At 43.1% G+C, this 144,179-nt stretch overlaps 4 protein-coding genes and 1 pseudogene across 7 annotated transcripts; 2 read left to right on the top strand and 3 right to left on the bottom strand.

The window, feature by feature from the left end:
- Positions 1–26,846: 26,846 nt before the first annotated feature.
- On the top strand, positions 26,847–30,255 carry LOC121548854 (annotated as a pseudogene).
- A 9,161-nt stretch (positions 30,256–39,416) lies between these two features.
- On the bottom strand, positions 39,417–97,916 carry LOC121548853 (protein dispatched homolog 1-like). 3 transcript variants are annotated; one of them, XM_045210235.1, is made up of 10 exons: positions 97,859–97,916; positions 93,846–93,943; positions 80,143–80,216; positions 61,501–62,134; positions 45,463–45,492; positions 44,935–45,058; positions 44,607–44,734; positions 43,864–43,961; positions 43,513–43,610; positions 39,417–43,248 (listed from the first exon to the last, which is right to left on the bottom strand). In XM_045210235.1, exons 4-10 carry the CDS (start codon positions 62,091–62,093, stop codon positions 39,607–39,609), a joined length of 4,713 nt encoding a protein of 1,570 aa, XP_045066170.1. In that variant the 5' UTR covers positions 62,094–62,134; positions 80,143–80,216; positions 93,846–93,943; positions 97,859–97,916; the 3' UTR covers positions 39,417–39,606. The 3 variants fall into 3 exon arrangements, with proteins under 3 accessions (XP_045066170.1, XP_045066169.1, XP_041716406.2); XM_045210234.1 differs by lacking the exons at positions 80,143–80,216; positions 93,846–93,943; positions 97,859–97,916 and adding an exon at positions 68,508–68,708; XM_041860472.2 differs by lacking the exons at positions 80,143–80,216; positions 93,846–93,943; positions 97,859–97,916 and adding an exon at positions 67,097–68,489.
- Positions 97,917–98,146: 230 nt separating this feature from the next.
- LOC121549270 lies at positions 98,147–104,820 on the bottom strand. Of its 2 annotated transcripts, none has more exons than XM_041861129.2 (9): positions 104,746–104,820; positions 100,343–100,377; positions 99,509–99,647; positions 99,389–99,418; positions 99,212–99,314; positions 98,886–99,000; positions 98,696–98,757; positions 98,486–98,560; positions 98,147–98,379 (listed from the first exon to the last, which is right to left on the bottom strand). In XM_041861129.2, exons 2-9 carry the CDS (start codon positions 100,371–100,373, stop codon positions 98,248–98,250), a joined length of 687 nt encoding a protein of 228 aa, XP_041717063.2. In that variant the 5' UTR covers positions 100,374–100,377; positions 104,746–104,820; the 3' UTR covers positions 98,147–98,247. The 2 variants fall into 2 exon arrangements, with proteins under 2 accessions (XP_041717063.2, XP_041717064.2); XM_041861130.2 differs by having other exon boundaries at positions 104,708–104,813.
- Positions 104,821–130,645: 25,825 nt separating this feature from the next.
- On the top strand, positions 130,646–134,788 carry LOC121548852 (DNA repair protein RAD51 homolog 1). Its single transcript, XM_041860471.2, has 10 exons — positions 130,646–130,921; positions 131,531–131,639; positions 131,816–131,953; positions 132,082–132,199; positions 132,317–132,408; positions 132,554–132,648; positions 132,839–132,952; positions 133,159–133,288; positions 133,480–133,601; positions 133,938–134,788. The coding sequence occupies exons 2-10, from the start codon at positions 131,559–131,561 to the stop codon at positions 134,059–134,061; spliced, it is 1,014 nt and encodes a 337-aa protein (XP_041716405.1). The 5' UTR covers positions 130,646–130,921; positions 131,531–131,558; the 3' UTR covers positions 134,062–134,788.
- A 614-nt stretch (positions 134,789–135,402) lies between these two features.
- Positions 135,403–140,630, bottom strand: rmdn3 (regulator of microtubule dynamics 3). Its single transcript, XM_045210233.1, has 12 exons — positions 139,721–140,630; positions 139,347–139,536; positions 139,076–139,216; positions 137,778–138,120; positions 137,532–137,634; positions 137,372–137,432; positions 137,200–137,275; positions 136,924–137,001; positions 136,697–136,795; positions 136,526–136,579; positions 136,321–136,401; positions 135,403–136,223 (listed from the first exon to the last, which is right to left on the bottom strand). Exons 1-12 carry the CDS (start codon positions 139,935–139,937, stop codon positions 136,137–136,139), a joined length of 1,530 nt encoding a protein of 509 aa, XP_045066168.1. The 5' UTR covers positions 139,938–140,630; the 3' UTR covers positions 135,403–136,136.
- Between the last annotated feature and the right edge of the window lie 3,549 nt (positions 140,631–144,179).

The raw sequence follows: 144,179 nt of genomic DNA, 5'->3' as shown, positions 1-144,179 counted from the left end.
ATTTGTAAACTGGGGATGATTAGGTGGCAATGATGGTATGAGGGCCAGATTGGGAATTTAGATGAAATAGCCGAATCCACTAATCTGAAGGCATGTCCACATACTTTTGGCAATGTAGTGTATATTGTCAATATAATCATGGTTGTCCCTGAATATCAAGAATAATAAGATATTATTCCGAATTCATGTGTTCAAATATATCCTAAAACGTGTTTAAATCACCTCATGAAGAATGTGTCTGTCCTGGTGTTCTCATGTCTATTTGTGGACATAGAGTGGTTCTCAAATTAATACAAAAATAGCTCAGAATGTGCCATCTGGCTGCCATATAGGCATACTCATGAGAGAGAACCATGTAAACACTAGGAGAGAACTGAGCAAATTAGGCTGCATATCACTGAAAGATGTTATCTAAGTTTTTGATTTCATTGATTTGATTTCAATGTGTTTCTTATTTAAATGCTAGCCCATAAGTGTTGCAATATGTGTATAATTGGACTATAGCTTGCTACAAATATACATTTCGTGTGTGTGTTGTGTGTGTGCACGTGTCAGTTCAATGTCTAGGTTTGATTAACATTTGGTTGAGTTGTCAACTAACTGAATTCAAAGTGAAATGTAAAAATAAATCACCATGTTAGATTTAGTTACTGGTTGGGTGAAATTATTACTTTTTGCAAGTCTAATTAGTTTTCCACATTGATTCAACCTCATCACCTTGATTTTTTGGGTTGAAATTAGGTGGAAACAACGTTGATTCCCACCGTTGATTCAACCAGTTGTTGCCCAGTGGCTGGTTATTTGGCATGATAGGCAGGTTCAGAGAGAACTTGTTTGTTTTTGGTCAGCAACTACGCCATTCATAAAGGAACTTCCTTCCTTGATCAATCGAAAACATGGAGGGAGGCTTATATAAATGGGAGTTATCGGCAGTCTTAACGTTCATTCTACTACTCAAACCATGCCTAAGAGGCGAGTAGCCTACATCTAAATTATATGCGAAATTGTTATATTGCGTTTGAGGCGTAGGAGATTGTTAAGAAATGAGGGATACAGTAGGAATACTCGTCGTTCTAACGTTCCTGTTGAGAGTGAAGGGGGATCCCCGTGTCGGATACTGCATCGAGGAGCAGTGCTTTGCCGTTTTCCAGGACCAAGCTGACTTTGGAACCGCTCAAAAACATTGTGAGCAAGAAAATAACGGATATTTAATGACAGTTCGAACTTTGATATCACATAGCATCCTTTTAATATTACTTGGTATTCATACAGGAGATTATTGGATTGGTTTGCATTTACCGAGCGGGCAATGCCCCGACCAAGCATTGTTTTTACGAGGGTACAGGTGGATAACTGGAGATGATGAAACCAAATTCCAGAACTGGGGGCGCTTTGATGATGTCTGCTCTTCAAAATGTATTTCGGTATCAAAATACGACTTTGCGTGGAAGGAACAACCATGCGAAAGTAAAGTAGATGGATTTATTTGTGAATATAAACTTGACAGTCCCTGCCAACATGTAATTGTAAAAGGGGACGAATCAGTTCTGTACGAGACCCCGTTGAGATTCAAAGGGGACAACCTACTGACATTACCCCAGGGAACCATTGCAACGCTCAAATCCCTCGGGTCGAAATATATCTGTCTATCTGAACAGTGGATACAAGCACCATGGAGTTGCGAGGTATTCAAAGGTGGCTGTGTGCATGACTGTTCCTCAGTTAATCAACAACATGTATGCACCTGCCCACCTGGAAAAACTCTCCAGGACAATAACGTCACATGTGAAGATGCGCAAAATGACCCCTGCTTTGACTCAGGATGCGCGCATCTCTGCCAAAAAAAAGATGACATCTACACTTGCATGTGTCACCATGGGTATGCACTGGCAGAAGATGGGAAGGAGTGCAAAGACATTGATGATTGTATAGATGATAGACAGTGCCGGGGACAGAACTTTAAGTGTGTCAATACTATTGGTGGATTTGAATGCAGATGCCAGAAGGGATATGTGTTTGAAAATGACAAATGTGTAGATGTAGATGAATGCTCCATGAGACCATGTGAGCACAACTGCACGAACACAATAGGCAGTTACAATTGCTCCTGTTGGGATGGATTCAGAAGAATGACAGAAGACACCAACCGGTGCCAATTTGTTTGTTTAGCAGCAGAGTGTTCCCCAGAATGTGACCCAAGTAAAGAATATCAATGCAACTGTCAAAATGGTTACATACTCAAAGACAAAAATGGGTTGTCAAATTGTGTTGACATAGATGAATGTGAGATGAGTTACTGCCTCCATAATTGTACAAATACGTATGGAAGTTACCTGTGTTCTTGTGATGAGGGATTCGACTTGGTTGGTTCATATGGTTGTGTTGAGAGAGAACCGTCAGAGGGTTCAGGTTTTACCACACCATATACACCAATTATCAAGGATCCAACTGAGCGCCCTTCCACTGTAAAGGCTGGGGGTCTTCTTGGAATGATGGTATGCATTGTCGTAGTTATTTTGGTGATGGTTGTACTTACTCACCTGAAACTAAAACGTCGAGGTAATTTAGACATTGCTTTCGAAAGCCAAGATTTTGGTAATCACGATTTGCAGCAAGTCACAAGGGATAAGTACAAAACGTATCATTGGACAGACCGTTGATATAGGACAATCAATATGTTGTTGGATAATTTTGTCATTTACGTTTTCATTGTCATGACTTGTTTACACGTCTGCAAAGGAAAATCAGATGGTTTTGAATGTTTTATGTTTTTATTTCATACAGTTGTAGTAGGCCTTTCACAAATGTAATGGCTCCATAAGCATCTCATCACTGAAAATTCTAACCAGTCTAAGTGACCAAAGCCAATAACAAAGTAGACCTATAACTGGCAAATGATTATTTTTATTTTATATACAGTACCAGTCAAAGGTTTGGACACATCTACTCATTCAAGGGTTTTTCTTTATTTTTACTATTTTCTACATTGTAGAATAATAGTGAAGACATCAAAACTATGAAATGACACATATGGAATCATGTAGTACTCAAAAAAGTGTTAAACAAATCAAAATATATGTTATATTTTAGATTATTCAAAGTAGCCACCCCTTGCCTTGGTGACAGCTTTGCACACTCTTGGCATTCTCTCAACCAGCTTCATGAGGTAGTCAACTGGAATGCATTTCAATTAACAGGTGTGCCTTGTTAAAAGTTCATTTGTGGAATTTCTTTCCTTCTTAATGCATTTGAGCCAATCAGTTGTGTTGTGACAAGGTAGGGTTGGTATACAGAAGATAGCCCTATTTGGTAAAAGACCAAGTCCATATTATGACAAGAACAGCTCAAATAAGCAAAGAGAAACGACAGTCCATCATTACTTTAAGACATGAAGATCAGTCAATACGGAAAATTTCAAGAACTTTGAAAGTTTCTTCAAGTACAGTCACAAAAACCATCAAGCGCTATGATGAAACTGGCTCATGAGGACCGCCACACGAAAGGACGACCCAGAGTAACCTCTGCTGCAGAGGATAAGTTCATTAGAGTTACCAGCCTCAGAAATTGCAGCCCAAATAAATGCTTCACAGAGTTCAAGTAACAGACACATCTCAACATCAACTGTTCAGAGGAAACTGCGTGAATCATGCCTTCATGGTCGAATTGCTGCAAAGAAACCACTACTAAAGGACACTAATAATAAGAAGAGACTTGCTTGGGCCAAAAAACACAAGCAATGGACATTAGACCGGTGGAAATCTGTCCTTTGGTCTGATGAGTCCAAATTTGAGATTTTGGGTTCCAAACGCTGTTTCTTTGTGAGATGCAGAGTAGGTGAACGGATGATCTCTGCATGTGTAGTTCCCACCGTGAAGCATGGAGGAGGAGGTGTGATGGTGTGGGGGTGCTTTTTTGGTGACACGGTCAGTGATTTATTTAGAATTCAAGGCACACTTAACCAGCATGGCTACCACAGCATTCTGCAGCGATACGCCATCCCATCTGGTTTGCGCTTAGTGGGACTATCATTTGTTTTTCAACAGGACAATTACCCAAAACACACCTCCACACTGTGTAAGGGTTATTTGACCAAGAAGGAGAGTGATGGAGTGCTGCATCAGATGACCTGGCCTCCACAATCACCCGACCTCAACCCAATTGAGATGGTTTGGGATGAGTTGGACCGCAGAGTGAAGGAAAAGCAGCCAACAAGTTCCCAGCATATGTGGGAACTCCTTCAAGACTGTTGGAAAAGCATTCCAGATGAAGCTGGTTGAGAGAATGCCAAGAGTGTGCAAAGCTGTCATCAGGGCAAAGGGTGGCTACTTTGAAGAATCTAAAATATGTTTTGATTTGTTTAAACCTTTTTTGGTTACTACATGATTCCATATGTGTTATTTCATAGTTTTGATGTCTTCACTATTATTCTAGTAAAAATAAAGAAAAACCCTTTTGAATGAGTAGGTCTGTCCAAACTTTTGAAAAGGGCAATCAGTGAAGAACAAACACCATCGTAAATACAACCTATATTTATGTTTATTTATTTTCCTTATTGTCCTTTAACTATTTGCACATCATTATAACACTGTATATAAACATAATATGACATTTGAAATGTTTTTATTATTTTTGGAACTTTTGTGAGTGTAATGTTTATTGTTAATTTTGTATTTTTTATTTCACTTTTGTTTATTATCTATTTCACTTGCTTTGGCAATGTAAACATATGTTTCCCATGCCAATAAAGCCCTTAAATTGAAATTAAATTGAATTGAATTGAGAGAAAGAGGAAGGCAGGGAGGTGGGGAGGTGGGGAGGGAGGGAGATGTAATTCCAAATGTAGACTAGTAGTGATGTGCACCGGCGAGGTGGGTGAAATAAAGTTTTTGGAAGGGGATTAAGCAACCAGCAAAATAGGAAATTCTTTCCTTGACCAGCTCGCAAACATGGAGCAAGGCTGCTTTTAACAGCAGGAGCTATCCGAAGGGTAAACTATAGCTACACATTGCCTAATAAGCAATAGTTGTACATACAAAGTTGTTACAACTGAGTAAAAAAAATGAAGGTCATAATAGTGATGTTGCTTGTTACTCTAACATTCGTGCTGAGAATGTGAGAAGCCAAGCATAACGGATACTGCATTGGGAATCAGTGTTTTGCTGTTTTCCAGGATCCAGACGATTTTGCAACGGCTCAAAAACATTGTGAGGACAGCAATGGACAATTAATGACAGTGTAGTTCTTCGGTATCACAAGACATAATTTCGATTTTACTTGTTATTACAGGAGATTTCTGGATTGGTTTGCAGTTACCGAGTGGACAATGTCCTGACAGTGCCTCTGACTTACGGGGCTACAGATGGATAACGGGAGATAATGCAACAGACTTTCAGAACTGGGGAGGCGTTGACGATGTCTGCTCTTTAAAATGCCTATCGATGTCCAAAGAAGAATTTAAATGGTCAGAACAATCATGCAAAAGGAGAATAGATGGACACCTATGTAAGTATAATTTCCCGAGTGTCTGCAAACCTTTTGACATCAAAGGCAACGAATCTGTACTGTATTAATTAATAATAATATGAATATGCCATTTAGCAGACGCTTTTATCCAAAGCGACTTACAGTCATGCGTGCATAGCCTACATTTTTGTGTATGGGTGGTCCCGGGGATCGAACCCACTACCTTGGCGTTACAAGCGCCGTGCTCTACCAGCTGAGCTACAGAGGACCACGTATGAGACCCCATTGGGATTCGAGGGAGATGTCCTCCTGGTATTGCCTATGCGAAGCATTGCAACACTCAACCCCCTTGAGACCAAGTACATCTGTCTCTCTGAACAGTGGATGCAAGCACCTTGGAATTGCGAGGTACTGAAAGGTGGTTGTGAGGATATGTGCTTACCGATTAATCAACAACCTGTATGCATCTGCCCACCTGGAAAATTTATCCATTACAATAAATGTACATGTGAAGATGCGCAAAACGACCCCTGCCTTCATTTCGGGTGCGCGCAGGTTTGCTACAAGATAAATGACAACTCCATCGCCTGCATGTGTCACCATGGGTACGCACTGGCAGAAAATGGGAAGGAGTGCAAAGACATTGATGATTGTGACGATGAAAGACAGTGCCGGTGACAGAACATTGAGTGTGTCAACACTATTGGTGGATTTGAATGCAGTTGCCAAAACGGATAAAAAATGATAAATTATGTATGTATTGACATAGATGAGTGCAGGGATGGACTATGCGAGCATATGTGCGTAAACACATTAGCTCCTGTTTTGAAGGATATATTGCAACGAAAGAAGACCCCAACAAATGTAAACTTCATTGTCCTTTCAAAGAGTGTCTTGCAGAATATGACCCAAATAATCCACATCAATGCAACTGTCCGGATGGCTACATGGCTGATGTAAGAAATGAGGTGACGTTTTGCTTGGACATAAATGAATGTGATATGGGTTACTCCGATCATAATTGCACAAATACGTACGGAGGTCACATGTGTTCTTGCTATGAGGGATTCGACTTGGTTGAGGGATGGAAATGTGTTGACAAAGAACCATCTGATTGTGTCAAATATCCGACTCAGCGCCCCCCACCTGTCACAGCAGGTGGTATCCTTGGAATAATAGCGTGTGTTGTCTTTGTCGTTTTGGTGATGGTGTTTTTGGTTCACCATATTCTCAAACGTCACGGCACATTTGAGGTTCCATGTGCGCCCAAAACCCAAGGCGATGATGGACATGATTTGGAGCAAATATCCTAACAACTGAAAAGTATCCGAAACCACACTGTAAAAATCATGTAAAAAAAAAACGGAAAATGTACTGGCAAAAAATTACCGGTACAATTTCCATTATTTTACAGACTGTTCCTTCAAATAAATTACTGAAAGTACTGTATAAACACAAAAAATTACCGTTACATGTTCCATTATTTTATGGACAGTTCCTTCAAATATATTACAGAAAATAGTGTATAAACACAGTGACTGTCCATTAATAGACGGAGCTGATATTTGGATAAATCTGTTAAAAAACATATTTTCCTTCTTTTAACGGACATTCCCTGTAATAGATTAAAGGGAATTTCCGTAAAAAAATATATATATTTATCCAAATATCAGCTCTGTCTATTAATGGACAGTCACTGTGTTTATACAGTATTTTCTGTAATTTATTTGAAGGAACTGTCCATAAAAGAATGGAAAATATACAGGTATTTTTTTGCCAGTACATTTTCTGTTTTTATACGGAAATGTTGTTAGAATAGTGTTCCCTCAATGTATATACACAAAATTCATTTTTTTAAATGTTCTCTGTTAATCTATGGACAATGTTGAAAAATTGCAAATGTAGGCTACATAAATTAACAGAAACTATTATTTAAAAGACATTTTCAAATTACCATTCAGAATAAGTAGTTTAAAAAAACGAGTTATTTAAAACATTTTTTTAAAAGAACAAACAATACATTCCACAATACAACAAATACATTCAATATTATAAATAGTTTATGTACAATAGCAATGTCTTTATTGGCGAAAGAGAGAACAAGTTAACAGAAGTATTTTCCAATTCATTGTGCTGAGCGATTAGTGCTCTTTGTGTTCGGTTTCGGTTTGATTTTTTTATTTTATATAATGGTTTTCACGTTAAATGCACTTTGCATTATGTGAGTTAACTGCTGTAACATATGGAGGACTAAAAGTGCCACAATTAAATAAATAAATACACCATTAAATAATTACTTAAATGTGTCATTAATTAATTAAAATTAGAATTAAATACATAAATGTGTAATTAAATGTATCATTAATTAATTCAAATACCGATTCATTTTATGTAAAATACATATATAATTATTTCACTATTTACATTTACATTTCATGATCCTGCATTGCAGTGATTCATGAATTACTTAAAACTGTCAAACTGACCCATCAAAAGTTGGTAGGCGGAACCTAACGCCTGATTGGTTACCCTCTGCATCAAGCCAAGACAAATCATTTCCGGATAATGGATTGATGCAGAGCTACTGAACACATTCCAATACACTGGGTGGCGCTATTCACCTTCAATAAGTTCCTCTGCTTTACTAGCTACATGCTCTGGGTCAGCAGGTCCTGCTTCTACATCCTCTGCTAAGTTTAAAATGTCTCTAACCAACTCCCTGGAAAGTTCACGGAGATCCTCCATTGTCTCTATCCAGGTTGGCCTACTCTACTTCAGACCAAAGCAATGGATCAGACTAGATTCGCGTTAGCCCCGCCCACTGACTTTGATGGGTCAGTTTGACAGTTTTAAGTAATTAATGAATCACTGCAATGCAGGATCATGAAATGTAAATGTAAATAGTGAAATAATTATATATGTATTTTACATAAAATGAATCGGTATTTGAATTAATTAATGATACATTTAATTACACATTTATGTATTTAATTCTAATTTTAATTAATTAATGACACATTTAAGTAATTATTTAATGGTGTATTTATTTATTTAATTGTGGCACTTTTAGTCCTCCATAGTAACACAGAATAAAACAATTCATGAAAGTCCCATGATGGTAGTCCATTACTGCTTATCACTTATTAATCATATATTCACATTACTTTACTTTAAGAAAAGATTGAAGTTGTTGTGTATATTACATTTGTTTTATTTGATGACTATCACTTAATTCCAAGTCCTCATCTCTGTAGAGCTGCTGCCTATGCTGTCTGACAAAATCACTATTTTAGTAGTTCTTCAAAGTAAATAAGGCATACTTTTATGACTGCTGAATACCAACTCAATCACTTAGATCATGTATTTTCAGGTACAGATAACTTGCAAAGCAACTTCTTTCTATCCCTCTCATCAAACATTCTTCATTCTCTTCTCTCGGCGTCTGCCCCACACTAACTTAACGTAGCAGGTGTAAAAGAAACACCGCCGTGCAATGAATTATGATAATTGTAGTTAATTATCACGTTTTCTGCACTAAACTGTCGAGTTTTGTCCTGTTGGAAACTACAACTCCCTACTACATTGCACAGTTCGGACTTGAGTTGATTTATCTCTAGAGAAACTACACAATGTGTGCATTGAGCTCACAGAAAAACCCCCGAAGGAAATGGAATTAAAATAATTGAACTGATGTAGGTCAATTAGTTGATAAAAAACGAAAACGAACCAACATATCGGTTAATCACTCAGCACTACAAATCTTTAACATGTATTATTCTTGTAATCCAGGCTCTGTCGCAGCCGGCCGCGACCGGGAGACTCATGGGCGGCGCACAATTGGCCCAGCGTCGTCCAGGGTAGGGGAGGGAATGGCCGGCAGGGATGTAGCTCAGTTGATAGAGCATGGCGTTTGCAACGCCAGAGTTGTGGGTTCGATTCCCACGGGGGGCCAGTATAAAAAAATAAATATATATGTATTCACTAACTGTAAGTCGCTCTGGATAAGAGCGTCTGCTAAATGACTAAAATGTAAATGTTGTAGTCAAACTAAACAGTGACAAACCAGACAGTACTAGTCAAACCCAGACCATGACGTCAGCGCACCATCAGGCTGTAGTTCTGATACAACAGGCCAGGCAGACAGTAACTGTTAGCTGTCCAAACACACAGCTGTGTTAGTAGGAAAGCAAAGCACCAAACCACTCAGTGAGTGAGTCTGTCCTCCCGTCTCTACCAGTCTTTTCCAGCCTGCTGTATGTGTCTGTAGACTTGGTTGTACAAGAACACCCCTACCTGTGGAGCAAACCAACTCCGAAAGAACATCCCCGGATGCTGAGCGAACCCACTCTAGACACTAGTACAAAAATGTCCGTTGAACATTGTCTCTGTCTATACACATAACATACGTTTCACAAATTAATTTCAATGACATAGATTGGAACAAAAGCACAACAGTTTAACAGGATGAGAGGTAATGCGCTTTACACCAAAACCACATCTGTCCACTGACAGCATGAAATAATATAATTACAAATTCACCACAAAAATGCTGTTAAGAGAACGAGGGGTTGTCTCAATGTGCAATTATAACAAGTTTGGAGTCTCGTTAGCAGTGCTTTGTCTCACAACGCACAAAATATATATACATAAAAACAATATAAATACATTGAACAAAAATATAAACACAACATGCAACAATTTCAATTTCATTTTACTAAGTTACAGTTCATTAGGAAATCAGTCAATTTAAATAAATGTATTAGGCCTTAATCTATGGCTTTGTCACGTACATTAAGGAATGGGACAGACCAAGGTGCAGCTGAACGGCGAACATGTTTATTAACTAATAAACACACGAAACAGTAACCAAAACAACAAACTTAACCGTGACGGTCCAAAGGCTAACACACAAGCCTAAACATGAACATAACAAAATCCCACAACGCAGGCAGGAAAACTGGCTGCCTAAGTATGATCCCCAATCAGAGACAACGAGCGACAGCTGCCTCTGATTGGGAACCACACCCGGCCAAACATAGAAATACAAAACCTAGAATATATTCACACCCTGACCAAACTAGCTAGAGTTCTATAGGCCAGGGCGTGACAGGCTTTCACATGACTGGGAATATAGATATGCATCTGTTGGTCACAGATACCTTTAAAAAGGGTAGGGGCGTGGATCAGAAAACCAGTTAGTATCTGGTGTGACCACCATTTGCCTCATGCAGTGCGACATATCTCCTTCACATAGAGTTGATCATACTGTTGATTGTGGCCTGTGGAATGTTGTCCCACTCCTCTTTAATGGCTGTGCAAAGTTGCTGGATATTGGCAGGAACTGGAACATGCTGTCATACATGTCAATCCAGAGCATCCCAAACATGCTCAATGGGTGACATGTCTGGTGAGTATGCAGGCCATGGAAGAACTGGGACATTTTCAGCTTCCAGGAATTGTGTACAGATCCTTACAGTGCATTATCATGCTGAAACATGAGGCGATGGTGGCGGATGAATGGCAGGACAATGGGCCTCAGGATCTGTGCATTCATAATTGTCATCGATAAAATGCAATTGTGTGCGGTGTCCGTAGCATATGCCTGCCCATACCATAACCCCACCGCCACCATGTTCAAAACGTTGACATCAGCAAACTGCTCGCCCACACGATGCCATCAGCCCGGTACAGTTGAAACCGGGATTCATCCGTGAAGAGCACACTTCACCAGCGTGCCAGTGGCCATCGAAGGTGAGCATTTGCCCACTGAAGACGGCTACGACGACAAACTGCAGTCAGGTCAAGACTTTGGTGAGGACGACGAGCAGGCAGATTAAATTCCCTGAGACGGTTTCTGACAGTTTGTGCAGAAATTCTTCGGTTGTGCAAACCCACACTGTCATCAGCTGTCCGGGTGGCTGGTCTGAGATGATCATGCAGGTGAAGGACCGGATGCAAATAGTCTGGGTCGCCATTTGATTAGCTGTTCAGGAGTCTTATGGCTTGGGGTAGAAACTGTTAAGCCTTTTGGACCTAGACTTGGCGCTCCGGTACCGCTTGCCGTGCGGTAGCAGAGAGAACAGTCTATGACTAGGGTGGCTGGAGTCTTTGACAATTTTTAGGGCCTTCCTCTGACACCGCCTGGTATAGAGGTCCTGGATGGCAGGAAGCTTGGCCCCAATGATGTACTGGGCCGTACGCACTACCCTCTGTAGTGCCTTGCGGTCGGTGGCCGAGCAGTTGCCATACCAGGCACTGATGCAACCAGTCAGGATGCTCTCGATGGTGCAGCTGTATAACCTTTTGAGGATCTGAGGACCCATGCCAAGATTTAATCTTGGTTTTATATATACTAAATAATATATTTGTGAAATTTGTTTTGATTCAGAATGGACCATTCTCATGCACCTGTCTCGAAACAGGGGCAGCGGGAAAAAAATACATGTACATCTATGCACTTAAATAGTTAAATGGAGGACACTTTTTCAGTGTTTAATTTTCATGCCAGCCAGGTAGGCTATACTCCTGTTGTAAAGAGAAGCAATGTGATTAATATTAGGAAAGTTGAGAAATAAATATAGTAGGCCTAGCCTAAAGAAAGCTGATGGGATCCTCCTCTTTTTAATAGAGGCCATTACTCTGTTTTCTCACGCAATTGCATAGCCTATATAAATGTTGGGCAACATGAGCTCATGGGCTCTTATTAAGTGTTTGATTAGATTTTCTATTACATTTGCATTGATGTTAGAGTGATTAGAGGGAAAATAGAGTGCTGAGTACCAGGCAGTTAGCACGTTTGGTAGGCTACTAATGACCATCAGCATCATCAGGGCTTGGAGAAGCCTAATTACCGTGACTAAACAGCCACATGGAATTTGACTGCCATCATGACTTGTGACCACGGTGTGGCGGTAATACGGTCACCATAACAGCCCTATTCCAGCCCAACAATATATTGAATCTTTATATGACACTAAAACACCTTTTCCAAATATGAAAGGAGTCATCCCTCAGTTATACATGATGGTTGTCATATGCTGTGCTTTGGATATGAAAGGAGACATCCCTCAGTTATACAAGATGGTTGTCATGTGCTGTGCTTTGGTCAATCTGAATATTTCTGTTGTGCCATTTGAGGAGAGAGCACCTTCACTTTGATTGACAAAAGTGACCCCTAAAACATATGAATATATAAAATGTAATTTGGAACATGTAAAATACTATTGTTTATGATCTTGTAAACATACTGTATAATATGCTATATGGTTGTATTGGTGAAATGAAAAGTATTTTGTTTTTCATCTTCACTTTGCCTTGCCCCACCCCATTGAATAAAATATATTTCTTATAGCCTAACTATTATTTATTTGATAATTTAAACACATTTAGCATAGACAATGTAATTGTTGTGGTAGCCTTTGTCAAACCATCTTCATTATCACAGTGGCACCTCCAAGTGCCACTCAGATCTTCTTGGAGAAAAGTATCTGGCATGAACTTGGTAGTAGTAGTTGTATGTATGTTTTAAGCTAAGGATCCCATAATCTCCTGCTTCCAGACATTTCACCACCTAGATTACAAGGGTTGGATTTGCACTAAACAATTGTCAGCACAAGGCATGTACAAAACCTAGTATAATGATTAGCCTCATATACATTGCCTACAGGTGTTGTTTTTAAATTGAGAACATAGAGCGGAACAATTAATATGTAAACAATGTGTGAGTTAAGCTATTCTCTGCTTCAGATGCACAATGTCAAGAGGTGCATTGCAAACGCCAATAAAAGCCAATTTATGCGTGCTCTGGAAATGCGATCCAGAGAATCAGTATGGACGGTTTGATGCAATTGCGGAGCTTCCGGAGGCCAAATCAAGCTCTGTACCGCATCGCCATGCACCTCACAAATGTTGTAACAATGCAGAGGGCTCCATATAGCTCCGCATTGCATGATTGGTTGACAGTAGGTGGGGGCAAGAGGTCCTGTATAAACACAAACTCACTTCCTTGACAACTTCCTTCACAACAGTTCTGCTTTTCTCCAAAGAGCAAGAAGTATGAATGCATTGACTTCTGCGGTGGCCGCATCGCAGTAAATGCAGTACAGTCACTGCAGATGTCGGATTGACCATGCAGAGCCTTTAAGGCTAATGCCATCATACCGTAGGCCAGCGGTTCACAACTCCAGTCCTCAAGTACTCCCAACAGTCCACCATTTTATTGTAGCCCCTAACAAGTACACCTGATTCAACTTGTGAACTAATCATCAGGCCCTCAATGAGCAGTGCAGATTTAATTGTTTTGCCCCTGCTACAGATGGCTGTAATGGTCCACTAATACAGGACTATTAAAGGCCCAGTGCACTACTTTTGTGAAAAAAACATATGTATTAATATTTTTTATTTATTCCGATTTTTCAGGGGGTGGTGCAGCACCCTTAGCACCCCTATTTCCGGCGGCTATGGGTTATTATATCAATATATGCACATAAAGTGTTTGCACTGCTATTTCTCACATAATGGATTTTACTGACAAAAAGATCACACCATGTGGAACGAACAAATGATCTGTCCGCAGTTATAAAATTGTACCGAAACTTCCTGTTTCCATCACAGCTGTCAGGATTTTTTTTTATAAGGTATGACTTTACTCGCATAAAAACTGTGGATGAAAACATGGTTCTAGGTACACATATAATCAAATGTAGAGGTATTCATGGGTCCAAAAAGTTGGATCTGTTCCGAAATTAATCCGTGGCTTTCCCACCGACCCAATATGCATTTTTTTTAAAGGGAGACCCATTCCGCATGGACCTGAGGACAGTCAGACCCGTTCCGAAAAGGACCGTGGAAAACAGGCCCAGACAGACCAGTGATCCTAGAGACCGGTAAAGATCCGAGAGAAAGAGAGATAAAGAAACCTCCAACTGGGCGCTGTCAACGCTATCAATAAATAAGCGATATTGGCCAAATGATCCACAGTTATGTGTCCTTAAAAACTGCCTATAACAAATGACATAAACGTTCTATGTGTAGAATATTCAAAACCTTATAGTCTATTGTTCTATTATTTTTTACATTCCTAAAACAATAGTTGTCTACCTCACCGTTCAGCTGCTGGAGATTTGAGCGACACATGCACCAGGGCATGGCATGCATATAGGCCTATAGGCCTAGGCGTCCACTGTATGATATTCATATTTTAAAAATACATATTAAAGGAGACAAGCTTAGGCCTAGCCCTAGAGAGACCGAGAGAAAGATAGAGGTATGCCGGCCCCATGTTCCCGACATGACATGGATTTCTTTATTGTCAGATAGGCCACTACTGCTATACAGATACATATAGGCGTACAGAAAGAGGCTAATTCGTTAATTTTCGATCAGAATATATTCTATAAAGATAAGCATTATATTGTTAGATTAAGAGAGTAGGCTAACTCTGGTAGTGCTAAAACATTCTTCCTCACAACAAGTTCAACTGTCGGAGTCAGTTAGAGTGCCGGTGCGCACTGCCGTCATAGCCCTGCTGTAGCTACTGTAAGCCTAATAAGAGCCTTACCACACCAAACCTTCACACAAGTTGCTTACCTTTATTAGGGTAATGTCAAACGTAAGTTAAGTCATTGTTTATTGGGAATAATGAACAGGGTATTATATTGCATCATTAAATTAATTACCAACAAATACCAACAAAGGCATACCCAACAAATGACAGTAATAGGCTAGTGCTATTTAGTTTACAACAGGCCTACTTTTAACCTTAAACTAAATACGGAACAAAAAATTAAAGACAGAACTTAATTTAGCCAATTAAACTTTCTCAACAAAATGAAACAAAACACTTTTTGTATAGGCTATTTAAAAGAACTGGTTTAGATTATTAAATAGGCCTACAATAATAATAATAATAATAATAATAATAATAATAATAATAATAATAATATTAATGATGATTTACAATAGTAATAACGACTAAACAATTGATAAGAGCCAAGATAGAGTTTGGGAAACCCTGCACTAGGCCAAGGCTCCTTTTACTTGCGCTCTCTCTCCTCAGCAGCAGGCGCATGTGAGGTGAGCAGCCGGAACCAGTTTCAGCTGGATATAAGCTATAGGTTTTATTGAGTTGCAATTGGCTGATAACAAGCTTGCGCAGTTCTCATCACACAAACACTAAATTAACAGAGGACAGGTCCAATCGGGTCCAGTCGGTAAATACATTTTAAATGCACATACCCGAGACCCGTGGAAATTATTTCCGACCAAATTTAGGACCAGGACACGCTCGGGTTTGTCTCCTTCAGAATTTCGGGTCTGTTGAAACCGTGAAGACCTCTAATCCATGGTATACAAGGACATACCCTTATTCTCTTGGGACATTCATTGGGACCTCTTCATCTGCAGACAGGGTATCACAGCTCACTGTATCTGAGGACAGAAAACATCACAAAGAAACAGGCTGCGTTATACTCAAATTAGACAGCACTGAATATTATGTTGCTATATCTCTTTGTCCTAAGTTTTTTTCGCTAGGGACTGGAACTGTAGAATCTTTTCATACTGTCCTCCCACAAAGGTAAGTGCTCTATCCAGAGTAGCCTACTCTCCCTTCTCTGACAGCTTGAACTGCTAGCTAATCCTTTCCCCCTCTTCCATGGCTGTTCGCTAGCTACAAATGCATTTTGAGTTACAATGATAAATATGTCAAGATAGCTAGCTAACTAGCTAATATGAAGTTAGCTAGCTAGTGATATTTAATTAACTTGGCTAGCTATAGAGTATGTAAAGTTAGCTAGCAAGCTAGCGAATATTATGTTAGGTCATTCGAGTTAGCCTGCAAACATAGTTCCTGTAGCTATCATTTTCAAAATGTGTTTACATACACTACTAAAGTTTTATTTCATAGTTTTGATGTCTTAACTATTATTCTACAATGTAGAAAATAGTAAAAATAAAGAAAAACCCTTGAGGTGTTCTAAAACCTTTGACCGGTAGTGTAGTGGCTTCCTTTCCTCTTTACCATAGCCACTGCCCTAGCCTGAAGCGGGGTTGTTTCGGACGCATACAGTCCACACTCAACGTTTCCAAACGGCCAAACATTCAATGAGATCCAGGGATATAGTGCAACAAAAAATGTTTATTCTTCTTATCTAACAAAAAGGTATTCTCCAATCAACTTAAAGCAGAGATTACTTGAAATGCAAATACATAATATAATATGACCTGTCTGTCTGTATTTCTGTATGTCTATATGGTCAAAAACTATACCGCTCCCGCATCTAGCAAGGACTCCTCCCCCGAAGGCCCAACTTCCTGCCTTTATACTAACACAATTAACACAGTACAATGAATGGGCAAGAGGGGGGGCAAAAACTGAGTTACACTAATAACAAATGAATGTATCTCAATCCGGTAAATAAATCATAAAGGTACGTACCTAATATTTCATCATATACATTAATATTTAATATATTTACACAAATGTACATGGAGCTCAGTATGTTCAGTCTTTTTATACAAAATATGCCCAAATCGGCTCTAACATACCGGCCCCTAATTGTTGACTGCACTGAATGCACAACAATTACTTAATATTCAAACGTAGAGCCAATACAAAAACATTCTATACCAGAGCACCATTACAGTTCATAGCTATATACAAATATACAAGGTGCCATATAGGAAAATAGTCCATAGATCTCAGTCTGAGTTGAAGTGTAAAGGTGTTCAACTTCCAAAAAATGTCAAGAGTTTGACGTCCACAAAATGTGTGACATCAAAGAATGTAAGAGTACGACATCAACGAATCAGAGGTGCACGTGATTCAAAGATGGAGCACTGTGTGTGTGTGTGTGTGTGTCTCACTTGTCGCCTCAAGGAGCAGACAGAGTTTATTGATAGGTCTCTGTAGGATATTGGTCTTAGTCTTAACCATGACGCTCCGGACAAGACCTTTGGCCCCTGGCAAAGCCTTCACCACACGCCCCATTAGCCAAGAGTTCCTTGGGGCGGTAGTCATCGACGATGACCACAAGGTCACCAGGACTGAAGTTTCTCTTAGTTTTGTTCCACTTGTTCCGCTCCTGCATAAGTGGAAGATACTCCCCTGATCCATCTCTTCCAGAAGAGGTCAGTGATATATTGTACTTGCTTCCATCTCCTTCGGTGAGTATAGGTCACTTCTCTGGAATAGTCCTGGTGGCAGGACTGGCTTTGCTTTCAGATGAAGCAGATGGTTCGGAGTCAGGGGTTCTAGATCGTTAGGGTCATTTGTTACAGTAGTGATTGGTCTGTCGTTCATAATCGCCTCAACTTCACACAAGGCTGTCTGCAAAGCCTCATCATCCAGTACTTGCTCTTTAAGGACTGAATAGAGGATCTTTTTCACCAGTCGGATCAACCTCTCCCATACCCCCCATGGTGGGCTCCAGAGGGAGGGTTGAATGACCATGTCACTCCTTCCTTCAGTAATTTATTTTGAATCTTGTTGTGATCCAGCTCTTTCAGAGCTTCTCCTAGCTCTCTGTGTGTTCCAACAAAGTTGGTGCCATTGTCTGTTCTGATACTTGTTACTGGGCCCCTTCGACAGATGAACTTCGCAGGGCATTGATGCAGGAATCAGTATCCAGATAACTAGCAACTTCTAGATGGACAGCTCGACTCACAAGGCAAGTAAAGATCACACCATACCGCTTCACATGAACGCGGCCTCGCTTCACCTCTATGGGGCCAAAGTAATCTATGCCCACATGGGTGAAAGGCGGCAAATCAGGTGCTACCCGATCTTGTGGAAGGTCAGCCATCTTCTGTTCCCCAGCTCTAGCTTGCATCCGCCTGCAGAAGACACAGCTCTTAAGGATCTTCCTTGCTAAGGAGTTGGCACAGGGTATCCAATATCGCTGGCGAAGTCTAGAAAGCATGTGACCTCTCCCAGAGTGGCCAACCTGCTCATGGATGTGGAGTAAGATCAGTTTGGAGATGTAGGAGTCTTTGGGCAGGATCATAGGATTCTTTAGTTCCGTAGGCATAGCAGCTTTGCTTAACCTTCCTCCTACTCTCAGAATGCCATTGTCAACTATTGGATCAAGCTTACAGATTGAGCCGCTTCTCTTGGCACATTGTTTTCCTTTTACAACTAGTGCAATTTCTTGTTTAAAGTGCTGTCGTTGCTCAAATCGAATGATGACCTTTTCTGCTTCATCTAGGTCATCTACAGACAGACTTTCTTTTCCAAACGTCAGTTTGAACTTGTCAATTTGTTCCTTCAGTGAGTTTGTCAGACTCTGATCTGATCCTGGATCAGTTTGGGTGAGAACTTTCCTTTTCTGGCTTAACTGTAGTAGAAGTCTCTTCAGTTTCAGCATCCAGGCAACTGCTTTCTTCAAGCTGTTCCATGTTGAATAGTACTCAATCAGTTTGCTGGTCGGACTCTTTTCTTCCACACATGTACTGTTTACGATGACGTCTTTTCTCACCTCTGGATCATCTGGAGGGATGGAGCCAAGCTCCTCGGGGACTTTCGGCCATTGTGTTTCTGTTTTCTCCAGGAATTCTGGTCCTTTGCGCCATCTCTTTGAGTTCAGGAAAGTTTCAACATGTAATCCTCTTGAGGCATCATCGGCTGGGTTGTGTTTGGAGTTCAAATACCTCCACTGTTTTGCTTTCGATAGGTCACGGATCATAGCAACCCTATTAGCCACAAAAGTATGGAATCTCTTGGTATCGTTTGCGGATGTATTTTAGCACCGACTGGCTGTCTGTCCAGAAAGTTGACTCCTCAAGTTCAATCTGGAGCTCCAACCTTAACATCCTGTCCACTCGCACTGCCAATGTTGCTGCAGCAAGTTCCAGTCTGGGGATCGTCATCTGCTTGAGTGGAGTCACCCTTGATTTCCCAGTATGAATGCGATGTGGACCTTTTCCATAACGTTTGTGAACCTAAGGTAGCTTGCCGTGCCATAACCTTGTTCACTTGCATCACCAAGTGATGCAGCTGTGCGGTCTTGATTTGACCAAAGTTCTCCGGCATCATACACCTGTTGATCTGGAATCTGGAGAGCTGGTCCAGCTCTGAGAGCCATCTCTTCCATGAAATAGAGTGTTCTTCAGGGATGACTTCGTCCCATCCACACTTTAGCTTGCAGAGCACTTGAAGAATTTGCTTTGCCTTTAATACGAATGGGGCGAGGAAACCTAATGGATCATAAATAGAGCTGACAGTTGAGAGAATACCTCTTCTTGTAAGGGGTCTGTTCTTGACAGTGACCTGGAAGTTAAACACATCCCTTTCAATGTTCCATCGGATTCCAAGTGCTCTTTCAACAGGCAGCTTTTCTCTGTCCAGGTCCAGTTCTTTTATCTGCTTGGCTTTGTGTTCATCAGGGGATAGAAGCTAGTACAGTGCGGCTGTTGCTGACCCACTTGGTCAATTTGAACCCACCTTGAGAGCACACATCCCTGAGGTTTCTTGTGAGAGCTATGGCTTGTTCTTCTGTGGCCACTGACTTGAGGCAGTCATCAACATAGAAGTTGGACTTGACTGTTTGAATCACCTCTTCATCGTACCCCCTCACAGTTGTCTTCTGCAGTCTTTCGCAGTGCAAAGTTTGCACAACTTGGAGAGGATATAGCACCGAAAAGATGTACTGTCATTCTGTACTCCTCCAATCTTTTGTTAGTATCACCATCCGCCACCATAGGAATCGCAGGAAGTCTAAGTCATCTTCATGGACACGTACTTGATGGAACATTCCTTCGATGTCTGCCATCATGGCAATGTGCTCTTGCCGAAATCTTAGCAAGACTCCTATAAGCGTGTTTGCCAGGTCAGGGCCTTGAAGGAGTTCACTGTTAAGAGATGTACCTTTATAGGATGATGAACAGTCAAACACCACTCGTATCGTTCCTTTGCGCTTATGGTGAACGCCATGGTGTGGTATGTACCATACCTTGCCTTTCTCTCTGAGGAGCTGTTCTTGTGGTACCTTCTCGGCGTAACCTTTGTTATCATCTCTTCCATGAAGCCTTTGTACTCTGCAGCGTAACCTTTGTCCTTCTTGAACTTCCTGATAATATTTAGAGCCCGCTGCTTTGCCATGTCACGGTTGTTTGGCAGGACTACATCTTTGTTGCGAAAGGGCAACGGTAAGTAGTAGTGATGGTCTTTGAGGGTTATGGAGCTTGATACTATCTCCATAAACCTACGATCCTCAGCTGACATCTCACTTTTCTCTTCATACTCTCTCTCAGGGAAGTCATAGTTGTACTGATTTACAAGAAGAACCCCCAGGTCGGCCATTGAGATACGATTGGCCATCACCGTAGGACGCCCGGATTCTTCTGCCATGGTACAACTGTTGAGAGGACCATTCATCACCCATCCAAAGAGGGTTTTCACTGCATACGGTCCGTTGCCTTGGCTATTTATGATTTGCCAGGGTTCCATTGCCTTTGGAGCATTTACGCCAATCAGAAGTTCGACGTCGGCATCAATCTCCTTCAACTGAACCTCTTTCAGGTATGGCCACCTTTTGAGCTCTTTCTGAGTGGGAATGTTCTCTCTTGTCACTGGGATCTTATGTTGGGTGTAGACCTTTGGTAATGCAAGAAATGTGTCGCCTTCCACATTGCCAATCTCTCTAATCCAGATATCTCAAAGCTCTTGGTAGGACTCTCCTGCCCCATTGTGCGTAGCAGAATTTCAGTCGCACTGCCTTTAGCTTGCAACTGCCTCATGAGTCTCTCCGTACAAAATGTTGCTGAGCTACCAGAATCGAGAAACGCATAGGTTAACACAGACTTGCTTCCATTTGCCACCTTTACTTGAACTGGCACAATTGCAAGTGCACAATCTGTACCGGCCCCGGTATCTTCACCAGCTTCCAGTGAAACAAGAGCACTGCTGACAGTCTCCTCCCGCTTTACTGCTACACCACTCATATCTGCCTTTTGAGATCTAAATCTCTCTCTTCCTTCAATGTGCAGGATAGTGGGGTGCTTTCTTTGACAGCTCTGACAGGTCATCCTTCTTTTACATTCTCTGCTTAAGTGTCCTCTCATCAAACAGCCAAAACAAAGGCCTTTTGATCTCAGAAACTCAACCTTGAATTCATGTGGCTGTGCCTTCACCTGTTGGCAGTCGACCAATAAATGCGCACCAGCACAAAATATACATGAGATACTGGGAGCATCAGAAGGGTAGGTGCCTGGTCTCTTTACTTTGAATGTTTGTTCTTTTAAAGGTTTTTCAGAGTCACAATCTGCCACTACAGCTACTGTAGTGGCAAAGCTCTTCCCCTACTCTTGGACTTGAACTGCTGTTTAAAGTCAGCTTCTGTTTTGGGTTTTAAAACCTTTTTGTTGTACAGGGGATCTTGAATATCTCCATACAACGGATCCTGCAGTATTTTGGCCTGTTTTTCCATGAACGTTACCAGGTCACTGAACTGGGCCCTCAGGTGACTTCTCTCTAAAATATCACATGCCATAGACCTCCATTTTTCCCTTAGTTTGTAGGGAAGTTTTGACATGATCAGCTTTATGTTGGAGGGAAGATTAAGCTCTTCCATGTTCTGTAGGTCTTGCATAGCGTTACAGCAACCTCTTAGAGTGCATAACCACCCAGTCCCTTTCCATCATCGGGTTTGATGTTTGTCCAGTTCCAAGCCTTTTCCATGTAAGCAGTGGTGACTTTGATTTCATTGCCAAAGTGTTCCTTTAACAACCTCTTAGCTACTGCATAGCCTCTTCTGGCTTCCATATGCAGACAACTACGGACCAGATCCTTGGGCTGACCAGAGGTGTATTGTTCCAGGTAATAGAGCCTATCCTGGTGACTGCTTGTCTTATCTTCTATACCATGCTCAAATGCACGCATGAATGGCCTAAAGTTTAGAGGATCACCGTCAAACATAGGTATCTCCCTAACAGGGAGTGTGGCTTGTTTGTGCTGTAGTACAAGGAGGTCAGCAATTTCATTCTGCCTTTGCATGACAGTAGAGAGGTTATCATGGCTGGTATTATGGCTGATACCCGCAGTGTTGATTCTGTGTCGATTGCTAGACCTTGCTGTTGGCTGCTGAAGAGTGTGGTTTACGACTGTTTTCGGAATAGGGTTTGATGGCTTTGTGGTCGGTTGTTGTAAAACTCTTTGTAGTGGGGTCTTTGGAACTGCACCTAATGCAGCAAACTCAACAGGTGATGGTTCAGGTTCCACATAGACCTCTGGTTCCTGTTTCTCAAAATAAGAGTTCATTCCATCTTCTTGGCTTAGTAAATGGGCTGCCACAGAATGGGATTGAGAAGTTGACTCGGTACTCTCCAGGACCTTCAGTTTGGCATTATATGCTGCTATGTCCGTTTCCAGTGCCATTTTTTCCATCCTAACATTCAGTTGAGCTTTCTCCAGTTCCAATGCATGCTTGTCTTGTAATGATGCTTGGCGAGCTAGTAGAGCTGCTTCGTTCTGCCTCGGCTTTAAGGCGTTCAGAGGACACTGAGGAAGCAGTCTTAGAATACTTAGTTTTACTTGATATTTTTGACACATTGGAAATGCTGTCATGTGGTTCAATGAGCGTTTGTGGCTCAACTTCAGCCTTTTCCATATTTCCACCTCTTTCAGGAAATGTTCATAAGTTCTCATTCTTGGTTGATAATAGTTAATGCTCTCCTGTTCCTGTTCCTCCTCTGTGACCAGCTCTAGCACAGATTCATGAGCCTTCTTAAAGTCATTGAGCACAGCATCAAATGCTTCAAGACTCTCATTCACAGTTGCAATGTTTCCTACATCAACAAGAAGGACTTTTATTTCATTCATTTTGCGTGTACACACTCCAAGTTTGCCTCTCCGGGCTGCATAGAGTGAATTTAGATGCTCCTCTGCCCTCTCCAGTGGAGTCTTATTTGGGATTTCCTCCTCCATCATTCACTTTTAGTTCACTCAATTTACAATGACACGGTTGTTGGTTTGATTGTTAAACGTAATGCCCCTTTAGACCTCCTTTAATCTTTAAAAACACAGTCATCCATTTCAGCATATTGACCCATTTTGAATTGCACATGTGCAAGTTTGGCATTTTAGATGCGTTTTAAACATTTCATCCCGTTGAGGTTTTGTCCCTTTAATGAAGTTTTAACACGCAGTATCTTTAGATCCTTAAGTTGCATTCGTTGCGTTGATGGATTGCATTTCCACGTTAGGCCAAATATTAGATATATGATTAGGCTACATTGTGCATAGGATCTGTGTTTCCCAAACTTAAACTTCTTAATTGTTTTCACACGCTGTATTTTGAATTCCATTCCCAAGTTTATCAAACATTCCAATTATAAGCACATTTGCGCTTCCATAATATGCATGATCAAACGATCGCCTTGAACAGGGCAGCTCATTCATTCGCAGTGGTTACTCACGGCTGGCGAAATCTAGGAGTTCAAATCCTTCCAAGCGAGCTGTCCTTATGGTCCGAATGCAATTACAAATAGAACAAAATCCAGCGTGTGTCCGAACCGGAGATTTCCTTCCGGTAGTAATCCTTCACGGAGTTTTTTGACTTGAATGTAGTGGCTTCCCTTTCCTCTTTACCATAGCCACTGCCCTAGCCTGAAGCGGGGTTGTTTCGGACGCATACAGTCCACACTCAACGTTTCCAAACGGCCAAACATTCAATGAGATCCAGGGATATAGTGCAACAAAAAATGTTTATTCTTCTTATCTAACAAAAAGGTATTCTCCAATCAACTTAAAGCAGAGATTACTTGAAATGCAAATACATAATATAATATGACCTGTCTGTCTGTATTTCTGTATGTCTATATGGTCAAAAAACTATACCGCTCCCGCATCTAGCAAGGACTCCTCCCCGAAGGCCCAACTTCCTGCCTTTATACTAACACAATTAACACAGTACAATGAATGGGCAAGAGGGGGGGCCAAAAACTGAGTTACACTAATAACAAATGAATGTATCTCAATCCGGTAAATAAATCATAAAGGTACGTACCTAATATTTCATCATATACATTAATATTTAATATATTTACACAAATGTACATGGAGCTCAGTATGTTCAGTCTTTTATACAAAATATGCCCAAATCGGCTCTAACAGGTAGTGTACTTGAATAGGTTCTCCCACTGCCTCCGTTTTCCCGGTCCTTAGAAAAGGGAAATAATAGGCAATCTTCCAGAAGTTTCCGGTGGTAGCAAAATTCAGCCAACCATGTGGACGATTGGAGGACTTCCACCAGACTGACTCTGGTCTTCAAACATGGCGCCTGGTGTGGTTGCTAGGTGATTTGTGACGCGACTGCAAGCCCTCTATATTACTAGAGGGTCTATGTCATAAACCCCTTAAAGTTCCATGATGGGGCCAAAATGGCAGCCATCTTGGTCACATGCGCAGAATACAACTGGTGTAGACTTTACCATGAAATGCTTGCTTAAGAGCCCTTCTCAACAATGCTAAGTTTAGAAATAGAATAGTAACACAAGAGGAATAAAATAAAATACACACGAATGGAGTTATATACAGGGAGTACCAGTACCAGATCAATGTGCAGAGGTACGAGGTACTTGAGGAAGATATGTATATGAAGGCAGGGTAAAGTGACGGCATCAGGATAGATAATAATACGAGTAAAATAAAGAACTGAGTAGCAGCAGAAAATGATGAGTTCAAAAGTGTGTGTGTGTGTGTGCGGATATGTGATTAATGTGTATTTATGTGTGTTTCTGTTGTGTCGGTATGCGCGTGCTATGTGTATGAACGTGTGTGGGTTTGTAAATGGTGTGTATACAGTGCATTCGGAAAGTATTCAGACCCCTTCACTTTTTCCACATTTTGTTACGTTACAGCCTTTTCTAAAATTGATTAAATAAAAAAAATTCCTCATCAATCTACACACAATACCCCATAATAACAAAGCGAAAAAATTTGCAAATGTATTATAAATAAAAAACAGAAATACCTTATTTACATAAGTATTCAGACCCTTTGCTATGAGACTCGAAATTGAGCTCAGGTGCATCCTTTTTCCATTGATCATCCTTGAGATGTTTCTACAATTTGATTGGAGTCCACCTGTGGTAAATTCAATTGATTGGACATGATTTGGAAAGGCACACACCTGTCTATATAAGGTCCCACAGTTGACAGTGCATGTCAGAGCAAAAACCAAGCCATGAGGTCAAGGAATTGTCCATAGAGCTCCGAGACAGGACTGTGTCGAGGCACAGATCTGGGGAAGGGTACCAAAAAATGTCTGCAGCATTGAAGGTCCCCAAGAACACAGTGGCCTCCAACATTCTTAAACGGAAGAAGTTTGGAACCACCAAGACTCTTCCTAGATCTGTCCGCCCGGCCTAACTGAGCAATCGGGGGAGAAGGGCCTTGGTCAGGGAGGTGACCAAGAACCCGATGGTCACTCTGACAGAGCTCCAGAGTTCCTCTGTGGAGAAGGGAGAACCTTCCAGAAGGACAACCATCTCTGCAGCACTCCACCGATCAGGCCTTTATTGTAGTGGCCAGACGGAAACCACATGACAGCCCGCTTGGATTTTGCCAAAAGTCACCAAAATGCCTCTTAGACCATGAGAAACAATATTCTCTGGTCTGATGAAACCAAGATTGAACACTTTGGCCTGAATGCCAAGCGTCACGTCTGGAGGAAACCTTGATACATCCCTACGGTGAAGCACGGTGGTAGCAGCATCATGCTGTGGGGATGTTCTTCAGCGGCAGGGACTGTCAGGATCGAGGGAAAGATGAACGGAGCAAAGTACAGAGAGATCATTGATGAAAACCTGCCCCAGAGCGCTCAGGACCTCAGACTGGTTCTTAGGTTCACCTTTCAACAGGACAATGACCCTAACCACACAGCCAAGACAACGCAGGAGTGGCTTCGGGACAGGTCTCTGAATGTCAGTGCTGTGATAAGATATTGTGTAACATAATTAATTTGAAGATTTTATTTACACTGTAGGCTATTTTTGTTAGCTAGCTAGCAATAAATGCATCACCTCTGCCTCTACTGCCATTCATTCGTTCAAGTTCCTTGGCGTCCACTTCACTAAGGATTTAACATTGACCTTCATCCCATCAAAAGGAGGGAGTGGGTCTTTAAGTAGCCCAGGCTATCGGATTGTATACTACTATATGGAGTATTGAGACAGAAAGAAAGTTCCCCTGGTTCTACACATGTAATTAGCATAATGTGTAATAACAATGTAATGCATTGCAAACTCCATCATTTCGAATGCACATGATGAACTTCTACAACTTTGCAATGTCAGCTCATTGGTGGTCTGTAAAGAAGAAATGCTGCAGTTATTTGGGAAATTGACACAATATTGCGCAACATGTTGACACAGAGGGAAAAAAATGTCCCTGTGTATTTCAAGAGGGTTTGAATTACTAAGACCACTGGACTATAAAAACTGAGTTTAAAGTCAGTCAGAAGTCAGATTATTGTGTAATTAACTCTCAAACATGGTTGGATAAGAACATTTCAGTCAGTTTCAGGGGAGGAGTTTGTGAAAAACAGTGCTTCGAGTTACAGTATCTGCGAAAGGAGTAGCCTATCCTGTAAACAAAGGCTCAGCAGCTCGACAAGTGTTTAGGTAAGCCACAACCTTTACCTTTAGCTTACTGTTTACTATAATAAGTGCATTACCGTGTATAGTTGTTGATAGATAGAGAACATTGTTTTGGGGGGGGGTCGTAGCATACAGTATGTCCACTTCAACAAATTAGATGTCATAGATTATATGCCTATGCCTACTTGAATGGTTACATTGCCCAAAGACAACTTTACTAATTGACGCACCAGACTGCAACAATTGCTGTCATCTTGAAGTCATATTAGGACCTCACAGTTCTTTAGATGACAACTTTATTGAATGTCAAATAATTGTAGCCTCATTAAGTACATTTAAAGGGGGATACTGGGAATGGTAGGCCTACTGTCACATTGTATAATGATAGAAGACAGGCACAGGAATACGTAATAGGGTTTTTTATTTCTCTACCCAACAAAAGGTATGTCATGAAAAACGACGTGGTCAAAGTCCAAAACAAACACATATATATCACAGGGATGTAACCCAAACAAAAGAGCGAGGTGTAAACCTCTAAATAAAACACGGGACGAGACCCGTAATAACAAGTGCACAATTACACGGTATGTAAACCGTAATACAATGTACTGTAACACGTAGCACGAAAGCCGATACAACAGAGCATAGGTACTCACGAGACCAACGGACATGGGACAGTATTCAACAAGGACAATGGAGAAGAGAAGGCACATATATACACATACTAATCAGGGGGAATGGGAACCAGGTGTGCGTAATGAGACAAGACAGTCCGGGGTTGGTGGTAATGATCCAGGTCAGTGACACCTAGAAGGCCGGTGACGTAGACCTCCGGAGCTGGTGAATGCAACAGTACCTGGGGGATCCGTGACACCTACATCCATTTTCTGATTCTTGAAGAACATACTGTATTTTATAAATTACTCAAGAGCTTAGTTCTGTCTTACCCCATCAGAACCCAAAATAGAAGCTTGTTTTACTCCATTGTTTGTAAAATATTTAACTGTAAACAAACACTATAGCTTCAAAACATGGTTAAAACTGTAATTATGATGTAATGGATGGTCAGTCCTTGCATCCATAGCACCATCTATTTGAGAGTGGTTACATTTCTCCAGCCCCATCCCTCAGTTGTTTGCCAGAAGAGTGTCAGAGTTTTTGAATTCCAGATTGCCCCTTTAAAACAATTTTACTGGCCGCATAATAGGTCTCGTGATAATTGTTCAGCCACATCAAACGAGGCCATAATTAAATTGCCAGAGGAACTCTCATTGGTTTACACACTTGGGGGTAGAAGTGATTCATTCATATAATACAAACATCCCTATGTAAGCCTTGTGACACGAGACTAGAGTAAGGCTGTGTACTCAGCACACAAATAAAGGATTTTCATTATCAGGTTGGGACAAAGCCAGTGGACTATGGATCTTTCAATGCAAAGAGACAGTTAAATGTGAATTCCCTATAGCCAAGGATGTCTAATCTGAAGCAGATACTCCAAGACTGATATATCCATCAAATGAATTTATGGACTGTAGCCCTGTTATGTCATAACAATCATTTTAATTATCTTTTAATAATTTGCATTATTTTCTACTTTCTGTCAGGGGGGGATGATGAGGAACCTTATACTGCTGGCTATCTTTGGAGTCTACCTGCAGGTGGTGAAATGCACCCCAAGATGCCCACTATATGGCTCTATAGCAGCTTGCACCACAGTCTCTACATCCGGTCCCTCTGCTGCCTCCATACATTACCTTTGTGTATATGAGTGAAAACTGTAAATGGGCTTATTATAAGAACTAACACTTTTCAAAGGCTGGCAAACTTGGTAAAGCTCTATTTAGGACATAACTCAGGTTTACAGATCGAACCAGATGGGTTTGTGGGACTGTCTAACCTGAGAACTCTCTCTCTATATAATTGTGAGCTGACTGAATCTGTATTACAGGGCGACTATCTCAGACCCCTGGTCTCCTTGGAAATGCTAGATCTGTATGGTAACCAGATGAAAATAATCCAACCTGCACTGTTCTTTGTGAACATGATAGATTTCCAAGAGCTAAATGTTACCCTAAACAGGATGACATGCATATGTGAGGAAGATTTGCTTGGCTTTCAAGGCAAACAATTTCGACTCCTTGACTTGAGCAGCATCCAACTGAATAGCATGACTCAGTATGGCTTTGACTGGAAAATATGCGGAAATCCCTTACGGAACATGTCCATGGAGATACTTGACTTATCGTCCAATGGATTCAATGTGGACAAGGCAAAACTGTTTTTCAATGCAATCCGAGGGACCAAAATTCACCATCTTATTCTAAAACACAGCACCATGGGAAAATAATTTGGTTTCAGCAACGTCAAAGACCCAGACAGGCAAAAATTTGAGGGCCTCAAGAATAGTGCCGTCAAGATTCTAGATCTATCCAAATGCTTTATATTTACTTTGCAATAGCAGTATTCAGTCCACTGAGAGAGGTACAGGACATAACAATAGCCCAAAATAAAACGAACAAGATTGACAGGGGTGTGTTTTTTGGTCTTGAAAATCTACAACGGCTGAACCTGTCACACAATCTTATAGGGGAAATCTATTCTTACACATTTGAAAATCTACCCAATATTTTAGAACTAGATTTATCTTACAATCATATTGGTGCATTGGGATATCAGGCATTTACAGGACTTCCACACCTACAAGTCCTTGATCTTACAGAAAACTCTAGGTACAGATGGTTACCTTGCACCACTCCCAAACATCCAACTTCTTCGTTTGGCTGATAATAAGATCACATCCTTAAAGGGCCTCGCTGGCTTTGCTGATAGTATGATCATACTTAATATTCAAAACAACAGGTAAACTAATTTAGAGGATGTATACATTGTTTTAGCTAAATTAATGCACATTAAGCTTCTCTGGTATGGTAACAACTTCATAAAGTGGTGCACCCTTAACAATAATATTTCAGTGCCAGCTGTGAACTCTCTAAAGCTGCTTGAGTTAAGGAACATCGCCTTGCAGGTAATATGGGTACGGGGAGAGCGTTTGCATGTTTTTGAAAATCTTGGCAACCTTTTTAGTCGGGATCTAAGCTTGAACCCACTGCAGGCTCTCTCAGATGGATCTCCACTTCAACTCTCTCACATACATTACATTTTAGTCATTTAGCAGACGCTCTTATCCAGAGCGACTTACAGGAGCAATTAGGGTTAAGTGCCTTGCTCAAGGGCACATCGACAGATTTTTCACTTAGTCGGCTCAGGAATTAGAACCAGCGACCTTTCGGTTACTGTCACAACGCTCTTAACCACTAAGCTACCTGCCGCCCCAACATATCTCCAACCAGACATTTTCCCAGGGAGTCTCAAAACATTTGACCTCTCTTACAATTTCCTGGCCTCTCCTGACCCAGCGGCGTTCCAGTCTCTCAGCTAGATCAACCTGTATAGGAAACGATTCCACTGTGACAGCGGCCTAGAGGACTTTCTGACATGGCTGAACGGGACTAAAGTGACTTTTCCAGACCCCGGCGTGGATGAATTCAGCTGTGATTTTCCCTCAAATCTCCATGGCGTCAGCCTGTTGAATTACAGCACAGTCATATCGTGTGAGGAGGATGACGAGGGGCTGGTTCAGGAGCTGAGGCTCTCGCTCTTCGTCGTCTGCTCAGCCCTCATCGTCCTGATCATCGTCGGAATGATTGTTTTAGACTCCGTGGATACTTCTTCAAAGTTTACAAAAAGGTGATCGCCAGGATCCTGGAGGGCCCTAGGAAGAATCCTCCTGCTGATGGGCCCCGGTACAACGCTTACTTATGCTTCAGCAACAACGACTACAAGTGGGTAGAAACTGCCCTGTTGAAGAGGCTGGACTCTCAGTTGGCGGAGCGGAACATCCTCCGCTGCTGCTTTGAGGCCAGAGACTTCATCCCAGGTGAAGATCACCTGTCCAACATCAGGGATGCCACATTTGGGAGCAGGCAGACAGTGTGTATCGTGTCTAAAGAGTTCCTTAAGGACGGCTGGTGCCTGGAGGCCTTTAACCTGGCTCAGAGCAGGATGCTGGAGGAGCACAGAGATTTTCTCATCATGGTGATCGTGGGGAAAGTCCCCCATTACAGACTGATGAAATGCGAAGCCATTAGGACCTTTGTCCAGAAGAGGGAGTACCTACAGTGGCCGGAGGACACACAGGACATAGAATGGTTCTATGAGAAGCTCATGTCCAAGATTCTTAAGCACAGGAAGATCAAAAAGAACATAGCCAAAGATAACAAAGGTGATATCACACTTGTAAATATGCAAGCAGTTGGAACTTAAAGATGCACTCTCCAACTTTTGTATAATTTAAGTAGTTTTGAAGGTGGTGCTCATTTATTTTGTTGCAATTCCTATGATATGTTACAAATCCAATTCTTACTATATGTTACAAACACAGGAGGCTGCTGAGGGGAGAATAGCTCATAATAATGTCCGGAACGGAGTAAATGGAATGGCATGTATTTGATACCGTTCCACCAATTCCGCTCCAGACATTACCACGAGCCTGTCCTCCCCAATTAAGGTGCCACCAACCTCCTGTGGTTACGAATTTGTTGTGCTTAAGATCCTGGAGTGAATCTTTAATGTTGTTGACTCATTTTTACACGGCCTATATGCTTAAGTGTAAGTCATATTTCACTGTATTGTGAACTGCACTTTCAAATATTACATCTTTTTTTTTTGTCTGTACAACATAAATCATTGTTACCATATTGATTACAGTCAAAATGGAGAGGGTCCTCTGTATTTTGCCATGGCTTATTTTTTACCACTAGGTTGCAGTCTCAACCTGTATTAACCAATATTGGTCCTGTGAAATATGACCTTCTGTTTAGTGTGTTTTGCAGTGTGTACAATGCGATGCTCTCCTTTACATTTACACATTGTAATATAATTAATGTAAGAATTTTGTTACTTTTCATTAAAAAACAACAACACTTATCTTCTAAACTTGAATACTTATGTGAACTTTTACACTGTATGCATGCTTTCACTTGTTCTGGGGATAAAAAAATAACAGTGACTATCTCCTCCCTACTTCCTCAATGTAGAGTGTATGTCTGAAAACAGGATGCCACTGGGCAGAGTAAAACTTCCTGCTGTAAGTACTTTTTTTGTATTTTATTCAGATCCCCATTAGCTGTTGCTGAAGCAGCAGCTACTCTTCCTGGGATCCACGTAAGGAGGAGCTGAGAATAAATTCATCCTCTCTCAGCAGTCACAGTGTTTGGGACTTACATACGGAAACCTCTCCTGACCTGTGGCAATTAACACAACAAATGTTTAGACGTCTATTTGCAAGGACCCTAGAGCTCAATTTGAAAAGAATAACCAAATATTTACCAAGTAAATAAACTGCAGGTCTCCCCTTTAGAGTTATTTCAGGGATATGTAGTATTTTTGGAACAGAGGCGCACGCCGGTCAGATTCCCCTCACAGGAAAATGTAATAAACACTGCCCCCTAACCATAGCAAATATTTTACATCTGTTAAAACAAATATAATAATATGCCTTCTGTGCAAACTGAGGTGAAATCCATTGACCGGAGTGGTCAATCTACAGTGAGCTGACCTGGTGTATAAAGGCACCCATGGTGGAGACCTAAGACCAGGGAACACAGTCCATCCAGTCTGGGTCATATAAAGCCCATCAATTCAGCATAACAGGAGCTCTCATGCAAATCCCTCTAACAGTATGGGTCAGATACATAGGGGCAATTCCACGGGAACAGATTTACACTGATGTATGCCAAACAATAACCATTGATTTCAAAGTTGAACAAACCATACAACTCTATGCACAATGACTACTTGGACAATTTACACAGATGCAAAGTTTTGTAACAGATTTACGGTAAAATCTCCCTCAGATTTATTCTGTTGCCAAACTTTGTGTCTGCACAGTTCTTCCTGTAAATGTGTTTTTGTAACATTTTCAGTGGAAACTGTTAAAAGTAGTCCCTGTGCACAGAGTTCTATGGTTTGTTAAACTTTGAAATCAATGTTTTTGGTTTATTTGAAAGTGAAAAATCGGAGTCAGCATAATTCCGTTACCATGGAATTGCCCATATCAAAACAGAGGTTAGTAGTGACGCACAGTGGTACCTTTGATTTGTATCTCTATTTCAGAAGGGGATAAGGGAAAATAATATTGAAACATTTCCATTTAAGGCCACAGAGGCCTGTTTCTTCTAGTTTTCTGTACTTGCTGACTGCAGAAACATTTAGGTACTGGTAGCCTACCCAACCCAGGCTAGAAGCCTTGTGGTAGTAAAGGAGTTGATGGAGCATCTGCAGTCAACTTCTTTGAGTGCTGTCTGTCCTCGGAGAGAAAGACAGGCCTGAGTGGCCATCAAGAGCTTGGAGTTTTAATAGAGCACAACTGCTTTTCCCATCTACCCCTGGGGCTCGGGCTGTAAGTGTTTTGTACAGGGACGGATCTTATGTTTCCGCCAGAGGATCAGCCTTCACATTCCACACAGGAAAGGAAAGGCAGGGAAGGGGAGAGAGGACGTATTTCCCAACTGACCCTTTGGAAATACTTGGAACACTGGTGTGGCCTTGCCAGCGTGGGGAGAGAGAGCAGAGGGATAAAGGATTAGGATCTTATTCCTGCCTCCGTCACCTGTTTTTCTAGCCATATCTCACCTACAGTTTGAAGTTCTACATTATTCAAGTTATCTCCCCTGGTAGACGCTTCCTATGAGATTGCAAGAGCAGCCAACTTTATGAAAATATGTGAATTTGTGATACCAGGATGTTTATATAAGCTATGTAAGGTGAACTTCAGGGTACAGCTGTGCTTCATAGACTCATTTTAATGTGCTGTGCACAATGAAATACCAGGTTAAATCAACCCAACTCATGGCAATATACAGGTAACTGTCAAAATAAAGGAAACCCCAACATAAAGTGTTTTAATAGGGCGTGGGGCCATCAAGAGACAGAACAGCTTCAATGCACCTTGGCATAGATTCTAACTCTATTGGAGAGATGCGACACCATTCTTCCACAAGATATTCCATAATTTTGTGTTTTGTTCATGGGGGTGGAAAACATTTTTACTATACTTGCTTGTTTTGCCACAAACTGAAATTAGGCAAACTACTAGAATTTTAGCAACAAGCAAATGGTGTGGACAATTTCTGCATAATGCATCTTTAATTAACTCAGGAACCACACCTGTGTGGAAGAACCTGCTTTCAATATACTTTGTATCCCTCATTTACTCAAGTGTTTCCATTATTTTGGTACTTACCTGTAGGTTACCACACATCATTCTCTGCCTAAAATACAGAGTACACAGACTAGCGGCTAGCCCTTCATGATATAGAGTCGACTGAAGGTCTTCTTTCTTAGATATGAGGAGGTGTCTCACCCGCTTACAATGTAATTTCTCAGGCAAAGATCATCAGAGTGCTTCAGTTAACCGTCTGAGACAAGTGTTTCAATTTGTCCCATGTACACTAAATGACAAAAAGTATGTGGACACCTGCTCGTCGAACATCTCATTCCAAAATCATGGGCATTAATATGGAGTTGGTCCCCTCTTTGCTGCTATAACCACACTCTTCTGGGAAGGCTTTCCACTAGATGTTGGAACATTGCTGTGCGGACTTGCTTCCATTCAGCCACAAGAGGATTAGTGAGGTCGGGCACTGATGTTGGGAGATTAGGCCTGGCTCGCAGTCAGCGTTCCAATTCATCCCAAAGATGTTCGATGGGGTTGAGGTCAGGGTTCTGTGCATGCCAGTCAAGTTCTTCCACACCGATCTCTACAAACCATTTCTGTATGGACCTTGCTTTGTGCACAGAGGCATTGTCATGCCCCAAACTGTTGCCACAAAGTTGGAAGCACAGAATTGTCTAGAATGTCATTGTATGCTGTAGCGTTAAGATTTACGTTCACTGGAACTAAGGGGCCTAGACCAAACCATGAAAAACTGCCCCAGACCATTATTCCTCCTCCCCAAAACTTTAAAGTTAGCACTATGCATTGGGGCAGGTAGCATTCTCCTGGCATCTGCCAAACACAGATTAGTCCGTTGGACTGCCAGATGGTGAAGCGTGATTCATTACTCCAGAGAACACATTTCCACTGCTCCGGAGTTTAATGGCGGGTAGCTTTACACCACTCCAGCCGACGCTTGGCATTGCGCATGGTGATCTTAGACTTGTGTGCGGCTGCTCGGCCATGGAAACCCATTTCATGAAGCTCCCGACTAACAGTTATTGTGTTGATGTTGCTTCCAGGGGCAGTTTGGTACTCGGTAGTGAGTGTTGCAACCGAGGAAAGTTGATTTTTACACGCTACCCGCTTTAGCACCCGGCGGTCCCGTTCTGTGAGCTTGTGTGGCCTTCCACTTCGAGGCTGAGCCGTTGTTGCTCCTAAGACGTTTCCACTTCACAATAACAGAACATACAGTCGACCGGAGCAGCTCTTGCAGGGCAGAAATTTTACGAACTGACTTGTTGGAAAGGTGGCATCCTATGACGGTGCCACATTGAAAGTCACTGAGCTCTTTAGTAAGGCCATTCTACTGCCAATGTTTGTCTATTGCATGGCTGTGTGTTCGATTTTATACACCTGTCAGCAACAGGTGTGGCTGAAATAGCCAAATCCACTAATTTGAAGGGGTATCCACTATACACTTTTGTGTATATAGTGTATCTTTCTTGTAGTCGTCTCCTTGCATTGAACGTTCACACTAAGGGAAGAAGTGGCCAGCCTTTCTTCCCCAGTCAAAGGCACATACTGATGTACAGTGGGGGAAAAAAGTATTTAGTCAGCCACCAATTGTGCAAGTTCTCCCACTTAAAAAGATGAGAGAGGCCTGTAATATTCATCATAGGTACACGTCAACTATGACAGACAAATTGAGAATTTTTTTCTCCAGAACATCACATTGTAGGATTTTTAATGAATTTATTTGCAAATTATGGTGGAAAATAAGTATTTGGTCACCTACAAACAAGCAAGATTTCTGGCTCTCACAGACCTGGAACTTCTTCTTTAAGAGGCTCCTCTGTCCTCCACTCGTTACCTGTATTAATGGCACCTGTTTGAACTTGTTATCCGTATAAAAGACACCTGTCCACAACCTCAAACAGTCACACTCCAAACTCCACTATGGCCAAGACCAAAGAGCTGTCAAATGACACCAGAAACAAAATTGTAGACCTGCACCAGGCTGGGAAGACTGAATCTGCAATAGGTAAGCAGCTTGGTTTGAAGAAATCAACTGTGGGAGCAATTATAAGGAAATGGAAGACATACAAGACCACTGATAATCTCCCTCGATCTGGGGCTCCACGCAAGATCTCACCCCATGGGGTCAAAATGATCACAAGAACGGTGAGCAAAAATCCCAGAACCACACGGGGGGACCTAGTGAATGACCTGCAGAGAGCTGGGACCAAAGTAACAAAGCCTACCATCAGTAACACACTACGCCGCCAGGGACTCAAATCCTGCAGTGTCAGACGTGTCCCCCTGCTTAAGCCAGTACATGTCCAGGCCCGTCTGAAGTTTGCTAGAGTGCATTTGGATGATCCAGAAGAGGATTGGGAGAATGTCATATGGTCAGATGAAACCAAAATAGAACTTTTAGGTAAAATCTCAACTCGTCGTGTTTGGAGGACAAAGAATGCTGAGTTGCATCCAAAGAACACCATACCTACGGTGAAGCATGGGGGTGGAAACATCATGCTTTGGGGCTGTTTTTCTGCAAAGGGACCAGGACGACTGATCCGTGTAAAGGAAAGAATGAATGGAGCCATGTATCGTGAGATTTTGAGTAAAAACCTCCTTCCATCAGCAAGGGCATTGAAGATGAAACGTGGCTGGGTCTTTCAGCATGACAATGATCCCAAACACACCGCCCGGGCAACGAAGGAGTGGCTTCGTAAGAAGCATTTCAAGGTCCTGGAGTGGCTTAGCCAGTCTCCAGATCTCAACCCCATAGAAAATCTTTGGAGGGAGTTGAAAGTCCGTGTTGCACAGCGACATCCCCAAAACATCACTGCTCTAGAAGAGATCTGCATTGAGGAATGGGCCAAAATACCAGCAACAGTTTGTGAAAACCTTGTGAAGACTTACAGAAAACGTTTGACCTGTGTCATTGCCAACAAAGGGTATATAACAAAGTATTGAGAAACTTTTGTTATTGACAAAATACTTATTTTCCACCATAATTTGCAAATAAATTCATAAAAAATCCTACAATGTGATTTTCTGGATTTTTTCTCCTCATTTTGTCTGTCATAGTTGACGTGTACCTATGATGAAAATTACAGGCCTCTCTCATCTTTTTAAGTGGGAGAACTTGCACAATTGGTGGCTGACTAAATACTTTTTTCCCCCACTGTATCTGTGCCATTCCTCAGGTCAGGGGTCAGGGCTGTAGAAACATTGGGGCTAGGTAAACAAGGGCAAGCTTACACAGGAGACATGTCATTTTGAAAAGCTTCCAGCTAGTGCGAGGTGAGAGGTTTGAACAGTCACCCCTATGAGTGACCTAAAATCCCATCTGCACCCCTCAGTGATTGGCAAGGCTGAACAGGGATAGGGATATGTATTAGCTGGAACTAGAGCTAATAAACGCCCGTGCCTAGTTCCTGTCTGACCCTTGCGAAAGTGTGCAAGAGAGAGGGAGTGAAGGGAGGAATTAGAGAGGAATTAGCAGTCGTTGAAGGAATTTCTCCTCACTCACAATATATCATAGTTTTATTGTACCCCTGATCGAAGTTAAGAGTAGCTGCTGATCTTTGTTTTTGAGAGGGTGATGGTGTCAGAGACTAAGGGGAGATGAGCTACAGTGCCAGCTTGGTGTCTCTCTCAGATAATTACAGGCGTCTGGTAGCCTACGATACAAGTTCAGAGCTGCGCATCTGACACTAATTCAAGACTGAAAGTGTAATTATAAATCTGTATGCTGTGCTGTAGTGAGTCATACTGCCTGCAGAGCCCGGTCTGGTGTATATGCTTGCTCTGTAGCAGAAGGTTTGGCTGGGATCTTGGACCACCAGGGAAACCTGTTAGAAGGGGGGATGGATGGTGGGAGCCAGAACAGCAAATAAAACACAGGACTTGTGGATTCGTAAATTAATGGAATTTGTAAATGAATAGGATACTTTTCATTGGATGGAGTTAACAAAGGACTGCCAAAGATTCTGAGAAAGGTAATAAAATAGCATGTAATTGATATGTTACAAAATCAAATGATAGGACCCATATGTGTTATACTGTTATTGGGTTTTAGAGTTTATCTTTAAAATTCATGCCCTCTTCACATACATCCGTGGTCACTGTTAGAAAATAACTCTCACAGTTACATGTGTGGATGAGGGGTGTGGATGGTCTATAACAGGGTTCTGCAACTGGGAATTTGGCACACAGATAGTTTTATTCCCTCCCCCACACCAGAAAATCAGGTCCAAGTGATCTTATTTTTGGAAATCTGTTCCCAAGTATTCCCACGCATAATAGAGACGTGATTATATCCAAATGTAAGCAAGGTATGAGATTGTGTTTTAGTCTAATATATCTGGGCTTCTTGCGGTCAATTTGCAGTCTACAAATTATTTGTAATTATGTTCCGGCCCCCTTACCATCCGCTCAAGAAAGAAATCGCCCCACGGCTGAATCTAGTTGAGGATCCCTGCTGTAGGACGTCAGCAGGTCTCATAAACCTACAGTGTATGACCAGCTTGGAATGCGATTCAGGCTCTTGGGGAGTGGAGATTAGAAATCAAACGTCCGTGTGATGTATGAGAGCCCAGCACAGCACTGTGGCCTCAGGCCAGACAGAGCAAATCTTCTCAAGGCGCCAGCAGGAGACAGACAATGAAACAGGTGTACCATTTGTTATTCCAAACCATGCCCTTTGAACAAAACCTTGAGATACTTTCATTTCATACTGTAGGAGCAGTGGAAAAAAACAGACAATCGTGTTAAAATAACTTTATAATCATTCAGTACATCTTTCATATTGGACCGAGGGGCATGTGGCAATGTGAAACAGATGTCTACTAAGATGTCTACTAAGAATAAAGTAAATGGTTCACCTTTCCTTAGACATGTTAGAGCTCCATAAACACACCACATATTTACTGTGTACTCAAAAACAGTACATCTGACTGATCAAACCAGTATTATCTGCACAGTAGATACAGTAATCACAGAACAGATAGGACCATACTTTTAGATGAAAGACATGAGGCACTTGGTCTATTTTGACATTTTAGTCATTTAGCAGACACTCTTATCCAGAGTGACTTACAGTTAGTGAGTGCATACATTTTTCATACTGGCCCCCTGTGGGAAACGAACCCACAACCCTGGCGTTGCAAACGCCATGCTCTACCAACTGAGCTACAGGGGACTACGAAATATTCCAAGCACTTTAACTGCACAGGGACACTGCACATTATAGCTTGATATGACAAAAGTTTACTCTTTAGATATAGTATCTCAGAATTCTCTTATAAGTCTCTTTGCTGTCAACATAAACTTTCAGATGAGGGTTTTGAATTTATTGCAAGAGCAGGCACACTGGCTTCAGCTTTTGGCACATTAAACTCGACAGAATTGCACTTTACTTTCAAAGTTCTGTTAAAACAGAGTTTCTTAGGAGAGGCTGAGGAAGCCCTCTCCTTTTTGGGGTTCTGTTTGCACTTTTCAACACTTTCTTCCCGTGTGATGGGAGTAGTACTAGTTTCAAGCTTCTCCTGGTTGCTGGGCATCTTATGACAAGTGCCCTTTTGCGTTGTGGTGGACACATAATTATCCACGCTCTGATCGCTTGGAGCGTTTACCGTTCTCTCTCCCGCCCTCTGTGTTCCATGATTGGCTCTGCAGCAGCCTGTGTGTGTGTGGGCTAACGTGCATCCCAGAGGGGAGGCAGGAGGACCTTGAGTCCAAGTCTGGGCTGGGGTGTTAGGACAGCCACTAGGGCCAGATGACCCTCCAGTCCGGTGTGACTCCTCCAGCCCAGCTGGGTCTGGGGAAGAGCTCTGGTCCCTGGGGAGGCCACCCAGGACGGGGACAGTGTGAACACAGTAGTTTCTGAGGTGGCAGCTGTGAGGGCCCTGTCTGGGCACCCTGCCCGGGGTGCAGTTGTGGAAGTGAGCTGGGGGACAGTGTACATAGTGCATACGGCAATCTATGGGTTTGTAGACTGAATCCAGAGCAGACAGGAGGTTCTGGCCTTTGTTGGCATGGCTGCCTGTGAGGGGGAACTGAGGAGTGGGGCATGGGGAGTCCTGGGTTGTTTGAGTGCATGGGTGGGGGGTCCACTGCATACCCATAGACTGCTGAGGAGGAGGGGGTTCCCCACATGTGCAGGTTGTGTTATGAGAGTACTGGCATTTGGATGTGGGGTTGGTGGCCAGTATGCCCAGTCCATTTTCAGAGCAGGGCCCTCTGCCGGGCTCTGCCTTGCTCTTAAAGGGGATGTGTGTGCAGAGGGCAGGGTGGGGGGCTATTCCATTATAAAGCTGGGTGCACACCTCCTGTTCCTCTGCAGGTTTCTCCTCATTCCTAGGGTTTGAAGTTAATGATTCCAGCTCGTAATGCTCATGCTCCACCTCCCCTCCTCGACTGTCCAGTTGGTACTTGGTGCCATGCTTGCCCTGGGGCGAGGGGATGTTGGTGGTGCCCTCTTTGAAAGCCTGGCACTGAAACCTCTTGGGCAGGGGGATCTGTCCGCAGGTGCCCTGGGGGCCCAGGCAACGGCACATGCACTGGAAGAAGAAGGTGGCGAAGGCCCAACTTATGCACATGATGAGCATCATGAAGGTGCCCAGCTGGGTGTATGCCAGCACTGTGGATGGCATCATCATCGCCCCGGCGACAAACGTGGTGAGTGCCGCCATGGCAATAGCAGAACCCATCCGGCCGAGGGAGAAGACGACTTTCCCCTCACGGTCAGGGTCAGGGGCGAGGCGATAAGCGACTCCATAGTGCACTGCGAAGTCCACCGACAGACCCACCGCCACTGAGATGGTGACTGACTCCAGCACGTTGAGCTCCCAGCCCAGCAGAACCAGCGAGCCCACCGTGACGAAGATGGTGCCAGCGATGGAGAGGATGGCGTAGAGGCTGATGATGATGTTCCAGGTGGTGAGGAGCATGACCACAAAGGCCACCACCACGGACAACGCCATGGCGATGAGAGTGCCGTCCGATAGGCTGCCCTGCAGGTCGTAGAACTCCAGGTTGCTGACAAACCAGCCGTAATTCAGCCCGGCCGGGGCGTTCTTCAGCTCCTCCTGGATCCAGGTGTCCACCTCGTGGTAGAACTGGTGCATCTTCTCGTAGGCCAGTGTGAACAGGTAGGTGCTCTGGAACTCCAGGACAATGGCCCGGATGGTGTCGTTGATGTCGAAGCGAGGCCCGGGGGTTTTACTGTCCAGGTGGAAGCTGGTGCTGCGGTCCAGCTCCATGATGGCCCTCTTGATACACAACTCAAAGATGTCCTGCTTGTAGGGGAATGTTGACTGGCTGCAGCAAGGGTAGACCGAGGACTCTTCACAGTCCCGGTTCTCCATCCACTGCTTAAAGGTCTCAATGAAGCAGCTGGTGAAGTCCTGCTCCTCCGACTGGAACACAAAGCTCTGGTTCCTTAGCCTCTGGCAGAAGTTGAGGATCCACAGCTGGGAGGCTGGGCTGGCGATGTTGAAGGTGTTGTCCAGCATAAGCTTGCCTTTGTTCTTAGGGTTGAGGGGGTCTCCGTTGTCCACGGGGGTGACCCCCCAGATGATGGTGATGGGCATGTGCAGGTCCTCCCCATGGTGGACCCTCTCAAACATGAACAGTTTCTTGTACTCAGCGTCATAACGCTCAAAGGGGTGGGAGGAGCGGAACACCTTGAACTCCGAGAGCTCCAGGGAGGGCAGCTTCATCTTGGGGTTGACACACACCACGTATGCCCCTCCCACAGTGAAGGCCAGGAACCAGAAGAGCCAGAGGTAGCGCAACTTGATCACGATACAGGGCAGCACCTTCTCAAAGAAGATCCGGGAGGCCTCGGAGACGGTGAACAGGCACTTGCTGGCCTTCTGGCACAGGTTGGCCCAGAGGGTGCGGGTGCAGAACCCACTCTGCTGTGGGGGAGGTTTAGAGCAGGTGAAGATGTTGGGCAGGTAACGCTCATGGAGCACCACCACGGCTGGCAGCCAGGTTACCATCAGTATGTAGTTAACCAAGATGGCCGTGCCGGCGTAGACGCCAAAACAGCGGATTGCGGTGATGTTGCTAACGTAGTTGGCGTAGAAGGCGGCGGCCGTGGTAAAGCTGGTGACGAACATGGAGAGGGCCGCGTGTTGCAGAGTGATGCTAACCGTCTCCGACAGCTCAGCATTGGGCTTGTCGAACTTGGTGTAGTTCCACACGTCACAGAGGACGAAGGCATCGTCTGCCCCGATGCCCACCAGGATGATGAGGGCTGTGAGGTTCATGAAGGGGAAGAATTCAAAGTCGAACACCATACGGTACAGGAAGTAGGACACGATCAGGGAGCTGATGATGGCGATCATGGTCATCAGGGTGATGAACACAGAGCGTGTGTACACACACATGACAACCAGCACAATCACTATGGCTATGGCCGGATACACGGTATCCGTCAGTAGGTAGTCCTGGAACAGGTTGTGTTTGATACCGAACTCAATCCCTGTGATGGTGGTGACGCCGTCCGAGCAGTTCCAGTTCTCAAAGTTGTCCAGATAAATGTTCATCATGGTCTCCCCTTTCTCTGTGGGGGAGAACAGCATGCCGTGTTTCAGGACGGGGATAGGGTAGTCGGTGTTCTTTGGGCTCATGAAGTCTTTGTCCACCAGGAAGTGGAAGATCTGGTAAACGGCGTTGTACTTGGTGCACTTGCGTGGGACGTTGGTGCACTTGGACTGGTCCTTCCTACGTGTGGTCATGTCCCAGCAGTCGGGGCCCAGCGTTCCGTTGTGGTAGTACTTGGCGCAGGAGCGCAGGATCTTGAGGGTGTGTGACACGTCGCGCTCTGTGATCTTCTGGCAGGAGGACTTGTTGGTGAGGATAGCCACGTAGTTTCCCAGGGTCCAGCTGGGACAGCAGGAGGCGTCAGTGGTGCGCTGGCACAGGCTCCAATACTGAGGGTGGGAGCGCACCTGGGGACAACACAATACAACAGGATAGAAGAACAGAGTACAACTAGAACAGAGCAGAACTATTGACCCAAGGAGACCATAACAGGAGACAAGGCCAATATATCAGGAAGTTGGGGTAGTTCCAGCCTGAGGCAGCATAGACTCCAGACATACAATTTCTAATATGATGGGGGGCTTATTTCAGGCATTTAAAAATCATTAACATGGCAAAATTTGACATGAGTAAATGCTATGGCACATCATCAACAGTGCTGTTCCACTTACCCGTGTATTGTCCAAATTGCACATGGATTTAATTGCTTGTATATTCCAAAGGTTCTTCCCCTCTGCAGATGTGAATACTAATCTGGAGTATCTGTCACCTGCACATACATTAAGAGCTTCCGGTTAGCATTTCATCACAGTCAAACACTTAGTAGATAAACACTTAAATAATAAATAATATGCCATTTAGCAGACGCTTTTATCCAAAGCGACTTACAGTCATGCGTGCATATTTTTTTTTGTGTATGGGTGGTCCCGGGGATCGAACCCACTACCTTGGCGTTACAAGCGCCGTGCTCTACCAGCTGAGCTACAGAGGACCACAGGAGAAGTGTTACGTTGAGTTTGTACCTGGAACATCACAGAAGAAACTGTCTTTGCTGAAGTCCCATTCTGCTTGTCTTTTATCTCTGTCAAAGTGATCTTCAGCCCACCTGTCCTCTTGGTGACTGAAATAAAAAAGTAATGGTGTGATTGCACTGTTAACTGTTAACACTTCATACATTAGAATTAAGTTTCCTATCAATTCTGAATATCCACCTGACAGAATGAGACTGAATCCACTTAAAGCATACACACAGCAGTGATTTCTTAGATTTGCACATGCTAACCAAAGATAGTACTGAAGGGTCATTCTTAAAACAAATGAAGGAAACGGTTTTAGACCGACCCATTTAAGCGATTACAAAGCCTGTGATTATATAATAAATCAGTGGAGTGATCACTATCACATTGCAATCATTATTTTAATAATCATTATTATAGCCGGATCATAGTGATGAGCAGGGGTTTCAGGGACACATCCTCTGAGGGACCGAGGCAGAATGATGCAGAGTCCTGTTGACAGGCCCTGGAGCCCCCCCCAGTGATCAGGATAAGTCATGGAATGATCCACTTGCAGGATGGGATTGAGATTTAGTGTGTCTGCTTCTGTCTGTTTCTGTCGGTCAGCAGCAACCATCACTCCATCTCATGGCCTGAGACCTGATCCTGATCAGCCCCCTTCATCAGGGATTTTGAATCAATACATGTGTCACTAAAGGGTTAGAAGGATGAAATTAAATGGACAGGAACTGTGAGTTCGGCTTTGTTACCTTTTCGCCTGCTCGTCGGCGTACTTGAATGGGTAGTTAGCCAGGGTTGCTTTGTACCCTGTGTTTTTCACCATGTTATTCCATGTGACTAATCGCTGGCCTATGGCCGTGCCTCGTGGCTCAAATCCCTGAAGGAACAGACAAACAGAGGACATCTTTTTAGTTCACCAGGAAATACACCTTATACATCTTGGACTCTTCACATGCACTCAATATAATGATTTTGGTGTGCCAGAAACACTAGGTTTTCAATCTTGATCAAAATAAAGTCCAGTATTTTCTATGGAGAAAGTTTTGTGCCTTCCTTCGATTGGCATGGCCTACTCACCAGTAAGGGGTCTGAGAAGTCTGGCAGGTCTGGCACCAGAATACCCACCAGGGCACACACCACGATGAGGACTGTACACACCCCCAGCACCACCACTGGCCAATCAGCAATCAGCTCTGCATAGCTAAAGATTAAGGTCAGGTATTGATTAAACACAAATCTGATGGCTTTATAACTATATGAATATTATATGTACTGATAACCAAACAGAAAAGAGAAGGGTACATGGATACACTAGTAGAATATAAAAAGAGTAGAAGGTGCTCATTAAAATGCCATTATTGAATTTGTCAAATCGTCATGTAGATATTTAAGTATATTCAGTGTTCTGACTTGAGGGAAACTCAGGGGAAGGCATGTCTTGTAGAGGAGTATGGGAGGTGGTTAGCAGGTTCCAGGCACAGTGAGCCCTTTTTACATCGATAACTGTGATGATTCACTACACAGGAATGACAGCTCGGCAGGGTATTAATGGACTCAAGGAGAGCTTTTGTCACACAAAAAATAATTATATTTGGCAGATCTTACCTTTTGGGGAACCGAAAAGGCCTTGCAGGGCTGAAAAACAAAAGAGAGATAAATCAGATTTACATTTAGAAGTCAAAGCAACATCCAATCAAAACCAGATTTGCCTCAGCATCGGTGCAGGGGGAACATGTTTCTTCATGAAAGGTTTTTGAACAGCAATGCAGCACACATCTTGTGTGGAACAACTAGCTCTATTCAAACGTACATACCCTCAGGAGTTTTAGAGGACTAGAGTCCCATTGGTGCGATCTCTCTTGTGCCATAAACACAGACAGAGAGGATCAGCACTGGGCTTCCCCGTTGCCAAATTAAGCTTTCAGCTGCGCCGGATTTGTCTGGACTTTCCATCAGCACCTTCCCAGAACAGTGGGAAGCCTCCAGATTGCAAGCACGAGTCAGAGGGAATCAGATACGGCCACCGGATCACACAGGGCCCAAGACAGATAAGAGCAAGGCCAGAAGGGTGAGGGCAGGGGGAGAGGAGGGAGGGAAGAGGTGAGGCGGAGATAGGGCTGGGTGATATAGACAGAATATCATCACGGTATAAAAAAAAAAAAATTATGGTATGACAAAATTTGACTGTATTTTAGGTTTTTGAATAATAAAAGTTCTAAATTTGCTTCATGAGTAGTGTGACCCTAGGGTGGCAACACATACATTCTAAGTGATTTCAATGAGTCTTTCTCCATTCTGATTGTTATATACTGCCTCCACCCCCCACCAGGTGTCTCCCATTTGTCCCCGTTATCCCTTGTGTATTTACAGTGGCTTGCGAAAGTATTCACACCTCTTGGCATTTTTCCTATTTTGTTGCCTTACAACCTGGAATTAAAATTGATTTTTGGGGGTTTGTATCACTTGATTTACACAACATGCCTACCACTTTGAAGATGCAAAACATTTTTGTGAAACAAACAAGAAAACTTGAGCGTGCATAACTATTCACCCCCCCAAAGTCAATACTTTGTAGAGCCACCTTTTGCAGCAATTACAGCTGCAAGTCTCTTGGGGTATGTCTCTATAAGCTTGGCACATCTAGCCACTGGGATATTTGATCATTCTTCAAGGCAAAACTGCTCCAGCTCCTTCAAGTTGGATGTTGGGTTCCGCTGGTGTACCGCAATCTTTAAGTCATATCACAGATTCTCAATTGGATTGAGGTCTGGGCTTTGACTAGGCCATTCCAAGACATTTAACAGTTTCCCCTTAAACCACTTGAGTGTTGCTTTAGCAGTATGCTCAGGGTCATTGTCCTGCTGGAAGGTGAACCTCCGTCCCAGTCTCAAATCTCTGGAAGACTGAAACAGGTTTCCCTCAAGAATTTCCCTGTATTTAGCGCCATCCATCATTCCTTCAATTCTGACCAGTTTCCCAGTCCCTGCCGATGAAAAACATCCCCACAGCATGATGCTGCCACCACCATGCTTCACTGTGGGGATGGTGTTCTCGGGGTGATGAGAGGTGTTGAGATTGCGCCAGACATAGCGTTTTCCTTGATGGCCAAAAAGCTCAATTTTAGTCTCATCTGACCAGAGTACCTTCTTCCATATGGGGAGTCTCCCACATGCCTTTTGGCGAATACCAAACGTGTTTGCCTATTTTTTTCTTTAGGCAAATTGCTTTTTTCTGGCCACTCTTCCGTAAAGCCCAGCTCTGTGGAGTGTACGGCTTAAAGTGGTCCTATGGACAGATACTGTGGAGCTTTGCATCTCCTTCAGGGTTATCTTTGGTTTCTCTGTTGCCTCTCTGATTAATGCCCTCCTTGCCTGGTCCTTGAGTTTTGGAGGGCGGCCCTCTCTTGGCAGGTTTGTTGTGGTGCCATATTCTTTCCATTTTTTAATAATGGATTTAAAATGGTGCTCCGTGGGATGTTCAAAGTTTCTGATATTTTTTTATAACCCAAACCTGATCTGTACTTCTCCACAACTTTGTCCCTGACCTGTTTGGAGAGCTCCTTGGTCTTCATGGTGCCACTTGCTTGGTGGTGCCCCTTGCTTAGTGGTGTTGCAGACTGGGGCCTTTCAGAACAGGTGTATATATACACACTGAGATCATGTGACAGATCATTTGACACTTACATTGCACACAGGTGGACTTTATTTAACTAATTATGTGACTTCTGAAGGTAATTGGTTGCACCAGATCTTATTTAGGGGCTTCATAGCAAAGGGGGTGAATATATATGCATGCACTACTTTTCCGTTATTTATTGTTTAGAATTATTTTCAACAAGTAAATTTTTTCATTTCACTTCACCAATTTGGACAATTTTGTGTATGTCCATTACACGAAATCCAAACAAAAATCCATTTAAATTACAGGTTGTAATGCAACAAAATAGGAAAAATGCCAAGGGGAATGAATACTTTTGCAAGGCACTGTATACCAGTGTTTTCTGTTTGTCTGTTGCCAGTTCGTCTTGTCTCATCAAGCTTACCCGCGTTTTATTTGCTCTAGTCCCTGTTTATCCCGGATTTGACCATTCTGCCTGCCCTGACCCTGAGCCTGTTTGCCGTTTCTGTACCTTTCAGACTCTGCTCTGGATTACTGACCTCTGCCTGCCCTTGACCTGTCATTTGCCTGCCCCGTTTTTGTAAATAAACATTTTGCTATTTCAAACTGTCTGCATCTGGGTCTTATCCTGAGCCTTGATACTAGGCCTTATTTTTAACCAAATTTTGCAAATGCGATTTGACTTGCGATTCAGAGCAAAACACTTGGGTGAACTTTTGGAATCATGGAAATAAACGGATTATTCTAATTCTATAGTTTGACTACTTTCCGAAGGCACTGTATTCTAACACCTTGACTTTTTCCATTTTGTTACATTACAGCCTTATTCTAAAATGGATTAGAAATATATATATATCCTCAGCAATCTACACACAATACCCCATAATGACAAAGCGAAAACTGGTTAAATTTTTTTTCTCCAAATGTATTAAAGATATAAAACAGAAATACCTTATTTACATAAGTATTCAGACCCTTTGCTATGAGACTAAAAATTGAGCTCAGGTGTATCCTGTTTCCATTGATCATCCTTGAGATGTATCTACAACTTAATTGGAGTACACCTGTGGTAACTTCAATTGATTGGACATGATTTAGAAAGGCACACAACTGTCTATAAAAAGGTCCCAGAGTTGACAGTGCATGTCATATCAAAAACCAAGCCATGAGGTCGAAGGAATTGTCCGTTGAGCTCCGAGACAGGATTGTGTCGAGGCACAGATCTGGGGAAGGGTACCAAAACATTTCTGCAGCATTGAAGGTCCCCAAGAACACAGTGGCCTCAATCATTCTTAAATGGAAGAAGTTTGGAACCACCAAGACACTTCGTAGAGCTGGCCGCCCAGCCAAACTGAACAAATCGGGGGAGAAGGGCCTTGGTCAGGGAGGTGACCAAGAACCCGATGGTCACTCTGACAGAGCTCTAGAGTTCTTCTGTGGAGATGGGAGAACTTTCCAGAAGGACAACCAACTCTGCAGCAACCCACCAATCAGGCCTTTATGGTAGACGGAAGCTACTCCTCAGTAAAAAGGCACATGACAGTTTGCCAAAAGGCACCTAAAGACTCTCAGACCATGAGAAACAAGATTCTCTGGTCTGATGAAATCAAGATTGAACTCTTTGGCCTGAATGCCAAGCGTCACGTCTGGAGGAAACCTGGCACCATCCCTACGGTGAAGCATGGTGGTGGCAGCATCATGCTGTGGGGATGTTTTTCAGCGGCAGGGACGGTCAGGATCGAGGGAAAGATGAATGGAGCAAAGTACAGAGAGAACCTTGATGAAAACCTGCTCCAGATCGCTCAGGACCTCAGACTGGCGCGAAGGTTCACCTTACAACAGGACAACGACCCTAAGCACACAGCCAAGACAACGCAGGAGTGGCTTCGGGACAAGTCTCAGAATGTCCTTGAATTGCCCAGCCAGAGCCTGGACTTGGACCCGATCGAACATCTCTGGAGAGACCTGAAAATAGCTGTGCAGCAACGCTCCCCATCTAACCTGACAGAGCTTGAGAGGATCTGCAGAGAAGAATGGGAGAAACTCCCCAAATACAGGTGTGCCAAGCTTGTAGCGTTATACCCAAGAAGACTCAAAGCTTTAGTCGCTGCCAAAGGTGCTTCAAGAAAGTACTGAGTAAAGTGTCTGAATACTTATGTAAAATGTGATATTTCCGGGTTTTTAAAATGATACATTAGCAAAAATGTATACAAATCTGTTTTTGCTTTGAAATTATGGGGTATTGTGTGTAGATTGATACGTGGGGAAAAAACAATTTAATCAATTTTAGAATAAGGCTGTAACGTAACATAATGTGGAAAAAGTCAAGGGGTCTAAATACTTTCCGAAGGCACTGTACAATAGTGGGCACTTTGAATACAGTGTTGTTTGACATGACAATTAATGAAAATGCCAGTGTCACGTTCGTTGAGTACAGGATTGGACCAAGGTGCAGCGTGGAATGCATACATGTTTATTCACTAAGTTAACACACGACAAAGCAACGTAACGTAACGTGAAGCTCACAATGGCTACACACAAACAAGCCAAACAAGAGTTAAGATCCCACAACATAGATAGGCAAAATGGCTACCTAAGTATGATCCCCAATCAGAGACAACGATCGACAGCTGCCTCTGATTGGGAACCACACCCGGCCAACATAGATCTAAACATACTAGATCTACACATAGATATACACATTACATAGATACTCACACCCTGACCAAACCAACTAGCGAACTCTATGTCATGGCGTGACAGCCAGGGAGGAGTTATTGTGACACGGTAGGAAGCAAAGTGTTTCCTAGGAGACCCTATAATCTTTGGCTACATTTAATGTTCTCTTAGCTACTTCATGTAGCTAACATGTTCTTACTTTGCGTATTCCACTTTGATTTAGAAGATGCTGTTGCACAAACAACATGCTCATTTAGGCTGTATAGCTAATTACGTTTGCTCTGACTCAGTACATTTATTAGCTAGCGATTAGCATTAGTGGCTAACAATTAGTGGCTAGCAAGATTTAGCCCCAACTTGCTAAGACAAGACAAGTGACGGGGCGGGGCTAGGTGTGTGTGGAAAGCGCCATGGAGAGAGAGCTGAGAGAGAGGACTGAAGTAGTGAAGTAAACTATAAAAATTGACGTTACAAACAGCGTATCACATTTTAACAAACCAAACATTCAAATACCGTTATAGAAGGTAAAGTAAAAACCCAAACCGGTCTGTGCATCAATACTGGTATATCGTAAAATGCAGTCAACCGCCCAGCCCTAGGTTGAGATGTCTTCACATGCCATATACACTGAGTGTACAAAACATTAGGAACATGACCAGGTGAATCCAGGTGAAAGCTATGATACCGTATTGATGTCAATTGTTAAATCCACTTAAAATCTGTCAAAGTGCGACGTGAATGCGGTAGGCGAAGTCAAACGCAGGACACCGAGCTACTGGAAACGTACTTTTACTAACAAAGTAACCAGAGTACAAAACAACCTCCAAACAGGGAGGAGAATACCCGCACAATAGCAACTGCCGAAAATGACGAGAACAATCACACACAACACACAATGAACGACAGAGGGTTATATAGGGAATACAATACAACATAATAGGAAACAGGTGTACACAATCAAGACAAAACAAGTCAAACACAGAAACATAGATCGGTAGCAGCTAGTACTACGGGGACGACGAACGCCAAAGCCTGCCCGAGCAAGGAGGAGGAGCAGCCTCGGCTGATTCCGTGACAAAATCAGTGTAGCTGAAGGGGAGGAGACAGGTTTAAGAAGGATTTTTAAGCCTTGAGACAATTTAGTCATGGATTGTGTATGTGTGCCATTCAGAGGGTGAATGGGCAAGACAAAAAATTTAAGTGCCTTTGAACGAGGTATGGTAGTAGTGTCAAGAACTGCAACGCTGCTGGGTTTTTCACACTCAACAGTTTCCCAGTCAACTAGACACAACTGTGGGAAGCATTGGATTCAACATGGGCCAGCATCACTGTGGAACACCTTCGACACCTTGTAGAGTCCATGCACCGACGAATTGAGGCTGTTCTGAGGGCAAAAGGGAGTGACACTCAATATTAGGGAGGTGTTCCTAATGTTTTGTACACTCAGTGTATACTCTGAATGGTCAAACTGACAGCGAATGACAGTAACAGACTCACATGATCACATACACACAGGCCGGTGGCTATGAAATCTGTAGAACTGTGGACAGACTGTCCTAACATTATGTCCTAGGGACGATATACGTCATTGCTTTATACTGCAACCTTGACATGTTCATCCTCATTCTAATCACTGCAACCTGCATGAGTATTGCACTACCAAGGTCACAATTTGGCACAAGCTTCACAGCCCACATCAGGGACTAGGTAAGATTACACAAGAAACGTAAACAAGGAAATCAGTATTCCAAACAGGGAAGTGAGCTCAGACGATTCTCTGCATTAGCCAATCACAGTGCACACACACAGGATATTTCAGCGTGATTGGAGCAATATGGCCAAGGTGCCAAGAGGTGGTTGTATTTTTCCTCCTTCTCCCCTTTAAAAGGGAATCCATGGAATGCTATAATTAGTGGTTGCCATGGCACCGTGAGGCACAGAGGAACAAAAGGTATTGGCAGGAATTTTTCACCACAGGGTAACTTCTGGGGAAGCAGTAAATCCCCTTTAAAGTTAGCTGGACATGTTAATATGACAACCAGATGTTGTATGGCATAGGCTTTGAACAATCTGCATATTGTAGACACAAGGTGAGTCCCATCAACCCTACCAACTTGGAGTGAAGCTCTTTGCAATTTTTTTGCATTCAACTAGCCAGTTATTCACGTTTTAAAATGTGAGAGCCTGATACTAACAATGCCTAGTGAAAAACACATTCCCCCTACCTAATTTATTGCTATTCTATGCTGTCCAATAGTTTCCATGTACGGGCTTTGAACGGCGGAATTCGGGACGGAGATATGGCCCAGAATGAAGGAGAGTTATTGGAAATTGTTGGACTGGATTTATAAAACATCTTTACTCGTGGAGCCATCAAAAAAAGCACTGCTGCCTATTTATTTGCGAGATCTGTTCTGGATCTATTTGCAACTTTCCGAACCATGACCACATTTCAGACGAATAAGAAGATGTCTAAAACAGAGGTAGCCCTATACTTTGGATTTACGACAGACGTCAGAATCCTCCGATAGTATTTCAGCATATTCTTAGCATGAAGCAAACTTTAAAATATTTTTCTCTTAAAAAAAGTTGGCATTTGTGTCTCAATTCTTTCTTCCAATCTGTCAATGGAAGTAGTAATGTGAAGAAACGCAGACTAACTCCTTGAAATAACACCCGCTAAAGGAGAAGGGAGGAGGTGCTGGGGTGGGGAGGAGAAATCTGTTGACTGATGATCACAGGCTCTAAATCCAGCAGGATGACAACCCACAGAGTCAGGTTTCCTCCCCTCTGATCCCAGTCCCCTTCAAACAAACTCCCCACAATTCTTCCACAAACTTACAACAGCTACCCTTCCTAAATGTTATTCTATTTACCCGAAAGGGGAATGTTTATGGATCACTGGGTTAATTAATAAAGTAACTTGGGAGCAGCAGCCGGGTCAGGCCGCAATGGCCATGTTGACGTGAAGGGAGGAGAGAGAGGGGTCAGGGGTCACAGAGCTGAGGGGGGAAAACTGCTAGAGCTGAGGGGGGAAAACTGCTAACAGACACGGCATATATTTCTGTAATAAGGGGCTGCATGAAGTGCTCAAGTCAGACCAATTACTGTCAACTCTCAATTATTTGCTCCTGTGATTAAAACTCACTGGAACACTGCACACAATTAGTCTCGTTCAAGTTATGGAATTGTATGAGTGGCTTGAGGGTGAAATCCAAATATCAGCACGATATCATAGCCATAACATACTGTAGTGAAATGTTGAGTTTAAAAAAGTATTGATCATTAGGCAGTAGCCACCAAAGTCAGGGCTCATCAACATCCACGGTATACCTTAAATAGATTTATGAGGTACAGTATTACTTCTTACAAGCTCGTAAAACTGTATTTACAAGCTATCTACACAGCACAGGTCTCTGATAGTTATTTTGGGGAGAGAACAAGGCCTCTGGATGCAAGTGTATATGAGAAAATGTGAGTCTGAATAAGAGATTATTGCTGTATAATGAGTCTACGCGCAGTTTCTTTGTTTGTGTGTGTGTAGAAGGGACATGGACAGCTACATCCACCAGTGCATCCGGTCTGGAGGTCACACCTGCCATCTCCACATTCTTGGGATTGAAATATGGGCGTATACAAATTCCAGGCTTACAGGCCAGATTTCAACACTGTAGCCAATAGTTACAAGCTGTCCAAGAGATGTCTTTATTATCCTGTGACCTCGCTCCCTTTATAGCAACCAGCTTAACCCCCTGAGTCCAGGGGCTTCAGAACCAACCCCAAGGAATGTATGGGTATTGCACATGCCATCACCAACCCTGCACTGAGCTAACCAACAGACCTTGTCAGCTAGGCCGAGCAGGGCGAATTAACGATACCGATAAGTCATTATGCCAATAAGTATGTCAATGTGTCATGAATTATTAACATAGTCGCTTTTGGTGTTCATAAGTTATTTGCTCAATAGGCTAGATCCATGATGAGCAGTTTAACCGGTTTTAGCAATAATTCCTACAATATACCAACAATACCAAAACTTTTAATTTCATAGTCATGATGATGGACTTCATGTCAGTCTTGACACAGATTTAACGGAGGCAGTACTAGATGAGTGTGTTGCATGTTGGCCTATTCCTGTAGCAGAACAACAGGTCAAAGTCTCTATTGCTGAACACATTCAGTACAAGAAGCTCCATGAGACCTCCAGCAGTGGAACCAATGGCTTTCAGCTGCCAGCCCAAACCAGCCCCAACACATCACATCCAACATCCGCATTCAGACCTTGAGGACCGGGCTTCTGCAAGAAGGGAGGCTGTGTTACCATTTGCTGCTTACATGACCAGGATTCCTCTACTGCACAAAGTCAAGGAGCGGAACCAACGGCAAGCAGCTGTGCTGACCCATCAACTCCTCTCCCAGTGCCTTTATGAAGATGTCCAACAACTTATTAAGTCCTGGAAGCTGCCTGGTAAGGAGATCTGGAAGTTTCGCATGATTGACATGAGCTGCCCACCCCTAGTTGACACACTGTTGCTGCTTTAGCCAACTCTGTTGCAGTTGTCATGCTGGCTAGAGCAGTTAAACATAATGGTAACCAGGCTAGAGTTCCCTGCCTGTAGTCGAGGCCATTTTGAGAGTAAACCTACCCCTCATAATGTGGCCCAATTTCAAGGTACGCCCTCCATTAAGACTTATGTGATAAGGTGCATACATGTCTAGACAGAAAGGTAAACTCATGTAAAAAGCCCAGCATCACATATTCCTCTTTGTTTACCTACAATATCCAGTGTCAAGCACAGCAGTGCCTCTAGCTCCTGCCTGGGTCTCTTTGATCCAGCATGCCCCTGTTTGTTGTCCTGGGACTGATCTCACAGAGATATCAGGGTATCTTTGGAGTAAAGAGATACATTTTCATCCCTCCCACCTCCTCTTTATACTATTATATCTATGTTCAATGCCCATCTAGGGCCACAGTGTCTGAAGGCTCTCCAGCTCTAACCGCAGCTCTTGACAAAGAGGGTTTGGCAAGACGGCGCTGTAACATCTTGGAGGTGTCTGGTGACACAGCTGTCTGGTGAGTAGCAGACCAGGGCCAGCGGCTGTTGGGGCTAGCGTCAGTTAGAGGCCAGTAATGAAGTCTGACCTGTCCTCCCTGAGCTGAGAGAGTGAGTGTGAGGATGGGGGGGGGGCGGCCGAGCTGGAAAATTCCAACCATTAGCTAAGTTCACCAAGTGCGTAGAGGCTGGAGAAACTAAGTGATTCATAAGAACCCTCACATCTACAGTATATCAGAATGACGTTAGTACACCAAGCTGCATGCATTGTTATGTAAATGTGTGAATATTAATTGAAATCCATTAAGAATAATACAGTGTATTCTCAAGACTGGTTTTGAACTACTATGAGAACAAATATAGGGGAGTCACTGTAGCACAGTGTACCTATTGGAACCATCTAGATGAAGGTCCATTATAAACTAAATATACCATGCAATGTTGTACGTAGATGATTGAGCGATTGTGCCTTCAACTTATATACCATTTGGACAGGCTGTTAAAAGGGCATTATAAGGGATCATATTACATGCTAGTAACTATTTATAAAGCATTACACATCTCATCAAATCTTCCATTAGGCCTAATCCCCCAAGGAGCAGAGTGTAAGTGTGAAGCCTCACTAACTGCTCCCCAGAAGAAGAAAGAAAAAAGAGAGCAAGCTAATTTGAAGTTATGACAGAGTGCTGTTCAGATCCAGCTTTGATCATGGTTTATAGGATAGTATGGCTGTTTGAGCTTGGGTGGGTACCTTTATGGGCTTTGCTTTGTCTCATGCTCAGGGGCCATACAGTATAGAGCATGGACTGGAGCGCGGTCTGGAGCAGGGGCACTGGGAGCTCACCCCTCTGTTATTATCCATCCGTGCAGGTACGGGAGTCAGCTGTACTGGATGGAGGGTGTGCTCTGGTGTACTAGGCTACTGCCTGTGCTTAAATCACTCCACATAGATGCAGACCTGTTCTAAGAAGCCAACAGAAGGCTCTGGAAGCAAACTGGGTGGTTCCCTCCCTCCTTCCCTCATATTTTGTGTCTTTCTAGGGCAGGAGGTACTCATCTCTCCTTTCCCCTGATCTCCCCAGAGACACCAGGGTGTTTCTTCATCAGTCAGGGCTGAGGCTGGGCGTGATGGATGTCTCTGTATAGTGGTTAATGGGCCAAATGGATAAAACGGTAGCGTGAAGAGCCCTGCCGCTAATTCACAAGGGTTCACATCGAGGTCCAGGACTCCAGGCCCCCTCAGACCGCAGCAGGCATAGCAAACAGTTGTTATTCTTGATAATGTGCAAAGCCTTGTCAAACTGACACCCTGAAATCCATAGCACAAAGATCATTTTCAGGCCGCCTGGCCAGTCTGGGCTTGCAGCTGTCAGACAGCTTGGTATATTAGTTAATGTCTCCAAAAGAGATCTCTCACTGGGGGAAAGATATCTGAGGCGTGATAAAATATAAAACATTTAAGGGAAACCTAAGGGAGTTCTCAGAAACGAGAGGGTCTATGCATTCATATTAAGGCTTTTGTGCATATGTTTCCGTATACGGCCCCTAGTCATAATCGCGTATTCAACTGATAGGAATTCTTAAATTCATCCAATATGATGAAACATTCCGGCCGAATGAGGTGTCATGTTTTTATACGTTTTCCTGCACACCATGGAAACCACCTGCCTCCAGTCAAAAAATGGTACTTGGTATAAAATCAAACACGCATGAGATTATAAAAATATACCTGCTATCTGAGAAAGCATGAAACCAATCCAAACTTGTGGCCGCTACAATAACAGGAATGTAGCAGGAAGCAACGCATGGGCAAAACTCCTCCCTGGGTGAGTGGAGTGTGAAGGGAGAGGTTACAATCATGACATGATCCTGGATAGTTCAGTGTCAGCGGGCTCTTTGGGGATTGTTCAGCCTTGGAAGGTCAGGCCAGTCTCGGCAGCACAGGTAGATGCAGCTCTCTCGCTCTCTCTCTGGGAGTGCAGCAGGAGCTAAAAAAGGTGCCTTGAGAGTGTTCTATCAAGACAATTACAGGCTTGGAAGAAACCAACGCCTGAAAACCTATTGAGATGAGGCTAACTGCAGTCAAACGCCTGACTGACTGACTGACTTCAAGTTCACAGACTCAGACTCATCCTCTGCTCTGACTGTTTCCCCCTGATCCTCAAATCATAAAAATACTAAGTCACCATGAAGGATAATCCTACCATTCAAACACTGACAATCTTAATGGATTTCACAGACCCAGACAGATAGATCCTTCCTCTACTCAATAGATCTGCTGAGCTGGCCTTTTCCATTATAGTGGATGTTGGTCATTACATTCAAGGATAAGTCCATTTCCTTCTCAGAGTAAAACACACACACACACACACAGAGAGACTATAATCTTACAATGGGTGGATTAATACTTTGTATGTATCTCAACAGGAGTTATATACTGTAGTTCCTAAATGTTAAGTTCTTGGACACACACAAAGGCCTGAAATGCCTGAGGAAGGAACTCCAGTGCAACCTTATCGGGAGGGGGAAGAGGGGGTCTCTATAAAGCAGGGCGTAACGGCCAAGTGCTGTAATCATACACGTAATCCCCTGCCTAATCTCACGGATCACAGCCTTTGAGATCAAATTGATATTTGACACAATCTTGTCTGACGGCGTACCCTCAAATTAGAGGCATTAAAAAGCCTCTCCCTCCATGCGAGGAGGGATTCTTTGGCGCACTGTGCTCCAACACGTAGGTAAAAGGAGAGGCTCAAAGCCCTGAACGTCTGGGGCCAGCCAGGGACTTGGAGACTGTGTACCAGACAGCCAGGCTTATCCTTCTATCTCCAATCTCTCTGGAGACACAATACCACTGTACAGGGGATCGGAACTGAGAGCAACTCAACGTCAGCCTGTAATTCAAACCTGTCATCACAGAACAAGAGGGACCTGTTTATTAAATACAGTGGCTGAGGAACATCAGCTCTTTATTCAGACATTAAAAAATAAATAAATAAATGAAAGCCACAGATGCCAGTGAATGCATCCAAATGGCTGCAATGATATCCTTTGACACACCTTGCCCACCCAACTGCATAATGTGCGTGGATGGAGTTTGCTGTGGGCACCCCGGCACCCGATACGAGTATATACCTAATCTCTCACAGCCACAGAGCAACTCTCTTTAATTAAGTTACAGGGATCTAACTCAATTCGGTAGGAAATTTCCATGCGAAAAGATGTAAGCAAAAATATAGTCTTACACAAACTAACCTCTCTGCAACTACTTGCTACCATAAATAAGAGCTGACATGAGTAAATAATGACATCTGCAATATTTACCTTTTATTTTGTATGCTGTGGAGATAAATATAGAACTACACAAAGTACGTAAATGATTAAGGAAAGCATTAAATGGTTCTAGTATGAAATATAGTTCAGTCTGTGGTTTGCAGGAAGGTGGGGAAAACGACTTGCTAAATGCTTCTCGCTTAAAATAATATTTGCCAACAAATGTGACAAGGTTCTCCCCTAAGAATGTAAGAGTGGCTCTGCACCACCTTGTGGACTGGCTGCGCCACTATGTACAATTAAAGCTGCAATTTGTAACTTTTTTGGGCGACCATACCAAATTCACATAGAAATGTGAGTTATAGATCTGTCATTCTCATTGAAAGCAAGTCTAAGAAGCGGTAGATCTGTTCTATATGCGTCATTTCTATGCTTCCAGTTCAATCGATCGATAGATAGATTACCAAAAGTATGTGGATACCTGCTAGTCGAACATCTAATTCCAAATTCATGGCCATTAATATGGAGTTGGTCCACCTTTGCTGCTATAACAGTCTCCACTTTTCTGGGAAGGCTTTCCACTAGATGTTGGAACATTGCTGTTGGAACTTCTATTCTGCCATAAGAGCATTAGTGAGGTCGAGCACGGATGTTGGACGATTAGGCCTAGCTCGCAGTCGGCATTCCAATTCATCCCAAAGGTGTTCGATGGGGTTGAGGTCAGGCTATGTGCAGGCCAGTCAAGTTCTTCCACACCGATCTCGACAAACCATTTCTGTATGGACCTCGCTTTGTGCACGGGGGCATTGTCATGCTGAAACAGGAAAGGGCCTTCCCCAAACTGTTTCCACAAAGTTGGAAGCACAGAATCGTCTAGAATGAATTCTAAAGAAGGGCTGACGTGAGTAAATAATGACATCTGCAATATTTATCTTTTATTTTGTATGCTGTGGAGTTGGAGATAAATATAGAACTACACAAAGTACGTAAATGACTAAGGAAAGCATTAAATGGAATCGTCTAGAATGTCATTGTACACTGTAGTCCGAACCATGAAAAACAGCCCCAGACCATTATTACTCTTCCACCAAACTTTACAGTTGGCACTAAACATTTGGGCAGATAGAGTTCTCCTGGCATCTGCCAAACCCAGGTTGGTCCGTCGGACTGTCAGATGGTGAAACGTGATTCATCACTCCAGAGAATGCGTTTCCACTGCTCTGGAGTCCAATGGCGGCGAGCTTTACACCACTACAGCCAACGCTTGGCATTGCGCATGATGATCTTAGGCTTGTGTGTGGCTGCTCGGCCATGGAAACCTATTTCATTAAGCTCCCGACGAACAGTTATTGTGCTGACGTTGCTTCCAGAGGCAGTTTGGAACTTGGTAGTGAGGACAGACGATTTTTACGCACTACGCGCTTCTTCACACGGCGGTCCCGTTCTGTGAGCTTGTGTGGCCTACCACTTTGCGGCTGAGCCCTTGTTGCGCGTAGACGTTTCCACTTCACAATAACAGCACTTACAGTTGACCGGGCAGCTCTAGCAAGGCAGAAATTAAACAAACTGACTTGTTGGAAAGGTGGCATCCTATGACGGTGCCACGTTGAAAGTCACTGAGCTGTTCAGTAAGGCCATTCTACTGCCAATGTTTGTCTATGAAGCTTGCAGGCTGTGTGCTCGATTTTATACACCTGTCAGCAACGGGTGTGGCTGAAATAGCCGAACACACTCATTTGAAGGGGTGTCCACATACTTTTGTTTGTATCTATGTATGTATGTACGTACGTACGTACAGTGCATTCGGAAAGTATTCAGACCCCTTTACTTTTTCCACATCTTGTTACGTTACAGCCTTTATCTCAAATTGATTAAATAGTTTTTTCCCCCCTAATCAATCTACACACAATACCCCATAATGACAAAGAAAAAAAAGGTTTTTAGATTTTCTTGCAGCGCTGTGTATGCATGTGTACATATATATATATATATTTTTTTGTTTTACTTTATTTGTTATAATTTAAGGCCAGGCACCACACCCTAATGGGTATTTTTTTGTTCTAGATTGCAGGAAATGGCAGTTACAGGGGTTAAATTACGCAAAGTTATTTGAGTCATGACAACAGGGAGATGCCGCACGAAGGAAACCTCTGACCCCGGCCAGACATACTTTCAGAGATGATCTAGTCTGGCTGAGCTGTGTGTTGGTACTGTCTGTATTGTGTTTGCCTGGGAAAGAGGATAGCCAGACCATGAAACCATCAGCACCTGTCCTAGAAGAGCCTCAGTGCCGATGAGCGAGGGGAGGCTCAGGAGAGGCCAGGGGGACAGTCCCTGTGGTTTGACGGGACGGGCTGGGGCCTGAGGAGGGACAGCGGCCCTGCAGCCCCTGGGGCTCTCAAAGCTCTCTTTCATTGGGGTTGGGGGGTGCAGGGAGGGCAAACGGGGTGGCTCTGGGGCTGGTATTGTGGTCCCTGGGTGTCTGGCTGGCTGACCCCTCCTCCTCCCTGCATCTGCTGGGTTGGCACCCCTGGGACCACAGGTTATCTCCCTAGGAAATCACCTTGACCTCCACACAGCAGAACAATCAGGAATGGGTCAACAGGCAGGCAGAAAGATTATAGAGCTGAATTTAGATATGTGTTAGGAGAAAAGAATCACACTATGTATCGATTTCTCAATACAGGGTCAGAACTTAAAACCTGGTCTACATAAACAGTTGACTCAAAACGCATTCCTCTGAGGCATAACTGGGGAAAGAGTCAAGGCTACAGTTACATGCATGTACATATTCTTAAACAGCCATGTACATAATGGTAGTACATAGCACCCCTAACATTATCCCTAAATACTGTGATATGTTAGGAAGCATTCAGTCATCACCCATTCAGCAGGGAAACGCAATGAAAGGGCTTCTGTTGGAGAGGCAGGGTAATAGAGATATGCCTGAGGCCACCCCGTGGCAAAGAGAAGCATGAACAGGCGCATACACACAAACACACAGTCATCACACACGTACCTGAGGCCAGCCACATTGGGCTGGTTCTGGAGGTGCTCCTGCCAGCCATGGTGTAAACAGAGGGATGGAGGAGAGGCCTGCAGGCAGCAGGAGCCCGGGTGAAGGGGCAGGGCAGGGGTCTGGAAGATGTGGCACTCCTGCTGGTTGCCATGGCAGCACAGGGGGGGGTGGAATGGGCAGCGGTGGCAGCACGGGGGAGGTGGAGACAGTGGAGGAGGAGAGGGGGAAGAGGTTGTGGAGAGGGTGGAGGGCAGGAGCTTGGACAACCTTTGAGAGTCTGTGAGGTGTGAGGAGGAGGAGGAGGAGGAAGAGGAAGGGGCCCTTAGGGAACCGTTCTGCTTGATGTTGCCTCCATTCTGACTCACTCTGGATCTCTGCTGGGGCTCCTTGTGCGGTGGTGTTGGCCTTGGTTGGTGCCTCTGCCTCTGCTGTGTTCTGGGTGTGGAAACAACGCTGACGTCCCCTCTTCCCGTGCTGCTGAGGCTCGCACTGGCCTCTGGGCCGCTGGTGGCAGTGGCCATCGTAGTGACGCTGGGTGGCAGGCTGCCATTGCTGAGGAGCAGGAGGTCACCATTGGCATTGCTCAGGGCCATGGTCCTCCTCCTGCCGGCCTGGCGCAGGGTTTGCCACTCCTCTGCAGAACAAAAAGGGGAGGAAGAACAGACAGGCCAATAGTTAGCTCTTAACTGTAGCCGGTCATGTTGACATTCAGTTGTACATTGACTCTATTCACACAGAGCTGGTGAGCTGAGCTGAGTGGGGCAGCGAGAGGAAAGGAGGCCTGGAGCCAGGGAGCAGTGTGGGCAAAGGGGAGAGAATGAGACAGTAACCAATACAAGGGTTCAAACTCAAAACTCTGATCAAAACAGAATGCAATGAGCAATCAGCAAAACAGATTATTTACTTGTTCTTTCTAGGCCAGGAGGAGACTGGGAACAGATACAAGCAATACAAAAGTTAAGAAGGGATCAATCCTCATTGATTTACTGAATTAAAGCTAAATGGGAAATATTAGTCACTTTACCATATTTCTCTACCTTCCTCACTGCCATTTTTGTCTGAATAGTGTGATTTATAAAGTATGAATATGATACGATAGGGTATGAATTGGCAGCCTGTGTTCAGGGAGATTGAGATAGGCTATTTCTACATTATGAAAAGTATAATGGTTCCAACAGAATGAGATTAAGCAGAGGTCTTCAAGTGTTCATGTTGCTAGCATTTCAGCCCCTATGACTTATTACAGAATACATTCAGGCTTTGTGTAATGTAAATTGACTTCTGTTGGGACATTTTGGAGTAAGATAAAAAAAAAGAAAATGTAAAGTCTGCGGTTTTGCCATGATATGGCTTGACAAACTTCAAAAAGTAGTGAATTGCCTTTCACAGGTAATACACGGTTGTGGTTGGTTGTGAAGTTGGAAGGTTGCCCAACACCAACCCCCGCTGAAACAGATTTGACGTGAACCCAGAAAAATAAATTGCTCTAAGTCTTATGTGACGGTGAGTCCTGAGAGAACCTCATCTCCCTCTAAGAACTAATAGCTGAGGTGGTGAGAAAAAACAACTTCTCACCAGTTCCCACGCAATACTGTCTACTTCATCCACATCACGCCTAGGACCGAAAGAAAGAAATAGAACTGCACTAGAAGATGGAAATGTACAGCAGTGCAGAAAATCCCCCAGTACATCACAACACATTATTACTACCATATCATAAGGTGTAACATATTACCTTAAAAACCTATCTACTTAATGTAGCTTCTATTCTTCTTTATTTTCCTATTTGATAGACTATGCAACTTTTTTAAGACTACTTTCTTTACTGTACTCTTGACACAGCTTCTTGCAAATGACGTTCCCTCAAACTCACTACGGACCCATTTCTCCAAGTTCAGCTTGGCTCCATGTGATCGCATACGAACACATTACACACACACAATCGTAGGCTACATTAAATATATTGATGCCAAACTAAACTGGATGTATTTGTGTTCAACCGACATCCATTACGATATACAGTGAGGGGAAAAAAGTATTTGATCCCCTGCTGATTTTGTACGTTTGCCCACTGACAAAGAAATGATCAGTATAATTTTAATGGTAGGTTTATTTGAACAGTGAGAGACAGAATAACAACAACAAAAATCCAGAAAAACGCATGACAAAAATTTTATAAATTGATGTGCATTTTAATGAGGGAAATAATTATTTGACCCCTCTGCAAAACATTACTTAGTACTTGGTGGCAAAACCCTTGTTGGCAATCACTGAGGTCAGACGTTTCTTGTAGTTGGCCACCAGATTTGCACACATCTCAGGAGGGATTTTGTCCCACTCCTCTTTGCAGATCTTCTCCAAGTCATTAAGGTTTCGAGGCTGACGTTTGGCAACTCGAACCTTCAGCTCCCTCCACAGATTTTCTATGGGATTAAGGTCTGGAGACTGGCTAGGCCACTCCAGGACCTTAATGTGCTTCTTCTTGAGCCACTCCATTGTTGCCTTGGCTGTGTGTTTTGGGTCATTGTCATGCTGGAATACCCATCCACGACCCATTTTCAATGCCCTGGCTGAGGGAAGGAGGTTCTCACCCAAGATTTGACGGTACATGGCCCCGTCCATCGTCCCTTTGATGCGGTGAAGTTGTCCTGTCCCCTTAGCAGAAAAACACCCCCAAAGCATAATTTTTCCACCTCCATGTTTGACGGTGGGGATGGTGTTCTTGGGGTCATAGGCAGCATTCCTCCTCCTCCAAACACGACGAGTTGAGTTGATGCCAAAGAGCTCCATTTTGGTCTCATCTGACCACAACACTTTCACCCAGTTCTCCTCTGAATCATTCAGATGTTAATTGGCAAACTTCAGACGGGCATGTTTATGTGCTTTCTTGAGCAGGGGGACCTTGCGGGCGCTGCAGGATTTCAGTCTTTCACAGCGTAGTGTGTTACCAATTGTTTTCTTGGTGACTATGGTCCCAGCTGCCTTGAGATCATTGACAAGATCCTCCCGTGTAGTTCTGGGCTGATTCCTCACCGTTCTCATGATCATTGCAACTCCACGAGGTGAGATCTTGCATGGAGCCCCAGGCCGAGGAAGATTGACAGTTCTTTTGTGTTTCTTCCATTTGCAAATAGTCGCACCAACTGTTGTCACCTTCTCACCAAGCTGCTTGGCGATGGTCTTGTAGCCCATTCCAGCCTTGTGTAGGTCTACAATCTTGTCCCTGACATCCTTGGAGAGCTCTTTGGTCTTGGCCATGGTGGAGAGTTTGGAATCTGATTGATTGATTGCTTCTGTGGACAGGTGTCTTTTATACAGGTAACAAACTGAGATTAGGAGCACTCCCTTTAAGAGTGTGCTCCTAATCTCAGCTCGTTACTTGTATAAAAGACACCTGGGAGCCAGAAATCTTTCTGATTGAGAGGGGGTCAAATACTTATTTCCCTCATTAAAATGCAAATGAATTTATAACATTTTTGACATGCGTTTTTCTGGATTTTTGTTTTGTTATTCTGTCTCTCACTGTTCAAATAAACCTACCATTAAAATTATAGACTGATCATTTCTTTGTCAGTGGGCAAACGTACAAAATCAGCAGGGGATCAAATACTTTTTTCCCCTCACGTGGTCAAAAGTTGAGAAAGACAAATACTAATTTTCACAAAGTCTGCTGCCTCAGTTGATGATGGCAATTTGCATATACTCCAGAAAGTCATGAAGAGTGATCAGATGAATTGCAATTAATTGCAAAGAATGAAAATGAACTTAATCCCCAAAAAACATTTCCACTGCATTTCAGCCCTGCCACAAAAGGACCAGCTGCCATCATGTCAGTGATTCTCTTGTTAACACAGGTGAGAGTGTTGACGAGGACAAGGCTGGAGATCACTCTGTCATGCTGATTGAGTTAGAATAACAGACTGGAAGCTTTAAAAAGGAGGGTGGTGCTTGAAATCATTGTTCTTCCTCTGTTAACCATGGTTACCTGCAAGGAAACACGTGCCGTCATCATTGCTTTGCACAAAAATGGCTTCACAGGCAAGGATATTGCTGCTAGTAAGATTGCACCTCAATCAACCATTTATCGGATCATCAAGAACTTCCAAGGAGAGAGGTTCAATTGTTGTGAAGAAGGCGTCAGGGCGCCCAAGAAAGTCCAGCAAGCGCCAGGACCGTCTCCTAAAGTTGATTCAGCTGCGGGATCGGGGCACCACCAGTGCAGAGCTTGCTCAGGAATGGCAGCAGGCAGATGTGAGTGCATCTGCACGCACAGTGAGGCAAAGACTTTTGGAGGATGGCCTGGTGTCAAGAAGGACAGCAAAGAAGCCACTTCTCTCCAGGAAAAACATCAACATTTTGGATCCATGGCCAGGAAACACCCCAGACCTTAATCCCATTGAGAACTTGTGGTCGATCCTCAAGAGGTGGGTGGACAAACAAAAACCCACAAATTCTGACAAACTCCTAGCATTGATTATGCAAGAATGGGCCTCCATCAGTCAGGATGTGGGCCAGAAGTTAACTGACAGTTTTTTGTTGTTGTTTTTTTTCACCTTTATTTAACCAGGTAAGCCAGTTGAGAACAAGTTCTCATTTACAACTGCGACCTGGCCAAGATAAAGCAAAGCAGTGCGATAAAAACAACAACACAGAGTTACATATGGGGTCAAAAAAAAACATAAAGTCAAAAATACAACAGAAAATATATATACAGTGTGTGCAAATGTAGCAAGTTATGGAGGTAAGGCAATAAATAGGCTATAGTGCAAAATAATTACAATTAGTATTAACACTGGAATGCTAGATGTGCAAGAGATTATGTGCAAATAGAGATACTGGGGTGCAAAATAGCAAAATAAATAACAATATAGGGATGAGGTAGTTGGGTGGGCTAATTTCAGAAGGGCTGTGTACAGGTGCAGTGATCGGTAAGGTGCTCTGACAACTGATGCTTAAAGTTAGTGAGGGATATAAGAGTCTCCAGCTTCAGAGATTTTTGCAATTCGTTCCAGTCATTGGCAGCAGAGAACTGGAAGGAATGGCGGCCAAAGGAGGTATTGGCTTTGGGAATGACCAGTGAGATATACCTGCTGGAGCGCAGACTACGGGTGGGTGCTGCTATGGTGACCAATGAGCTAAAATAAGGATGCCAGGGTGGATTGCAGAGGTCTTGAAAAAGAAGGGTCAACACTGCAAATACTGACTCTTTGCATAAACTTAATGTAATTGTCAATAAAAGCCTTTGACACTTATGCAATGCTTGTAATTATACTTCAGTATAACATAGTAACATCTGACAAATATATCTCATAACACTGAAGCAGCGAACTTTGTGAAGACCAATACTTGTGTCATTCTCAAAACTTTTGACCACGACTGTATAATATACCCTTCTAGGAAAACCTTTTATCCATGCAGGGAAACAGCCGTGATGCAGTGAATGTGAATGAATGTGTTCTGCGATGCCTCAACATGAGTAAGGAAGGGGGTAACATGATTAAGAAGTATGAAAAAGAGACTTAAGAGTGTAGCCTGGATCTTTGTGATATGAAAATTATGACTATTCTTGGCTAAATAATCAGTTGCATCCCTCTACCTGTACACATCTTCCTTCAACATTGCTCCACGGCCACAGGAATTCAGAAGGCTGTGGGTGCTCCAATACTGAGCGCTGAAATCCAGGTGAGACATCTAGGCCAGGCTGCAGTCTGACACAAACAGGGGTTTATGCCCCTCAGGAAATAACGGATAGATTACAGTGTGGAACGACTGCAAAAAGAACACTGACGACATGTCCTTCATAATAATTTAATTAATAAACTATTTATATATTTATTTTTTGGTGTGTATCTGCAAACACTGGGATGTTACACATTTTGGTTTTAGTGCAGTGGTATTAAGAACTGACAGTCACACTATGCCTATGACCGACACATGATGAGGTCTGTGGACACTGCAAAGGTTGAGAATAACGGATGTGTTTTTCTGCTTTCATGTTGAGTTTATGATACATTTTGGGTGAACCTGTGCAACTACTAGGTACGCAGCAGGAGGCAAAGTACCTCATCCCTTTAATTAAAGCTAATAGACAGTAATTATGAGGACTCAGTCAAGACAGTTAATAACTTCAGCCTAATAACTGAATTTATCCTGGGAGCTACAAGTACATGCCTGAGAGGACTATGAGAACTTTGACCTTCGTATTCTAATAGTGTCTGAGAAGCTTATAACAAGCCTGCCACTTTGGCCCATTTCCACAGCTGGGTTTTACATACCTATATGAAGTTCTCGCTCAAGGCTACTGCATTGTCTCAAGTTAAATAGGTACATAAACTGGTCTGGTGTCATACCATCATCATGCCTTGACTAATCAATGTTTAGCTCAAATGAAGATAAGCAGCACTTTTATTTTTTCTATTTTATACATTAACCATGATGTATTACAATGCATTGCTCCAGAGAGAGCATTAGGATTAAATAAGAAAATAAACTATAATGTTGCATCACTATGAGATATGAAACCATATTAAATAATTTTAGTCAAATTTCGTTTTGTTTCAACTTTAAAAATAGGCTATGAGTGACCACTTTAAAACTAAGCTGCTGTCACACTGAAGAAGCTTCTCTGTTTTGTCGATGTCGGTGTACGGCCATATTAGCCTACCAAATATAATGTTGATCAACTAAAGTTATGTAGGTTACATGATGAGGCTAAACGCGTCTAACAAACATTCCGAGAGGAATCTACACCGGTGTTCAGCAAAAGACCGGTGCATCCCATTCAGCGAAACATCACTTTTCATTATGTCGTTCCAATACTTTGTAACAACGGAGACCGCTATCTATATCGTATTCTAAACTCCCACTTTAGTAGCCAAAACAGTTGGAACAACAGACACAAATATATATTTATAAACCATTAAGATTATGGGTTTTAAAACAGTTTTTTTTCCCCAGAGGATCAATGCACAGTAACTTAGACATTTAACGGATGTTTGATACAGTACCTTATCGAAGTGTTGAAGCTCTGGATGCGTTTCGTTCGTGCTCGTCGAAGTTGAATGTATTAACTGAAAATAGCTTACGTTTACAGTATCCACCACTTGCTTAACAAAACACTCCGAAAGAGAGCAACAAGTCGTGGGGAAAGAAGGTTGTTTCTCACTGAGAAGCGGACTGCCAGAATGACACATACATGCACCCTGTCTCAGTAAACGCAGGCGGTGGGCTGGGATTGGGACTGCGCACTAGCCCACTGATAGGATGTTCATGATGATGCTTGGAGACTTTTAACCCAATCAATGCATCTGCAGCACACAACAGCTGGAGGAACGGAGGTCCACCACCACCACCATCATCATCATCATTAGTATTATCATCACTAAAAAAAATACGAGTTCAAAACATGACGTCAGTGATCTTCAGGTCGTAAAGTCGGAGCTCTAGATAGTTGAAATTCCGAGTTGGATGACCGTTCAAATCGATTTTTCCCAGTCAGAGCTCGTTTTTTTCCCTGTGTACCCAGTTATTTCGAATGCACTGAAGTCGGGAGTCGGAGATGTCCCAGTTCCGCGTTCCCAGTTGTTTTAAACGCGGCATGTGTCTCGCGTTGCCATACCTTAAAAATCACGTCGTTTTTCGACCTGGCTACTAGCTAGTAAACAGCAAAACAAACTAGACCAGAAACAATATGTGTTATGAGTCTGACTCATTTCATAATCACGACAGGAAAATGAAAATCATTTGAGGAGCTTATTTTAGGATGTTATTCAGACAATCACTGACTATTATCGAGACGTTTCTAAGGACAGGATTCAATCCGATCGCGCTTTGTCGCCTACCTGCATTCAAGATAAACGCTGCATACGGTTTCGGCTCAATCGGATATTATACCTTTAAATGTCAAGCGCATTATAACGCGGATTTCCAGCCAGAGGGATGTGTGAGAGAGAAATATGACGTAACACTAAATTTACAAATGAAACTGACCAATAGAATCAGCTGTCAACGGCTAAATCGTTAAATAATCACGGTTTTAGTATCATAAAAAAAACCAATTTAACCTCAAAAGCCTTCATTATGACCCCACCCATGTCATGTCCTACACCAAATTAAAGATTACAGTCCAGATGTGTTCAGTCCTTTGGCTGGGTTCTATAATTGAATAACCCCCTAAAATATACTCCCCTTTAGGTCAGACCTCTCTGCCCTGCCCATTCCCTTGAAATAACTGTGGTTTGATTCAAAACACACAGTGGACTTTCTGATAAAACCATACTCAACCAACAGTTGGGCGGCCACCACACAATAAAATGTTTACCATATCCTTTGGACTATTTCAAGAACATTTTGCACCCATGTTACATGTCCATTACACCACCATGCAATATCACAATCTTTCCCACATTGAAAAGATGAAAAAAGGAAAGAGCATGTCTTCCGGACTGTTGGAAAATCTTTGGACACTTTCTGTGCTCAGAGCATTCTGCTCAGCAGGGGTGGTTCTTCATCACATGGAATCATGGAAAAGGAGAGGCTATACCTGGCTTTAATTTCAGTTGTCTGCCAGCATCAGGACACAGTTCATATAGCACACCATAATATGCACTGCACTGCAGTAGGGTGCTGGCTCCAAGGAAAGTAGCCTAGGTTTTCTTTGTTTAGAACAGTTGTGTTTATCACCGTTTACCAGCAGCAAACTTTCAGGTCAACTGAGTCATAACTGCTGCAGTTTGTTATGTACATGTCTGTAGTTTCAATAAGCTATACTAATGTTAACCTAGCAGAACATCCAACACAAATCTTTCGATAAACACTCACCATGTTTAAGTGATTACCAGCAAACAAAAACAATATAGCCTAATGTTGGCCTACTTGCAAAGCAGAAATACAGTAGGCCTACACTTTATTACGTAGGCTACTGTACTTACACAAAGAAAATAATAACAAGCAATTTGATTAAATAACATAACACAGAACCAAGAAAGTCCCACTCAACAAAGCCTGTGCGTGTGACCAAACATGATTATTATATACAGTTGAGTTAACATTACGGCAGTGGTTACCAAACTGTGGGACGCAGGGGAAACTCAGTCCAGCTTTAAACTTACTTTTGAAAGTTGTAATAGTAGAATGCACAAGGTGCAATTTCGACGTTTGGGTAGTGCATCATCAGTTCCTCTGGCCATGTTAGTCATTGCATACCTTAGAGAGCTATTTATAACTTGTCAGAAATGTTCAGATCAACTAGCCCATGTCAGGTAACATTTTTTTATTTCCTTTTTTTAGCCCATAGATATTGTTGTATTTTTTTAGTCACTCAAATATGACATGAATACACATTAGACATGACAATATGTATAGAATTGCAAGGAAATGTGCTTTAGAACTGCTAAATATTATTTGCACCCCATGACAAAATGTGTAGAATTTCAAAAAATGAGCTTTAAACCTGCAAAATTCTCTCCAACAACGAGGGGTGTGAACAGTTTGTGTCATGAACAGTGCTTGTGCCCATAGAAATAGACGTGGTGCGCACGTGCAGGGGGAGCGCGGGATGTTCGCCAATGCTGGAAGGGGGCCAGAGTGAAAACGTTTGGGAACCACTGCAGGGGCTAGTTAGCTCAGTGTGAATAAACAGCTTTATGGTTGAAGTGCAGTGCCTATAGCCCCATTAAACCCCATGAGTGGCTAGGATTATCACACTAAAGCCTGGTGTATCAGTATCCAGCCATGCCTGTGGTGGTCATGTGCCTGGTCAGCCCAGGCCATCCGAGTCGAGCGAGGATGCCCCCTTTGAAATAACAAGAGGCTGGCTGGCGGCCACTGCGGCCCTGGACTGCAGGGAAACCACATCAAAGGGCACAGTAACGGGATGAAGCTGTAATCAAAGCATACTGGTCCCAGCACTGATCACCCACAGTTCATCAAACGGACAGGGTCAGCCAACAATGAAAAAAGAAAAAGGAGAGAGACTTTTCTAAATACTTCCAGGAATGGACTTGGAGTAAGATTGAGTTGTAAGAACAACGGGCAAAAACTTTTTCTGTTTCATGTTCCCTGTTATGATTTGGAGCACCAACGGAAATTTGATAAAGTTTTGCAATAGCCTGCTCTATTGGAGCTTGTACTTCCTAAATGCAAGGGTCAAAGCAATGTTGAAAGTATTAGGGTGACAAAAAATACTGTAGGACAACTGAAGGATCTCTTACAAAAGATACACGTTCAGGTTTGCACAGATGCAGAATACATTTAGGCCTATGCTTAAACAAAATGCAGCACAAATGCCCAAGGTAGAGAGCCAAAGCCGCTCCCTCTCGCACATTCCAAGGACATAAAACTTTAAACAGCTGAGAGAAAAAAACATGCACTGCACAAAGGCTTCCTGCTATAAATTAGACATGATCCAACACGTTTTTGATTTGGAAGCACATTTACGGTGACCTAATAGAAATAGACAATCATGAAAGCTGAAATCAGGCAGGAACCGTCCGTCAGGTAATGTTAGAACCCCATTGTGCATTGCAGTTACCCCTGCATGTGGTAATAGGGAGGAGGGGGGGGTAGTATCACTCTCCTCTTGCAGCATTGCTCACATTGCTCTGTGGCTTCTGTGAGTCTATGTTTCGGAAACCCAGGGAAACCCAATCCCTCTGACACCTCCGGAATGAGGACGGACATCTCCCACCCGATTAACGCTCCCCAAGTCCGCAGGGATGGCCAGGACTTACTGCCAGAGGCAGACAAGGCCTAAAGAGAACACTCTAGGTTAGGCCTAAATCTGTACATTTATATACACTAACTATGGCTTCACCTCTCCCCTCTGCCCATGACCACAAACAGTTAGAAGAATAGCCTATGTGCTGAATTATCCTCGTTGTCTAGCTGGAGATTCGAGGGACCAAAGAACAAGTGCAAGGAGTTGCTGGAGTAGCTGGAGAAAGTGCAACCACAACTAGCTACATGCTGTAGCCATATGACCTGCTTCATGTCCCAGACGAGAAGAAAAGAAAAACATGAAAATAGGCTGGAAAAACCTTGAAATGTAAGAGATATCGGGGTGATGTAGCTGGATGGCCGTAATGATAATCTACATTCCTCTTATAGGTGTTTATGGACAGCTTGGAGGTGTGAATGAGATCACAAGCACCTGTTCTATACTCACTTTGACAGACTGATGGCAGAGCCAATGTAAGTGAAATTTTTGTCATTTGCTGCTAAATGATTCGTCCTTTCATTTCAAGTCCTCTCAGGATGGAATAGGCCTATTATCGTGATGATCAAGAACAAACTAATTTTTGGTCACAATGAATTGCTAGGCCATATCTTTGACAATCCAAGAACACACACCCCAAAAATAAATAACTAGATGTGTATGTTTCAAGGGGAAAGGATTCTTAGAACACAATTAACAGTGGGTTGTTCTTCAGCCTTGCTCCAGCCTTGGAATGGGAAGTAACCTCCCACCCCACCAGTACCACCCTCACAAAGCCCTTTAGCACAAAAGCAGGCTCTGCCCTCTAATTACAGTTGTTTTTACAAAGGATTTTACATGGTGTCAGGGCTTTGGACTGGGCCTTTGTCCTCCTTTCACATACAGCGGCAGTGCACCCTCTGCTTTCTCTCTCTCCACCTCTATCCCTTTTCTTCCTCTTCTTGTCAAGTGCAGGGATTTTTCTGCCATTGTAATCCTTGGGCGGGCCTCCTATGCATTGTGTAAAAAAATTAAATATATATATATATATATATAATAACAACATTCTGCTAGAATTGAACATTTAGCAGTATTCATTTTGTTATTATGTTTGAGCAAAACAGCATTATCCATGGCAAAATGCATAGAATTGCAGGAAACTAGCTTTAAAATGAAAATAAATAAAATCGCAGCTCTCAGCTCCATGGCAGAATATGTAGAATTGCAGGAAATTTGCTTTAAAACTGCAACATCTTCTCTCAGCTGCATGGCAAAATGTGTAGAATTGCAGGAAATTTGCTTTAAAACTGAAACAAATCAATCTCAGCACCATGGAGAAATGTGTAGTATTGCAGGAAATTGGCTTAAAAATGCAAACGCTCATTGCCACGCCCCTGCCACGGCCCATGCCACGCCCAACACCTAAGCCCCTTTTTGATCCAGAAGAAAACCTGAAGCGCTAGAGGAGCCACCTTCGTATACTTCCTCGTCTGGTCGATGACAGTTTTAATCCTTGTCTAGCCTCTCAGAGAAGGGGGCTCTCAGAGCACTAGCAAACAGAGGCTGGCACTCCAGACACTAGAGCAGAGTGACAGTGGAAGGAAGGAGTTGTTGTTTGATCTTGGGCTTGCTGAGATGCTAACGAAGGGCTGAGACAGACAGGGCAGTCCAGCCGAGCCGACGGGGAAGGAAGGGGAGGAGGCTGGTGTTGGCCGGTGGGGGTAATGGAAAGAGACTCTTTGAGAAGCACAAATTTAGCGTTTGTTCATCAGGTCAGATGAGCCTTTGATGAATTGCCCAAACACAGCCAAAGCTTTCCAGAGTCAAACTTCCCCCTAGCCCCTGCTCTACAAACACAGGACAGGGCAGCTCCTCTCCTCTCTGGGCCTCTGATGGGAAGGAAATGGGGTGAGGGGATGTCTGTCAAACTCCAGCCTCCGCTAGCTACCTTTTGGGACGGGGATGTCAAATTTCTCTGGGACCCTCTGATTCCACGGTGGGTGAATCACACAGTGCCGGACACAGAGAGGAAAAATCATGACGCTACATTTTCTGTGGCAAAACAGTCTAGGTGTGAGATCACACGTCACTGTCATAATAGTGTCAGTCAGAAATACTGGGAGAGCGCAAAATGAATGGAATTATGGATAATAAGGTCCACACATTATCCCAAAATAATAATAAATAAAAAAGTGGAGACATGAACAGAAACCTCTCCCAACTTACATCGTCATGCATTCTACAACATCACCACTTGTCTTATTTCAGTGGGGTTTTCAACACAGGCTTTACAAAGGCAATGCTGGATGTGGGTCCACCGTAATGCGACACAAACGCTACCTTTTGATTCCTGTCCCTCTCACCAGTGTGAGACGTGTCCAAGAACTCTTGGCAGGCCTGGCATCAGCCCGGTCTCTGTGCCAACATAAATGGAGTGACTTCATCCTGTGTCATCTCACTCAGCAGCCCAAGGACAAGCAGGCTTTCAGACGGGGTTGGGGTGTATTAGCCTAACTAATGGGTCTCTCTGGTTCTAGGAGGGTTGGGGCAGAGCTGGCATTTGGACTCTGTCATGCTCCCTACGGAGGGGAGTAAACCAGTGAGACGGGGCTTAGGCCTTCGCAGCTGCTCCTCCAGAACAGAAAAAAACGGAAAAGTGTTGACATTTTAACACAATAAGCGTTTCAACACAATAAGCGTTTTAACACAATAAGCGTTTCACATCTCTCTTCCTTCCCCCCTCATTCTTTTTTTTGACACGTTAAGTGCAGGCCCAGTTATTAGATCTGTTCACGGCTAAGTAATAATACTATATACACCTCAAGACCAGTACAGAACAGTGCATTAACCTTTCCCAGAATGAGTGCGTAATGGCATTCAGCTAGCTCTTGGCAGCTAACCAGCTATACGTTGTTACGAGGGTTTCGTAAAGAATGGCAACCAATGTCAAAAGCTGGTCTTAGACTGGTCTAATTACGCTTTTACGGGCACTCTAAGACAGTTCTGTAGACTTTATGATTGGTTAAAAGGCCCAAGAGGTTATAAACCATTCTTGCCAAAACAAGCAATTTTACACAGGTGAATATCTTAAGTGTTCCAAATAAAACCACTTCAGCCCTGAAGGCACAACATTTCTCTCTCTTTAAGGCTTATCCTTGCCATATGTAGTGGATGGCTAGCGTCGCAAGTTTGATGGAGCAAACCTTTCAAATTCTTCCCCTTACAATCTTAACACCAAACAACAGAATGACTGTAGAAAAGTTAGGCCCATCGAGTTCTCCTGGACCAGACTGGATAGATTGAGAGTTTTCTCTCACTTAGGGTGATTTCTGTGGTGAGGGGTGCACTTATCAACGTAAGGCAAAATGTGTGTGTGTGTGTGTGTGTGTATCAGGTGTGCAGGTGCTGGGTGTCACGGTGAATACCAGCAGAGGGAGAGAGACATGGGAACGCAGCACTGACACCAGTGGGCCACATGATAAATGTGCGCTTTGACAAATGTAGACTAGAAATACTCACGTGTGTACTCCTGTCTGTCACATTCACATGTGGCCCTGATACTGCGGGTGCGGAGGATGGGGTGTGAGTGTGTGTGTGTTGAGAGGGGTTCAATGTGATAGAAGAGGTGGGCTGAGGGGGCTAATCTCAAAGTCCCTATCCTTAAAGTAAAAACAAATAATACAAAAATAAATCACTCACAAAGAATGGCTGTGGTACTTTCTGACAGCCCATCCACTTAACACATTTGAAACGTTGGTACCCCGGGCCCCAAAACCAATAACAAATCGTACATCAAAAGGACACTGTTGCTGTACCAGGAGCCGATGAGAAAGAGGCCCGAGAGCTACAGGTGTCTCCTCACAACTCCCTGTGTTTGTGTAGAATGCCCCGGCCCATCCATCCATCCATCCACCCACTTCACAGCATCAGGGTATGGCGCAAACATGGACATATGAGGGTATGTTTGTGTATGTAAGAGAGAGTATGTATATGCATACTTATAGGGGTCTGTTTGTCATTTTCCTTTTACGTGAGAAAACAAGCTGTTATAATAATAATAATAATAATAATAATAATATAATAATAAGGGTGGGTACAGCTTTTTGGCATCTCCACCAGCAATATATAAGATCTTCAAAATGAAAACTGGAAAGCCGTCCAGTTCCTAGTCAGACCTGACTTTATTAGCTGTTATGTGCATAAATATTTATAAACAGTGAAATATGACAGTAAAATGGATGGAGCAGGAAAAAACTCCTCACCCAGAGAAAATGATGGGGCCCTGCTACAGGACCTGGATTCATCTCCTGCCCATTAAAAGAAGTGGGAAAATAATAGTGACAGGCTTATTGAATTACATCATGCTTTGGGTCAACAGGCCTCCCCCAAAAGGCATTGTAACGAGGAGACGCTTTTTTCCTTTAATAAACACATATGCAATACCTCCCCCATGTACGTACACACTCACACACACCAAGGCTACACATCCATAATCAAGCAGGGAGAGTGTTATGGAACAAGTGAAGGAGAGCGGCTCATAAACCACTGGCTGGCTGCCTGGCACGGGGGGGGGACGGACAAAGACCTGCTTTAAGGCCTTTCCAATGGAACCCGGCTGACAGACAGACAGCGGAACCCCCGTTTTCATTGTGTGGGCATTAATTGTGACGTAGGCATACTGTATAAAGGTTTACAACTTAACAATTAATCTAACATAGGAGAGAAGAGGGGGAGGGGTGTGAGAAAGGAAATCGAGAGTGTGTCTAAAGGAAGGCTGGTAACTTTGCTTATAAAAAAGACAAATACAAACACACAGAGACACACACACACACACACACACACACACACACACACACACACACACACAAACACAATTGTGTCAGTGTTAGAATGTCAAAGAGGGAGGTAAAATAATGGAAGAAAGCAAGATGTGTGCCATAATGGAGCTTAAGTAGTTTTCCAAACAGAGGAGAGAGAGCGCTGACAGAAAGGATCTCTGATCGCTCAAACAGTGTGAAAGATCTTAAATATATATTTAGACAGAAAGTCCCCTTAGTGGCTGCTGTGGGTTCTGGTGAAAACCCCGCCCTAGAAATGAGACTTCAGCATGAGAGATTCCTTTCCCCCTAAAAAACCCTCCTCCAGAAATAGCCAACTAGTCCCCTAGTTCCCCCCTCAGCCAAATGTCCCTTTAGCCATGAGTTTTGGTGAAAGTCGCATTCTCTCTCTGGGTCAGCCATTGTTGTGCAGCCTGCTAAATATTTACTCTTCCCAGCTTTCTGAGAGGAGGATGAGGAGAAGGTCCCTTTGTACTGGAGGGGTCAGAGACACAGAGCTGGTCCTTCCTGGCACCCAACACCAGGACCAGGCATCCTCTACCATCAATTACCCCATTAAAACCAGAGACAGGCTCTCTGAGAGAGAGTGAGAGAGAGAGAGAGAGAGAGAGAGAGAGAGAGAGAGAGAGAGAGAGAGAGAGAGAGAGAGAGAGAGAGAGAGAGAGAGAGAGGAGGAGAGGGGAACCCCTTTCAGAGTTGTTTACATGGGACCACCAGCGGAACTGCCACCACAATAGACCAAAGATGAGACAAAACAACAGCCAAAATGAATTATAGGGAAGAGTACTGCCCTAGCTATGAATAGCCTACATCGGCCGTTTGATGAAACCTCTCGGACTGCAAGGAACCCAACTCCTCCAATTTGTCATTGAAAATCAATAAGGGAAAAGAAAACTCCAATCAGAGTGACCGACCGGGAGTTTCAGAGTTCGGGCCTCCGTTACTGAACAAATATACTCACTACACCACCTATGCTGGAGTCAGTGGTGTGGTGTCCAACACAGATGGGATCACTGCCTTGGTCAGAAATAAGCAGTGACTGAGCATTAGGTGAATAATCTGCTGTTATGGTTGAATCATTCATGAGGCGGGTAGAGAGTTTGTATGCTTTGTGGGTTTGAACGTGTCAAAGCAGAGAGGAGCAGCTCTGGCAGCATGCAGTGGGCCATCTGGTATCTAGACTATCAGTTTACCTCAGGGCTCCATTTGTCTGAAACATCCAAGGCCCTTCATGAAGGTCACACATGACTCAATTTACTCAAAGTCATCTTGCCGACTACCAATTGGCAACTCTCTCATACTTTCTCAATACATTCATCAACAAGCTCATTGTCGAACGTGTATCAAAATCTACAGATAATAAACTTTAAGTAGCCTAGTATATCTTCCTCCCAAGCTGCCACAAATGAGCAAAAACAAACTGCTCAAAAGCGCCAGTGTATCCCCTTGGATTTGTTTTTTTTGGGGGGGGGCACAGAGTAGAGGCCACAGGCCACATTGTAGAGGCCGCAGAGACAAAAGTTTGCTGTTTTAAAGCACATTTTCTGCAATTCTACACATTTTGCCATGGGGCGGAGAGGAAATGTTACAGTTTTAAAGCTAGTTTCCTGCAATTCTACACATTTTGTCATGGGATTGGGAGAAAAAAATATGATCTTATTTCAAAAGATATATAGCTCCCTTATCTTTTCTACATACTTTATATCTGGTTTGAGTCGTTTACATTTACACTGAAAATTTTTTTACCATCCCGGAAATTATTATAAAAAATACATTGAAAAAAACATTTTTTGGAGTGGTGGCAACGATTTAGCAGCGGTGGCCCACCGCTGCTAATTGAATATAGGGAAAACACTGAGCTCGTTGCCAAAAGGATTCTTCAGCGCTGGCATCAAAAGTGCTTGAGAGCCCAGTACTGTAGATAAAGATTTCAACCCCTTCATTAAGCTAATACACCAGTGTATTACCTGAGGCCTTAGATGATGGAGCAGTTTACAATGCTAAATGATCAAAGCTGCTCCTCGCTGAGACTGCTGGCTTGCCAGAATGTTGCACTTTATAATCAGTGCCTTTCTTCGCAGTCAGACGAGACGGTCAACACAGCTGCTAGGTTCCCTCACAGGCGGCAGCCATATTTTTACTCTGTGAGCTGCACTGCAACCCCCACCTACGTACACCCCCACCTCCAACCCCTTACCCCCCATCCCGTCCCCTCCAGCTTTGTCTTGGGTACATAAGTGGGCCTTATTAAGAGCAGAATCATTGCAGCTGTGCAGGAAAGGTGTAGAGCATGCAGCTTTGCTCTGAATACAAAACAAGCCAACATAGCAGACCCAGCTGTTCCATTCTGATCCTCTCCACCTTTCATACACGCACAGATATTGGACCGCAACACACACACTGGCACACAGACACAAACACAAACAGACACACCTGTTTATTTGTCTGATAGACTTTTATGAATCAAAGCGACAGTCAAAGAGAAGGAAAGTGGTCAGTCTGGTCTTCAACATGAACTTGGGAAACCTCTCGAAAAAAGTAACAGTTGTCGGCTTTTTGACATGGCTCTGGAGGCCTTTCAACATGTTAAGCTGAGAGGAGCTGTGTGTGTGTGTGTGTATGTCAGTCAGGTTCAGTGGTTTAGCAGGGCAGCCTGCATGAGCTGTAGGTAAACATGTTCACCTTATGCTTCTCACTGATCCAGTTGTAGCAAGAGCAGAAAAAAACAACCTTTGTTTGACTTTTACTGACAGCCTGTCTGGGCATGCCAGAGAGGAATGGCAAAGGGGGAGAGGGTACAATGGAGTGTATTCAATGTGAAAAGTATACTCCGTGTCTGATTACATTAAAGTTGGAATCATTATTATCCAACAACTCTTGAAGACAAAGTACTGGCAACTATTAGTAAACACGCGTTTGTTTATTTTAACTAACGGATAAGTAACTTTTAAAAGTAACTGAAATGTCAAGAAAAAAAGTACTAGGTATGTACTTGGTTCCGAGGATTTAGGCCTATATCTGTTTATCAGTCAAACATGCATAGTGTTGTAAAGTAAATTATTTTTGCTTCTTGTATTAGAGGAAAGAGAAAGATGTAGTAAAATGTCTTACCAGGGGAGTGATATTGTCCAACCTAGTGATGTTGTTCATGCGTTCAGATTGGAAAAAGCTTCACAACGGGTAAGCTGTAAGAGAGACAAAAATACCAAATTAACCACAACAGAACTGTTTTTCCACCATTGGGAAATGTGAGGGTCTCTAAGCAAAACTTAATGGAAGTTTCACTCTGGCAATCTCATCATGATGGCGAGTAGCTGGCTCTCTATGGTGATATACTGTACTTCTCTCTTTTTGAACTTTTGATGTTTTATGGCTCCCCAAGCAAAGCCAACACTGAGCTGAGCCAGTGTATGCAGCAGACTTTATAAAGAAGAACAACCAGTAAGCATGCTTGAACTTCATCAGTCCCAAATAAGATACCTTACCAACAAACAAAAAGCATCCTACCACGACAATTCCTAGGCTATTCCGAAGAATTGTGATAGAATAGTTTTAAATAGACCTCACATAGTCTACCTACTCAACAGAAAAAGAAAACTCCCAACAAAACATCCCTAAAAATACTGATTCAAAACAACTCCCAACTCGCAGGCCTGAAAAACCACCAGTGAGGAAAATGACTTTAATTGGGGGAGAAAGGGAAAGGAGAACGTGACATGTTTCCTGGGGGTTTCAAAAGAGCCTCTCCTCAGGATGCTCTCAAGCTAATAGCTGCTCCCCGCCTCAACCACCTTGACCCCCGAGAGGAGGGGTCACAGCAGCCCTGCCGCTCTCGCCCCGTTAATAAGGTCACGGAGGTCACGTGAAGATTACAGACACTGGCAGCAGCAGGGCTGTGGAGCCTCTTTCAAAACAGCCGGCCCACTGGCCAGCTTCCCATCCAACCAACGCTCCACCAAGAGGGGTTTGGAGGGAGGAAAGGGGGAGGGGGGGAGGAGAGGAAGCTATTCCTCCCGCTCCCTCCCTTGACCATGATGCCAACAACTATGTGCCTGGGAAAGAGAGGTCCTGGTGCCAGTGGTCCTGGTGCCACTGACTGAACAGAGAGCTATTGAAAGCCAACATATGGTCCACATCACCAATTACTAAGGTGTGCTGAGATAGCCACAAGAAGATGAAGAGAAGAAGGAAAATGTGGACGGATGAGTTTTTTTGGGTAAATTGATGTAAACACTTTAGGTCACAGGGACATTACCATAATGGACAAAAATGTGCAGTCTTCAAGATCCTCAAATTGTTTAAGATTCTTTCAATATAAATTCAAGATCTTAATTACTTAACTTTTTTTCTAAACAACTTAATTCACACAGTAGGCCTAACAGTCCAAAACCTCCTGAACTTCTCTCTGACATAGGCCTAGATCTACATTCACCACAAAGTGATGCAAGCTTCAATTCTACATCTAATAAAGCTGCAATATGTAACGTTTTGGGGCAACCAGACCAAATTCACATAGAAAAGTGTCTCCTTTAAAACAAGTCTATGTGTGCTATTTCTATGCTTCCCATTCTTAAGTTTTGTTTTTGTGTATTTTACAGCGGTTTAGATGGTACAATAATTATCTACACTATCCTTGTTTGTTTTGTGGGAAACTATTCAAATTTTTGCAACCAGGAAATGGTGGAGCGATTTCTGCATAGTGCATCTTTATGTTGTTCAACCTGACTTTTTATGGAAACCACTTCTACATGCCATGCTATTTTCTGTCTCCCAGATATGTAGACTGCATGTTCTATGCATGTTACCATTTACAACATAGACCATGTGGTCTTTATTAGGAGGAGGGGAAAGGAGCATCATTAGCATTTGACAAGGGAAAAAAATTGGGCTTTATTTATTACATCGCAAAAAGAAAAGCCAAGGCACCAAAAAATGCCCTAGTCTGCTGAACAATTAAGATGGTCACTTTTTGAAGGGTAGTAAGAGAGACAATGCTCTATGTAGGCTACATTTTCTTTATATTCCAGTATAACATCAGTTGGTTCTTGCGGCAAAACTAATAAACAAGTTCCCTCTGGATCAGAGTTGGTCTTTGCTGCTGTTGGTACAAACATGTGTCTAAGATCTTTGAGGGTAAAACACTTCCATACAAATTTAGATGATGTCCTAAACACAGGCCCAATTAATTCACATACATCCTGCTCACAAATGATTTCCATCTACCCCTGCCTGGTCACTGGACAGCAGTGTCCCAGCATGGTGCTAGCCAATTACTTCAATGAGGCTTGGCTTGAGTCACAGTCAGCACTCATTTCCAAAGGAGTCACTCCAATTCACTGGGCAAGTTCAAAACCATGGAATCACTGAGTCCTGTGTACGAATCCTCTTCTGAGAAGACACATTTTAGTTCGATGGGTATCATTCTCCGAAGATAATTTAAATAATGAAAATGGACGTTCTGAAAAAAAATTTGTGTTCTTTACATTTGAGCTCAATTCTGGGAAATTATCCTCTTAAGCTGAGCAAGAAAGCCTGTTGATTTAGCAACAAAACCATCACCCAAAGTATTTGCTTTTGCAATGACAACACAAGGGGAGGAATTCGGGCAATGCCTGTGTATCACAGGCTCATTTCCTTTGAGTGAAGGGCATCCTCAGACACCAGTGTTTCTCCCTTATTCCCGCGCCTCGGGGTCTGATAGGATCCTCTGGTCAGGTTTAACACAGGCATTCCACCGACGCATACACACACAAATCCCAGGGCCGCATTTGTCAACCATTGCCTTGGCAACAAAACCCCAGGAGGACAGAAGAAAAATAACAAATCACCCAGTCTGCTGAAGGAGAATGAATGGGGCAGGGGGAGTTCAAAACAAGTAATGACATGAGAAAACTGTTCACTTCTAAATCATAAGCATTGCTTACATTGGAGTTTCCAATGGCCTGAATAGATTCCAAAACTCTCCTTGTTTTTAGTTTAAAGATGCCACAGTATTTGGTCTCCTCCACCACTGAGTAAAGGTAGGCCTATATGAACTCATGAAAGCCTTTGTGGAAAAGATGGACTACCATTGAGGAAAAAGTTATCCCCTTTTTGCTTTCAAAGATCATTTTACATCTGAGTAATGAGTCATAACCATTAGGATTCCTGCTGGCTTACAGTCTTATTGTCTTATTATATTCAACATGGATGTCTCTCTCAATTGTATTGGATCAAAGTTAAAATTGTTTTTCTTTAAAGTTTAAAGAAAACTCCAAAAGCCAAAGCAACCTCTGCTATAGGATAAACTATACTGAGCAAAAACCCAGGCAGGCAGCCTTGAGAGAACATCTCCCAGGATCTATGCCAAGAATGACTCTAGCACTTTGCTTCCTCCCCTCCATTCATAGCATGCAAGCTAAACTCAATAAGTATAACAAAAACACATGAAAGAGCACTTAAGATGCATTTTCCTAAAGTGCTTAACAACCAAGGACAGGGAAAAAGCAAAGCCCAGAAAGCAGATTAGCAACCGCTGCCCTTCCTGGAGCACTGCCAAGAAACATCTCTGCGCGGTGCCTTATTTCAGCTGTTCAATTTCACGCTAGATATGTAAATTGCTTCTGAAAAATAGGATCGGAATACATGGGGATATCAACATGGGAAATCTGCAATGATGAAAGCACAGAGGGGAGAGATAAAAACTAAAGGCAACACCAAAGCCAAAATAGGCTGAGTAATCCTCTAAACAAATCAAATAATGGCTGGATGAAAAGAGGGTGTAGGGGACACCTTTTGGAGTAAAATCAGCCCTAAAACTAAATCCCCATCACATCCAAGCCTTAGTATTGAATCTGTGAACTACTGAAATACCTTGAGACCAAAACACACACACCTTCATTCTTTAGTGGGCGGAACAGCTATTAGCAAAGTTGCCTATGGATTATCTATAAAGATAAAGCCATGAATAGAGAGTTACCAGACAAGCAAATATTGGGTCTGGGACCCATTCTTGTCTCACAATGCCTACTAGCCTATATCATTATCAGGTGACATAACATAATTTTTAACAGGAATTTTGAAGAAAGGGCACACAAATCTACATCTCTGCCAAACCTGGAGCTCCCATCAAAAAGCAAAACGACTTATCAGCTTAACCGCCCCACCGTTGATTTTTCCACCACATCCAGAACAATCATCAAACCATGACATGTTAACTATTAGGAAGCTAATGTTAGGCAACGGCCTAGGCTACGTGTACTGTTAGACTCAAGTTTAATATCAAACATTTGAGTGACTGATTATCCGCTCCCACAACACATACCCTTAGCTATCTGTTTTTCTCACACAGCAAGGCTCCCGAAAAACAGTTCCATAATTTTCTTTCAGTGAAATTACAAATAGGTGTCACAACACGTCCATTGACATGGAGCGCCCTGCAGCTGTTCCTGTGCATACTGATGGTGTTTGTGTTCCCAGGAGATGCAGACAAAGCGCTTCCAGGTCGTCCGCTAACCTGCCTTCTCATTACTAAAGGTCAGGATATTTGAACACAACAATGGCCTGCCGCCTCGAGGGACTCAGGGGGCTACGAAGCTCAGCCAGAGGCAGTGTTTGACTAAAGGTTCTCAATCCGACCCATCCTTCACTGCTCACTTTAATTTACTGTGGTCGTCCATCTTAAGTTGGCCTAAGACGTCCTACCCCCGTCACCCATTCTATTGTGACATAAATCCTCCTCCCGGTACCCTTCTAAGGCACTTATTAGGCACTTAATGGTAAGTAATCACACATAAATTCCAAATAAGTGCCTAAGATTGATTTAGGGCGCTTAGAGGGTTTTGTCCCAGGCTGTTGTGTTCACTCAAACCAGACCAAAAGATGAGATCGGGTGGAAACTCAGGGGAACGATACATTTCCTCGGATAAGGGGGCCTAATAATAATGACTTCCTGGCATCCTGCATTTAAAGAGAAAACAAAACACAAAAGCACCATACACAATGCTGCGAAACAGCGTTTTATCGATTCTTCTAGTACCAGGACTATACTGTAATACGTCTTTAGGGTTATGGAGATATAGAGGGGAAGTCAACATCTGGTTCTCGTAGTCCACGCCTCTGGCATGACAGTCTCTCTGACTCAATCAAGGAGAGGAACCATTTGGCAACGCTCTGAGGCCCGAAAGCGCACCCCTCGTCTGCCTGTCTGTCCCCTCCTCCCTCCTTCTCCTCCTCTACTTCAGGAACATGTGAAAAATCCCAATTACCAGGAAACCCGAGAAGCACACACGGTTGTACATGAACTTGGAATATGCAAAACACCGGGGCCGTTAACAAGAGCCATGTTGAAATGTGATAGATTGCGTCAGCAGGTCGTAAAACCCTCTCAAGATCAATGTAATTATGGAAGCTTACACACAGACTTTCCGGATAAGCGGGAGGAGAGGTTTGCGCTTTCTGCCAACCCCTTTAAACCAAACAAGTGGAAGGTCTCCCCAGCTGCCTTCCATCAGCTACAATAATAGTGAGTAAAAAACGTCCAAAACACCTGGAGGAGGGTGTCAACAAACATCCCTTATTCCACACCAAAGTGATGCACTCCATAAATCCTTTTGATTAGCTACAGTAGCGTGGCTAGGTGCCACTTAAATCAAACCGAAAGGGGAAGTCGCTCTGACCTTGAGCTTTGGAAATGTAATTTAACTGATCATTACAAAAACAAAGCTGGTTCTGTTTCTGGACGGAGAGAGGGAGGGAAAGAGGCGGCCCGGGAGGATGAAATTCAAAGCACGCTTACGAAAATAACACCCATTGTTTGAAGCCACCATGATAAAAATGGGGAGAGACGTTTTAGAATATTTGTAGATTTAGTTATGCAGAAATAACAGAAAGTTCATGTTTCCACACGCAAAACAACAGATGTAATGAACCAGAAGGGTTTTGAACTGATTAACCAGCGATGGTGACCAGTGACCTTTGAGAAGTTTCTTGTCAAACAAAATGACCTGCTCTATATTAACAAAAATTATAGAGGAAAATAGGAAAATATTACTTTTAGAAGTGAGCACTAAAAACAAAGTTGAACTGAAATTATTTGGACACATAGGCCTTGGAGATAAAGCACATATTTCCCAGCTAATGGCAACCAGTTGATTCACTGTGAAGTAATAAAAGAAGAGGTCATCCAGTTGGTCTCCAGGGGTCCATCAAATCCCTGTGTTTACAGTACAGGAGGGATGGCATAACTCAGGGGCAAGCCTGGGTACAAGCAGACAACTCACAAAGACCAGTCTCTCGTTCTAACGGATGAGGGGGCTGCTTGGTAGCACGCCAGGTCCACAGAGAAAGAGAGAGAGTGGCCTGGCCTGCTGTAGGAACTGCTGCAGATGGCTACAAGGTTCCACAACAGTATAATGAGAACACATGCAGTGCCAAAGGCAGGGTGATAACCTAGAGGAGCCCACGTCAAGGGCACCAACAGGGAACAGTCCGTCAGCGTTAACCCTCACCCCGCCACTCCCTCTAGCCGGAAACTTCAAGAGGTGCCCTTGACACCTGGGGTGATTCTGTGAGAGGGCTCACGTCCGCTCTGCTCTGGCAGCCAGGGACGATCAAGAGCAGCAGCAGTGTAAGGGTGAGGTAAGACTACTGCCTCCTTGCCAAGTGTGTGTGTGTGTTCTGGATAAGAACGTCTGCTAAATGACTAAGATGTAAATTCAAAAATGTGTGTGAGGGAGAGTATGGTGTCAGTAAAAAGCTGGCTGGCTATATTAGCTCTTCTCTGAAAGACCTTTGTTTCGAAATATTTAAAAAAACGACTGTCCTCGTCTCTGACAAAAAGAGGTAATGAGCTGAAGAAATAAAAATAGAAAACGACATTTTGTACCAAATGTTGGGAACCTATGAGGAAATGAGCCTTTCTTCACTGTTATCACTTACGTAGACCAGGGTAGACTGAGGAGAGTAGGAGAGGAAATAAAGTCAAGCTAAAGTCAAGGCCAAAAGGCATTGTCCTATCAGGTTACCCTTAAACAACGATTTCCCTTTACTGTTCACTCCAAATTATGATATCTGGAGGAGGAAGAGGAGGAGTAGGAGGAATGAGATTAATATTGCCTTCATTTAACAGGGTACCCCATTAAGAACACATTATTTTTTACAGTAACGACCTGGCCAGGAGCGTGCAAAGAAACACAGAAGGAGACTCCATCTCTGGAGCTCAGGACTAGGAGAAAACAAACAGCTCCTCCACTACGCTACACAATCAGGGTCCAGACAGACCATATAATGGGGATTGAAGAGATGCCAGTGCTCCAGAGAATCGCATTTAGTAAACAATGACACAAGGCCTTGACTGTGGCTTAACCAGAGCTCCCTCTTTAACGAAAGAAATAACCCCAAAGCCGGGCGCTGGGCAACGTCAAGTCATCCACTTTACTGAGCGAGGCTGAGCTGCCATTCCACCAGGAATCCAAAAACTAAATGAGCATCAGTTTAACGCAGTACTAAAAAAGAGAGAAGACCTTTGAAGTTCTGACTGTTACCCTTACGGGCTACCATTTACCCCCCAAAACGATAAAGGAAATGCAAGCCAAATGTCGCCTTCGCTGTGTGTGTGAAGAGGTCTTATCGGAACCTGTCTGCTGAATGTGCTTTTTATCAATCGCTAAACCACATCCAAAAATATTTGAATTCCATTGGTTGACATAGAAACATTTCTGGATGTCCATCAATCAAACTCTAGCAAACAGTCAGCTCACAGTAGTGAAATTAAACACACAGTTTTAAACTACAAATAAATAAAATACTTCAGTTCAGCGAAAATATTGGCTACTGCTATCAAAACCAGTATTCCTCAGAGGTGACAGAACGCAAGCTAAATCATTTGCTTGGCAGCCGCTGTGCCTTTTAACTCAATGAATGGATAGGCTCAGACTTTACAAAGGTCTCTGTTGACTGAAACAAAAGAAATGGATTAAGCTGAACCCAAAGCCTTCCCATCCTAGTCCCCACCTTCTGCATGGTGACCAAATCAGCAGGCCCTCAGGGGGACTTTGGGCCTCGTCCAAGACTCTTGCGTACAGAGAGCCACTTCCCATCCTCATGGTTCTCTCTGGTTTGTGTCAGTCTAATGAGCAGTTCCTTAACTGTTTGGAGCCAAGAACATGGAACTTTGGGAAGATTTACAGCACAGAGAGCGAGGGGGAATAAAATCCCACTCCTAGGTTCTGGCCAGTGAATACGGCTTACATTTGCATTATTATTATTGAATTAAGGGTTCAGACTCTTGGACGCCTTTCAGTAGAAAATGTTGAGGACTAAAGCACTGACATTTTTCTTAAAGGCTTCAGCTCAGACGTGATAAATGATGGGAGCCTGGTTATGAAAGAGAAGTTTCAGGCTATGAGTCAGCAATGGAGAGGGCAAACAGGTTAGGGCCCCGTCTGGCCACGATAAGAGCAGCCTCTGCTTTGGTTGGGTCTCTGACATGATCATTAGGACCATGTTTCCATCAACACAGCCTCTGAATTCTATCACTAGGCATATTCTAATGGGTCTCCGTGGTATTACTGGGGCAGCTCGGATGCCAAAAAGAACCAACGAATGAGGGTTCATTCAAACAACGCAGGCATAGTGCAGAAATTCCATAGAAGAGGTCTGCTGGGAACAGACATTTTCTGAAAATATCTTAAAAACCAAAAATGGTTGGATATTCATTGAGAGTTCCGCCATTTTGGGACTACCAGATGATATATTCATGAAATCCTACTTTGAAAAAGCCTATGTAACTTCATCAGTTTCACCAAACTGAGCCCATCTCATGATGATCTATACTCAAGCTAATTGCTATTTTGAAAGAGTCTGCATGTGGAGCTGCCGTTTGATTCCAGCACACAGGGAGTGAGAACAGACTTTGGGCGTCTGTCAGGGGACACCATATGTCTCCATGCTTTAGCTGCTGGGGCCAGCAGGCTCTCTAGGGTCCTCCATATACCCACATAGACCTAACTGTTTTGGCAGAAAAACCAGAGACACTAATCAGAAAATGCATCCTTGAACCTGTCACCAAACACCTGTTCCAAACATGCTGCCCGTAAGGGGAGGAGGATGGAGGGCTCTCAGCCTCAAGGCAGCTTTTTGAACCCAACCGACCGACCGGTCAACATCAAGTTTATTGATTTCTATAAACTATGACTACAAAAAAAAAAATCCATTAGCGTGAAACTGTGAAACCGTAGGAAATAAGACTAATTTCCTCTGAAAATGAAAAGAGGCAAAACACAATCACTTCTAAACTTAAATACATTTCATTTTAAGTTTGTAAAAATAGGCAAAAACCCTGCCTCCTGAAGTCACTTGGAATGCAAGGTGCTGAAAGTGCCTCTTTACTGAGTTACATATTCCATATGCACACCATTACTCAACATGGCTTCCACTGATTCCTATGGGGACCCGACCTTCACCATTCAGCACTAATGGGCTCACACAGAGCACCTTTTCTTAGTTTGCTGCAGTATGTGTGTGTGTGTGTGTGTGTTTCTTCCCCGCCTTTTATGGTCAGTGTCACTTCTCCATCAAACAATACCTGAAAAGCACTGAATTCAATTAATGGCTGTGCGACTGGAGTCAAGCAGGGTGGCTGCTATATCCTCAGTCCAGCATTATTGATTGTCATCTCAGTATGAAAAATGTATGCACTCACTAACTAAGTCGCTCTGGATAAGAGTGTCTGCTAAATGACTAAAATGTAAAAATCTCAGGTGGAGAACGAGACATGAATTTAAAGCAAGTCTTTTATGCATGGCGTCAGCCCAGTGCCCTGATGTCATTGGCCTAATTTACAGCCACTTTATCAGACACCAAAGAGACAGTGGCTGGTAGGATCGGGCAGGTGAGGATCGGATGCCCTTTTTTACACTGATGATATGCAACTGAGAAAGACAAGCTGCAACTGTCTTCTCTACTCACACAGTATGATGTATCACAATAACACACAAGCCAAAACACCTACACAATGAGGTGCTCATCCATCAAACGCCCCCGCCCCTATAAACTACCAAATGGATCTGTCTCTATTGATGCCGAAAGGGAGAGAAATAAGAATATGTCCCTTTGAGAAGGGTGCGGGGTAACTGAGCCCTGGCTCGGAGGCACATGAGCCAAATGCGATTTGACAAGCTCAAGAGCCCGGGTCAGGCAGCAGTTAGAAACATGTGTCCCAGAGAAAAAACCTGCGAGGGGTCAGCATTCTGTGTTTTGTGCAACAAATCCTAATGAGATTTTTCTGTGGGAGAATAAGGCCCTGTCTTTGGGGATCGGGTCAGTAAGATAAACACAGATGCAGTCACCCCTCACAACCCCAGGCCTCACAGCCAAATAGCATTCATGTGGGCAAAAGCAAGACAAGCATTTGGAAATGTGTCCTTGGTTGAGTGTTGTTGAGGCTGGATCCTCCTTAGCATCACTCATGTTCATGGAATAGCTTACTTACAGATAATGAATGAATGAATATCTGGCACATTTCGCTGAGATGAGATCAGAGTTTGACCACAGGTCATTGACGTCAATGATTACAAGTACAGTATGACAAATGATTTTAGTGCTCTTTCCATACTGAAACAATAGCCTACTGCACATCCAATATGTTTGCAAGAACTTTGAAAGAATGTAAATAGGAGAATATCTGCTACCGGGGTATTAGGTAGAATATTTCCTGCAGGGAATCAATATAACTTATTGAAAGCGTTTAAAAACAAGTTATGGTTCAAAGAGAGTCCCATCTTTCTGATCTCTCTTTGAGGTCAGTCCACCTGAACTGCATTATTTATTTTCCCTGCTTTTTTTCCTGGGGAAAGGGGTGGGGGGGGTGTTGATGGTTTGTAGCAATGGTCAATATAAAAGTCAGATTGCCATATATTACAATAATGTGCTCTGACAACTCTATTGACTCCAGTCCACATTTTTCGGGAAATAAAATAGTAGAACTAATACTCAACACCTGTTTCTTTTCAGCATCCCCAGTATATCAAATATTCAGACAGTGACAGCTGCGCCGCAGACTGAGATAGCAGGACCGGGCAATGCGAAAGACAGAGCCATGCGTTGTTCTCTCTGCTTTATCTTATGGGCCCAGGTCAAATAGCTGAGAACAGAGTGTAATGGTTAAGTCTGTAATATTTAACATATGGCTTTTGAGGAACAGCATGCACTATCGATTTCTCCCATCTAAGCAGAGATTCAGAGAAGCAGCCCTATCGGCAGCCTGGTTTCAATTATGGGCTCCATAAAGCCCTGTGATAGAGCTGGTGTGATTTACAGCCTGGTAGATGCCAGGATCCATCCCACCCGCCTGCCTGCCTGCTGACGACCCACATGCCATCGCACCAGGTGAATGCTAAGGGGAATTTTATAGAGATCAACAAGCTAGGACAGGTTTATGGGTTTATCATAGAGGACAGTGATATAGTGAGGTGACAGTGATCAAATCAAATCACATTTTATTTGTCACATACACGTGTTTAGCAGATGTTATAGCGGGTGTAGCGAAATGCTTGTGATAACATGGTGCTCTCTCTCAGTAATGAGGACGGCGTCTACAAATTAATATCGTAAACTTCAGACTAGATTTGATGGAGGGATTCATTAAACTGTAACAGAAGGTTAAAGACAAGTGGATGTGAAAGCAGTTTAAGGGACTTTGGAGTTCTTCCACATTTAGGACAGGAGAGGAAAACAGCTATAAAGAGTGGCAGTTGAATATAAAACGATCAGTTGTAAAATGTATCATTCCAGTTCCACTACCATCAAACCCGTATTTAATCCCAGCCCAATAGCCTCTACAAAGAATGGTGAAATGACTCAAACGTAAGACTTCCGTTCAGCTTTTTCCAATGCTTAAGATGCATTTGTCAGGCAGTCAATTGCTACTTTGCTGAGGTCAAAATATCACTAAGAGTTGGCTTTGCCTCCAGAGCCACTGGCTTGAAGTTGAAGGGTCATGAACTTGCAGGGAACTTCAGGTCGACTTGACTAATGCCTGTATACAATTGAACTACTCCAATCTCAGTCCAATCTGACAGATGAAGTCGTGCAATCTTGCTCATTCTTGGTATTTCCAATAACCAAGGGATATTTCAGTATTCCAATCAGTTACACTTCACAAAAGACTGAACTCTACATTACTGTACGACTTTTACTTCAACAGCATTGGGCCTGGCAATAACAAAGTGGTTAATCCAAGCCCTGTTTCAGTTTGACGTCTCTACAGGGAGATTAGACATGGCAATGTGTTTGACTCAAGTGGGAGCAGGGGCTGGATCCGCCTGTCTCTCTCTCTCATCTAGATGAAAGAGCCAATGATGAGTTATAGACAGCAAGTGTGCAGTCAAGCCTTTAGTGGAACCAACCAGTCTGTTTTACCCATGTCACCACTAGATGGAAGATGTCAAAACTAGACAAATTAAGATTAGCCTAACTTCAAATTGGGGGTGGGGAAATTGGGCTACTGAAAATGACAGAGACATCCACCAGAGCCTTTTCTTATATTTCAAATTACAGTAAGAGAGCTTTATGGTGAGTCCTGAGAATGCTGATAGCTCCAGATCGCCACTGGGGCATATTCATGCAGCAGTACATCTAAAAAATGTGGCCATCAGCTGCTGTCCGGCCCAGTTGTCCTAGGGTGGCATGGGTGGAAAAAGGTTTGGAAAGAGACCCTTCCGAGATGCTCCTTCTATAGGACAGGACAGCACTCAGACAGTCCACAGAGAGGAACATTAACAGTTTATATGTGTCTTGAGCTGGACCTGGCCAAGCATGCTAAACTCAAGAGGTATTTACAGTCAAGGCCACAGTCCACACAGCAGTCCACAAAGGCTGCAGTTGTCTTTTATGAGGACGAGCCATTCCAAAGCCCTGAACTGCTCAGTTTAACCATTAGCATATCATCAGGATGTATTAGTTATTAATAAAAACCTATTTATTGATGGATTAAATAGATAAGCAGATTCAAAACAAAACTTTTGGTCTTACAAATCTTCAAAATAAGTGACTCTGGTGGTGATTTACGCTTCCTCTGATAATTCAAAAATGCATTTATTGTTTATGCTACAGGCATTTTAATACGTTTGACATTCCACAATAAGACACAATCCCTCTTCCAACTTCCATCATATAAAAAGACGAACCATCCTTAGACATACTTCATCATTTGGATCCCATTTTTCTTCGGAGCACCTGGACACTGAGCTTGAATCCCCCCAACCCTATCCACCAGCCAGGATGTGCTCCTCTCACTCACCCTCACAGTCCCTACAGCCAGTCAGGAGTATACCTCTGAGTTTATGCCTTTTGCAGATTATTTTCTTGAGTCCCTTGCTCCATAAAATACTCGGGGCTGAACACATCTGTTTTTCTATCCACATATTTATTTTGTTGGTTCAGTTAACTTGGTGTTCATGAAGAACAAATAAAAATGTATTGGTTGAGGATTCCATTGGCAAAAATATTTACAAACTAGGCAAATTATTTTCTCCTCCCCACCAGAAATAGGAAATCATAGCAGTGTTTCTCCTTCTACCATAGCTTATTAGACAGACTATTTTGTTTAGTTAGCATTTGAGCACCCCCTTGTGGGAATTGTTGAAAACTGCTAAATTCTGTGACCATTCTAGAAGTCTATCATTTTGAATGAAAAATGTTTTAATGAGTAAAATACAAACAAACATACTCCATTAGGCTAAACAATAAAACAATGTTGCAAATTCTGAGCCTACCTTTGGGCCTCTATTAGGTTGTGACTGGCTTGTGTGCATTAATTATTAAAAAGTACTTACTGGGAATTCTCAGACCATGCCAGAATGTAGCCTAATCGCTGTGCTCTGGCCTCCAGTTCTGACAGCATATGATCTCATTCCACTGGCTTCCTGAATCCCTGATAAAAACATGGCATTGACAAAGTAGAGTTCTAATCAGTGGAGTATTCTGGGATTCTCTGTGGAGCACCGCATTCTCTAACCTTGGTTGGAAGGCTAGGCTATATAACAAAAATACTGTACAATACATATTTCAGTGACATGAGTGGATAAGGGAACATCTCTAGAAGAAATGAAGGGATCAGCATTCCTCTTAAGTCACATATTTAAGCCGATATAGCCTAAATTCAACTGCAAAAAACAACACTTTATGCAAAGCATCGCAACCATTATCACTACCGTTTAACATTAGATGTATATAAGAATTCAATGTTGACCATTTAATAAACTAAACTACTTCATCCATTGAGTGGCAAGCATAATCCACTCGTTTTGTTTCTCAGTAGATGCTGGTTGTTTCCTTTCCAGCTCTTTCAGAGACTGAAGTGGAGACAAAAGTAGACCTATCCATGCCCAAAGACCCAGTTTTCAGACTTATGTTCAGAGCAGGATATAAAATTAGGTCTACCCCATTCTGTTTTCTCAACTATCAGTCTGTTATGTAATAGGCAGGCCATTCTCATCCTAACATCTTTATCTAGAGGGGGTGGAAAATGGGGCCATCCAGCAGCAGTGTTGGGAACTGGATAGTGTGTAACCCCAGGAGGAAGACCCCCATCTGTATAAGTTACTCCCGTAGTAAATCCTGAGGCGTCTGTGCTTGGGCAAACAGACGCACTGGGGCTTCCTGGGCCTCAGACTCAGGGATTCTCTTTTAATGATGTGGGGGAGCGAGGAGAAGCCACATGGCTGTACTAGAACCATTCCACTACCCTAGGCCCTAAGGGGAAAGAGGCTATAGAGCAAGGCTCATGTCTCAATGTCTGCATCAACAAAAACATGTGTTCTTTCTCACTGGTTCTTTACAAAGTTAGGCTAAACTCATGTGTATGAATACTAATCAAAGATTTAGTCCAAAATAGAAACCCAGTTTCAATGTTATTGAAGAGCATCTTGTACCTGGAGGTTATATTTCATGATGGGGGAAAACATTTATACAGTTACATATCTGAATATTATTTTTGTGCTAGTGGGCTATACCTGTACCAAGTATTTTTCCTTCATAGCTTGTTCTCCAATTTCTTTTTAAATAGGGAACCAATTCGTTTTCAGTACTTAACTTCCATGACTGATGAAAACTCATTTTTCTCATGGCTCTCTCTTGCCCCTCTGCAGCAGACATATGGCAAGCAATATGTTTGGAACATAAAATCGCAACAAAATCACAGTATCGAATCGCAATACATATCGTATCAACACCTAAGTATCGTGGTAATATCATATCATGAGGCCCCTGGCAATTCCCAGCCCTAGTTATATTTGAGAAAAAGCTGGGAAAAAGATATGTGTTGTGTGATTATTATTGTGCTTTATTACTTTCTGTTCTCTGACCCAATCTCTCAACCATTAGGCCTTATTTCCCACACAGAACAGCAAACACTCTTAGCTAGGGAGCTGTTGGTCACGTTCATATGATGTAAAGTAGGCATACTGAGTTAATACTAGAAAGAAACACTTCCACCAACAAACTAGTTTGGGGCACCCAACAAACAGTGTCCCACAATTAGAATGGCCAAGCTGTGTTTCCACTAGCACAGCCACTTAGAACTAATAGAAATACCAGAGCTGAGCTGACCCTCACAGCCAGAGCCATTCTTTTGTGATTTATGTTGTTTGTCATAAAGTAGGGTGAGGCAGCATTAAATTAAAACAAGTTTCACCCTTCCTTCTCTTCCTCTCATTACATGGGCCCAAAAAAGGTCATTTTGGAGGTATTGGGTGGTGCGTCAGAGGTGTCGTTAAATTAGCGCTCCCTTCTAAAGTTTGCATTGCCAAAGAATTGGAAGCAAGGGACAATGTATGAGGAATGTAGGAAACCAACAGCGAACAAGAATAAGGGCTTCAAGCCGAGTTAGTGGGTGAATTGATATTGAAACTTCCTCCCCCTTTCAGACACTACATGCAGCTGTTAGAAAAATGGCTGGAGAGAGAAAGTGGTCACTGCTTTATGATAATGTGAAAAGAGCAGGTTCAAAGGTATAAACGAGAAACCCCATTGAAGACATTTAAGAGAAAAACACATACAACTGAAAAAGTTTGACATTGGAATAGGCTATAAATTGGTTAACTGTGATTATATGGTATTTCCATAGCATGTATTCCTGCCAAAATCCAGCATATAATTATACGAAATTGGCAGTGGCACATCAGTCTCATTCACAAATGAATTATTGGCATGTCTAGCATTTCTAGCTTTGCCAAGTCTACATTTGGAGACAGTGTCAAATGCAATAGGCTATTTCCATCTTACCCATGACAAAGTGGATAGCTAGCTAGCAAACTAAGATATCAATGCTTTAACAATACAAACCACACAATATAGGCAAAGTTGCATTTGGATGGTGGCATCGACTTAAAATAAAAAAGCTAAATTAATGAAAGAAAATATTCCCTCTACCACAGATGAAAGGGGTTAACTAGCTAGTTATCTTTGCCTCTACCATTTTACCCTGGCTTAAGTAGCTGTGTCATTCCTACTAGGCGGTGCCTTTTCTGTCCACAGGAAAAATCAGTTCATATTTAAGAAAACAACCCCTTCCTACAATAACACAACATTCATTAAGTTTTATAATTTCCTTGGTGGGAAAACTACGGCGCAAAGCTAAATAATTCTAAAACACTAAATTTAATCTATTTGTCCATGTTTCATGTTGTTGGTCTGTATGTCCCACTCAAATTTTCACCCCGTTAGGCTAAACGAGAGAATAAATATTTTTCTAAATGTTAAAATGTTTGATAGAGAAGATTAAATCCTGTTCAACTGTTCCCCATTATGCTAGCTCAATCTTGCTCACACAGAGTTTTGGCTAATTTAGGCTCAAAATGTCCACCCTGCTAGAATTATGCACCTAACAAATTGGAAAATGCACCCAAAAATGTTAAGTGCCTGAGCTTGACCAATATGGGTTTTTGAATGTCAATTGTCCTTTTGACAGAATACCATATTTATTAATGGCCCTTAAAGGTTTTGAGGTCCAAATGGCACCGCATAGGAATGACCAAGCTAGCTACGAAGATAGCTAGCCAGGTAGGCAAGAATGCACCTCTGCTAACATAAATAACACATCCCAGGTAGGTAGTTAGCCGAGAAAGCCAGCATCTGTTCCCATCTGTCGGGCTGCATCACGGCCTGGTACGGCAACTCCACCGCCCGCAACTCTATAGAGGGTGGTACGCTCAGCCGAATGCACCATCATTGGGTGCTCACTGCCTGCCCTCCAGGATACCTACATTACACCAGGTGTCGCAGAAAGGCCAAGAAGATCATCAAGGACCTGTCACCCGAGCCACGGTCTATTCTCCCCGCATCCATCACTCAGACGCGGGCAGTATCATGGCAACAACTGTCACTGGCCAATAGCATCTACCTCCAGACCATCAGGCTGCTGAATCGTCACTAGGCAGCTACCTGCTTCCCCTACCGCTATTCTACGAACATGTACCCTGCCCCCCACGGAAATGTATCATTGTTACAGCTGTAAGTCTGTATATTATTCTTTCATTCACTTCTCCCCTGCTGCTCTCCCGATGGACATTTATCATCGCTAGTTGGAAATGTGTATATATTAGCACTAATTTATGTTACCTGCACTGTTGGAGCATAAGATTTCACTGTACACTGCGATTATATGTGCGACCCTGTGAATGTGACTAATCCTTTTTAACAGTAGCTACATGTACACATGGCTACAAATGCCCAATGGCAAGCTAGGCTAACAAGGTAATCTAGTTGCAGCCAGTATGTTGCCAGTTATGCAGTCATTCAACACAGGTATTTAGGATACAAAATAAAGCATGTAGCTATGGTTTCTTACTTCAGTCTATCCCGACAAAAACGGGTTCTTTGGTGAGTGTAGTCAATCTGCGAGCAGTGTGTGTAGAGTTGCGTCTAACTTCCGGTAGGCGGCTTTTATTTTGATAAAATAAACGTTTTTTTTGTTTTTACGACAACGGATCTGAATTACCAAATGAGATAAATTGCAAAGTTTAATATACATTAATGAAATCAATATATGTGTCAGATTGAATGAATTGTTTCTTCAAGCTAAATAACTTAAAATGTGCAGTCTTCCAGATAAATAAAATATGACAGTGAAAACAACTTTCAGTTTGCGAGTTTAATTACCAAAATTAAGTTAGTCGAAAGACTCAATGTTTATTTATACTTACATTAAAAGCAAGCACACACACACACACACAGTATCTACTCCAATAATAGCTGCTCTGCTTCCTCAAGAGCCTTCTCCATTTCTTCAACTTCCAAGGAGAAATTCTCCCTCTCCTGCACCAGATGCTCCCGAGAATCGGTGAGAGCCTTCATGATCTTTTGAACTTCCTGGAAATTAACAAACAAGTAGCATTGCAAACGAGCTCTAGATAGAACAGACTGGCATACAGGATTACCGGTAACTCTGCTTTCATGTCAAACATATGGAACTTACTGTTAGTTGTGCACTTTGTTCTGTTGCCATGTCACCAAATGTCTGCAGTTCACGCAACAGATCTTGGGATACGTTCTGCATTGTTGGAGAGCAATTTGAAAGACATCACTAAATACAATTACAAAGCCAGATTCCTGCAAACAAGGACCTGAGTAACATTTGAGTCTAAGACTGGAGTTCAACAATATGGCTAACAAAACAAGTCCTTACCACCACCTCTCTTTGTTTATCCTCATTTTGCTGTGCAGTTTCTCCAATTTTCTCTCCCAAAACTGAGAAATAAAGTCAGAAGAAAAAAAGATTAAAGCAATCTTTAGAAAGCTCACCAAACGATCCAAATAAACACTCTGAACCTGTGTAACTTGTAGCTGTGAACCAATTCCTGTCATCGAATGATTACCTGGATCAATATTTCCAGCGACTAGTAGCGCATGGCAGTCCTTCAGTTGTTTCTGGATGTCTGCATTGGTTCCTTGGAGGTCACTGTATCGTTGCTCCAGCTGGGCAACTTTTTGCTGCAAAATTAAAAAGAATTGTGTTGTTTACAAACTAACACAGACTACAGGGAAAGAGTGCACAAGATAGCCCTGAACCAAACAGAGAGAACATTGACTCTTCTCCTTCCTAAGACGTTCCATTCAACAGCCCACAGAAAAACCCTAGTGCATTATGTTCACATATAGCCTACATTTGGAAAGTAGCTAATGATCCCTTTAACAAACTTACCTGTCTTTCTGTAAGGTTTTTCTGCAGTTCCTCATTGGCTTCCACTAAAAGTTGATTCTGGCCCTTGAGTTCTGACTGCTGCTGTCCATATCTGGTGGAAGGGCTATCAAAACAGAATGCTATGAGAATGTAATTTTCTAATGTATTTCTCCCAACTTATAAAAAGGGACATCTTACCCTTTATACACTTTAGCTACAACATACTTTCTGAAAAGAAAAGAAAAAGGTAGTTAGTCTTTACATCTTGCCTATACATAGCCTTCGTTATCTTCCCATTGTAAATTTAAAGTTAGTCACCTTGGTACGTTCTCATTGAGAGGCTTGAGAATAACAGTTTTTGGAAAGAAATTGAAGTCTGGCGGTACAGCTGTCTCTTTGAAATCGTATTTCTTGGCCGCCCTCTTCATTTCTGCAGCACTGCCAGCAGGTCGCACACCTGAAATTGATAAAGAACAAAATGCCAAATGAAGATGATCCAAGTAGCCTGGAGACAGATGATGAATTTCATTGCATTCAACATGGGCCATAAATTAGCATTTGGCTCAGGAAAGATTCAGCTCAAGACCTCTACAAGCCAGAATGTTGACTAAAATGATATTTTAACTTACTTTACCGGTTGTCCTTGCAATTGGTCCTTTTGCAAGTAGGAATGGAAGACAATATATCCACAGGAACGTATAATTAAAAACAACTTAACCATGTAAACACGTGTACGACTGTGGCAAGTTTCATTTTATGTGCAGGCTTCAGGTTATAGAAAACAGAATGCACTACCAGAGCCTTGAAACCGTTATTTAATTATACTTTCATGTGGATATGTCTCACATTCCTATCTGCAAAAGGACAAACTGCACCGACAACCTGTAAAGTTAAAATATAATTTTATGTAACATGGCTTAGTTGTGAGAGGAATTGTACTGAGCCAAAGATTTATTTCTGCTAGACCTAGAATTCAATGAAATTCAATGTCGGGTTTCCAGGCTATGAGCCAACATGTTTACTAGTTGCATTTTTGTTGAATCACAAAACAAACACCGAAAATACTGCGATCCAGGAGGCTTGAGGTGGAGGCGAGTTGTGTGAATGACAATGTAGAGACTGAAGTAAAGGAAAATATTAACTTAAACTTACTCTGTCCGCATCTAGGAATTTTCGATGCCATCAAACTGTTGTAACGAAAAAAGGCAACTTTCAGCAATAAATATATCTAGCCAACAGCTGGCTAGTGACTGGCTATAAACTCCAGAATATACTTTTTCACGCCCCTTCAATACAGTTACGACCAGAAGTGACGTTTTCATAACAGGTTAGGAGAACTTAAGCAGCAGGTTAGAAGAACTAACGTAGCAAGTTAGGATAAATAGGTTAAGGTTTGGAAAAGGGTTAGCGAAAATGCTCTCCTAACCTTCTATGAAAATCACTTCCGGTCGTAGCTGTATGTAAGTGGCATGAAAAGAGTGTGTCCCAGCTCCAGAATAGGCCCTTTTCACGATGACGTCATCTAACTTCCGCCTTTCCGCGTAGCAGGTTAACTTCACTTCCGTTCGCCCGTAACCTGAGACTTCTCTTCTGAGGTACGTTTAAGTTAAATTAGTAAAGTTAAGAGTAATAATGTTTACGTATATGCAATGGTTTGTAACTTGCTAACGTTATTGTTAATTCATAATTGTTCACTGCCTTAGTTACTTAAAAGTGGGCTAACGTTAGCTAACAACAACTTAGTACCAGATACCGATAACGTTAAAAGGTAGCGTTACATTGCTGCCTGGCTGTAATGTAACAAGTTTACTTAGCTAGCTATCTAACCCTTTGTTAGGCAGTTAGTTTATTCATGAATGTATAGTAACTCACCTATTCAAATACAGTTGTGCATGATAGCTAGATAAATATTGATTCCTGGTCAAAGCTGAATGTTAATTTAGCTGTTTCTTTTCTCCCGGTGTCTGTATCGCAACAGTATCCCATCCAACACCGAAGCATGGCACAATCTTCGAGAAGATGCTATTGCAGTGTACCATTTTGTTCAAACAACAAACAGAAATTCCCCGTATCTTCCCGTAAAAATCTCCTCAGCTCAGCAGGGAGGACACTCTTAAGACCCAGGCCATCGCCCGGCTGAGGATTTTAGTCGAGAGGGCCATACGGAGGGTGAAGGAGTACCATATCTGGGATGGGCTTGTTCCTCTTTCCACAGTGGGTTCAGTGAATCAGCTGTGGGCCATCTGCTGCCTCATGTCGAACTATCAGGGACCTCTTGACATTAAAGGAGACAAACCAGTCTGATGTTTTTGTCAACTGGAAGTTGTATATTTCCTGAGTAAGCTAGATGGGCTGTAAATAGAAGTACTTTTATATTACTGTATTGTATGTACAAAAAATGTAAATATGAATTAACTTTGTTGGTAATTTAATTGATCTAATGTTATACTGTATGTTTTTGTTAAGGGTAATAACTTTTTCATAGCTATTAATGAACCTAATGTGATATATTGTAAAAATATCCAACTATTAACCATGTTATGTGCTTATGTGTCATGGCACTGATGGAACTATTAAATATATGTTTGCAAGCAACTGCTTCCAATCCTTTTGATTTTGGTAAGAGCATTTACAACATCGCAATCCTTTTCCAAATTTGTATTTCAATACATAGATATACAGTATATAACACAATTAAGTTCATTTGCAGTTAAAGAAAAACATGTCGACATTTACATCACAATCCTTTTCAAAATGTGTGTTTCAGTACATAGGAGATATACAGTATATGACAAGTTAATTTGCAGTTAAAGAAAAAATGTCAAAGGTTCACCTTCCACATTTACCTTAACACTATTTACACATAAAATTCTGCCTTATGTTTTATAACTTAAGAAGACATCCATGTAGATGTTATAATAGAAATGATCAAGCTTCTGTCGCATTGAGTGGATAATCTCCTCATCCCTAAAGATTCTCTCAACTGTGAAGTCAGTGCGGGTATCTGTAATGAAGTCACACCACTGAAGTCCGCTTAAGGCGAGTTGGCCTTGAACCTGATAGTAGTATTTGTGGCTCTTCTTAAGGCAGGCCTGGCCTTTAACTGTGATCAGGTGTTTAACTTGGGTAACATTTTCAACATCGCAACTCTTAACCTCAGCAAGACCAAATGGTGGTGCTTCTGTTGGGCAGAAGACTTTAGCATCCGGGCTGGCTGCAAGGTGAGGTGAATCAGGGTGGATGATGACCCCGCATTGTTTCAGAGAGACATCACAAAAATCAGAATATTGCCTCAGTATCTCAGGTTCCAGATCCAACCCTCTTCTCATAGCAGCTGTCTGAGGAGTTCCTCTCAGAATGCGGGTTGCCAAAGCCTTGGCAGACAACTCCCCACGAACATGGCATATTTCACGGAATCTGCTGGCTGTCAGTCGGGGTTTGCGTACCTGGCTCCACAGCTGGCATTCTGACTGCATTCTTGTTTCTGCTTCAATAGCAGCAGACATCTCCTCTGACACAATCAGGCTGTCCAAATGACATTGTTGTATGTAGTTGGGCTCAAAATCAATGGGAAATTTAAAGTTGTAACCTTCAATAGGCAACTGAGGAAACTCACTGGCACCAGGGTGTTTAATAATATCTCTACTTAATTCTAGAGGGCACTGGTAAGAAAGCACAGACCCAAATGGCACAGGGCCAAATTTAGAGTCCACCAAATTAAGGCCCTCAAGCCCGTGCAGCAATTTGCAAATCCCTGGTTGTGGACGGATGTCTTTCAGTTTCTCAGCACTGGCCATGACGTGAGGATCCGGAATAGGCCCTGGCATGAAAGTGAGATATGTCAAGTTTAGATTTCATTAAATGCCACCTTATCTTTTTCACTAAAAAAGACAACCACACTCATCCAGTCTCGTACATGCTTCTAATACAAATAAAAAAATATCCCCTGAAAGTCTATATAAAAAGTAACAAATAATAATCACTTTTATGTTTGTATTATTTTAGAAATGCACTAAAGTCTTTGTGCTCTAGTACAGGCGGGGCTCATTCAGACTCACCATCATAGGCTCGGTACAGTGTGCACTTCACACCAGCTCTGACACTTGTTTTTTTCTTAGCCGCTGGTTTACACACCGCCATATCATTGGTGGCCTCTGGTACAATTCCCTGTGATATAATAATGATGAACAATACATTGTCAAAAGTCAATACAAACTGCAAAGTTCTGCATCAGTGTAACAAATAATGTCTGACCTGTGTCCTAGGCCGGTGCCAGGTCTGCAGTGCGCTGGTGCATGACAGAGGCAATGGCACTGTCTTAAAGCCCATGGTAACATAGTGAGCACTTTGAAAAAGAAGTGCTACTATGTGATTACATAGTGCTTTCCCAGCAGAGCAGGAACATGACATGTGATTGAGTACCACAGGAACCTCTGCAGAGTCTAGTGTAACCTGTTCATAGAGACATAACAATTAGTGCTGTACTTACAAAACATTTTTTCTGTGTTTCATTATAAACTACTGTACACAATTTTCAAAACCCAATTTCTTTTTTTAATTAAGAAAAATTGGCTGTTCTGAAACCTTTGACAAGTAGTGCCAACACTTATCGAAAATTTGAACATTTTGAGTTATCACAGAATCTTTCCCAGTCTTTATTGCCGTCAACAACCCACATCGGTTTGTAAGAATTTCGTTGTGTATTAAGTTTAATGATACAAAATCAGAGCTCAGACTGAGAAACAAACTGATCCACAGTGGAACATTGTGGAATCATTCTTATTAAATCTGCAACCGCAGCAAAACACAACAAAAAGAAAACTTATCTATCTTAACCTATCTTATCATAATGTTAGAGAACTGTTTATCTGAGAAACCTGAAGCCGATGAGCCTCCTCATTTTTCTTCATGGACCTGTAACATCGCCCTCTCACTGTCACCTCACCGTTAACTACACTTGAGACTGTTTCAATACAGTGATTGGGAGAAAGGGCGCAGCATTAGCCATTAATACATTACTGACTCTTATCTTACGGTCGATACAAACAGCAGTAATATTAAAAAGAGGCTGCAAAACAGAAACTTCGTCAGCTCATAACCTTCGCTAGCATAGGGCTAATTTAAGCTAAATAAAGATAAACACGTACCTTCATAATCAAACAGGTAACCTTCAACGAAGAACTTGTAGCCTTTATCAAGCTTCGATCTTGAAGTAAGGGACCACTTGTCAGCAAGTCGTTCTACGTCGTTAAGTCGTATTGGTGGCAGATGTGAAAGGGACTGGGTGAACTCCATAATGATGTGCTACTAGCTAAGCGTTCCTAAGCGACACCGGATGTAAACATAACCTGCATCGCGGCAGAACGGAAGTTGTCTGACGTCACGTGAAAAGGGCCTATTGTCAGCAGGGAGAGAAGTAGCTATTAACTCTAATTTACACCTCCACCGAATAAAACACTGAATGGGTAATATTCTGACATAGCTGATTAATGTAGCAATAAAACAAAGCTTCCTTACCGTATATTGTACTTAATGATGAAAACGGAGAAACTTACTTTAGAAAGCGCCCGTTCTTTTATAATTTAGCTAGCTCAATGAACGCGCCCGACGATTTGAAAATGTTGGCAACGTCACTTCCGTAATACTGTAGATCAACACGGGAAATTACGTAGATGCCTTTCTGGAAGGGGGAGAGGTCGGCGAGAAGCTAAGGAAGAGATGGGCGGTGTGTAACGATTTGCAAATCTGGAGACGGCATTTTTTCCCTCATTAAAATGCAAATCAATTTATTATATTTTTGACATGTGTTTTTCTGGATTTTTTGTTTTTATTCTGTCTCTCACTGTTCAAATAAACCTACCATTAAAAGTATAGACTGATCATGTCTTTGTCAGTGGGCAAACGTACAAAATAAGCAGGGGATCAAATACTTTTTTCCCTCACTGTATCTACCTCCATCAATCCAGTATCCCTGCACATGTAAATATGGTATTGGAACTGACTTTAAATATTTCCTGTATATAGTATGCTTACTTAGGAACTTTAAAATGATATCTAAATCTAAATGAAAATTATACAAATCTAAAAGTAAATTATATTGCCAACTATGGAAAACCAGCCACGTCGCCGACACCAACGTCTCGCTTCCAGACAAGCTAAACACCTTCTTCGCCCGCGTTGAGGATAACACAGTGCCACCGACGAGGTCCACTACCAAGGACTGTGGCCTCTCCTTCTCTGTGGCTGACGTGAGTAAGACATTTAAGCATGTTAACCCCTGCAAGGCTGCCGGCCCAGATGGCATCCCTAGCCGCTTCCTCAGAGCTTGCACAGACCAGCTGGCTGGTGTGTTTACGGACATATTCAATCTCTCCCTTTCCCAGTCTGCTGTTCCCACATGCTTCAAGGTGGCCACCATTGTTCCTGTACCCAAGAAAGAAAAGGTAACTGAACTAAATGACTATTGCCCCGTAGCACTCACCTCTGTCATCATGAAGTGCTTTGAGAGACTAGTCAAGGATCATATCAGCTCTACCTTACCTGTCACCCTAGACCCACTTCAATTTGCTTACCGCCCCAATAGATCCACAGACGATGCAATCGCCATCACACTGCACACTGCCCTATCCCATCTGGACAAGAGGAATACCTATGTAAGAATGCTGTTCATTGACTATAGCTCAGCATTCAACACCATAGTACCCTCCAATCTCATCATTAAGCTCGAGGCCCTGGGTCTGAACCCCGCCCTGTGCAACTGGGTCCTGGACTTCCTGACGGGCCGCCCCCAGGTGGTGAAGGTAGGAAACAACATCTCCACTTCGCTGATCCTCAACACTTGGGCCCCACAAGGGTGGATGCTCAGCCCCCTCCTGTACTCCCTGTTCACCCATGACTGCGTGTATTTAGATTGTAGGTAGGTATTGTAGTTAGGTATTATAGGTAGCTTACTCAGGTAGTTATTGTAGGTTATTGTAGGTTATTGTAGGTAATTATTGTAGGTAAGTAGTGTATTCGGCGGACCCCGGCGAAGCACGAGGCTAGCTTACCCACTACTTGGACCAACAAAGCTAGCTGGCTAGCGGGTAGCTACTGGTAACTTTTAGCAACTGTGGTTAGCTGTTTCCAATGTTATTTCATGCTTAAGAGTACCTGTGATTGAGCCAGCTAGCTGCCACTATTCAGCTGTTTTTCTAACCTCATTATCCGAGGCATTAACGTTAGGTGGTTGGTAGCTGCTGTACTTAATTACAGCTACTGATAACAGTCTGCTGTAGTTTACAACAATTCTAATTTCTAAAGTGGAAGTTGGGAGAGTTTTATTCGGGTGGTTCAGTGAAACAATTATAGTTTCTGAGGTGGAAGTTGGGAGAGTTATATTTTTTTTTTTTTTTTTTGGTGAGGGAGGCCTGCTCTCTCCTTTCCCAGATGTTTAGTTAATTTCATTCCGATCTCCTCTGCATTATTGTAGCCATCTGCTGCAGCCTGTCAACTATGCCTCTGCCTATCCCTGTTCTCTCCTCTCCGCACAGGCTACACAAACGCCTCACACCGCGTGGCTGCTGCCTCTCTAACCTGGTGGTCCCTGCACACACCACACACCTTGAGTTCCAGGTCTCAGGCAGCCTCTGGAACTGCCGTTCTGCCGCCAACAAGGCTGACTTCATCCCAGCCTATGCTACCCTCCAGTCCCTCGACTTCCTGGCGCTGACGGAAACATGGATTACCACTGAAAACACTGCTACTCCTACTGCTCTCTCCTCGTCTGACCATGTGTTCTCGCATACCCCGAGAGCATCTGGTCAGAGGGGTGGTGGCACAGGAATCCTCATCTCTCCCAAGTGGTCATTCTCAATTCTTCCCCTAACCCATCTGTCTATCTCCTCATTTGAATTCCACGCTGTCACAGTCACTAGCCCATTTAAGCTTAATATCCTTGTCATCTATCGCCCTCCAGGTTCCCTTGGAGAGTTCATCAATGAGCTTGACGCCTTGATTAGTTCCTTTCCTGAGGATGGCTCACCCTTCACAGTTTTGGGGGATTTCAACCTCCCTACGTCTACATTTGACTAATTTCTCTCTGCCTCCTTCTTTCCACTCCTCTCCTCTTTTGACCTCACCCTCTCACCGTCCCCCCCTACTCACAAGGCAGGCAATACGCTTGACTTCATCTTTACTAGATGTTGCTCTTCTACTAATCACACTGCAACTCCCCTCCATGTCTCCGACCCCTACTTTGTATCCTTTTCTCTCTCGCTCTCCTCCAACACTACTCACTCTGCCCCTACACAGATGGTAACGCGCCGCCGCAACCTTCGCTCTCTCTCTCCCACTACTCTCTCCTCTTCCATCCTATCATCTCTTCCCTCTGCTCAATCCTTCTCCCTCCAATCTCCTGATTCTGTCTCCTCAACCCTCCTCTCCTCCCTTTCTGCATCCTTTGACTCCCTGTGTCCCCTATCCTCCCGGCCGGCTCGGTCCTCCCCTCCAGCTCCGTGGCTTGATGACTCATTGCGAGCTCACAGAACAGAGCTCCGGGCAGCTGAGCGGAAATGGAAGAAAACTAAACTCCCTGCCGACCTGGCATCTTTTCACTCCCTCCTCTCTACATTTTCTTCATCTGTTTCTGCTGCTAAGGCCACTTTCTACCACTCTAAATTCCAAGCATCTGCCTCTAACCCTAGGAAGCTCTTTGCCACATTCTCCTCACTGCTGAATCCCCCCCCTCCTCCCTCTCTGTGGATGACTTCGTCAACCACTTTGAAAAGAAGGTTGACGACATCCGATCCTCGTTTGTTAAGTCTAATGACACTGCTGGTCCTGCTCACACTGCCCTACCCTATGCTTTGACTTCTTTCTCCCTCTCTCTCCAGATAAAATCTTGCGACTAGTGACTGCAGGCCGCCCAACAACCTGCCCGCTTGACCCCATCCCCTCCTCTCTTCTCCAGACCATCTCCGGTGACCTTCTCCCCTACCTCACCTCGCTGATCAACTCATCCTTGACCGCTGGCCATGTCCCTTCCGTCTTCAAGAGAGCGAGAGTTGCACCCCTTCTCAAAAAAACCAACACTCGATCCCACTGATGTCAACAACTACAGACCAGTATCCCTTCTTTCTTTTCTTTCCAAAACTATTGAGCGTGCCGTCTTTAGCCAACTCTCTTGCTATCTCTCTCAGAATGACCTTCTTGATCCAAACCAGTCAGGTTTCAGGACTGGTCATTCAACTGAGACTGCTCTTCTCTGTGTCACGGAGGCTCTCCGCACTGCTAAAGCTAACTCTCTCTCCTCTGCTCTTGTCCTTCTAGACCTGTCTGCTGCCTTTGATACTGTGAACCATCAGATCCTCCTCTCCACCCTCTCCGAGCTGGGCATCTCCGGCGCGGCTCACTCCTGGATTGCGTCCTACCTGACCGGTCGCTCCTACCAAGTGGCGTGGCGAGAAGCTGTCTCCGCACCACGTGCTCTCACCACTGGTGTCCCCCAGGGCTCAGTTCTAGGCCCTCTCCTTTTCTCCCTATACACCAAGTCACTTGGCTCTGTCATATCCTCACATGGCCTCTCCTATCATTGCTACGCTGACGATACACAACTAATCTTCTCCTTTCCCCCTTCTGATAACCAGGTGGCGAATCGCATCTCTGCATGTCTGGCCGACATATCAGTATGGATGACGGATCACCACCTCAAGCTGAACCCTGGCAAGACGGAGCTGCTCTTCCTCCCGGGGAAGGACTGCCCGTTCCATGATCTCGCCATCACGGTTGACAACTCCGTTGTGTCCTCCTCCCAGAGTGCGAAGAGCCTTGGCGTGACCCTGGACAACACCCTGTCGTTCTCCGCTAACATCAAGGCGGTGACCCGATCCTGCAGGTTCATGCTCTACAACATTCGGAGAGTACGACCCTGCCTTACACAGGAAGCGGCACAGGTCCTAATCCAGGCACTTGTCATCTCCCGTCTGGATTACTGCAACTCGCTGTTGGCTGGGCTCCCTGCCTGTGCCATTAAACCCCTACAACTCATCCAGAATGCCGCAGTCCGTCTGGTGTTCAACCTTCCCAAGTTCTCTCACGTCACCCCCCTCCTCCGCACACTCCACTGGCTTCCAGTTGAAGCTCGCATCCGTTACAAGACCATGGTGCTTGCCTATGGAGCAGTGAGGGGAACGGCACCTCCGTACCTTCAGGCTCTGATCAGCCCCTACACCCAACCGAGGGCATTGCGTGCATCCACCTCTGGCCTGCTGGCTCCCCTTCCTCTGCGGAAGCACAGTTCCCGCTCAGCCCAGTCAAAACTGTTCGCTGCTCTGGCACCCCAATGGTGGAACAAGCTCCCTCACGACGCCAGGACAGCGGAGTCACTCACCACCTTCCGGAGACATTTGAAACCCCACCTCTTTAAGGAATACCTGGGATAGGATGAAGTAATCCGTCTAGCCCCCCCCCCCCAAAAAATAAAAAAATAAAAAAATAAAAAAATAAATAAATTGTAAAGTGGTTAACCCACTGGCTATAGGGTGAATGCACCAATTTGTAAGTCGCTCTGGATAAGAGCGTCTGCTAAATGACTTAAATGTAATGTAATGTAATGTAAATGTGGACAAGCACGCCTCCAACTCAATCATCAAGTTTGCAGACGACACAACAGTAGTAGGCTTGATTACCAACAATGACGAGACCGCCTACAGGAAGGAGGTGAGGGCTCTGGGAGTGTGGTGCCAGGAAAATAACCTCTCACTCAACGTCAACAAAACAAAGGAGATTATCGTTGACTTCAGGAAACAGCAGTAGGTGCACCCCGCAGAGGGTGCACCCCCCTATCCACATCGACAGGACCGCAGTGGAGAAGGTGGAAAGCTTCAAGTTCCTTGGCGTACACATCACTGACAAACTGAAATGGTCCACCCACGCAGACAGTGTGGTGAAGAAGGCGCAACAGAGCCTCTTCAACCTCAGGAGGCTGAAGAAATTTGGTTTGGCACCTAAAACCCTCACAAACTTTTACAGATGCACAATTGAGATCATCCTGTCGGGCTGTATCACTGCCTGGTACGGCAACTGCACCGCCCGCAACTGCAGGGCTCAACAGAGTGTGGTGTGGTCTGCCGAACGCATTACCGGGGGCAAACTACCCGCCCTCCAAGACACCTACAGCACCCGATGTCACAGGAAGGCCAAAAAGATCATCAAGGACATCAACCACCCGAGCCACTGCCTGTTCACCCCGCTATCATCCAGAAGGAGGTGCAGGTACAGGTGCATCAAAGCTGTGACCGAGAGAATGAAAAACAGCTTCTATCTCAAGGCCATCAGACTGTTAAATAGCCATCACTAGCACATTAGAGGCTGCTGCTTCCTATTGAAATCACTGGCCACTTTAAGAAATGGAACACTAGTCACTTTAATAATGTTTATATTTCTTGCACTACTCATCTCATATGTATATACTGTATTCTATTCTAAAATATTCTACTGTATCTTAGTCCATGCCGCTCTGTCATTGCTTGTCCATATACAGTGGGGAGAACAAGTATTTGATACACTGCCGATTTTGCAGGTTTTCCTACTTACAAAGCATGTAGAGGTCTGTAATTTTTATCATAGGTACACTTCAACTGTGAGAGACGGAATCTAAAACAAAAATCCACAAAATCACATTGTATGATTTTTAAGTAATTAATTTGCATTTTATTGCATGACATAAGTATTTGATACATCAGAAAAGCAGAACTTAATATTTGGTACAGAAACCTTTGTTTGCAATTACAGAGATCATACGTTTCCTGTAGGTCTTGACCAGGTTTGCACACACTGCAGCAGGGATTTTGGCCCACTCCTCCATACAGACCTTCTCCAGATCCTTCAGGGTTTCGGGGCTGTCGCTGGGCAATACGGACTTTCAGCTCCCCTCCAAAGATTTTCTATTGGGTTCAGGTCTGGAGACTGGCTAGGCCACTCCAGGACCTTGAGATGCTTCTTACGGAGCCACTCCTTAGTTGCCCTGGCTGTGTGTTTCGGGTCGTTGTCATGCTGGAAGACCCAGCCACGACCCATCTTCAATGCTCTTACTGAGGGAAGGAGGTTGTTGGCCAAGATCTCGCGATACATGGCCCCATCCATCCTCCCCTCAATACAGTGCAGTCGTCCTGTCCCCTTTGCAGAAAAGCATCCCCAAAGAATGATGTTTCCACCTCCATGCTTCACGGTTGGGATGGTGTTCTTGCGGTTGTACTCATCCTTCTTCTTCCTCCAAACACGGCGAGTGGAGTTTAGACCAAAAAGCTATATTTTTGTCTCATCAGACCACATGACCTTCTCCCATTCCTCCTCTGGATCATCCAGATGGTCATTGGCAAACTTCAGACGGGCCTGGACATGCGCTGGCTTGAGCAGGGGGACCTTGCGTGCGCTGCAGAATTTTAATCCATGACGGCGTAGTGTGTTACTAATGGTTTTCTTTGAGACTGTGGTCCCAGCTCTCTTCAGGTCATTGACCAGGCCCTGCCGTGTAGTTCTGGGCTGATCCCTCACCTTCCTCATGATCATTGATGCCCCATGAGGTGAGATCTTGCATGGAGCCCCAGACCGAGGGTGATTGACCGTCATCTTGAACTTCTTCCATTTTCTAATAATTGTGCCAACTGTTGTTGCCTTCTCACCAAGCTGCTTGCCTATTGTCCTGTAGCCCATCCCAGCCTTGTGCAGGTCTACAATGTTATCCCTTATGTCCTTACACAGCTCTCTGGTCTTGGCCATTGTGGAGAGGTTGGAGTCTGTTTGATTGAGTGTGTGGACAGGTGTCTTTTATACAGGTAACGAGTTCAAACAGGTGCAGTTAATACAGGTAATGAGTGGAGAACAGGAGGGATTCTTAAAGAAAAACTAACAGGTCTGTGAGAGCCAGAATTCTTACTGGTTGATAGGTGATCAAATACTTATGTCATGCAATAAAATGCAAATTAATTACTTTAAAATCATACAATGTGATTTTCTGGATTTTTGTTTTAGATTCCGTCTCTCACAGTTGAAGTGTACCTATGATAAAAATTACAGACCTCTACATGCTTTGTAAGTAGGAAAACCTGCAAAATCGGCAGTGTATCAAATACTTGTTCTCCCCACTGTATGTATATATTCTTAAATTCCATTCCTTACTAGATTTGTGTGTATTGGGTATATGTTGTGTAATTGTTAGATATTACTGCACTGTCGGAGCTAGAAGCACAAGCATTTCGCTACACCCGCAATAACATCTGCTAAACACGTGTATGTGACAAATAACATTTGATTTGATATAAAAAATTGCCTACATAAAGCCAACAAATAAAAACATTGCAGCCTGCAGGTAGAAAATATCCTGATCAAAATAAATCACATTGGCTTTGCATGGCCTGTCTTCAAGGAACTTGAAACATTGTATCAACTATCAACTTGGTCCAGCTGGAAGCTTGCCCTAACAAACTTGTAACATTGTATAAAATAATCTGGACCCTTAGTTTCCAGTGCCAGTGAGCTCCAGACAGACACAGCTGTAGGCTGAAGTAATCAGGTAGGCCTATTTTGAGGTTTCCACCGGATCAGAGCATTACATTTGTTTCCCCTTTCATGCTGATTGGTTATGGGAAGGGAGAGAGCTGGAAATATTTTTCAAATAGGCTACATTGAGGAACTATTGTCATTCTCAATGGATGGAAAAACAGACTTTGTTTACTTGTTGTTTGAGGTGATGAAAAAATTACTTTGAGAAGCTCAACAGCTCTTGACTGGTGGTGAGTTAAGACAATCAGAAATAGTATCAGATCCCCAAATGGGCACATTTATAAGCCTACATTTGCTCGCAGGCCAGGTAGACTAGGCCTACTTCTATGCATAATCAGGTGCGTGTCCTTACTCAACATTGACAGGAGCGCGCCAAACAAAACACAATGAAAAAATGGACAATTCGTAAATGGAATGAAATAAACCAAAACTTGTTTCTCACAAGTGTAGCCTAGGTTGTACGCTCTGAAAACAACGTGTCCACTCTGACAATGAGAACTGTGAAAGACAAATAATAATATATTGAATGCATTAACAGAAATGACAGTAACCAAATATTGTAGATTATAAATTATGGGAATTAACGGTACTACTGGTGATACTGTTGTGCCATCCCCGTCACCACAATGGATTAGTCCACTGAGACAGGCGTCAATCAAGACGTGCCATAAACATTTTTTTTTTGCAACTGCTTGACAAAATAATTCTCAGTCGACCAACAGCCTATCAACCAAACAATCGACCAATAGCCCTAATATTTGGTGTGTAGTTGGTTGGCTTTGCTTGTTAGCAAGCTGAGATCTCTGCTCAAGTTGGCTAACATTAGCTAGCTTGCTAGCGATGTTTTGAGGAGGACAGGCTAGCTCCCTGTAGAATCAAGAGGGGATGGGGGAGAAGATTAGATGTGCAGTTGCTCCAATCGGGGTGTTGCAGTACCCAGACGAGATGACAGCAAACTGCTACAGAGATCAAATCTGAGATCTCACCTTTTGTCTTAATTAGATAGCTAATGTCAATGTCGAACCAATGCAATAATATACTGTAACGACCCGGTATTGTGTTCTGTGTTCGTGGGTGTGTTATCGTTCTCATGGGTGCTAGCAGGGGTTAAATATGCCAGGACAGATGGAAAGGTTGAGGGGGTATGATGGGTAATCCCGCGGGGTTTTGGAATGCTTAAATAGGGGTTACGGTCTCATCTCTCTCTCTTCTGTTCGGGACCCTTAACTTGACATGTTATATTTGTGTACGTTCGAGGTTTAGCGGCGTGGGCTGTTTCCTGAACAATAGCCCAATCAGGAATAAACCTGTGTTCTGCCTGTACACCTGGTGCCCGTCTCTCTTTTACTTTATGACCCAGCTGGGTCATTACAATACATTTTATTGGCTTGCTATGAGCTGCTTTTCATGAAAATGTAAATCTGATATAGCTAGCTAGTTGTTCTAGTGTAATGTCTATTAAATGTTACGGCCACAACATCATGATCATGCATCTGCAGACCAGCGAGGAGGAGAAATGCCTGCTTTGGGTGAGCTAGCTAGAACAACATCAACTAGATAGCTATAATATCAGATATACATTTTCTAGGAAAACATGGACAGAGCTAGCTATCTGTAGTAACATTATTATTTGAAAACACCTATCTGTGTTACATTCCATATTGTTATGTTTTCATCTATTTGTACTGTATTGCTATATGTCTTAAGTTGTACAAATCATCAGCATGAATAGAGAATTCTGCTGAACTCTGCCTCTGTTAGCCACACAACTACTGCCTCAGAGTGGTTGGGTAAGCTCCTTCCTAGATGGCCCTATCTAGGATCAGTTTTGCCTTTTAGATCATAATGAATGAAATGATATGGACTGATGGGACCTGAGCCTAGATCAGCACTCCTACTCTTGGATGCTTTGTGAATATGGGCCCTGGTGTAATGTGTGATTGTAGGCATGCCTTCACTAATTCCCCTTCTCTCTGTGTATCCCCTCCTGGAGGACCTGAGCCCCTGGTCATGCTGCCGTTCCTAATGCAGCTGTGGACCCCTGACCAGATTTCACTGTGCATGTTACCTTGTCCCGGATTAATTTTGTACCCACATCTAATCAGATCCTGAAAGCTTCACGGACATCTATCAACTTTACTGGCCCAGAGCAAGAGGAGAGTCGGGTAAAGACTAAGTTAAATAGATAGCAGTTGGGGAAATTGAGAATGTCTCTGACATTTCACTAAAAAAAAATCCTCACAAGGCAGAAAACATAAGCGTTCATACGGGTTCCATTGATGACTGCATCTCAGTGCTTGAGGCGTCACTACAGACCCCCTGGTTCGATTCCAGGCGGTATCACAACCGGCCATGATTGGGAGTCCCATAGGGCGGCGCACAATTGGCCCAGCGTCGGGTAGGCCGTCATTGTAAATAAGAATTTGTTCTTAACTGACTTGCCTAGTTAAATAAAGGTAAAATAAAATGGGGCTCAACCAATCACAGGTAGGCCTAAAATCTAGATTTTCTGCTTTCTTAAGTATAACGCATTCTGTGACCAAGACGCATTTAATTATATGCCATTTAGCAGACGGTTTTATCCAAAGCGACTTAGTCATGCGTGCATACATTTTTACGTATGGGTGGTCCCGGGGATCGAACCCACTACCCTGGCGTTACAAGCGCCATGCTCTACCAGTTGAGCTACAGAACTGTTGTGCCTTCCATTTGTGAATGTAGGCATATAAACCTTGTTGAATGCTCCCCTCCATGTTTCAAACCAAATAAAAAAGGTAAGCTATGACTGAGAAATGGGATGGTTCTTTAAACTGGACACAGCTACATTCATCCAATGTTTATATAGGTACTTAGAAATTCATTAACAATAAAATATAATATGAATGGTATTAACTATTGCCCCCCCAAAAAATCATTTACCATGCCAGTGTGCTACTTACTGTGTTAATCTTTGTAGTAGTGGACTTTGTTATTAATGAGACACTAAAGTAATTTATGTTCATGTTCTACCAGGATGATTGTGGGGAGAAAACGATTATGTTCACAGGAGAGGACACAGTACTCATCGCCAATGATTCAGAATCATCTATTGTTCTGCCACATGCAATGTAAATATATCTAACTATGGCAACATGGATTTTACTTTTTCAATTAAGAAAAGTGAGACTGGGTGTTCTCAGGACTAAACAGAGAATTGTGCCCCCTTTAAAAACTACCACCTCAGCCAGAGATATAGATCCAGAGTTTGAACATTTCCTTGCCAGTCTAACAAAGTCAAGTGGTCCCAGGGGCAATCCAACAACAATGGCATTCCACAGAGCTGCATCCCCTCCAGAAAAAACGGACAACAGATGTTTCCTTGCTGCGCTCAATGCACACAGGTCTAGAGTTGATAAAGAGAATCAGGTTCCAGCTTTGTCGACAACGCAGAGAGACTGTACAGTGGCCTCAGTTAGCCCTCAAAGGCTAGGGCCTCAGTTCATGAATACATCTACTATGCAAACTGAACAGGATCAGATGGATCTGACAAAAACCCATAGAACTTTGATAGATGGCAAAGGAGTATTTCAGTGTGTACAAACTGTAAGGCCTGAAGAGCAACGGCTTAGGGGAAGCACTTTCAGCCAGGTATCTGTCTCTACTGATCCAGATGAAATGGAGTTGACCAGGAGCCAAACTGTTGCCATTGACTCCAAAGCCATTGGGATGATAGGCCCAAATCCCCCTCTGAACATTGAAAGCAGAAGTGTGGTCTTCACATCAGATTCCAATAAAACCCAGATCTTCTCAGATGATGACCATGGTATGGAGATGACTGCAGCTCTCAATGTACCTCTCCGGGAGAATGTGTGTGCTCTGACCAAGAAAGGTGGATCTCCTTTGAGCCAAATCAACAGACCTTTCATATCACCTCATGCCCAAACTCAGATGACAAGATGTCAAACAGTTGCCATTGATTCCAAAAGTGTAGGCCTAATCGAAATCCCCTTACTGGGAAATACAAGGAAACGTTTATCCTGCATGAAATCCTCTCAGAGAGGTGTGTTTTTTACAGAAGACTGTAATGGTATGGATATGACCGAGGCCCTCACTGAAAATATTGTCTGAACATGACAGATGAGACCACGGGCAGATTGTTCCCCATAACAAAACACCAAAAGGAGAGGTTTGAGAAGAGCCAGGATAGAGCAGAACTTAGTACCGATGACATGGAAATCACAATGAGCCAAACTGGGGTCATTGACGCCAGATGTTTGGGTGTCACAACGCCTTCACTCCGAGGTGATAGAGGAAGATCTGTCAGCATGTTGGATTCAACTAAAACACTTTGCGGGGAAGATGGCAATGGTATGGAGATGACTCAAGCTCTCACTGCACAGATATGGGCAAATGTTTCCCCATTCTGCCCATGGGAATGAGACTTTGGCTAGGATGTCCACAATCTCAAAGACACATTTCAATGGAGAAAAGGGCAATCATTTTGTTGGAGTGGGTCACAAAACCGATCAACATCAGTCTTTGGATTCAGATTATATGGATATGACAAGAAGTCAGACCGGTGTTATTGAGTCTGACAACATCAAGATGGGGCTTCATGACCCTTTCAGAGCGAGGAAACATTTATCCAGTGTGAGTGGGCCTTGTAGATGGTTCCTCCCTCAGAGCAGAGTGCACGTGGTGAGATTGCATTTCAGTTAGGTGCTGAAAGCGTCTGCAGCAGTAAGACACCTACATCTTCTGGCTCTGATGAAATGGAACTGACAAGGAGCCAGACTGTTGCAATTGAATCCAAATGGATTAACATGACGTTTACCTCCCAAACAAATGCACCATTAGGGAATGTGGCAAAGGTGTCAATTAGTCCGGCAAATGATATGGAAGTGATAAGACTAGTAGAAGCGACACATTTTAGAAATAATCCTGTAGCTGTACCCACAAACCTGGAGGAGAAGGAAATGATCAGAGACGAAACTCAAATATTTTCTGAGGATCATGAAATTGAGATTACCAAGGCTGTCACAACGCAAATTGAACAACATGATGCACCCACCAATGATGACGTGAAGGACCCTTCATCCACCACAAAGGCAATTTCCTTGTGTCTACCTGAGGGTCAACTTGGAGAAATCCCCACTAACCTTAGAGAACACTTTGACCTAAAGGGATTGGCAGACAATGAACCTGATCTGAAAGACGAAGACCGCTCCATTATTCCTAACAAACCAGAAAGTTCTCCCATTGCCTCTTCAGTCTCAAAAGACGATGATAATGTACCTTCAAAGAAGGCAAAGACCAGGCGAATGAGTTTGGACGATCTCCAGTTGAAACTTTAATCATATGAGCCGCATGATAAATTAATCCACTGAAGTAATGGGTAGCTGCACTGCACCTTTGTCTCAGCTGGAGAGGACCTCCGACAAACACAGTGTAGAGAAGGAATCCTTAACAGCTGTAGACTATGGGTCTAAGACCATGGGATTAATGACTGAGAATCCAGCAAGCGATGAATTGGAGGACCATATTATTCACAATGACAAACCTAATATGACTACTACTTTGAACTTGAAGAGTAAAAGCCTTACATCACGACTGTCATTTGGTGGTTTCCTGCCCAAACTCCCACAAAGGGCCAAACCCTCTGAACCATACTGAGTGCAATAGTGTGACTGATTTTGGGAAACTTCTGAAGAAGAATAGCTTGGTTGGCACTCATGAACTGAGGAGCAACACCTTGATGGACAACATTGATGATGAAGTGCTTCCAGACATTAGCAGTGAAGCAGACTTATCAGAATCTTTGGACACAAAGTCTCCTCAGAGGGTCGACGACAAGGGAAATCTTTTCCAAGGCAAGGTGATTGAGGATGTTGTGGAGAATTAGGTTTTTAAAGAGCCGGTCCTAACTACTAACCAAAGTCAGAAGAGACCCCTACCAGGAGAGGGCCATGAAGACCCCATGGACCAGGAAAAGAGGAGGAAGCCATCGATGGAAAACATCAGAGAAATGGTAATTGCTATGTTTTTCATATCAGTTAACCTTTCTTTGTTAAATGTAATCAATACAAGTTAATACATTTGTATGCTTTTACATTTTATCTTGACAGATGCCACCCACACAGGTAGTTCAGTAGGACAGTAACTGTACAGGAGCTGCAGCTGATGCTTCCATCAGCAACTCCAACCTCCTATGTGAGGGAACATTTGAGTCAAGTGAGTTATGAGGCTCTTTTACTGCTGTCATTTCTTCTATCTCACTCAAACATATTCAACATCCCCTTGTCTGTCTTGATCCCTTTTTAAAGTGCATTGTCTAGATCAGGTAGGAAATACTAACTTGATTCCGTTTTGCAGCTTACAGACAAAGCCAATTAGTCACAGCTTGAGGACACTGGGAGATACACATTTGATGTACGGAAGGAATGTCATCAACTCTCCCTTTTACATTGACTTTTCCTGTTAACATTTCAGCTATACTGTGTTTTCACTGCTCTTTCACATTTCATGTCAGAAACTCCAAGATGGCAGCATTACAGTGGCTGAGTTCCTGAAACTCTTCAGCATCGACTTTGTCATCCATAAACCTCGTCAGAGTATTCTGCCTGGCAGAGTAAATCTTAAACCTTTGTTTTTAGAATTGTATTTTGCTAACAAAATGTAATTACTAACTTTTGGGCAATTATTACAAAAGATAATAAAGGTACTATATACAGATTTCCCCCTTCTTATAGATTGCACCAGATCTGGATCGCAAAACAGAGGACTTGTTAATTGAGAAGCATATTAACCATCTCAAACAGCGGGTATATGAGACGGACTGCCAGATACTCAAAGAAATGGTGGAGGGGTATGTTTAATGATACATGTCATTGCCAACTCATTGTAAAGCTTTATATATCATTTTATTTACTGTAAGATTAAGTAAAAAAATTATGCTCAAATCTGTAACCTGCTTTTAGTAAATAACAAGCCATGTATATCTATTTGGTGTATTTTCAGGTTGAAAGCACGTCTGAGAGACCAAGACAATCTTCTGAAAAGTGTTCATGGGACACTTTGGGAGGCAGTGAATAGCTTTTCAGATGAAGAGTATTTTATTTTATTTGGTTATTTGTGGATTTGTCTCCCTCTTGCTATTTCTAGTCAAAGGTGGATGTAGAAATGATCCATTTGGACAACCCGTCTTGATGTTGTGGCTTATCCCCAGTTGCAGCTTTTTGGTGCCAAGTTGAAAGAGAGGAGGACATTCTTCAGAAAGAGAAGCAAAGTGCGCTCATGAAATGAAAGCCGTTTTGTACTCTGACCTTGTGCACACAACTCTGGTAAGACCCTTGATGAGAATGAGAATCCCTTAATTATGTTGCGCTAGTAACCTTTTGGACGGAAATATACTTACGCGTTCCACATTTGTGTGTGTGCATAACTCGGCTAATAAACTGTTTCATTGATGTCCCATTACGTCTTCACAGGAGGCACAACATAACTTGAGAGAAAAGATTGAGAAGATGGATAAGTTGCTGAAAGACCTTGATGGATGTCTATATGACTTGGAAGCTTGTATTTGTCACGCCCTGGCTCTGGGGACTCTAATATGTTGAGCCAGGGTGTGTAGAGTCTATGTGTTTTGTTCTATGTTCTCATTCTAGTCATTTGTGTTTCTATGTTGGCCAGTGTGGTTCTCAATCAGAGGCAACGTGAATCAGCTGTTGCTTGTTGTCTCTGATTGGGAACCATACTTAAGCAGCCTGTTTTCCACAGTGTATTGTGGGATCTTGTTCCGTGTTCCTGTGTAGGTTTGTGTTTGCACTTTTGGACGGCACGTATCGATTTTGTTGTTTTGTTCGTGTAAGCATTTAATAAATAAGTATGTTTGCATTCCACGCTGCGCCTTGGTCCTCCTCCTTCGACGATCGTGACAGAAGATCCCACCAGAACTGGACCAAGCAGCGGGTCCAGGAGCCATCGGCAGGGAAATCTCTAGCGGATATCCAGCGCCTCCTCGACTGGGTCAAGCCGTGTGAGCAAGAGAGGGGCTTGACTTGGAAGCAGAAGGGCGAAAGGCTGGCGAGAGATCTGGAGACCTGGTCCACGGGAAGGAGAGAAGCCCAGAATTTTTAGGGGGGGGCTCACGCCGTGGACGACGGGGCAGCAGGAGACCGCGATAGAGCGGCCCAGCGGGATGGCAGAGGAGGCCGCCAGGTTACGGGGGCCACTGGTCAAAAAGGGGAAGGAAGGTGTAGAGGCACGGCGAGAGGTACTGGGGTGTGTTACCAGTCCGGTCCGGCCCGTTCCTGATCCCTGCGTAGGGCCAGTGGTGTGTGTCCCCAGTACGGTCCGGTCTGTTCCTGTCCCTTGCACCGAGCCTGTGGTGCGGCGTCGCCAGCCCAGTCCGGTCCATTCCTGCTCCCCGCACCAAGTCAGTGGTGCGCCCGTCAGCCCGGTCCGGCCCGCTCCTGCTCCCCGCACCAAGCCAATGGTGGGCGTCGCCAGCCCGCCCGGCCTGTTCCTGCTCCCGCACCAAGCCAATGGTGCGCGTCGCCAGCCCGGCCCGGCCTGTTCCTGCTCCCCGCACCAAGCCTATGGTGCGCGTCGCCAGCCCGGCCCGGCCCGGCCTATTCCTGCTCCCCGCACCAAACATATGGTGCGCGTCGCCAGCCCGGCCCGGCCTGTTCCTGCTCCCCGCACCAGGCCAATGGTGCGCGTCGCCAGCCCGGTCCGTCCCACTCCTGCTCCCCGCACCAAGCCTATGGTGAGCGTCGCCAGCCCGGTCCGGCCCGTTCCTGCTCCCCACACCAAGCCAGTGGTGTGCGTCGTCAGTCCGGCACGGCCCGTGCCTGTTCCACCGGTGCCTGGTCCGGCACCGGTCAGCTGCTTCACGCCGGAGCTAGAGCAATCCGCTCCACCAGTGTGCAGTTCAGCTCCGGTCAGCAGGGCCAGACCGGACCAGGGGTACTTTGGGGGGTTGGAGAGGGAGTGGGGATCAGGCCCGGAGCCGGATCCGCCGCCAAGGCAGAGTGCCCACCCGGTCCCTCCCCTGTGGTGTTTGGTTGGCGCGGCCGGAGTCCGCGCCTTTGGGGGGGGGTACTGTCACGCCCTGGCTCTGGGGACTCTAATATGTTGAGCCAGGGTGTGTAGAGTCTATGTGTTTTGTTCTATGTTCTCATTCTAGTCATTTGTGTTTCTATGTTGGCCAGTGTGGTTCTCAATCAGAGGCAACATGAATCAGCTGTTGCTTGTTGTCTCTGATTGGGAACCATACTTAAGCAGCCTGTTTTCCACAGTGTATTGTGGGATCTTGTTCCGTGTTCCTGTGTAGGTTTGTGTTTGCACTTTTGGACGTCACGTATCGATTTTGTTTTGTTCGTGTAAGCATTTAATAAATAAGTATGTTTGCATTCCACGCTGCGCCTTGGTCCTCCTCCTTCGACGATCGTGACAGTATTTTGGATTTTAGTTCATTTTGACAATTTCAATATTTTCCACTGTAATCCCATTTGAATTTGAACCAATGGACATAATATCAGTTTTCATAATGCATGCTTGTCATCCTCTTAAGATAATTGGGTTATTAGAGGTGGTAATTGATTAGAATTTTCAGAGGTTTTTTCATGCTTCTTTTGTCTTCTGTCTGCCACACAACTTGTAGCTTTGGAAGGCACCGGGGTAGAGAACTGTGAGATGACTTTGAAATCAAGGTAGCAAGGTAACTTGTGATACTACAAAATCTTCAGTTTTTTTTTTTTATTAATCAATGGTGTGCTTGGTATTTGACGTATTTATGTTGAATTACACTCTTAACAGGGGTGGAGAATGTAAACAAAGCAATTGCAGAGAGTGAAAGGTAGGCCGACATTTCTTGAATCATAATTTAGTGCAAATAAATTTAGATTTAGTCCATTTCAGTTTTTCTTTTTGCCAGAGCTATGGTCTCTCTATAGAGATTTTGATTTGTGTTACATTACTCGCTTCCGCCGAATGTGCGCACAAATAGAAAACATACGTTTTTCTCCACAGGCAAATGTGTGAATTGGAAATGCAGAAGAAAAACTCTGTGGACGAAGTGGACAGGCTCAGAAAGGAAACTCTGGAACTTGAGAACCACATTGCCATGCTGGATAGGTCAGTTTCTGATTTTCTGTTATATCAGGGACCCCCCCGCATGTACAACCATCATTCCATTCTACTTTGAATAAAATGTTTTTGTTTAATGGAAATTCGGGGTGAAAGATGACAGGAAGACGAGTCTCTACGAGTCCTTGCTGTTGTAGGTGCAGTTTCAGAAACCTAGCGGTAAGATGTAACTATTTTCTTGCACCCAAGGTGCTAGTATGTTTATGGTAGTTTTGCTCTGGTTTCTTTCAAAGGGTTTCTTCAAGACAAATGTCAATGATTTACTAAAGCTTTGCTCTTATTCAGGAGATGTGTGTGAAGAGACTGAGCGTAACATCATGGACATCACATTTCAACGCCAAATGGAAGGTGGGGAGAAATTAAGCTCAATGACTCTTTTAATGTAGAATATTCCCTTGATTTTTCTCTTTCTCACAGATGAAAAGTCACATTGCTACTTTCGCCTTGTGCACAACCTGCTATGCCAGTACATTGGCAGTGAAACCACTTGGATCAAGAAGTACCCGACCAGTCGATACATTCCCACGGTAAGTGTGGGTCTTGGTTAAACATTTATTAAGGAGGATACACACTAAGGCCCAGAAAGAGGGTTGGTGTTTTAAGTGTATCTCCCAGAATCACCTTTTTATGTCCACAGAGGTTCTGTTTTGGCGCTATAATATGTCTCTTTCTCCAGCTGCTGCATGATGTGGGTCTGGTGGTGAGCCGCTGTCGCCTCCTGATGAAGAAGTGGGGGTGCTCTGAGGCTGGACATCCTGGACATCAGCTGTGTGGACACACGGTAAGATCACACACCTTACTGTAGAAATAGAACTCATAGAAAGGACATGTACCCTCATATCAGACCACCAGAGAATGTTGACTGGAATGGGACTGACTGTTAAAATGTGTGTATGTGTATATATATGTGTATATATATATATATATATATATATATACACACACAATAGATATATGAATGCAAAACAACATTTTTCTTCTTTATTTCAGAGTTCGAATCCTGTTCTCCAGTCTCAAGACATTTACCAAGTTTGAGATTACCGTAGATGTTACCTCCGACTACCCCTTCTGTCTCCTTCATGTGCAGAACTTCCAAAATCACATTGGAAACACAACGTAAGACTTAAGGCTTATCTTCTCACGCACACACCTGTTTCTAGGCAATTGGTTGTACTTTGTTGCAACAGGGCACCTTAAACAACTGTAACACTAATTTCATTGTTTCTATACAGGAAAGACCAGAGGACATTGTATCATCAGTAACACCAGCCAAGAACCACTTGATCAAGATCGTCAAGCGGTCCATGAATGTCTGCTGTGAGACCAGCTCCAGTCAATAGTTGTGCTACATTCCATGTAGTGAATGAAAAATATGTATACTGAACAAAAATACAGAGTTACAGTTCATATAAGGAAATCAGTCAATTGAAATAAATAAATGAGGCCCTAATCTATGGATTTCACATGACTGGGCAGGGGTGCAGCCATGGGTGGGCCGGGGAGGGCATAGGCCCACCCACTGGGCAGCCAGGCCCAGCCAATCAGAATTAGTTTTTCCCCAGGCATAGGTCCCCCCACCCCTCTTCAGACGATATGCCACACCTGTGGATTATCTGGGCAAAGGAGAAATGCTCACTAATAGGGTTTTAAACAAATTTGGCACAACATTTCAGAGAAGCTTTTTGTACGTTTGGAACATTTCTGGGATTTTTTATTTCAGCTCATGAAACATGGGACCAACACTTTACATGTTGCATATATATTTTTGTTCAGTGTATATGTTTTTCAGTTCCATTTATTAATACTGTTCAATACCCCATTGTTTTCTATGTGATAGTTTTAAATGTCTACTGTAAGTTTTGATAATGATTGTATCATTTTTGTTTAAGGGATAAATAGTTGTCTTGTATTGTAAAAGTTGGCAATTGCATATCACCTTTTATGTATTGCCTCTAGCAAAACTATAGAGAGAATGACATTGACAACTGGAAAAAAGCTTGAATAACAAAAATAGTCTTAATTGTCAATCATTATTAAAATGTTAATACAACTTTTACCCATGTTTTCTCTTCCGTAGGATAACAATTTTATGGTAGACCAGTGTCTGTAAAGTTGGCTCCTCATTACCCTTTCTGTGAACATGGGGGAAACAGATCAAGTTATATTGTTTTGACGATCATATCTGGCCATCATACCGACATGATTTCATAGAATGGAAAGTCAACAGTATCATTACATTGACATACTGGTATGCTCATATGGCTGCATCTCAGTAGTCCTCTCATTGTCTCCTTCCCTTAATCTTCTCTGATTTGTAATGAGTAGGACTAGCTATAATAGTGCGCCCTGCCCACTGAATTTTGCTTGCTTCCATATACTCTGTATTTTTCCAGATCAGTGCAGAGAAAGATTTCTAAATGGTGCAGATCAAGGGAATGAAACACGGTGAGGAAGTTGATTTAGAGATGCAACCCAACCATTGACGTATAAAAGAACCCAACACTTCTCAATCCTAGCCCGAAGAGAGGGGGGGCGAGCACGCCCCCATCCACATCAACGGGGCTGCAGTGGAGCAGGTCGAGTGCTTCAAGTTCCTCGGTGTCCAAATCGCTAAAGACTTAAAATGGTCCAAACGCGCACAGTCGTGAAGAAGACGCGACAGCGCCTCTTCCCCCTCAGGAGTTTGGCATGGGCCCTCAAATCCTCAAAAGTTATACAGCTGTACCATTGGGAGCATCTTGACTGGCTGCATCGCTGCCTCGATCGCATGGCGCTACAGAGGGTGGTGCGGACAGCCCAGTACATCACTGGGGCCGAGCTCCCTGCCATCCAGGACCTCTACATGACCAGAAGTATGTGGACACCTGCTCGTCGAACATCTCATTCCAAAATCATTACATTTTAGTCATTTAGCAGACACTCTTATCCAGAGCGACTTACAGTTAGTGAGTGCATACATTTTTCATACTGGCCCCCCGTGGGAATCGAACCCACAACCCTGGCATTGCAAGCGCCATGCTCTACCAACTGAGCTACAGGAGGCCTAAAATCATGAGCATTAATATGGAGTTGGTCCCCCCTTTGCTGCTATAACAGCCTCCACTATTCTGGGAAGGCTTTCCACTAGATATTGGAACATTGCTGCGGGGATTTCCTTCCATTCAGCCACAAGCATTAGTAGGTCGTGCACTGATGTTGGGCGATTAGGCCTGGCTTGCAGTCGGCGTTCCAATTCATCGCAAAGGTGTTCGATGGAGTTGAGGTCAGGACTCTGCAGGCCAGTCAAGTTTCTCCACACCGATCTCGACAAACCATTTCTGTATGGACCTCGCTTTGTGCACAGGGGCATTGTCATGCTGAAACAGGAAAGGGCCTTCCCCAAACTGTTGCCACAAAGCTGTTCCCTTCACTGGAAATAAGGGGCCTAGCCCGAACCATGAAAAACAGCCCCAGACCATTATTCCTCCTCCACCAAACTTTACAATTGGCACTATGCATTGGGGCAGGAAGCGTTCTCCTGTCATCCGCCAAACCCAGATTTGTCCGTCGGACTGCCAGATGGTGAAGCTTGATTCATCACTCCAGAGAACGCGTTTCCACTGCTCCAGAGTCCAATGGCGGCGAGTTTTACACCACTCCAGTCAACGCTTGGCATTGCACATGGTGATCTTAGGCTTGTGTGCAGCTGCTCGGCCATGGAAACCCATTTCATGAAGCTCCCGACTAACCGCTCTTGTGCTGACGTTGCTTCCAGAGGCAGTTTGGAACTCGGGAGTGAGTGTTGCAACCAAGGACAGACGTTTTTTACGCGCTTCAGCACTCGCCGGTCCTGTTCTGTGAGCTTGTGTGGCCTACCACTTCGTGGCTGAGCCGTTGTTGCTTCTACTAGATGTTTCCACTTCACAATAACAGCACTTACAGTTGACCGGGGCAGCTCTAGCAGCTCTAGCAGACTTGTTGGAAAGGTGGCATCCTATGACGGTGCTACGTTGAAAGTCATTGAGCTCTTCAGTAAGGCCATTCTACTGCCAATGTTTGTCTATGGAGATTGCATGGCTGTGTGCTCCATTTTATACACCTGTCAGCAACGGGTGTGGCTGAAATAGCCAAATCGACTCATTTGAAGGGGTGTCCACATACTTTTGTATATATAATGTATATCAGGCCCGGAAAATCGTTAAAGACCCCAACCACCCAAGCCATAGACTGTTCTCTCTGCTTCTGCACGGCAAGCAGTACCGGTGCATAAAGTCTGACACCAACAGGCTTTTGAATAGCTTCTATCCCCAAGCAATACCACTGCTAAATAGCTAACAAAATAGCTACCCGGACTATCTGAGTTAACCTTGTATCTTTATGCTCACTCACAGGGCCCTACACACTCACACACACACTCACTCCATCATCTTCTCACTCATACAGAATATGCTCAGTTGGTAGAGCATGGCGTTTCGATTCCCACGAGGGGCCAGTATGAAAATGTATGCACTCACTAACTGTAAGTCGCTCTGGATAAGAGTGTCTGCTAAAGTGTCAAAAGAATAATGTACATTTATACTGACGCTACACACACGCACACTCACTCACATACAAGCTGCTGCTACTCTGTTTATCTTATATATTGTTGCCTAGTCACCTTAACCTTATACATATCTACCTCCATCACTCCAGTGTCCATGCACATTGTAAATATGGTATTGGAACTGACCCTGTATATAGTATGCTATACTTAATTGTATTCTTCATATTTCTTCGTATTTCGTGTGTTTTGTCAAGTATTAAATTGTTATTGATTATTGCATTGTTGGGTTTTGAGTATGCAAGAAAGGCATTTCACTGTACTTGTGTATGTGACATTAAAAACTTGAAAAATTAAATTTGAAATAAAGACAGGCAGATATTGAGTCATAAGAGTGCTGAGATAAAACGACTCAAGGTCGCCATCTGCCGGCCTTTGGGCTAGTCCAATCTCAGTGCTCCAGATGAACTGTCTGTATACTCTGAACTGTTGCCAATAGTAGTTGCCCTCCAGTGGGTGGAGGACGTTCAACCTGTTAGAATTGAATTATGCTCAGATTCTATTGAGTAGTTTGTCATCTGGCAAATCTTAATAGGAGTCATAAATTTTTTGAGGCATTAATGCTATTATGGAGAATCGTTAGACTGGGAGTAGTAGTGCGATTCTGTTTGGTCCCAGCCCACTCGGGTGTGGGAGTGAATTAAATTGTAGACCAGATAGCCAAAAGGGCTTTAACATGAGTTAAAATTGATATTCATGTTCCACTGGGTAGAGGTGAGGCCAAATGTAAGATCAGAGCCATTTTGATAGATGTGTGGCAGAAGAAGTGGGACTCCGAGCCCAAGGGCTGGCATTTATATGCCCCCCAAAGAAAGGTTGGTGGACCAAGATTCAAAGGTCAGTTTAGGAAGGAAGAGGTGATGTTTGCTCGGTTGCGCCAAGGACATTGTTCATTTAACGTGTCTTTACATTTGGTTGGCAAGCATGTGAATGGTTTCTGTCCGGCCGGCGTGTATGGTTGATGAAACGGTGGAGCATGTGCTGTTGTATTGTTGTATGTGGAAGAGAGGGAAAGATGAATGTGTAGGGTTATTGGGGTTGGAAGGGTTTTGGGGGATGGGGGAGGGTTTGTTAGAAGTTAATAGGGCTCTTTTTTTTCTTCTTTGTAGTGCAGGATTAGGCAGGAGTAGGAAGTTTTAGGTTTTCTTAAAGGCCCAGTGCAATCAATAACGTGATTTTCCTGTGTTTTATATACACTACCAGTCAAAAGTTTGGACACACTTACTCATCCAAGGTTTTTTCTTTAATTTTACATTGGAGAATAATAGTGAAGACATCAAAACTATGAAATAACACATATGGAATCATGTAGTAACCAAAAAAGTGTTAAACAAATCAAAATATATTTTATATTTGAGATTCTTCAAATAGCCACCCTTTGCCTTGATGACAGCTTTGCACACTCTTGGCATTCTCTCAACCAGCTTCATGAAATAGTCACCTGGGATGCATTTCAATTAACAGGTGTGCCTTCTTAAAAGTTAATTTGTGGAATTTATTTCCTTTTTAATGCGTTTGAGCCAATCAGTTGTGTTGTGACAAGGTGGGGGGGTATACAGAAGATAGCCATATTTGGTAAAAGAACAAGTCCATATTATGGGAAGAACAGCTCAAATATGCAAAGAGAAACGACAGTCCATCATTACTTTAAGACATGAAGGTCAGTCAATACGGAACATTTCAAGAACTTTGAAAGTTTCTTCAAGTGCAGTTGCAAAAACCATCAAGCGCTATGATGAAACTGTATCTCATGAGGACCGCCACAGGAATGGAAGACCCAGAGTTACCTCTGCTGCAGAGGATAAGTTCATTAGAGTTACCAGCCTCAGAAATTGCAGCCCAAATAAATGCTTCACAGAGTTCAAGTCACAGACACATATCAACATCAACTATTCAGAGGAGACTATGTGAATCAGGCCTTCATGGTCGAATTACTGCAAAGAAACCACTACTAAAGGACACCAGACCAAAGGAAACATTTACACCGGTCTAATGTCCATTGCTCGTGTCTCTTCTTCTTATTGGAGTCCAAATTTGAGATTTTTGGTTCCAACCGCTTTGTCTTTGTGAGACGCGGTGTGGGTGAACGGATGATATCCACATGTGTGGTTCCCACTGTAAAGCATGGAGGAGGAGGTGTTATGGTGTGGGGGTGCTTTGCTGGTGACACTGTCTGTGATTTATTCAAGGCACACTTAACCAGCATGGCTAGCATAGCATTCTGCAGTGATACACCATCCCATCTGGTTTGGGCTTAGTGGGACTATCATTTGTTTATCAACAGGACAATGACCCAACACACCTCCAGGCTGTGTAAGGCTATTTTACCAAGAAGGAGAGTGATGGAGTGCTGCATCAGATGACCTGGCCTCCACAATCCCCCCGGCCTCCACAATCCCCCGACCTCCTCCCAATTGAGATGGTTTGGGATGAGTCGGACCGCAGAGTGAAGGAAAAGCAGCCAACAAGTGCTCAGCATATGTGCGAACTCCTTCAAGACTGTTGGAAAAGCATTCCAGGCGAAGCTGGTTGATATAATGCCAAGAGTGTGCAAAGCTGTCATCAAGGCAAAGGGTGGCTATTTGATGAATCTCAAATATAAACTATATTTTGATTTGTTTAACACTTTTTTGCTTACTACATGATTCCATTTGTGTTATTTCATAGTTTTGATATTCTACAATGTAGAAAATAGTTAAAATAAAGAAAAACCCTTGAATGATTAGGTGTGCCCAAACTTTTGACTGGTACTGTATATTTCCACAGTGGTTTTGGCCTGCCTGGTGACATTACCAGGCGCTAAATAGGTCAATAAGAAAGAGAGTTCCAAACCTCTATGCCAATAAAAGCTAGTTTTCAGTTTTCCCCTCCACACTCAGACCACTCCAAGACAGTCCTAGCAAAATTATTCCTTAAGAAATTGGTCTTTGCTAAGAAGCTATTTTTGATTCTATTTGACAATTTTAATTGAAAAACAATCACATTTAATTGTTACCCAGAAATTATTTGATAATGAAATAAAAAAGGCTGCATTGGACCTTTAATGTTTGGTTACTTTAATTCTTACATCTGTAAACTGTGATTGACTTCACATTCCAGTGCAGTAGGTGGCGGCATGCACCTCTAACGTTTGTTTGCGGACTGCTATTATATTAGAGAAGAATCCCAGCGTTCGGGTCGTCACTAGTTACCACAGACACAAAGTCATAAACCCCGCCCATTTCTACCATTTATCTTCTTAAATTTTGATTTTAACCGTAACCTTAACCATACTCACATACTGCTAGCCTTATGCCTAACGCAAACCTTGAATTAAGACCAAAGAGCAAATTTTTGTTTTTACGATAGAGCCAACTTTGTGGCTGTGGTTACTAGTGAAAACCCTGCTCTCGAAAGGACAGCGTATTTACGTAGGCCGCTCAACAAGTACGTTGATTTGCGAGCGGGAGATTTTTGTTCAAGGCAAGCAAGATAAACTGGAGGTAAGTGGACGCTGTTATTGTAACATTGGACAAATCCTATTCCATCACTTTAAATTAACATGAGTTAGCTACTATTTTGAGCGAAACGTCGATAACTCAGTTAGCGTTAGTGAAGTGCAAGTAAGCCAAGTCACAGACATGCCAGATGATTTAATTGTCGGCTCAGCTGGACAAATAGCGTAAGCAACTACGTTTCATATAACACAATATCGGTCATATTCAAAGACTGTTCAAGTCCAGTATTTTACGTTAGTCAAAAAAAGACACTACAACACCTATCTAGCTAAGTCTTATATTTTCAAGTTAATTGTTTGATGACTAGCTAACGTTCGATGTGATAACAAGATGCCTTAAAATGAAAGTTGGAGTTGAAAGATCAACATCAACAAGTTAACAAGTTAACAAGCCAGTTGCAATTACCGGTTGTGTAACTTCTGTTGCTAACTAGAATCATTTTGGATTCCATTCCAACAAGAAAATAACCCTGTCTTGATCAAGTTTAATAGCATATGGGTGTGTGTCTCTCAGGTGTTTCCTTTTGTGTTAGTTACTATCTGCCTTTCAGTTTCATCCTCTGTGAAAACAACTTATTTTATGAACTCTTAACAGACATACCTTCGCCTGTCCATAAATAAAGATGGCTATGAGGAGCGAGGCCAGGGTAGAGGTAGAGGAGGAGGAGGAGAGTTTTGGACCACAGCCACTGAGCAGACTTGAGGTAGGTGTTGGAGCATTTATGCCCATACTAATTTATCTGGGTACAGTATTAGCTGTGTGTTTGGCTGATATTGACTGAGGATATTCCACGTACTAGGCCGAACTGATCAATATTAAAATGTTGCGTCTTCACATCAAATGCATGATGGTAGTGTAATTTGCAATGTCTCCACACAGCAATGTGGCATCAGTGCCAGTGACCTAAAGAAACTGGAGGATGCAGGCTTCCACACCATTGAGGCAGTGGCCTATGCCCCCAAGAAGGAGCTGCTCAACATCAAGGGGATCAGTGAGGCCAAAGCAGACAAAGTCCTGGTTAGGTCACCTTCATTTACCAATCTCTTGAGTTTTTATTTTCTGCTCATTTTGGGTTGCCCACAGCTGATGTTAGGCCTGATATTATGACTGAATGATGTTCCCTACCTCTATGGTAACTCCTTCAGGCTGAAGCTGCCAAACTAGTGCCCATGGGCTTCACCACAGCAACAGAGTTCCACCAACGCCGAGCTGAAATCATCCAGATCTCCACTGGGTCCAAAGAGCTGGACAAGCTGCTACAGGGTGAGGCTGTCGTCTCTTTACCAGTTTCCTAGAACCTTTGTCATGACTCTGTTTTTCCACTTGCTCATTTTATTTGTCGCTATCATGTGTATAAAAGGCTTTCTCACTCTCTCTCAGGTGGGATAGAGACGGGCTCCATCACAGAGATGTTTGGAGAGTTCCGGACAGGAAAGACACAGCTGTGCCACACCCTTGCAGTCACCTGTCAGGTACTTGTCATGATGCCATTCTTTTTCGCACTAATAAAGGTAGACTTGGCTGTACACTCCTATCTCATCCCAATCACATCTGCTGACATCGTATGACAATAGCACTCTCAGGACATTGTTTGTGTAACGTTTTCCCCCAACTCAGTTGCCCATTGATCAGGGTGGTGGAGAGGGCAAAGCCATGTACATTGACACGGAGGGGACCTTCAGGCCAGAGAGGTTACTGGCTGTAGCAGAGAGGTGAGTTCTCTCATGGACCAACACAATAATAGAGTAACTACTGGGTTATATGACACTGACAGAGATTGAAATTTGGAGCAACATTATTCCACTACAGGAATAAAACACATACATTTGTCTGTTCAGAGTTACCATCATACATGCAGTACTCCTTCAAAAAACTGTAGAATGTACTGTTGTCTTTTATTAGGTATGGACTTGTTGGGAGTGACGTTCTGGACAACGTAGCCTACGCTAGGGCATTTAACACAGACCACCAGACCCAGCTGCTTTACCAAGCCTCAGCCATGATGGCAGAGTCCAGGTCAGACTCTATCCCTCCCTCAACCCTATTCCTGAGGTTTCTGATCCTTCAGATGTTTTTCCATTTCTCACATTCCTTGTTTTCCTTCCATGTTGATAGTATTGTTTATGACATGAATTGAAGTGATCTGGAATAAGGCCACTACCCTCTGGTCACCCAGTCTGCAACGCTATTGGTCTCTAACCATATGGCCCCTTCTCTCTCAGGTATGCCATGCTGATAGTGGACAGTGCCATGGCCCTCTACAGGACAGACTACTCAGGGAGGGGAGAGCTCGCAGCACGGCAAGGCCACCTGGGACGCTTCCTGAGAATGCTGCTGAGGCTAGCAGACGAGGTAAGGCCAGGGTTAGAATTACAGGGGCTTTGTCTGTTTGCCGAATTTCTTATATCTATGACTGGTGTCGGTCAAATACAATGTTTCTGTCAGTAATGTTCTGAATACTACTTTGTGGGCCCATTTATGTGTGTGCACAACTCTTCACAGTATGGTCATAATGCTAAAAACGTTGTCTCTCGCCTCGTCAGTTTGGCGTTGCCGTAGTGATAACCAATCAAGTGGTGGCCCAGGTAGACGGTGCTGCTATGTTCTCGGCAGACCCTAAAAAACCCATTGGGGGCAACATCATGGCACATGCGTCCACTACACGGTGAGTAGCTCCATTGACCCCATTGGGCTTTGCAGAATAAGGAATGGGGTCAGTCTTTTACATTCTGCTCCCAATATGTTATGTTCTAATGGTTTCAAACATAGCATACCACTTGTTAAGCCCCTGGTGTTCTAGAAGAATTCAGCTAGCTATCAAACTAAACCTCTGTAGCTCAACTGGTAGAGCGCGGCGCTTGTAACGCCAAGGTAGTGGGTTCGATCCCCGGGACCACCCATACACAAAAAATGTATGCACGCATGACTGTAAGTCGCTTTGGATAAAAGCGTCTGCTAAATTGCATATTATTATTTATTATAAACCTCTCCTCTGTTTTAGACTGTACTTGAGGAAAGGCCGCGGGGAGACGAGGATCTGCAAAATCTATGACTCGCCCTGCCTCCCTGAGTCTGAAGCCATGTTTGCCATTAACGCAGACGGGGTGGGTGACGCCAAGGACTGAGCTCAGCTGGAACCATGCCAGAGGGTGAGAGCATGGCTGTATTTCATGAGGCCATGCCCCTCACCGGCCACCGTAGACTTGCACAATGGCAGCTCTTTTGTGTTGTGTACACACTTCCCTGAGGCAAGGGCTAAGAAAAATGGCTAATATGGGAGATGCTGGCCATAACGGTTGATATGATTTTGGACCGTTCCATACTGAGAAAATAATGCATTCCTACACTATGGGAGGGTACTTTGCATGGAGTGTTGCCTATTGCCCTAAGGAGCACAGTGATGCACATGCTTAGGCCAACACTGTATACAGATCTGTATGGCTCTAAGAAGCTTTGAGAACCAGAGGGAGCTCGGCTTCACAAATGTGTGGAATTTATTTCACCGACCCAACAGACTTGTAAAATAATGATTGTTTTCTTTTTGTAATAACTCCACTGGATATGTGGACTTATTATTTAAGAAACGTAATGTTTTGAAAGTATTGTGACTTTGGTTTTTCAAGGATGTCTGGTTTTCTACAAGTGTTTTTCATTACAACCATTGTTTGAATTTGACATTCCCACTGTATATCAGATCAATTCTATTTATTCTATTATTAAGAGCAGATGTTTGATTGGATAAACATACCAGTACAGACCCCTTGACACTCTTCAATTTTCCCTATTTCTTTGTCCATTCCAGAACTATACTTTGTTTAAGATGCATTGTATTAAAACATTTTATCATTAGGATACCCTGTCTCCGGTCTACATCTATGAAGTTATTTGAACTCTGACTTAGTTGACAAATCATAATTTCCCAATTGTACTAATGACCAGGAAAAAATACAAAGGAATTGATGATCCTTTTTGGCGACAGAATACCATAAGCCAGAGGATAAACAAACATTAATTTTATGAATGCATTTAATAAATGAAGTTCTCATGAATATACTGCAACTAAGTCCTTCCTGTAGTATTGATCAGTACAGTAAAAAGCTTCTCAAACCAGTTTCACACAACTGTCACAGGGAAAGATTAGAATATAACATCAATTTTAAAGGACTAAGGAATATGTATTGGAATGTTAAAATAGTTATAACTTGCCCTATTGATACTAACAAATGGAAGAATACAAATGCAATGAGTGCCAAGTAAAAGTAATCTTTAACAAACAAAAATAAATAATCAAATGTAAACACTTCTCAAAACAAATCAAAGGCAGCATAACACTCTGGAATTAAATAAAGTAGATTGTCTTCAGTTAAGTAGGTAGCTTTGTGGTTAAGAGCGTTGTGCCAGTAACCGAAAGGTCGCTGGTTCTAATCCCCGAGCCGACTAGGTGAAAAATCTGTCGATGTGCCCTTGAGCAAGGCACTTAACCCTAATTGCTCCTGCAAGTCGCTCTGGATAAGAGCGTCCGCTAAATGACAAAAAAAAAGTACTTAAGGTAGTTAGCCTAAGAAGAAAGGGTCCATGCTCCTTCTAAAATGCCATTACATGGACTTAAAACTGGGCTTGTGCTTAGTTCACTGAAACCCATTACGCACTATAAATCTTAAATAATCATACCATCTATGTGAGCTGTGAGGCTAAGTGATTTTCAGGACATGTTTTGATCCAATTTGATTTTAAATTTAGGATAAGTTGTCAACATTGCATCACTACACCATCTAAACAACGGTAGAGGTGATGTTTCACTGGAGTCTATACAGGGGAATTAGTCCGATCTAGGTTACTCTGCACACATTTGGTCAACAACACTAGCAAGAGACTCTGAAACATGCTAAATTACAGTAGTACCGTGACTGGTTAGATGAAAAAGTGCTTTGAAAACAAATGATAATAGCATACTAAGAACATTTGTGAAAAGGAAATGAAAAAGGCAAAGATCATTCTTAAAAGGTACTGACTCCCAATATAAATTGATCACTCCATATCGATTCAGTGACAAATATGATAGGAAGATGCGTATCTACTTGGCGTACTGAGGAGAGGGAAAATTTGTCGTGAATGTTTCTAGTACACAGCTGATTGGGTGGCTTGTGATGAGCGAACTAGTTTGCCACTGGCCATCCAGTGGCAACCGCTGTGTCCCGCCCTATTTGTCCCCACCGGCGAGGGAGAGCTCAGTCGCCTTGTCAATCAAGGCTCCCAGCTCCGCCTCCAACTTAGCACTATCCTCCTCCTAAAGAATGAAAAGAAAGGTAAAAGTGCTGCCTAGCAAAGTCAACCCCATGTGCACAGTGAGCGCTCATCTCCATCCCAAAGAAATGTCTGCTTACCTCACTGGAGCCACTAGGCGTCTTCAACGCCAACAGGGCCCAGTTTTTAGCCTCCGACACATTCCCCAGCTCCTTGTGACACTAGAAATCAAAACACAAACAAGAGGACAATCAGAGGATCAGAAAAGTTTCCTTTTACACTAGTTACAAACTGGAGAAATCTACCGTTTAATTGATCTTGTCTACAGAATTGTTTTTCCAATACCTTGGCGATGTAAAGTCTCACTGTCTTAGAGAATCCCGGGTTCAGCTCCTCCGCCTGAAATCAAACAAGGTGGCGAGGTGGAATAAAACTGATGACAACAACATTTCAATGATTTTTTTCTTCTGTATAGAGGCTGAGAGTCAATTTGGCATTGGGCAACTGATCAAGTACCTTGAGGAAGTTTTCAAGGGCGTCGTGGAGAGTAGATGTTGGTGGTTTGTCATACAAGGCCGCTGCCGCCTTCCTCTCCAGCCAGCCAAGAGTGGAAACCTACAGAGGAAAAGGGATAGGGAGACAACGGACACGTTTTAGTTAGCATAGGACAGGTTGTATGGTTATGTTGTTTTTCAGCCAAGTCCCAATGTAAGGACTTGGGATAAAAAGCTTGTTCTGCTTACCTCATAACACCAGCGCCCCAGTAGGTAGAAACACAGTGGGTCATCGTCCCTAAGGGCAATCGCTCGGTCTAAATGCTCCTAGCGCAAAGCGAAAAGGCAGGGTAAATATTGTGCATACAAAAAAGTCACGTTTTCATGGGTTACTATTTACAAAATGTGTTAGGAAAGTGCAGATCTGAACATACACAACTGTTTTCTGATTTAGATTAAACTTTATAAACGGAGGACTTGGATGACATTATTCCAATAGGATTCCGAATAGAGTAAGAAACACACCTTGAGAATGTGACTGCTTTTCAGTTTTCCATGCATAGTCTCGTATTGGGAGGTGAGGCCTGTGAGAACAGCAAACCTGTGGAGGATTGAAAGAGATAAAAACATTTAATCTTACCATTTTGCAAAGGGTTAAGGGTCGGCACTACATCTCTGACAGTTTTCAGTGACTCACCACTTGTGACATTCCGCATTCAGGCCATTCTTCTTTAGAGCAAATTCTGCTTCTTCACGACCTGTGGAGTATAGATCAAAGGTCAAAAGCAAACCACCTGATACATCTGACAGTGCATGTTAAAGTGAGGGTTCTCTACAAAACCAAATGTTTTCTTCACCTTGTTCTGCATACAACTTCTTCTCCTGCTTGTCCTCAGTGGAATCATACATGTCACTGTAGGCACGGGCCAGTCGCCATAGAAACTCCCTGCTGTCGCCATACTGGTATCACAAAAAAACAAAATATACAACATCAGAGATGTAGCTAGGCTTAACTAAAAATATTTTAACACAACTTCAGCAACATGAAAACAAAATTTGCCACAAAAGATCCACATTCTCAGACCCCTTTCATTTGGGCTGACCTGTAGCTTGTTGGCAAGGAGCAGATGGAAGCCCTCTGCCTTCAGCCTGGCATCACCCGTATGAAGGATATCACTCTGGGCCAGGAGTAATGCCAACTCCCCACTTGGCACTTCAGCCATCACCTCCAACATCTCCTCCTCCTCTTCATCATTATTATCTTCTTCCTCCTGTGGTTCCTCTCCCTCCTCCTGGGAGTCCTCCTGGCGTAGAGTGATGGTCGTGGCGCAGCTCTTGTCCTCATCCTCCTCGGATTCCTCCTCCGGCTCTCTTTCCGCCTCCTTGTCGGTCTCCCGATCCGTGTCCCGATCTGTGTAGTCCGACTCAGCGTTGGCGGTGGAGTACCTGAGACAGTGATGACAGTATAGGCAGACAGTTAAGGTCACTACAGAATTATAGTCTAAGGGCCAGCCACCAAAAATGTGTTGTTCCGTGACCCAGGAAACAAAACTGCGAAATGTCAAAATCATTATGTAGATAATGTTATGAATATGAAAACTGTGTGGTTCAACACTTGTAAAAGTTGCACATTCATTTGTTATTTTTAATAAAAGTTACAATTTTTTGCACCAAAATCATAGGCATCTTGGGTCATTTCCCTAGCAACGTTCCGACATTGCCATGTTTCACCTTGGTTACTTTTGTTGCACACTGCCGCACAGAACACATAACTATTTGTGAGGTCAGTGTTCATCCTTGCATAAGCTCAACCAACACGTTACCGATCCTTTACTGATCCAGTTGAACCCCAAAACGAGGAAATGTTTTAACCATGTACAGTGTTTCTCAATTAATATAAGACATTTTGGCAGCTGTATTTAGCCTACAAGGGACATCATTGATTTGCCTGCTAGACAAACTAAAGACAGCACAACGTTTGCTAGATAATACAGCTCACAAAACATTTAAGGTCCCGACAGCTACATAAAGCGCTGTTCTGGCATCTGAGAAAAATCAATTTAGCAGTTTTCAACAGCTTCTTATCTCGTATTATTTCGGATTCCTCAGGTCCGGTACATACCTTGCTTTCTGCAAGCATGGACAACGAAATGTGTGTAACAATTGCAACCAAGGTGTAACATGGCAACCTCAATGCTGCTAGGGGAAATTACCCAAAATGCGCTATGATTTCAAAATTGTGATATTCAATGATGTTGAAACTTTGAGGTTGTTTCCTGGGTCACGGAATGCCTTTTCTGAAGCCTTTTTTGGTGGTTGGCCCTTGGACTATTAGCCCTATGCTCATGTTCTTACAATGCTATCTATCCCATGCAGTGATTGCAGTCCATCCTGATCTTACCCTCCTTCGCTGGTCTCCCCTCCGTACACGCCTTGACTGGCAGAGAAATAGATAGAGCTGGAGCTCATGGAGTCGGTGCGTTCCCGATGGCTGATGACGTGGCGACGTCTGCGTGCCCTCTGGCTCTCCTCAACACCCTTCCTGCACAGAGCAGCAGAGAGACATTCAACATACATGTCTTGAACAAAAGACACTGAACGAAAAACCTGACACATGATATATCCTAGATTCAGTGACCCCTTGGTGAACTCATGTGGCCACCCCCACTCACTTGACATCCTGGATGATCTGCTGGGCGATGTCCTGCAGGCCGGTCCTGAGCTCGGCCACCTCGAAGCGGAGGGAGGACACACAGGTCAGCACCTCATCCAGTTGGTTCCTCAGCTCCACCTGCTGCTCAGGGGACAGCCCCTGCACCACCGCCTCCACCGCTGCCAGGGCCTGCTGCTGGGCCACCGCCTCTGTGAAGGGACAAACGGAGACCGAAGAGATGTGTGTGTGGGGGAATAGACACACACCATTGCAAAGATATACATACTCATTACACACAGGCAGACCGCTGGACACACACACTTACAAACGGACATGCATAAATTCACACAGTCTCAGCTTCTGCTGCTATGCCATGCAGTGCCTACCACCTACCTTCTTCATGTGGCGCCATGTGGTGGGGTGTTCCATCTGGGCTGTCTATCAAGTACTCAGTGGGGTTGGTCTGGAGTAATAATGTTTGAGATCTTCTTCTACTAATTTCTTTGTAGATTATTAATGTAATCAAGCCTACACCCGCGGTGGCTCCTACACCCAGTCCTATCATCCAATTTCTCCCTAACGGCTTCATGTTGTGCCAAATTGGGACCATAGCAACTTCTTTAGATAACTCAGCTAAATAAGGTTGTGTTTGATAAACAATTGCCTTGGTCTATTGATAAAGAAATGCTAGCTAGCTAGATAGATAGATAAATTACTTATAGGGTAAATGTAAATACATTTGTGTCAGTCTCGAAAACCCTCATGGTAGCGATATTGACAGCATGATATTGGTAACGTTAGCTACTTTTGCTTTCGAAATGATCCGACAGCTAGCTAGCTTACTAGCACAGAAATACAGTGAAATAAACGCTTTCCAATCAAGCCGTTGAATTTTATGGTTAGCTAGCTATCTTGCAATCAATAACGCCAAGCTAGCTGACATCTTTAGCTTTGCTAATCAATATCTTGCATTTGGTATAAAAACAAATATGCTAGCAAGCAATGTTAACTAGTTAGGAACGATTAATATCGTCATCCTTGAGCTGTCAAAACAAGACGCTCGCATCGTGGTACTACTGACAGTGTGACGACAAGCAACCGTTTTAGGAGAACGCCCTTGAAAATGATTATCTTAGCTAGCTACCTACTCTATTCCGCCTGCTGATAAGATACGTTTAAACTGTATAATGTAAGAGCAGTAACCTTTAAAAACGCCATCACAACTTGTACCACTTTCGTTTGCGTTTCGACCTGTGCCGAGGGGGAATGATAAAAATGCAGGACTCCATGAAACGTGTCACATATTAATAATTCCGTCGAGAAACTATAGCTGTGTTCGAATACCCATACTAACATACTGTTATGTATGGAGGACTAAAAGTGCCACAATTAAATAAATAAATACACCATTAAATAATTACTTAAATGTGTCATTAATTAATTAAAATTAGAATTAAATACATAAATGTGTTATTAAATGTGTCATTAATTAATTCAAATACCGATTCATTTTATGTAAAATACATATATAATAATTTCACTATTTACATTTACATTTCATGGTCCTGCGTTGGAGTGCTTCCTGAATTACTTAAAACTGTCAAACTGACCCATCAAAAGTTGGTAGGCGGAACCTAACGCCTGATTGGTTACCCTCTGCATCAAGCCAAGACAAATCAATTCCGGATAATGGATTGATGCAGAGCTACTGAACACATTCCAATACACTGGGTGGCGCTATTCACCTCTACGTTGGTTTAGTTACACGGTTAAACAGAACTTTCATTGCAACGGCTAAAAATCAAGAGAAGACTCGGTCCTGCTAGCCCCAATGTTGAGACGCTGTGTGAGGTGCAGGACAAAATGTCTAAAAGTTACCTTCTCGGCTCGCCTCAGCTCGCTTGGAACCTCGACTGAGCAGGTGCTAAAAAAGTATATGTTAGCAGGTACCAGGTACTTTTTTCGTAATGGAAAACCAAAAAGGCGAGGCGAGGCGTAGTAGGTACCATGTAATGGAAAAGCACCATTAGATTTTGAAGAAGTGTAATATCGTTACATGGTAAGTTTAGTCTTTTCCTGGTTTCAAAGGCTGCATTACAGTAAAGTGATGTCATTTTCTGAACTTACCAGACTGTTCTAGCTGTTCTATTATTTGCCTTTTACCACTTAGTCATTATATCCACAATATGATAGTTATTTATCCGAAATCTAAATGTGGAAGATATTTTGTGAATGCACCAATTGTCAACCTTACAATATCGTTGCAATATCGACATCAAGGTGTTAGGTCAAAAATGTGATATTTGATTTTCTCCATATTGCCCAGCCCTAATGTCAATGCATACACAGTTCAGATGAATTGACACAAGTTCAGTGTCTTTGAAAACATTAACACACTGTGCAGTAGTTGACTTTTTTTCTTCCATTTACTAAAATCAAACTGTTCTGCACCTTCAGTGCTAACAGTACAGCATTAATGTTAGTCATTCTGTGGACCATAATGAGACAGGAAGCTTCAAAGAAACAGCTTTTTTTCCTTTCTTTTAAAAGGAAAGTAAACTTTCAGTTTTTCCTTGCTTGTTCTAACACAACAAATAAAAACATGGGTTGGACATCAGTCTAAGATTCTTGATAACACTTCCACAGTCTCTACATATAGTCTAAGTGCATCAGTAACAGAAACTCCTGGAGCTGGCAAAATTGCAACCTCTTCATCTGAGAGCTCACGGGCCAGCTGAACCTCGGGGACTGACACAGTGCCTCGATGAAGGCAGTGAGGTCCGTTCAATCGATCCCATATTCTTCAGGAACCTGAATGGATGACAAGCATAATCAGTCTTGTACTTAAAACTAGTTTGACATGTCCTTACACAAGATTGTTATTTTTGGTCACCAAGGCAGTGAGAAATGAAATGTTACTTATTCAGTTTTTTAAAATAATACAGCTTTGCATAGTATGCACTGTAGAAACTACAGCTCTACAGGTTGATCTTTAAAAGCTCGGGAGATTTTAAAGAGACAATAATCTATAGTAAATGTTTCATTTAAAGTATCACATTTAGCACCATTTTTTTCTCCCATAATTCCTTTGGGGAAACAATTTTAAGAAAGTGTTTAAAGTTCATTGTTAACCTCAGTAGGATCCTCCTCAGGGCCTTGCTCTCTGTAACTTCTCCAGAGTTGCTGTGGTGACTGATTCCTTTCAGTTCTAAGACCGTGGAAGTTCCAAGCATCTCGAAAAGAGTCGAGGCTTTGCTGAACCAGTGGAAGGAAAATCCGGTGCAGAGCGAAAAGATGGACTTCATTGTCTGGATTCAGTGTCTCCTGATCTTCCAATGAAGTAAAGATCTGATAGAAGAGGTCCAGGGCATGTTCATAAACATCTCTCCACATCCTCTCTATTCTGTGTTTAGGATAAAATTGAGAAATTGTTAATTTATGACATATGCTAAAGTACATTCAACTAGTATGTTAGTTGTGTGAGCCTAGTTGCCAAACATATTTCTTTACCGCTGATTGTGGACACTTCTGCCTGTGATGTGTGAATTCCTGTCGGTACCTCTGCTTCTGATCATGAATTCTGCTACATCTGCATTCTCCCCCCTTTGTCAGACCGTACCCTTGATGGCAGCCCATACTGCTCAACAGCGGCGATAAAGCTCTGTAAGACCGTATGAGCTCTATTATTGCCGGCCACAGTCAGGTAGACCACTAAACGACTGAATCCATCCACCCCACCGTGGACAACAAATCTCCACCTGTTGCAAACACATGAAAAATATAACTTTATTGTATAACAATTGTAATGAAACATATAGAAAGATGCATTGTTTATCTGCTAATATCACTGACCTGATAAGCTATGGTGGCCATCTATATGCCACAAAGAGTTTGGGCCAGGAACAAAATACTGCCGTCGCCTTAATACACGCAGCCTCAGACGTCTCATGTAGACTCCCTCTGCATTGACTCTGCGTAAAGACTCTTGCAGTCTTGAGACTGAGGGGAGGAATTTAAAATGAATAACCACACACTCACTGGCTACTTATTTTGAGGATATAGTGGTGTCATAATAAAATAAATAATGTGTGTAAAACAGTCAACTATTACAGAACCACCACAGCTTCAAAAATGTACTTTACTGTCAGATATTGTACATATACATACATACATACATACATACATATATATATATATATATATATATATATATATATATATATATATATGTACTTTACTGTCAGATATTGTACATATACATACAGTGGGGCAAAAAAGTATTTAGTCAGCCACCAATTGTGCAAGTTCTCCCACTTAAAAAGATGAGAGAGGCCTGTAATTTTCATCATAGGTACACGTCAACTATGACAGACAAATTGAGAAAAAAAATTCCAGAAAATCCCATTGTAGGATTTTTTATGAATTTATTTGCAAATTATGGTGGAAAATAAGTATTTGGTCACCTACAAACAAGCAAGATTTCTGGCTCTCACAGACCTGTAACTTCTTCTTTAAGAGGCTCCTCTGTCCTCCACTCGTTACCTGTATTAATGGCACCTGTTTGAACTTGTTATCAGTATAAAAGACACCTGTCCACAACCTCAAACAGTCACACTCCAAACTTCACAATGGCCAAGACCAAAGAGCTGTCAAAGGACACCAAAAACAAAATTGTAGACCTGCACCAGGCTGGGAAGACTGAATCTGCAACAGGTAAGCAGCTTGGTTTGAAGAAATCAACTGTGGGAGCAATTATTAGGAAATGGAAGACATACAAGACCACTGATAATCTCCCTCGATCTGGGGCTCCATGCAAGATCTCACCCCGTGGGGTCAAAAAGATCACAAGAAC

This window comes from Coregonus clupeaformis, chromosome 33, assembly GCF_020615455.1.
Source record: "Coregonus clupeaformis isolate EN_2021a chromosome 33, ASM2061545v1, whole genome shotgun sequence".
NCBI lineage: Eukaryota > Metazoa > Chordata > Actinopteri > Salmoniformes > Salmonidae > Coregonus > Coregonus clupeaformis.
The sequence above is the reverse complement of the archived record's forward strand: the minus strand, read 5'-3'. Positions and strand labels throughout refer to the sequence as shown.

Coding starts and splice junctions, on each gene's coding strand:
- LOC121548853 (XM_041860472.2), bottom strand. Junction 43,611..43,863: donor TTTCTTCTGTGATGTTCCAG/GTACAAACTCAA, acceptor ATGTATGTGCAG/GTGACAGATACTCCAGATTA. Junction 43,249..43,512: donor GCAATTTGGACAATACACGG/GTAAGTGGAACA, acceptor TGTTGTCCCCAG/GTGCGCTCCCACCCTCAGTA.
- LOC121549270 (XM_041861129.2), bottom strand. CDS start 100,373: ATGGCATCGAAAATTCCTAGATGCGGACAGA. Junction 98,561..98,695: donor ATAAACAAAGAGAGGTGGTG/GTAAGGACTTGT, acceptor CCAACAATGCAG/AACGTATCCCAAGATCTGTT. Junction 98,380..98,485: donor AACAAAGTGCACAACTAACA/GTAAGTTCCATA, acceptor GTTAATTTCCAG/GAAGTTCAAAAGATCATGAA.
- LOC121548852 (XM_041860471.2), top strand. CDS start 131,559: ATGGCTATGAGGAGCGAGGCCAGGGTAGAGGTAGAGGAGGAGGAGGAG. Junction 131,640..131,815: donor AGCCACTGAGCAGACTTGAG/GTAGGTGTTGGA, acceptor GTCTCCACACAG/CAATGTGGCATCAGTGCCAG. Junction 132,649..132,838: donor TTACTGGCTGTAGCAGAGAG/GTGAGTTCTCTC, acceptor GTCTTTTATTAG/GTATGGACTTGTTGGGAGTG.
- rmdn3 (XM_045210233.1), bottom strand. CDS start 139,937: ATGGTCCCAATTTGGCACAACATGAAGCCGTTAGGGAGAAATTGGATG. Junction 137,433..137,531: donor GAAGTTGTATGCAGAACAAG/GTGAAGAAAACA, acceptor TATACTCCACAG/GTCGTGAAGAAGCAGAATTT. Junction 137,002..137,199: donor AAAGCAGTCACATTCTCAAG/GTGTGTTTCTTA, acceptor GCTTTGCGCTAG/GAGCATTTAGACCGAGCGAT.